The sequence below is a fragment of the Oryzias latipes genome, chromosome 3 (genome assembly GCF_002234675.1).
Source record: "Oryzias latipes chromosome 3, ASM223467v1".
In the NCBI taxonomy this organism is placed as follows: domain Eukaryota; kingdom Metazoa; phylum Chordata; class Actinopteri; order Beloniformes; family Adrianichthyidae; genus Oryzias; species Oryzias latipes.
Genome location: NC_019861.2, coordinates 33,427,871 through 33,572,049, shown reverse-complemented (window position 1 = coordinate 33,572,049; position 144,179 = coordinate 33,427,871). Strand labels below are relative to the sequence as shown.

Sequence of the window (144,179 nt, the reverse complement as noted above, 5' to 3'; positions counted from 1 at the left end):
TTGTGGCGAATTCAAATCTCACTTTTTCATGATTTGCTTTCATCGGCCGTGTCTTCCTTCATTTACCATGGCGTCCACTGTGGCTGAGAGATGGATGTTGTGATCTGACACTGATGTTCCTTGCCCTTGGAGTTCATTTTAAATGTCTTTGGAGGTTGTTCTGGGCTCTTTGGTTTCCATTCCTGTTAACTGTCAGTTTTCTTCTAGCAGCTACATCCAGGGAGTTTGTCAACAGTCCTGGGGACCGAAGTCCTCTGAATAATCTGTGCAGCTGTAGTGTCAGGAACATGGTCATATTCTTCATCTTTACTTGCTTTTCTGTAATTTTTTCTTTAAAACATTCTGTTATTTCTTTGGTCCATGTTCAAAGTGTCACTTAACAGCTCAGTGAAAATGGTCATTGTCAACAGGCAGACTGATTGATTACAGGTTTGAGGACACCAGTGATGAAAGATGAAGAACACACGATCCAGTAGTCACATTTTTTCTGCCATGATTTTGTTTAGATGAGTTTTGTTTGATTCTATGGAACAATTTTTAAAAAATGTGATTTTCAGTCAAATTTATTCACCGTTATTATTTATTTTAGCATAACGTTTGAAAATTGTTTAGTCAGTATGTGGAGCTTTCCAAATATTAACAGAGATGGGCTCTTATTTTTACAACAGGAAGGAGCAACATTTGCAGGGATGTTTGTATTTTTCAGATTAACGCCTCAGTTACGACTGCCCTTACTTGTGGACATGGGCTGTCTTCGGACGAAAAAAAACTAGGCAAACCTGTACAGGGACATGGGTGACTCCCACAAAGGTTTGTGGACCACTTGGTTAACCCATTGAACCAAAATTTGTATGCACATTTTTTCTACAGGTATGCTGGGGGTGACAGATCATAACGAACGCTTAAACAACACGTAGAGGTAGGTAAGGGTGAAGTAGGTGAGACGCTGGTGTGTCATACAGTTTATCTTTTTTTTCCACTCCTAAATTCTGCACACTGTGTAAGGAGCCTGCTAGTGCTGTTCATGTAATAAGTGCATGTTGCTTGCGTGCAGCCCAACTGTTAGAACTGAAGAAATTAGACAACAATCCTATGGGCACTTGTGTATCGTGTGCACACCCCATGCATGTGCATTTAAGCCCATTCAGTAAGGGGCTTCACCCTTTAATAATGACTAGAGTGTGCGTAACGTCACTGCACAACAGCATCACCTGTACGCCATAAGTGCGTGCAACTTCTATTAGCCTTCCAGATTCTTGTATACTATACGCACAACATTTTTATGATGTCCTTTTGGCCATTTAATCCTCAAGGTAACTGCAAGCTTCACCTGCAAACCTCCCCTAAATGCGTGGTCACACGTACATTTTCCCCATTTGACATTTCGGTCACAAGTGTTTCTTGTGCTCGTCATTCGTCGAGGTGTGTAGATGTCCATCGAGGGTTTTGGGCGACGGGTCTTCACACAAATTCAGTTTTGAGCTGTTCAAAATTTTTGGTCAATTGAGAATGAAGCATTAGACCCGTATTTTGTGTAGTTTATATACAATTATTACATAAATCGTACATTGACGTGTTCTCTCTTCCATAACAAAGGTGGATAAAGGTGGAAAATTTCATGTAATCCGTGGACACCAGTGAGGTTCATAAATAATTGAAGAAAAAAAGTTCAGAAGACTGTCTAGTGGGTCTAGATTACCCAACTCCCAACACTAAAGTGCCTAGGATAGCACAAGGGTTACAAAAAGAGGGATTAAGTGTAAAATGTTTTGCTCTTTGTTTATTCTTTTCTCTTTTTTGGAGAAGCTTCATACTTTCTAATGAGATTGATGGAGGCATGCAACATTCCTTAATGCACTCCTTTCCGACACATCAGTGTTGATGTTAAGTTGGCGTGTTTCTTTGCCCAAGTGGCTGCATTGTCAGCTCCATGCAAGTCACTTATTTCACAAACACAATTAAGCCTATATTTTGAATTAATGTGACGAGGATAACTGCCTACAGAGCTCCTGTTGAAGGTGCTGAAATGCAGCATCAGAGTCTCCCAGAGGATACCAAGCATGACTCTGTTTGGCAGATTGAGTTTCTGAATGAAGAGAAGATAGCAATAAGGTTTTTTGCCGCATGAATGGAAATTGTATGCTCTTTGTGGCAATCACAAAAACATTTCATTGTGTTTGCCATTTCATTAGGCACTGAGAAATGATAATGGAAGATTACTCTAAAACAGAGAAACATTTTTTTTCCATGTTGGGGTCAGTGGAGCAGTGAAATAACTGAGTTTACCTTGGCCTGTTACGAGTGGGAGGAAGCTTCAGGAAAACTCTGGCAGATAAAGTGTGTTCTTTCAGGCACTATCAGGTTTCTTTGTCTCTTTGCAGCATAAATAATGAAGATCAATCACCTTTTTTATCTTTCAATTCAATATTTACTTCTTGTCAGACGCATTTGGGAGCTTTTCATCATCTCTGTTCTCCAAGCACAATATTTTCCTCAATGGGATTTTCCCTCCCCGTTAATGTTTGATGAACAGCACTTTGAGGGTCGGTGTGGGGACTCAAGGTACCTTTGTCACACTTGTTTTTGTGGATTTTTTTTTCCTCATTTCCACCCTCTGCTGATGTTTGCGGCATCTCCTCAAACACAGTGCTTCCTTCAGGGACTCCTCCTGTCTCCGGGACTCCCTTTTCTCTTCCCTCAAGGTAAATTTGGCTTAGATTGAATTAGGCAAGAGGAAGTAGGTCATTGGCTTTGATCAGTCTATAGCGTTGCTAATGTGAAGGTTAAACTGTACGCTGGGGTATTCTTACACGAGTCTTCAGCCAGCCAGATGTTTTCTTTCTTCCTGTTTGATTTCAAAAGTTAGCTGTTCTTTTCACACCTATATTTTAGCAAGAGGCATGCTTTATTTCACATTCTACCCTTTTCTCCATGAGGGTAATGTTCATGTTTTCTACATGGACCCTTTCTTGTATTTATTCTATGTTTTTCAACTATATTTCTCTCTAAACCTTTAAGTCAATCTTTACATTTATATTTATTGCTCAGAATTTTTCCAGCATAGGACAATTAGTTCTTGCTGTTCTCGAGATAATTCTGTCTTCTGGTACAGTCCCACGCTGTTGTTCAACGCCTGATTTAAAAACTTCGGCTGCTTTAAGGTCCATCTCCAGATTGCCATTTCACTCAAAAGTTTTGGAGAAAGTGGCCTACCTATAGGTAAAATCCTTCCTAGACAGGACCCATGTCCAGTAGAGGCTATAGGCTGGCTTTAAAAAACCCTCACAGTACAGAATCTGTTCTAGGCAAATGCTGGCCTTAAGGCGTATTTCCACCGCTACGTCTGCAGTGAATTTCTACGGATTATTAGGGCTACCATAAAAGTAAAAATACCTTTACAAGAATAAAGTTGTAAAATTATGAGAAAAAAATTCAATTTTTCCAAGGAAAAACCCCATCCTTTCTTCAAAATAAAGTTGGTTTATTTTGGTTTATCATGTGAATTCATTAGTCATAATGCATTTAAACCTTTGCAACTACACTCCTTCTGGGTCAAGAATCTTCCTCTGAAAGGGCTCAGTGTCCTGCAAATTTCTTTCAATAGCCTTATACTTATAACAAAACAATTGACTCACTAATAACTGTAATAAGCAAATATAACAGTTGTTTTGTGTTGAAACGAGATGTGTCATCTGGAGAAGGGAGGGGGCTTATGCAACACTTGTTTTTTTTATTTATTTTTTTTTTTTTAACTTGTCCTGTCCAACAGCTGGGCAGACAGATGAGAGCTGAGGGCCTCTTGTGTTGGACAGATTTTACTTTAACAAGAAGAGTTATTAATCTTCAGACAAACCAAAGGTATGTCTGAATAAACCCCTTTTGTAATTGAGGCCAAACTTTATTGATTTCAATCATGTTTGAAAATCTTTGGTGTTGGACCGGACGGAAAAGGAAAGAGGGGAAGAAGAGAGAGGGACGTTAGAGAGAGGGGGGGGTAGGACGGCGATAATAGGAGGGGAAGGGGGGTAAGACCATGAAGCAGCATAAAGCAACAAGTTTACTGGTTGTTAATCATTATGGTAAGGTTCAAATGTAGTACAAAAAGGGCGGGGCGTGTCCACACACACACTCAAATGTTATAAACACACCTGCTAGCTGCAAAAATGTCCACCTGTCGACATGTACACAAAACAGATAGTGTTCACACGCATACTTATGCCTTAAAACCAACTAGTGTGAAATATTTCAGTCATTCAATCATGCAAACTGTTAGTGCAAAGGTGAGCTAACACCTGTGCTCAGGTGAGTGTTTATGTTCTTCTAAAATGGATGGTGGAACGTGAAAAGAACAACACTGTTTTTCTTCTGCTTTGGTGTTTTTTCTGCGCATGACAGTTAGGTGACACAACGTGACAAATGGACGTCCGGGGATGTGAAGGAAAAGGGCAAAACAAAGCAGCGGTCCTCCACACCCCAACGTGTCTCTGAGCTCCTTATTTTACATATAAAACTCTGCTTTACTGACACAGAACCCCAGAAAGCCAGAAACACTTACAATGATTTCATATTGAGTCGCCAAAAGATTCAGAATTATTTGTTTTTGAAACCTATCCGGAAAAAAAGCTTCACAAAATGCTCCACATCTTTCATCTTCAAGCAAGGCTCCAATAAACAGAAAACTTGTGTTTTAAATCTTGTTAATTTATGACTTTAAATCTCGTTAATTTATGACTTTTTTCTCGTAAATTAACAAGATTTGAAGTTGTAAATTTACGACTTTATTCTTGTAATTTTACAGTTAGGACTTTTCGCGTAAATTTACGACTTTAAAGTCGTAAATTAAAAATAAAAATGGTCCTAAAACATGAATTTTTTACTTTTTTTGGTAATGACTTTATTCTCATAAAAGTACTTTTTTATCTCGTATTTTTTTTTCTTTTCAGTTTTATAGAGTCCTTAATTCTCTGTGTTACATCATTGCACTGAGTTGAGATGAGTAGCACATTCATTAATCTGAATATTTACCTCGTCTCTAATGTCCTTCTCTCAACAACGCAACAAAAGCTCTATGCAGGAGTTCTAGTTCCAGTCCAATGACTCCTCAATTTTGCATCAAAAAGTCATGAAAACAGGAAACATGTCTGGGTTTTAAAATAAAAACTTCCAAAATAAGAATTTATAAATTTTTATTTTATATTTAAAGGTGACGTGCCCGTGGGATGATGCGGAGATAACACCACGGATAACACAGCCTCCATTTTTGCAATGAACAAAGAAAGTCTAAAAAGTAAATTTTGGAAGTACAAAAACATGACATCATTAAGGATGCAAAACATTCATTTTACAAGGACTCAGCCAGGAAGGAGAGGGCAAGGGGGACTTATTACCAAATTTTGGATGAACTATGACACGGGGTGGCAGGACAGACCACTCCTCTAGAAGCCCAGTGGAAACCCAGCAATATGCTGCTGGATCTGTCTGCAGCACTCAACACGATTTTTACTGTCCTTTTTGTCATTGTGACATCCGGGTTTGTTAAGCTTTTTTCTAGGTCAATATCTGTCAAACTGCAGAATTTTGATTAAGACAGCAATGAAAACTGTTGGAACTCCATGAAGCAGTGCGTTTGTGAGGTTTTTCTTCTGCCATCTTTACTTTTCTCTCTGCTGACCTCCTGTAACTTTATTATACGACCCGTGAGCATTACATGGTGCAGCAGAAATGATATGAAGTAAGGTCTTCAGGTGTGAAGCCATGCAAATTACCCCCCCCCCCCCAACACTACCCTCATAGTGAGCTGGTCAACATAAAAATAAACCATTCATTCTCTGTTAAGCAAAATAGTCTGTCATCTTAGTCATTTCTTTGCAAAGTCTTAGCTTTGAGACTTATAGCACCATTAAAATCCATCCGTGGGATGGATTTGACGTGAGTTTAAGTGTCAGTTGGTTCTTTTCCAAAACCCCATCACTTTATTTTATGAGACAGCTCCAAACATTTAGATAGTTAGGTGAGTCAAATGTGTCCACTGGATATTTTGTTTAAATCTCTTTCCATCATCACCCATCATTGCAGGCTTGAATTATGACCTATAGGACACCGAGACCTCCCTCTTCTCTTCCACCACATCCAGCTTCTCTCTGGGGAAATTCAATCGAGAGATTTCTACTCTTCAGGGTGTTCGACGGTCTGCCACGTGAACATGAACGTCTCCGGGTGTCAAGCTCGGCAGATGACCAGATCACCTCAACTTGCCTCTTGAGTTAAATTTCTTCAGTGTGTAGATAACTCAAAACTGAAACTCAAAAGTTGTAAAGTTCAGTTTACAAGGAGAAGGACCAGTTTTCAGCTGCATGGTCTGCATGAAAACACAAAGAAGGTAAGGACATACAGTGATGATTTGTGAAAAGCAGCACCAGAAGTGAGATGTCTGTGCAGGGAAACGGGTAGTTCATGACTATGTTTAGGATTTCAGAAATGGAGGTGGAGAAAGTGCTGATGGTGCCGAAATGCTCCAAGACGCAGAGCTGCGAGATAGAAAGTCGAGTTAATCAACACGCTTGGAGGTATCTCCTCAGAGGTTTTCTCTCTGTGTCGGTTAAATGCGGGATCCAGAGCCAGAAAACATACCTGAAGAAGAAATGCCAAAAGCAAACTGCAAAAACACACAACAGAGACGACCGAGGCTGAAAAACTCAGGTAACTTGGTTGCAAACATGCGAAATGGAGCAACAAAAGCAGAACTCTGCAATAGCGTGAATAACAGCAGGATACAGGAGAACATACTGTAGAAAGTTGTAAAACACTTACTGGTGGCTACAGATGAAAAAAAAGAGATGGTTGGAATGATGGGAAAAGATATTGTGAGTATCAAAGCATCAACTCTGAGCAGACTCAGGCTGGAATTCTGAATCCTGGCTTTATGGTTCTACATTGAATTAAGGGAAGACTCCACCCATGTGCTCATGCAGCTATACAGAAATTATAATTGATGAAGAGTTCGACAGCAAGATTTTTTAATACAGTAATTTGCAACATTTTCAACACAGTGGTCTAAAAATGAATTAATTTCATTAGATTCAGAACCCTATGTTGTAAAAGTAAACTATGTCCAACACAAGAGGCCTTCAGCTCTGTTTCCTCAGCTGTTGGACAAGACAAGTTTAAAAAAAAAAAAAAAAAAAAAAATTTATTTTAGGTTGGTAGCTGTGAAAAAAAAAACTTAATTTACTGAGTTACTTAAATTTTTTAGACAGAAAGTGTGTACAATTTTTTATTTTTTTAGTTCCTTCATCTACATTTGTTGAGAATATCTGCAAATGCTTCACAAGTATTAAAAACCACAAAAGGAGGCCTTTCAGCACCTTCAACTTTCGACATCCATCTTCAGAACCTGATGAAACCCTTCTAGAGTCATGGGTCTGCTGAAGCCAACCCGCTTTTTGTTGGGTGAAGGCAGGATTCACCCCAAACAGATCACCAGCGTTTTGCAGGGGGCAGACGCTCACACATGCATCCCTAGGGATAATTTAGAGATACCAATTCATCTATAAGGCAGGTTTTTAGACTGTGGGGGAGGGGGACTGGAGTACCCGGATGAAACCCAAGGAGAACATGCAAACTGCACACAGAAAGGTCCCCACCAGTCAAACCAAGGTTAGGGTAAGAACTTGGCTGGGTGGTGAAATGCTTTACGGGAAAAATGTTGAGGTCCAGATGCCATAACTTAACTTCAAGACGTCACCTGGACAAATGAGAACCTTCACCGAAAAGGTCGTAAACCACTCAGAGCGTAGAGAAAAAAATGTCTGTGCACATTTTTGTCAATGGGCAGTCTGCTAGCTGTAAGGGCATAGAGTGTGGTGTAAGGTACGGTGTGACGGCACCACACAACGATGGTACGTTCCATTTTAAACAAGCCTCAAGGGAACTCCAAAACACACCCGCACTGCCCTTAAGACTTGTTTTTGAACCAACTGCTCCTGTCTATGACTTTTAAGGGCCCAAACAACCCAGACACCTGCAGCAGCCTAACCTGATCAAACCCAACCTTGACTCCAGTCACGTTTGAGAGGCTAAGTTTAAAAAGTTGCCAATACAGCAAGAAAGTCACCAGTTCGAAACACTACAGCTACCCCTAAATGTTTTTAAACATATGCAGATGTGTTACTGCTGGAACGTATTTGGATCTCTAACCTGATGCGTCTTAAATTGTGGTTTCAACAGTTACAATACAAAAGAAATAAAATAACTTTTTGGTATAATTATGTAAACGTGTGTCTGATATGACGCAAAGCACAAGTGTTTTTATACATTTGACTCTCGTGGAGCCATATGTTCTGTTGTGTGAGCACAGGGCAGCAGGAGGTGGAAGGGTAGGGCTTCGAGTAGCAATTTCGCTAAACATGTTGCACACAGTTAGGCCACTGCAGAGGGAGCGTATGGCTGTCATGCCTCATGTTATTACAAGGTGAAGACAAGGGCTGTTTGTGAAGACAACAGTGCTGCTTTTTTTTAAGTTACTGCACACCTGCGGTCAGTAGCTTTGCCGTTCGATGACAAGGACACTGGGTGGAAGGATTCTATAGAATCAAGGATCCATAGTTTGACATTTTAGTTTGTAGAAATTTCAGTTCAAGTCAAATATATCAGATTTCTTCATTTATCCTTGTAGCATCAATTGCACGATACAAAAATATGATTTTTGTTTTTTTTTGTTACTTAATTTTAAACAAAATTGACCACTTTGACTTGTGAAAGAAAAAGTTTAACCTGGAATAGACTAAACCAGCAAAACACAGCAAAAACCACGTGCAGACCAATCATTTTTAAATAAACTCAGGCCACTAAGTAGAAGACACTATAGGTTTCTAAAACATTTTATGCTGTTGCTTCTTCCAAATAAAGACCTAAACTTTAGATGTTAGAGTTTGAGTCAATATCTTTGTCAAATACATGTTCAAACATTTTCTAATAGATTTCACTACATTGTTCGGCCCGCAACCTAAAGCGTGTTTTGGATTTGTCCTGTCCTGTAGGCCAGCCCTTTCTAGCCATTGGTGGGACTTCTTGATATCAGCCACTTCAGTTTTGGCCCGGTGGTACATCCCATGCAGGGGTTTGTCCTCCCATGAGGATCTGTCCTTCAGCACTGTATCCTCTGCTCTCCATTGCCTGAGACATTCACTGAGCACATTGTCAGTTGGGGCCTTGAGCTTGATGTACTCATGCATCTTGGATGTTTCATCCTGGATAGTGGCTTCCACGCTCACTGGTCCTCTGCCTCCTTCCTTGCATGGTGAGGAGCTTTCGTGTCTTAACATTCGTGGTCTGTATCTCTTCCTTTGGCCATGTTATTATTCCTGCAGGGTATCTGATAACTGGCAGTGCGTAGCTGTTTATTGCCCGGGTCTTGTTCTTGCCATTGAGCTGGCTTCTCAGGACTTGCCTTACCCGTTGGAGGTATTTAGCTGTTGCAGCTTTACTTGTTGCCTGCTCCATGTTGCCATTTGCCTGTGGAATTCCAAGGTACTTGTAACTGTCCTCGATGTCTGCTATTGTTCTTTCTGGGAGTGAGACCCCTCCTGTGTGGACTACCTTGCCTCTCTTTGTCACCATCCGGCTACATTTCTCGAGCCCGGATCACATCCCAATGTCGGTACTGTAGATCCTAGTGGTGTGGATCAGGGAGTCTGGATGGATGGATAGATGGATAGATGGATAGATAGATAGATAGATAGATAGATAGATAGATAGATAGATAGATAGATAGATAGATAGATAGATAGATAGATAGATAGATAGATAGATAGATAGATAGATAGATAGATAGATAGATAGATAGATAGATAGATAGATAGATAGATAGATAGATAGATAGATAGATAGATACATGATAGTGCGCTGAAAAAAAGAGAAACAGTCTTTTACATGTTTAAAAATCAATGCTTGTTGTGTTGTTAAGTTCTTTGTGTCAGTCCCAATCAAATATATTCAGTCAATCTTCTAACTTTTAGATTAAAAGCTGCAGACTTTCAATTTAAAGCTATGCAATTTCTGGATTAAAAAGTACCAAAACAAAATCAAAAAGTTCAAGCTGGTGTAAAAAGGAAGAGTGATTCTTTTTTTTTCTTCTTTTTTGTCCAAAGATTGGATTTTTTGAAAGTATCTGCCTCGAGCCATAAAGATTCCGGCAATAATTTGCATCTAGCGCAGGATTTCTCATCTTCTTATGGGATCTACACATGAATGGCCTCAGACAGCAAAAGTCTTTAAGTCAGCAGACCAGAACTCTAGAGTTAAATCCTTCCAAAACCTCTGGAATAATTCACAGACAGATTGTAACAGATGCTGCCTATACAACTAGAGTGCGCTAAAGTGCATTTGCATGTTGTGAAGTGCGAAAATCTTTAAATCCTTATTTCCAGATATAGAAACAAGCAAATACTAAAGAAAAATGTTGAAGCTTGGCATTTTTTTCTTTTAGAGTAGAAACTCTACTCATGTAATATCTCAACATTTAAGGACATTTAAATGTATGTCATTCATCTGCATCCAATTTCATCAAGGATTAACTAAAAGTGGAACAAACATAAATGCTATTGTCTACCTTATCCCTTTGTACAGCCATGGAATTTGCAATGTTTTGCACTAAATGCTTCTATGGTGATTCTCATCGTCTCATGAATAGATGCAGCCTAAAATAAAGCTTTACACACACAACCCCCCTCCCCAATCTTCTTGCTTCCTCTTCCATCCCATAGTGCAAATGTCTGCACATTCATGCAGCAACAGAGAAAATATACAGTTTGACAGTCACGCTGGGTCACAGCCACATTTCTGCAAATGGGCAAAGTTAATTTACTGGTTTGTGGGGCTATTTGAGGATTTGCATGTCTGCCAAGTCACAAAAAGAGAAATGGCAGAAGTGAAACAAGCAGGGAGATAGTGAGGTGATTGCTTCTGTGAGCCCCCAAACCTAAACTTCAGGCAGAACAATGAGTGAAACCATCAACGAGAGACTCTAAAGGTGACTGTCATTGATCCAGGTAGAACAAACAAAAAAAAGAACACCAAATAGTCCCACATTTGCATCAATGTATTAATTTTTTTGATTTGCTACCAAAGAATATCCTAAAAACAATTGTCTACAAGAATAAAGGTTAAAGTTTATTTAAAATTGGTTTTGCAAACATTGATTAACATTTCTTTGTAACACAACACAGGAATACAAGCAAAGGTTTAAATTATGTTTCTATTTGGAACTGGTTCTTTAGAGAGGAAAGGGAAAGAGTAGTTATAAAAGTTTGGCTGTAATTTGTTATTTTGCAATGTTTTTCTTTGATGGCTGCAAACTGAACTTTAACCAAGGAACCTTGAAAATACACAGAGTAAGCATAAAACAGCAAGTTAGCAGACTCTCTTCAGTCAAACGCTTCTTCTGAGAATCCAAAAGCTATGTTTAGTCTGAGGGAGTGGCCTAAAGGAGCCGCAGGTGTGTTGATTACATTCAGCTCAGGTGTGATCAATTAACAAGGAGACAGAGGCATAAAATACCAAAAAAAAATCAATCTTTGACCCTAAAATTCGAAAAAAAATTCACCAATTCCCCAAAATATGGCCTTTGTGAGCATAAATAGAGATTTGTTTTTTTGTTTCTTCTTGCTTTTGTTTGTATTACTTAAAAATGTTTCCTCACAACTGGCTTGAAATGCTCACTTTCTGCTCCACACACAGCCATGAAACATGGGGGGAAAAAAGAGGTGGGAATTCTGCAGAATTTAGAAAAACTTCTGTGATCCTTGTCTGGGGGCTTGACCCTCATTATAGCAGAATTATTGTCAATAATAGTAGCTTCTTCTTATGTCCAGTGAGGTCCTGGCATTTTCGCTGGTTTGCAGAAGGATTTACTTGAATGGGTTTCCATAGTGTTGACAGGGTTTGTAAAAGCTCCTAAACTCACTTTATGCTGAAGCAAGATAAGGATCAGTTTCACTGTTTCAGTTGCAGCATTTAATGTTTCTCATGCAAGCTTGATTTTTCTTATTTCTACAAATGGTGTTTTTTAAATAAAAAAAATAAACCTAAAGTCTTAAAGAAACCAATTAATTGGTTTTGTACTCTAGTGAGCCTAAAATGATTTAGTGGTTAAGTAACCTTTAAATCACAAATTTAAATTAAAGACATGGTTAAAAGATTATATTGATTTTGCACTGATGGGAGATTTAAATTCACACAGAAACACACAAACACTTTAGGCTGCAGTTTTAAATAATTATTGAACTGAGTGCAGTTTTCGAAAGACAATGATAAAGTTGAAGGTAAGGGACTTATGTTGAGACTGAGAAAACAAAATCTAATGTTTGTGATGTAAACTCACATGTAAACATGTAATACTAATGAACATTTGTCTTTTCTGCCACTTAAACATCCATAAAGTCATAGAACCTTTTTTATTTTTTTATTTTGCCATTTGCAGACCAAACCTAAAGTCAACACAAAATTACTTGTTTTTGAATTATTATCCAAAAATCTATCTTCAGTAGCTGCATTTCCATTGACTATGAAATGGAGCAAATTGGATTTTGAAAATTTAGAAAAAACGCGCATTTATTGTAAACATGTCTTTGCGCTTGGAGGAGGTGGTTTTTTTGAGCGTACCCAAATTGACATATTGAAACACTTTTTTCAAATGAAGTGAATCACGTGACCAACAACCGGATACCACATGCTGCCTTGGGCCATGCACAGCCACCGGATGTCTCACAGCATCGTAGTTCTTCAAAAGTTAAGCTTGTCATGAGGAAATTTTGGATCCAAAGATCCTCTGTAAAATCACCAACCACGATTTCCCAAAATCGAATAATCAATAGCCGCTCCCACGTGTATGGAGCTCACTGCTCCATTGCCTGATTCAAACGCTGACGTGTCCTTTGATGGTTGATGATGAGCATTAGTGCCATGGCAGAAATTTGAATGTATCTGCTGTCAAAGTGTCGTTCTCATCCATCCATGTGTTTGAGTGACTTGTGTGAGTTGGTTTGTGTTTATTTGCAAAATTAGGATTTAGTACAAACAGTGTAATTGCTTTTCTAGAATTTCAATGAAGTTTTGTGCATATGTATAATGGAAACTACTAGCAATCTAATGCCTGCCCTCCTGCCTAAAATAATCCAATATAACTGTTTTACAAATCAAAGTCAAATCTCCTGGACAGAGCCAAATGTGAAAAAATACAGAACACAGAGAAATAGTTGCGTCTTGACCCTTGGTGTTAGGAGGGTGTTCATTTATGGTAATAATTAAAATATTGTATTAAGCTTAAGGAACGTCTTTTGATCTACTTTAAAAGTGTTGTCAGTGGTCTTTTAATAATGATCATGCCATTTCTAGCTAAAATCAAAAAACCTGTGTAGATTTCTAGGACATAGTTTCTGCAGAGCGCGTTAGTTGATTAGAAATTCGCCTCTTTGTGACTGTGGTGCTATCAACGCCATGAGGAGTGTTGTGCAGCAACAATGCCGTCTCACTATTTAGACCCACAATGGTCGGGATCCCCAGTTTAACGTCCAGTTATCACCAGGCCCCCGGCCCATGTCAACAACCCTTGTCGAGTGCCCGTCCTGCTACCGTACGATTTCCAACAATCGGACAGTGGCAGTAGGGTCAGCAACGTGGTGACAGGGGCGTGGCTGGTGGGTGACAGTCTGAATTTGGCTGATCTTACAGGAGACCCTCCTATCAGTCAACTATTACGCTGCAGCCTTCCTGTCACTCAGACTGAATGGATCACAAGTACATTTTCAAAAACAAAAACAATCATTCTTATTTGAATGAGTGTTACACCTCCACATACACATACAGCAATGAAACTTCCAAGGTCACGGAGATGTCTTTTCTTTTAATTTTTTTAATCACAGAATGGCTGGGCGACCTTGGATTGTACTCACATTCGAGAGCCCTGGTTTAAAGCTAAGATTCATTGCACAGCGTGCATCTTTTCTCTATTTGTGTTTGTATTTCTACATAAGTTTTTTATTTGTAGAAATAAAACCAGTAAATTTATGTTTTGAACGCAAAACAGAAGAGTTTAGTTCAGCTTCAGTCCCACACAGATGAGAATTCACAGCAGGGAACAGTATTGACTGGGACTGCTGCTGCACTGTTATATTGGCTCGCAACTGCAGGCACTTGAGTGCTGATGTACAAAAAAAAGCGCTTTTGTTAATACTGGGCAGACTCAGAGTGCTTCCACAAAGCTCTTCAAGAGCCCCCATCAGCACATGGAGAGCTCAACCCAGTCCAGCTGAAAGGTCAAGTGCTGCAGAGATAGAAAATGTTTTCACCGTCAGGCTTTCTGCGTGCTTCACCCCTTACACCCCCCCGGGACACACATATCCAAACAAAAACCAACATTTTAATGGTTAATTGAGAGGCACATACCTGTACCTGCCTGCATTACCAGACTGAACAGAAACATCCATCTATAAGGCCTGATGAAGAACTGTTAAAGCCCTTCTACTTTAGCTCCAAAGCCATTGGTTGCTCCCAAGTATTTATTTAAGGGGCTTTTCAAAGAAAAGGGAGACAAAGGAGAAAATAAAAAGGCATAAAAACTGAGGAAAAAAAAGGTGCTAAGGTGGTTTTATGAGGAGCTCAGAATCTCACACATCCAAAGGGTTATAAATGGTAGATAGATGCCATCATGCCATGAAAAACTTTACAATCCCTCCTTCAGCCCTGGTTTCCGCTCCATCTTTTCATGTTTTCTGCAATGCTACAAGCTGATCCCTCTTATCTCTCACCTTCCTATGGTTATCTGTATCAGGGTGCAGCTTTTTAATGGAGGTCAGCGGCTTTTTCTACAGAGCAGCATCTTTTAAAGGGAAAGATATAACATGCTGAGTCTGTTGGCTTAAGATCTTAGAGTTGAAGTTCGTGCGGTGTTCACTGAGGGAAATGAACACAAATTTTCCTACTGTTATGGAGTTTTCTCAAGGTGAAACTAATTTAAGTTACAAGCATCAGCCGAGATTGTGGGAATCTCACAGACGCCGCTGTATCTTTTTATTCATGATGCACCATAACCTGACCAATCAAAATAAAGAAAAAAACTGTTGCATGAAATTTTTTTGTCATGAGGAAATTTCTTTTCTTTTTTTGTAGCCACCAAATTTTTTTTATTTTTTCTGCAACATTGTGCATTCAATAAAGGTTGAGTGTCCTGTCTGAACCCATTGTAATTACTTTAAGGGAGAAGGTGTGAAGTTTCATATGGTTGTTGTTGAATAAAGGAGGCACTATATTCCTGGGACTGGGACTTCTACATCCGCGTCAGGACTCTGATCAGAGAGCACAGGACAATATGAGGGGTTTAAACTTTTAGGTCCCCAAAATCGTATGATGATCAACCAATTTTAGACTGTCAACCCCTGCCCCCGTGCTGCCATCACTGCCACCATCTGATTGGTAAAAATATTGCGGTAGCAGCGTGGCCACTAGACTTGGGTTGTTGACATTGGCTGGGGGCCCAAAATTGCAGTTGATGCTGAGAAGAACACGAAGAAGACAGAGCATTGTGCTTTCTTGGAAAGCATGTTTACAAATTTGTACATTTATAAATTGACAAAATTATAATTTCATAAAGGCGTCATCCCCGCCTGACTGGCTAACACCTGACTGCCACCATCTGCATTTTTGACCACGCCAACGTTTTTCAAAAAAAATCGGGCAGCAGCAGATGATCCTAAAATTTCTGTTTATGCCTCCCCATTGCACAGTGGCAGTTGTATATGTGACCTTAGCGTTCAGTAGGTGAGATGCAGGAGTGTTGTACAGATTCTTGATTTTTTTTTAACCCACCCAAGTCATGCGCCTTGTGCGATGAGCTGATAACGTGATCAATGAGCGCTCTTTGCGGGCAGCCTGCTGTTAGAAAATTAGAAAATTGGACAATCTGAGCAAAGTTTGTGTGGGCAACCCTCAGATGTCCCCCGGGCAGTTGTCGGCAAGGAGCCAGTACTCTACACTTATTGATAACTAGAGTGTGGCATAAGAGCACCAAATGACAGAATTGCCCATATAGTCCATTGCCCATAAGTGTGCACGAAAATTTCCCGATTCACTTAAGAGATACACTAAAAATATCACAGTTAAGACAGTAGCTCATTAGGGGAAAGTTTTGTTTAAGACAGCCTCACAAGGTAAAGCAGAACAGATGTGGAGTAATAATGTATTTGATTTTTTTCGTATTTTCCGGCTACATGGACTTTGTAGTGAACTGCAGCAGGGTTCACTTGAAAACAAAACAAGACCTTCACTGTCAGGCGTACTGGAGTTCATCGGTTGGGTCTCAACCAGGAGATTAAATTTCAAACCTACTGAATGAATAGGACTACATGTAGACATGACCTGTGGTAAAGACCTAACACTTACCCAACAGCTGTAAGCATATAAAAGTATTTATTACCAAAGATCTATCCATTCAGGGAACTATCATTTTTATCTCTACACTTGTTTTTCTCCACTTCCTTCGCCTGACCTATTTAAAAGAATATATTAAATGATAAATGTAATACTGTTGTAGAAAAAATGTTAGAAATATCTCCGGTATAACATAAAATATTTTCATTTAGATGCTAAATGATCCATTTCATAAACCATACATTAATCATAATGTATTTCTAAAAAAATACACAACTATGCAAATTAGTCTTAAAAAATGTGCACAGAGCTTAATGAGCTGTAATGCTTTAGATGGCAGAGTCCAACCAGTCCCGACAGATGGTCGCCCTGACTGTCTCTCCCGGAGGTTTCTTCTTTTTATTCCATTAGAAGGAGTCTTCCTCTCCACAGTCGCCTAATTGCTTACTCAGTACTGGGATTACACCCAAAACTCGTTCTTTTAATCTATTGATCATTTATATAGGTTTTTATTAAGATAGGGCACTTTGGTCTGCTTGGAATGTTTTGGGAATATAACAACCACAATGAATTTTGCTTGGTTTGATGTTTTTTTGCTTATTTTGTCTAGTGCCTTGGGATACTTTGGAATTGACACTTTGCAAATTGACCGACCTACATTTCATTTAGTTTATTACTGATCCAGAATTTGGCTCAGAACTAGTAAGTGGCATACTTACTAGTTGCATACTTGCATATACAGCAAGTTAGTGTGAGTGCTCTGTCTTGAAGAAAGTCTGGTTTTACATTCAGCAGTTGAAAGAAAAATCGTTTGTTATTTTTTTAAAGGCAGGCTGAGCATGTGATTGAGATTATGGAAAATTTATTTTTGTTTCTGTGTTTCTACAAGTGATTTTTATCATTTAAATCACTTAAATTCATTCTCTGTCTCTTAAACCCTCAAATCAAGTCAGAAATCTAGGGGTAATCATGGACTCTGACCTGAACTTTAACAGCCATATCAAGTCAGTAACATCAGCGGCATTTTACCATCTGAAAAACATTGCCAAAATCAAAAACATAGTGTCAAAGCCAGACCTGGAGATACTTATTCATGTATTTGTCTCCAGTAGGTTAGACCAGTGTTTTTCAACCTTTTCAGAGCCACGGCACACTTTAACCTTAAAAAAAATTCCGCGGCACACCAGCATCCAAAAATTAAAAAAAAGGAGAAACTCATAGTCTGTATTGATCTACAGCCCCTGCACAATCTCACATGCATTTTTGAAATAATTGTTACAGAAAAAGCTGGAAACTGCAGCTGTTTTTTTCTAAAAGATGCAATAAAAGTTAAGTTAGAAGATTTAAAAACAGTTTGTGTGTTCGTTAGTTTCAAGACGTTTAACAACAGATCTCCTTTTGCGCTGTCACTCTCACAACCCAATGCATCATGGGAAATGTAGTGCATAAAACGGCCGAATATCGGTTTTCGGAGCTTCATTGTTTTGTTCACTTATTCCACGGTCTGATACCGGATTCTGTGGAAAGCTACACCGCTAAAGACGAGCTTTAGCTGGTATTTCTGTTAGAACTGACCGACTTTACGAGCTAAATCGGGACAAGGAAGTGAAGATTTTAAGCACTTCTGATTGGTCAGACCGATGACATGTGATTAACCCCCCCAACACGGGACTTTTCCAAAATACAGCCGAAGGTGCAGCTGAATCGCGGTACGTCATTCTTATCAAAATGTCTTTAATAAAATAAAATAAACGTAAAGAAAAGGTATTTTACGATCTTTTATATTCCTAACTCCTCAGTGTTTTATCAGGGCCTGTTTGGATGAACAGAGAGAGCTAAAATCCTGGAGATGGGAAATGTTTTTAGATCAGTTAATGAGGGCAATTTCCCACGGCACACTTGGCCATCTCCCACGGCACACTAGTGTGCCGCGGCACACTGGTTGAAAAACACTGGGTTAGACTGTAACGGCCTGCTCACCGGCCTGTCCAAACGAGCTGTAAAACAGCTTCAGTACATCCAGAATGCTGCTGCTCGAGTCTTGACCAGAACCAGGAAGTATGATCACATTAGTCCTGTGCTCAGGTCTCTGCACTGGCTCCCTGTACCTCAAAGAATAGACTTCAAAGCAGCTCTGCTTGGATACAAGTCTCTCCATGGCCGAGCACCAAAGTACATCTCTGACATGTTGGTGCCATATGAACCATCTCGTACTCTGAGGACCTCAGGGGCCGCCCTCCTGTTGATACCCAGAGTCAGAACTAAACAAGGGGAATCAGCGTTTCAATATTCTGCAGCTAAAATCTGGAACAGCCTCCCTGAAGTCGTAAGACAGGCCTCTTCTGTGTTCATGTTCAAATCTAGACTTAAAACATTTCTGTTTAGCCGTGTATATGACTGAAAGGTCCTATCTGCACTTTTCTTTCCTTTCCTTCCTTTATTTTTAAATCAATTTTCAATTTTTTTTTTTTTAAGTAAATTTTACGTTGATTATTTCTATGATGTATTGTGATTTTAATGCATGTTTCTGTTTTGTGAAGCACCTTGAATTACTTTGTGTACGAATTGTGCTATACAAATAAACTTGCCTTGCCTTGCCTTGCCTTAAATTAGGGGAGCCCAAAAAATATAATGAGAAGTCAACATCAAAGGAATTGTGTGTTAGATCACAGGCCATTAAAAATTAATAAACAAATATATATAAATAAAAATAACCCCCCTCACACCCTTCCGCGGGTGGTTTCTCACCCAAGCTCAGGTCCTCTACCAGAGACTCTTCACAGGGACAACGTGATCCACATTGTTAGCCTCTACCAATGCCCTTCTGTGTGTTGCCCATCTATTGATCCATGTGCCTATTTATCTTGGTTGCAATGATGCCTTGCCTGAGATTCCATGTTGTGGAGAGACAGGGTATTGGCCTGTAGTTGGATGGGACTGTACCCTTGAGGGATCCTTCTGGATCAGGATCGTTCGCCCTTCCGTTTGCCATTCGGGGTGAGTCCCATCTCTGAGCAGCTGGTTCATTTGTGCTATATTTATATATTCAAATTAAGCTAAATCAGAAGTATATTCTTTTGCTATTAAAAGGTGTTCTTCAGGTCAAGATGGCATTTACTAAAAGACTGTTGGTAACTTAACTAGAACAAACCTCAACCACCCTAACTGTTCATCTATTTACAGTCATTGGATCAAACAAATACTGGAGGATACAACAACACTTACAAACTTGGTAGATTCCCTTTAGGTTAAAAAACACTTTTAACATGTCCAATGTTTTGACTTTGCTATTTTGTTCATTTAACAGACTCAAATGTCGCAGAGACATATACATGACAATAAAGTTGGAACATTTAAGGATTTTAGAAAGCAGGCCACTAAAATATTAACCAACCAAGCTGCTTACATTGACATTTTCAGGGTACAGTTGTATTGTTGTGAAAGTAGAACAAACACACCTTATTTGTTTTGAGTTCAGCCCCAGAGTGTGCAGGCTTAATTATGAGTGGCATCTTGTTGCGACCCGCTACCATTCAGCTCCACATGAAGCAGCTGGCTCCTCTGGATTCTCTGATTTGACATTTCCCAAGAGCTTCTTATCTCTTTACCATGATGTGTATCTGCCAGCACACTGTCTATCAGTGTCACTGGGTAACAATGTGGATCACGTTGTCCCTGTGAAGAGCCTCTGAAGACTGAGTTTTCTGATGAAAGGCCTAAATACTCACATTTGTTTAATGAAGGTCTTTAATGTATTCTTATCCCTGAAAAGGAGAAAATGGTTGAAGATTAGAAATATACCATGCAAGCCTGTTTCATTCCCTCTTTATGTTTTTTCTTAAACAGAAGTATGACTATAATAGAGGATTGGAAACATGTTGCCCTCATTTTTAACAAATAATGCATCTGCACGAACAGAGGATGAAGCGGAAATCCTCAATGCAAAGTTAAGCAAGACAATGGTGCTGGCCTATCTCACCAAAGACAATCGAGGCATGTGTGCATTCACCAAAATGCCATGTCTGTGCTTGCACCCACAAAGACATGCACTGCTGTCTACACTCTGACTCTCCTACCAAAGCTATTGTTTCTCATTCAAGCCGAGTTATCCAATCAATAGGACCACGCACAACTCTTTGCGGTGCGTTATCAGGATTGAAAGACGTTGCTATCCGCTTCTGTATGCTTCAACTGATACCTCTCTCACTTTTTAGTCCAATCAAGGAGTCGTGGCTGTCTGCAGAAGACGGGAAACCAAGGAGATACACTGCCATCTTGTGAGAGAAAGAAAGGCAGATGAGCAGGCAGCCAAAAAACAGTGGGTATACATTGTAGTGAACAATAAAGTTTTCTGAGACTTTACACCACTGTGCAGTCACTTGAATATGTAGTCTTTTTTTTTGGCTAACAGACAAAACCTCATACCCAAGAAATGCTGATACATTCCGCTCATGCAGTTAGATATGGTTAGATATAAAAACTGCTTTAAATCTGGAGACAAGTCTGAACTCTTCATGCACATTAGCATGCAAATGGCTCGATCCCCGTGTTACCTCTCACCTTTAAAAATGTCACTGCTAATTGTTGTGATTCCTTATAATGGAAGTGGAGTGATAAACACGGAGAGCCTTGTTTTCCCTCAAGTCTGTAGAGGTGCCAGTGGATGCAACACACTGAAAGATAAATGCTTATCAGATACTGGCCCAGATGCTGAACATTTTTGCTCAGCCCTTTATTGGATTTCTTTCTCTCCTTTTGTTTTTCTGTCTTCATTTTCTTCTTCTGGACTGTTAACACAGGCCTCTGAAGTTCTTTGTCATGTTTGCTCCATAAATTTTAACATTTTCCCCCTTAAGTGAGCTTTTCAACTTTCTTTTTTGGAGTTTTTTTTCCCTTTATGATTTAATGAGCACACCCTGTCACAAAGCCTTTGGTGGCTGCAAATTATGAATGAAGCCAACTTAAGAGTTTTGTCTGTCACAAACTAGACTATTAGTGTGTGCACACAAAACCCAGAGTGTCTGACGTTGCAATGATTGTTTCATTGTGGGAACTGGTGATGACCCAACATTTTTCATCACAGGGAGACAAGTTCAATGGCATTAGGTTTTAAAGATGCCAACTGCTCCAACTGAAACGTGAAACAGTTGGTACCAGGCTGCAGAGAAAACGAAAACATGACCTACATGTTTTCCGTATTACTTACAATCTGATTCCAAAGGAAGTTTTATTTTGGAAAATTACTGGATTCTCTCCACCACATCAGACTCATTCTTGGCGCATGTCAAGTTGCTCGGTCGTGTGTTAAAAATTCATCCGCTACTTTCCTAAAGTGGCTGAATCAACCGCTAAATTGAGACCCTCAAGATATATATTTTTTTTTTTTTTTTTTTTTTTTTTTTTTTTCTTAACTTGTCCTGTCCAACAGCTAGGCAAACAGATGAGAGCTGAGGGCCTCTTGTGTTGGACATATTTTATTCTAACAAGAGGGGTTATTCATCTTCAGACAAACCAAAGGTATGTCTGAATAAACCCCTTTTGTAATTGAGGCCAAACTTTATTAATTTCAATCATGTTTGAAAATCTTTGGTGTTGGACCGGACGGAAAAGGAAAGAGGGGAACAAGAGAGAGGGACGTTAGAGAGAGGGGGGGGTAGGAGGGTGATAATAGGAGGGGAAGGGGGGTAAGACCATGAAGCAGCATAGAGCAGGCAGGTTTACTGGTTGTTTATCGTTACGGTACGGTTCAAATGTAGTACAAAAAGGGCGGGGCCTGTTCACACACACTCAAATATTATCAACACACCTGCTAGCCGCAGAAATGTCCACATGTCAACATGCACACAAAACAGATAGTGTTCACGAACGCATACTTATGCCTTTAAACCAACTAGTGTGAAATCTTTCATTCATTCAATCATGCAAACTATTAGTGCAAAGGTGAGCTAACACCTGTGCTCAGGTGAGTGTTTATGTTCTTCTAAAATGGATGGTGGAATGTGAAAAGAAGGAGGAGGAGCGCCCAGCCACCCCCACACCCATACCCCCGCCGCAGCAGCAGCGGCAGCCGGAATTCCCCCAGCGCCACACGGGAACAGGCAGGGAACAACCGCCCCCCGGGCGACCAAGACCGCCACCCAGGCCAGGGCCAGCAGGACCGCCGCGAGGCCCCCAGAGCCAGAGAGCAGGGAGGCGCAGAGGGAAAGAGAGCGCCGCCCCAGCCCAGCCAGGAAAGCAGCCCCCCGCCGCGCCGGAAGAGCCCAACGCAGGGCCCCACCGGAGAGGGACGCCCACAGCCCCAGACGAGCACCCCACCACCACCCAGGAGTTCCGGGCATCCCCCCGCCCCGACCCCAGGTACGAGCCGGGACCCCCCAAGGGAGACCCGCTCCGCACTCCAGGCAGCCACCCACCCGGCCCACGGTTGGTCCAGGTAGGAGCAAGGCAGGGGCCCGCCGCCCCCGCCCAGGAGGGGGGAACCCCGGGGAAAAAAGGGCGGCCCATAAGGGATGTTATAAATATGGCCCGACCAGGCTCGGCCATGTTGGAAGTTTGGCGGGGCCCAGCGCCCAGGGGCAAGGACCAGGACCCACCCCCCAGGGACACGAACACCCCCGGCTCAGGTGTAATATGAACCCCCCCACCGTGCGGAGAGAGCACCGCCGGGCCCAGGGAGCCGGCACCCAAGGGACACGGCCGCCATCGCCAAGGGGCCCGCACCCCCCACCAGGGACGGGGTAGGGGACAGATGGACCCAGGTCCCACCTTCCTTGTAAAATGTGTGTGCGTGTATGGGTGTTTGAGAGGGTCTGTGTGTGCATGTGTGTGTGTTTATGTTTGAATGTATATATTGAAGGGGGAGGGGTGTGTGTACTAAGGGGGGTGCAGTTAAAATTGGCGAGTAGGGCACTAAGGGGACATCTCCTGATTACTCACAGTGATGTCCCCTCACCCTCCACACCAAGGGGCCCTAAATGTCTAAGGTGCGGTTAAAATTGGCGGGTAGGGTGCCAGGAGGACATCTGCTGCTTGCTGGCAGTGATGTCCAAGCACCCCCCCTACCAAGGACCCTACGTGTCTAAGGTGCAAATAAAACCGAAAGAGGGGGGGCCCACTCCATACGGCAACCATAGGAGGGGGGCCACTCCCAAGTAGCCCCCCCCCCAAGGCGCATCGCAGGCTAAACCCCCCACCCCCTCACCCTAATATGAGGTTATATAAGGAAGGGGGTAAGTTGGGGACAGCTGGTAGACTGTCCCCCGGTGGTCAAACAGCCGTCCCCCAGCCCACCCCCAGCAAAGGGGCCAGGGCCACCCAGCCCAGGGGCCCACCCCCGGAGGCGCCGACACCCCAGGCCCGGCACCACCCACCCCACACAGAGAGAGAGGAGCCAGAAAGCGTCGCCCCCCCCCGGAGCAAGCCCAGGCCCCCACCCCCAGACGCCGGCCCTAGAAGAGCTCTGGTCAGGCCTCGACGGGACCGAGGAGGCCAACCGGCCGAGGCAACCACTGATTGCCTCAGCGGAGACCCCGACCCGCTAGCCCCCCCGACCCGTACTAATAATGGGCCCCCCCCTCCCCCCCAGAACGCCCCCCCACAGGACAGGGCCGACAAGCCCCCCACCCCACCCCACCCCAGACCCCGCAGCCGAAGCGGGTGACACCCAGAGCGACCGGGGGCCCCGAGAGGGTTGTCCCGTCCCGTCCCAGAGCCAGGGAAGGGCCGATCCCAGCCCCAGGTGCAGATGGGCAGCCCATCCGGCGCCGCTGGGCCCCCCCCACCCGAGCAGGGCCCCCCGCCAACCCCCCCCAGCACAGGCAAAGGGACCACCCCCCTCAAGCTATAAGTTAACAGAATACAAACGTATTTGGAAAGTTTCTTTGTCCAAAAAAAATCCATTGAGGAAACAGAACAGGAGCCTTTGACTTCAAAATGAAATGAATCTGCATTTAACAGACAAAAACCGGGAGTCTTTAATCCAAATGTGGATTTATTGTGACAGTTGCTTCAACCGATCACTAAAATAATAATATTCAGCAACAGCAACTCTCTGATGTTACAAGGATGCTGCTAATAAAGTTGTTCAAATGGTGGATTAATGTTTATTATTAGATTTAGAAATTACCAGTTATAGAAATTAGTACATTTTAAAACTGTTAATAGAAATATGCATAACATAAGGTGTTGTAAAAAAAAAAGGGGGTGGGATCATGTAGGATTTTTCCTCTACCCACTCCTTTTCAAGCACATTGTTATGATGTATCTGTTTATTTTATAGTTTTGTTTATATTTTTATTCTTTGTTTGAAACAAAAAAATATAAAGAAAAATAAAAGAAAAAGGATCTTACACAAAATCTAGTATAGTTTACAGAGGATGAAGATAACATTTTCCCTTAAAAGTTAAGGGAAACTGGAAGCTTAAAAAAATGTATGACTTGGAGCAGAGAAAAAGATCAGGTTTTTCATAATTTAATGATCTTTTTGTATATTTATTAGATATTTATTGGTTGATTCTCTGATTGTACAAGGTCGTGTTTATTTTTATATTCATGAACATTTTGATTCTCCATACATACAGGCCAGTCCCTGAAAATATTGTTTGACATTAAACTGTTCTGTGGCCTGAGAAACGTCAGTAACCAGTGCCTTAGAACACTTTAGAACTTTTTAAACACCTGGAAAATCAGCTTTTGTAAATCAATATTAAGAAGGATAAACCACACATAACATTTACATAAAGGGGAACAATTTGGGTCTACATACATGACCATGTGTGTTTTCTTCACAAACATACAAACGCATATAGTTTTTTCATTCATAAGAAAAATATAATGTGATAAAGCAACACATTAAATGTGTCTTAGTTCAGTATTTCTCTTTTTATTACAGAGAAAAGGCATAAAGTTATGAATCAAGGAAAATCCTTGAAATATCTTTCCCAGCATGCCCTGTGGACCAGAGTATCCCCATTAAAGCATGCTCTCTGAGCTGTGCTCCCCTGCATCATCATGGAGTATATGATGCTTTTTCAGTCTCAAAGATCATCCTTGAAATTAAAACATCAGAGGTTCCATGTATGATTCCATTTTGGATCGTGGTATAAGGTAGACGACACACAAAGCAGACCTGTTCACAGAAATTATCAAGCTTCACAGGGAGTTTTAAGCACTCTTCCCATTACATTTTCTAGCTGCTCCTTTTAGGTTCTTGTGACGTTGAAAATCAATCTCCAACTTCCCAAAGAATGATGCTGGCGCTGCTGCTGTTCGTGTGAATTCCGTCTGTGATCTGCAGCCTCACTGCAGCTGGAGCTGTGAAGCAACACTCCAGTGGACCTCTGCAGCTCTAAAGCTCCTCCAACAGTTCAATCACACTTTTCTGTGTTCAATTTTGTATGGCCATTGATAGAATCCAACACTCTGACAGTTTTGTAACCTGTGGTTTTGGATGTATCCATTCCATATCTGGGGCATTGGAGCTTTCTAATACAATCAAGCTGAGTACATTTCCATTCATGTTTAATTCAATCCAATTTTATTTACATAGCCCAATATTACAACAATAGTTATCTCAATGGGCTTCATACCAGTAATTGTAAAGTAAACATAAAATCATAAAGATCATGAAGTCATAGAATTCAATAGGAAAATTCTAACTAACTGAGCAGACTAAACTAAACTGGGCATCCCTGCCCTTTGACCCTTCTTCGCGGTAAGGAAAAACTCCTAAAAAAAAATAAAAAAGGGATTCTGGGAAAAAAAGAAGAAAGCCTCAGGGGTGTCCACATGAAGGAGGGATCCTCCCCCAGGACAGACAGGCGATGTACCAGAACCCTTAGAGAAGAAATAAGTTATCTAACTCTACAACTACATGTTTAAATGGTCCAGAAGATTGGGCACCCTAGATGGAGATGAAGCCTGTGATTATTTTTTGTGAATTGTTTTGAGTGTTTCCACTGCCTCCACAGCATTTTTGTCATCTTATTTCCGTTTGTAGTGTTTCATCTTGACACATGGTCAGACTAAAAATTTAGTTTTGGGGGGGTTTTCTGCCGTGAAATGGTCAAAGAGTACAGACAAGGCATTAGTCATTTTGCCTTCTTTCATTTTAGGTTATCAAATAATAAAAAAACAATTGTTACTCAGTGAAACTTGATAAATGCAGATCATATCTTCCAGTCATCATTACAGGTTTTCCCAGCTAAAGCACAAAGTGCCATTTTTTAAACCAGCCGATCAACTGTTTTAAATATTTTCTCAAGAACATCAGTCTTTGGTAAGAAGGGTATGAATTTTTTTTCTTTTTCTGTCTTTTGAAACAGGTTTATGCCTGTTACATTTCTGCTGCAACTTCATGTTATATTGACCTTTTTTTTCTACGAATTTTAAAAGTTCCTAAAATAAATTACCTTTTTTTTCAACATGCATTCTTAAAAAAGGATTTAAACTTTCAGAATGGAAGGATTTCATGGATGTTTTCAACAACGGGCAAGAAAAGCTAGGCCTGGAGTTATTCTGTTTTTTAAATCAGTTTCTAACTCCAAAAAGTACACGCATGCAGCAGGCGTCAGTCGTCCCGACCTGGTGTTATTCATTTTGGCAGATGATTTTGCAGTCTTGGAAGCAGTGAGATCTAAGTAATGTGCGTGAGCAGGAATTACTGCCTTGGAGCCCTGTAAATGCTGTGGGGCAGAAAGAGTTGCGCATTCAGTTTTAGATGCAGTCTAATCATTTTTACTCTCTTTTTGACAAGAGAAGCAGAAAATTATGTAAATGGGAACAAGTAAATGGTTAGTTTGGGAGATGATAAAGAGTCAGAGGAGACTCTGCAAAGAACATTCTGTGTTTGTCCAACTCCTGATGAGATTTGGGTGTAGACTTTCAGTTTGTGCACATCACGTGTGGAAAAAGGAGAAATTTGGAGGAAAAAGGATGAAACGATCCCTAATGAGGCTTTGCTAAAGATTTTAACGGAGCAACTGTTGCTTCATTTTTTATCCTTATGGTTAATTTTGTTTTATTTCTTATTGGTTTCTCTTTTATTTTCTCTCTGCCACACTACATAAAACCTAAGATTCACAAATGTTTTTTTCATGCCACGGTCCTGATATGTACAGAGCTTCGTAAAAAACAAAAGAAGGCTTCTCCTTCTGTGGTCCCTCTATTGGAGCGATTTAGGATTTTTGCTGCTCATACAGGGAGCTTTAGGTTTTAATGAAAGAACAGAAAACTACAGGCATGCACTTGTTTTCACCCAGTGTTTCAGTAATATTGACTTCAATTATAGTGTTTGTTCATCCATCAATCTTCCAAACCCGCTGAATCTCTTTCATGGTCATGGGGATTCTGGAACCTACAGTATATCCCAGCTACTGGTGAGCGAAGGCGGGGTTTAACCAAGTCACCATGCAGTCCATCACTGGGTAAATAGTGTTTGAATTTTGTAAATGTTAATTTTCTTGTTTGGGGGATTGTGTCATGGCTACAGAACACCTTTTCGGTCCAGACGCTGAAACCCAGAGGGAACACAGGAGAGAGCGAGAGTAGCAGATAAGAGGATTTAATGGGGAGGACAAACAAAGGCAGGAGGTCTGGTAACGTGGCTTCCACAGAGCGAAACAAAGACTTCGGTGACGTCACTGGTGGATCCCTTTGCCGTTCTCCAGAGAGAGTTGTTGTCGGCGGAGGTCCCGGAGGGGGAGACGAAACGGCAGAGGCTCGAGGTGTACCAAGGAGTGCAGGCAGGAGGAGGGTTCTCGGCAGAGACAGCTTCAGGCGACCACTCGTGGCATTGGGTTCCTGAGGGTAAGTACAGAATGGAATTAGGCGTGAACAAACGTAACGTGAGAACATGAACAAGATTAGAGAGCCAACTCTGCACCATCAGGGGCAACGGACTGGCGAAGACTGATGATCCAGGAGCTCCTTAAGAAGGCGGATGAGTAGATGAGGTGAGTGGTCGCAGCTAGGCTGAATCCGCAGCCAAGCGGAGATGAGAGGAGGAGGAGTCTGACAGTGGCACCATATCAGATTGGAGCTGTTTGTATTTTTACAACACTGTGGTAAATAAGACAATGATTCAGACAGAGATTCTAATTCATCCAGGTATAAATAAAAGTGCATTAATTATTAAGAAACTACAGTGAACAAACTACATGGAATATTGAACACATAGACAAGAAGACCTCTAAAAAAAAAGTTGAAAAAGGTTTTTCGTTTTTCATTATTTAGTCGAAAAAATTTGTACTGAATTTTCCAGGAAGCATTTTTTGGGGTAAGACTTTTCTGAAGATTAAACTTTAATGTTTTACAGAGAATCTTTCAAAAAAACAATGCAAAATATGTGCTGAAACAGACTCTTAAGAAAGTTTTAAAAAAAACATTTTTTCAAGACCTCGCAAGAAAACAAACCTTATTCAGAAAGTTTTTCAAAAGAAAAATAATCTTAGTTGAAGAAAACCTCTCTTAATAACAAGAATTGTGGTAAATACGAATTTTTGGTAAAACCATTTTTTCCTAGCACTTTTTTTTTCTTAATTGAAGAAAATCAGGCAATGGGTAGACATTTTTTTACTATATCTGAGGGGCCTGTTTTGAAATATCTGAAATATCTTTCAACTTCACAGTAAAACGGATGTATGAAATCAATTTAAAAAGAAAATAATCACTCAATAACAATAAAAATGACAAAAAATATAATATTGTATGTGCTACAGAGAGATTTAAGGGACTAATTACACTTGGGATGAATGATTTTTTTTGTATTTTTTGATTCTGTATCTTCTGCCTGATGGCAGCAAAGATAAGGAGGAATGAAGAGGATAACGGAGCTTTCCTAATCACTGATTGCATGATCAGTTCACTGAAGGGGGGTCTGAGGTGATTTTGCTGCTCAGGTTAATCCTAGTGTGCATTGTTTCAGGTTTGAGTGTAAGAATGTCAAACAGGAGGAGGTGAAAGGTACACATAAGATAAGATGCCCTTTTTCACATTAAAAGATCTTAGCTTTCTTAATAGGAGGCGCCTGCATGATGCATGATGTCCAAAAGACAGACTGTGGCTTGAACAGTCCACCTGTTTGCTGGCCAGGGATGGTGAGGGGATTCACCATTGCACACACATATGGGGAGTTTCCTAGAATCACTGAAAAACAGATCCTAATTCGTCCGTTTAAAACAGGCCCTCAGAGCCTCAAATGTCTCCTCAGTCCCTTGCCGGACATATGGCTTCCCTGCTTTTAGCCTTGACTTGTACTTTGGTGGCAGCAAAATCCCATTCAAGTCTGAGAGTCCAGAAGACAATTTTTAAGTTTTTTTTAAAGTGCATTAAAAATAGGCAAAAAAAAAATTGTTATTTTCTGTACTCAACCATGCCCCCCCCCCCCCCCCCCTGCCTGCCTTGGGGTTTCTTAGCAGGAGTTTTCTCTGTAACTAACTTGTGTAAGCCTCTTGAAAAAAGTGTTGAAAGTCGTTAATTACATAAAATAATATTTGGTATATTGATCTTTGCATTTTACATTCCCACTTCTCAAAAGAAAACTGCTTTTACGCAGATTCTTTTAGTAAAACTCTTTGATCAGCTTTTTCTGCTTTGACTTTTGCTGTCTTCTGCTTGGCTTAGGCAGTGTGTGCTCAAAAGAAGTTCCTCTGAAGTTTACACACTTCTGCACTTCAACTTATTGTGGAGAATTAAATGTCTTAGCCAGAAAGACTGTTGCTCTTGGGAATACGTTTTTGCCTCAGGCAGCGTACGCATAGATTTCTTTAAGGAGGGTATTGCCTGCATGCATATCATGCAACAACGCGGAGATCATTGACCAGTTAGTAAATGGAGTATGCACATTTACCCCTTTTCTATAAGGCCCAAAGCGCTTTGCAGTCGCAGTCACATTTAACCATGCGCACACACGGATGACGGCTCCACTACCAAACATGACGGCAACCTCTAACCACCAGGAGTCAAAAAATGCCAACACTGGAGCTAAAGATCTGGTGTTGGTTGAGTGTCTATGAAGTCCATTGAGACGACTATTGTTGTGATATTTAGGCTATATAAATAAAATTGAATTGAATTCTCTTGCCACTGTACCATGCAACAAACCAATGTACAATGACAGTGGTTTGTTGCATGATGAGGAAGTCAAGCTAACTGTAGAGCCATAAAAGTTTGGATTTACTTTTCTCTGAATGAAAGCACTCTCCAATGCAGCCTTGCACTGTTAGCAGTACTAAATTAAATTTTTGTCTATGTCACTTTTGATTTGTTGTTCTGTCACTTGTCAAATTGTTTTTTTTTCTGTTTGTTTTTTTCATTTATTGTGTTGCTGCATTACTAAAGGAATAAACAGTTTTTGAAGCTTTTAGTGGTCAGGAATTTAAACCCATTTCATTTCATCCAGAAGAGCAGACTATAAACCTTTGACAAGATAATAGACAGACCGTGGTGGTTTATGTGTGAAGCGTTACCAAAGCATTTGGGATAATGTTGCTCCTACTGACTCACTGACTCCAATTGTCTGAATCAGCTAAAATATTGTTAACTAGCAAGCTGGGAGATGTCAGAATTTACTCTTCTTGAATTCTTACTGTAAATCAATATTATTTTCATTGCCTCTCTCCAACAGAAGCACTCCCTGGAACTTGCTAATGTTTGTGTGCAACCATAGATGCCATCGTGTGTGTTCCTCTGTAAGCTTTCAAAGCTTTTATGCCTCACCACCATCTTCATGTCTTTCCCTTCAACCAGGGCCGCAAAAAGTGGGTATGCAGCATATGCGTCACATAGGGGCGCCGGCCAAAGGGGGCGCCAAACTGCAGTTGAGTTGTGAAATTATTTATAGTCCGAAGCATATTGTAACTTGGGTCTTGTACAGAAAAGCGCAATCCAACGTGCTGGAGCGCGCTCACTGGTTTTTATTTGAATTGTGTGATCATCTGATGACAGAGTGCTTTAAATGGAAAGGCAAAAGAAAAAAACAATCCGGGGCTCAAAACAGAAAACATAAAAGGGACAAAGATGTGTTGTGAATGAAGAAAAGCTTCTCTAAATGGTTGGAAAACAGGCTTGGAAACATTCAGTGTCTTTCAGCTGTACTGAGCAGAATTTACAGCATCAATAATCATAAAGAGAAGATAAAGTGGCTTGTTTGTGCTAATGTTGTTTCAGACAGACAAATAATTTCTTTAAGTACCAAAACACTAAAAACGTTTTTATCCTATGATTGAAACAGCACTAAATGATGATAAAAGCTGCTCCAATGGGCAGAAGGCAGAAGTGTGTGATGGTGGGTTAGATGGTGTTTTTGTTTCTTTTTATGTTAAAAGTTTGGATAATTATTTTTTTGAGTAACTATTTAGTTTACAGCCTTTTGCTTTTAATGTCACTTGAACGACATTTTAGATTTTAACTGAACATTTGGAGAAGTTTGAAAACAATAAAGAAATATATTCTATTCTATCCCACCACTAACTGATATCCAACACAGATATAATTTAAAATTAAAAAAAATTCTATTTTTACATATAGTTTAGTCACTGTATTCTTTGAAAATCCTCCTAACAAAATTGCATTAGCAAGATGTTTGATTTATCTTAAACATTAAATAATCCTTGCTTGGCCGTATGATTTAGTGGAGAAGAACAAAGACAAGAGGTGAAGGAGGCAGACATGAGGTTGGTGATGCATCTGATAGAAAAGAGAGCAGAGATGACTTCAGGGAGGAATAATTAAACTATTAAAGCCACAACAACCTTGATGCTCATTCTGCTTTAAACTTCTGTTGAACACCTGTTCGCTTATTTGGGGAAAACAAGTGCAGACATACATGACAAGTCAGTCCCAACAGAGAAGAACGAGGAGAAAGGTTTTAGATGATGATGACGATGACAGTGAGAAATAGAAACGATCAGCTGATGATGAAGAGGAAGAAAAACAGAGAGGTACAGAGGAGAGGGCCGGGCCAGTCATTACTCTGAGGATTCTTCAGAATGGCCTTCAACATCCAAATTTGGGGAATCATTGAGGCAATACACGGTTGAAAATGGCTAATAATGAGATGTATAGATTTAAACTAATATATATATATATATATATATATATATATATATATATATATATATATATATATATATATATATATATATATATATATATATATATATATATATATATATATATATACCCACACACAGACGGATGGACAGACAAATGTGATAAACCTCCTCTACATGGATGACATAAAGCGATATGCTAAGAGCGAGCATGACATTGACTCCCTAATCCACACCACCAGGATCTACAGTACTGACATTGGGATGTCATTCAGGCTCAAGAAATGTAGCCGGATGGTGACAAAGAGAGGCAAGGTAGTCCACACAGGAGGAGTTTCACTCCCAGAAGGTACAATAGCAGACATTGAGGACAGTTACAAGAACCTTGGAATTCCACAGGCAAATGGCAACCTGGAGTAGGCAACAAGGAAAGCTGCAACAGCTAAATACCTCCAACGGGTAAGGCAAGTCCTGAGAAGCAAGCTCAATGGCAAGAACAAGACCCGGGCAATAAAAGCTACGCACTGCCAGTTATCAGATACCCTGCAGGAATAATAAGATGGCCAAAGGAAGAGATACAGACCACGAATGTTAAGACACGAAAGCTCCTCGCCATGCATGGAGGGTTCCATCCCAAATCCAGCACCCTGAGACTGTATGCTAGCCGCAAGGAAGGAGGCGTGGAAACCACTATCCAGGATGAAACATCCAAGATGCATGAGTACATCAAGCTCAAAGCCCCAACTGACAGTGTGCTCAGTGAATGTCTCAGGCAATGGAGAACAGAGGATACAGTGCTGAAGGACAGATCCTCATGGGAGGACAAACCCCTGCATGGGATGTACCACCGGACCATAACTGAAGTGGCTGATATCAAGAAGTCCTACCAATGGCTTGAATGGGCTGGCCTAAAGGACAGCACGAAAGCGCTCATCCTGGCAGCTCAGAAACAAGCCCTGAGCACCAGAGCCATAGAGTCTCAGATCTACCACACCAGACAAGACCCAAGGTGTAGGCTGTGCAAAGAGGCGCCTGAAACAATCCAGCACATAACTGCAAAATGTAAGATGCTGGCAGGTAAAGCATACATGGAGCGCCACAATCAAGGGGCAGGAATAATTTACAGGAACATGTGTGCAGAATATGGACTGGAAACACCAAGGTCAAAATGGGAAACACCAAAGATCCTGTGAGACTTCCAGATCCAGACTGATAGGATGGTAATAGCGAACCAACCAAAGATCCTGTGAGACTTCCAGATCCAGACTGATAGGATGGTAATAGCGAACCAACCAGACATTGTAGTGGTGGATAAAGAACAGAGGAAAGCCGTTGTGGTGGATGTGGCAGTGCCAAGCGATGAAAAAATCAGGAAGAAGGAACATGAGAAACTGGAGAAATACCAGGGACTCAGAGAAGAACTGGAGAAAGCCTGGAAAGTGAAGGTGACAGTGGTGCCTGTGGTAATTGGATCACTTGGGGCAGTAACCCCCAAGCTGGAGGAGTGGCTACAACAGATACCTAGAAAGACCTCAGACCTCTCAGTGCTAGGAACAGCTAAGATACTGCAGGATCCTCAAGCTCCCAGGCCTCTCTGGTAGAGGACCTGAGCTTGGGTGAGAAACCACCCGTGGAAAGGTGAGAGGGTTTGTTTTTGTTTTTTTTATATATGGACAATATATATTTATATATATATGTACACACGAACGGACGGACAACAAACGTGATCATTGATGTAGGAAGTCATAGTCACAATTTCCATCACAGGTTTTGATCATATGTCTTTTTGTACTGCCTGCTGCAGCCCTCCACTCCAGCCCCCCCTCATCAGTTTTTGGCGCTCATATAGTCTGACTATAAAAGCGAAGGCTGCGACTCACTGCTCCCCATCCTTCAACAATTACAGATAACAAGATGAGCACTGGTAATGAAAAGTCATCAGGGTTTCCTCCCAGCCCAGTGTGGGCGACCATATCAGCCTCTTCCATCTCTGTTAACCTTGCTGTTGTGCACGCCACAGTCTGCCGCATCCTCGTTGGCATTAAATTCAAGTTAGTGGCTGAGCGGCGGGCAGCAGCCCCCACTCCATCCCCCATCAACACGTGTGCCATTATTTTCTCATGTTGACCATTTCTGCCTAAAGTTGCACTCTCTCTCTTCTCATCTCTTCCATCTGGTGAGGTTGAAAAGGTTTTCATTTCTGATCCAATCTCCCCTCTTTGGCTTGTAGTGCGGCAGCATGCCACCGCCATAAAGAGCAGGGATGTCGTGTTTGCATGCTACCTGTCTTTGTCGAACCCATCTGGCCTTTTAGATAGCCTTGACTCACAGTCGTGAGAATGAAGGACAGCTGAGAATGAGGAATGGAGAGTGGACGCTTGTGGCTCTCTGACACAACTGCAAACCAAGAGAAAAAGGGATAGATGAGAAGTGAACACATATACCACATACCACCTCAGGTTGGTCAAAAACAGATTCATTTGAGGAGAAAGACTTTAACTATTTAACAGCTCCAGACCCAGACATTTTTTCAATATCAACATCGCCAGCTGTACAATATGGAAAAGGTCAACAACTCATGCCTCGGCACCTGGACATAACAATGTACAGTATATGGTAAATGGCGTATACTTATATAGTGCTTTTCTACCTTCTTCAAGGCCCAAAGCACTTTACAGTCACAGTCCCAGTCACCCAGCCACACACACTGGTGGCGGCTCCGCTGCCGAACACTGGCGCCAACCTCCCACCAGAGGCAAGGTGGGGTTCAGTGTCTTGCCCAAGGACACTTCGAGTCATGGGCGTGCAAGGTGGGAATCGTACCTGTAATCTTACGATCATGGGTCGACCGCCTTACCGCTGCACTAAGCTGCCCTGTAAATGTGAAAGGGCTTTCACCCTGGAAGGACTTCTGAAATGGCTAGAATAATTTGTCACACATAGACATGAAAGGCTTGTTGGCAGTTATTTTAAAAGTTTTAGATTGGAACATCCTGAAAACAGCTTTTTCCTACCACAAAGTTCCAGTTCTCAGAAAATGTTTCTAATCGTTTTGGCGGAGAATCCAGATGTTTCGGTCAAATGTGAGGAAGGTGTTTGAATTTTTTTGTTTGCTTTGCAGTGCTGTTGTCTTTGAATGAATCCGTTTTTGTCCAGAAGTTTCTCCCTGATCGTTGAATCATATATTCAGACTTAAAGTCAGTTCAGAGTTTCTTCGTTTGATCAAAAATGGATCTCACTATGGTTCTCCAAGGTCCCAAAGCTTCAGAAATGTCTTGGTAAACATTTCATATTTTTGTGGCTTGAGGTATGGAACCTTTTGGTATGTCTGACTTCGTTTATATCTTAATTTAGTAGACTAATTTGACATTTACATTTCGTTTCCTTAATGCCCAAGATAAAAAAGCAATGTAGACATAATCAGAAGGAACACAAAAATTAGATTCATCTGATGCAGTTTCTTGTATTTCTTTAGTGACACTCTTGTTCCCTGATTACATTTATTATAAATGTGTTTGTGCTTTGCAGGCTGTTGCAAGGTTTGGATCTCAAGCTCAAAATCCAGTCAGGGGGTTGTTTTCTGTGACTGTAAAGTGCATGAGAGGATTTCAGGACAACACTGCTCCAGGTCATGTGCAGACGCTCTGTGTGCTTTGGCACCAGATGTCTAAATGGGCTGGTGGGGGGGTGATAGCTGCTGAGCCCAGTAAAAAAAACAACAGTCTGCAATGATGTATGATGGTCAGACTGTTCTCATCAGATATAGTCACGCAAATCTTTCTGGTTACAGCCTTCATAGATAAATAAATCATTTCGTTGCAGCAGAAAAAGTTGCAGAATGGATTTTAAAAGTTTGAACCATATTTTGCACAAGTGCATTACATTTTTTTCAATGAAATGATCAGCCTTTGATGTTTTCTGCTTAAAAATCCTATTTTAGCAAAGTTCCAGGTTTGGAAGCCTGAGCTGTGGTGTTGGCACTACTTTATTTTCAGGAAATAAAGTATTCATCCAAGACAAATGAAGTGTGTTTTCAGTGATTTTAATTTAATTACACATAAAAAGGTTTGAATTTCTGTGATAAAACAGTTTGAACAGCAAATATTATTCATTTTAAAATCACATTAATGTTGATGACAAAACAGCTCATAAATAACACAAAACGTTTTGGACAGTTAACATTCACGTCTGTCTGCGTATTTTGTGACACAACAATCATCACAATCTTTTTCCTGTGGTCTAGCACACAAACACATCAGGTAAACAGTTTGCGTGTTGCAAAAAACTTTGCAACACGCTTAAGTTCTTGTCTTCATGCTCTGCACTCTGGTGCAGTCTGTTGAACGTCATTCTCAAAAGGGTTAAATCATCACAACAACTTTGTGTCCGGGAGAAATGTAACACAAAGAATAAGCACACATTGCCTTCTTTGTTAGTAGCCTCTTGTGTTTGTCTTCCTCACATCTTACACGTCATTTTTGAAGTTAGTTATTGCCCTTTTTGGTTTCACCAACGGTTTAGGTCACTAAGAAAGGCCACACGATGACAGGATTTTTACACCTTGGCAAGGATCTACAAGATGTGGTCGTGTGGCTCCAGAATGCCTCGACAGTCTCAAGATTTCATCCTAGCATTAACTGATTTGAGACTGAGCAGCATCACAGATTACAGGACAGGGGATAAACATTAGCCTGAATTGTTGTTTTTTTTTTTTTTACTCTCTCTGTCCATAGTTTGCACCAAACACACCCACTTTTCACATGCACACACACAAATAAATCACTCACATTTCACCACACCATAATAGAATTGTACTCACTCACCATCCAGGCCTCCCATCACAAACTTTCAAACCAGAGCGTTGTACAAATCATCATACGTATCCATTTGTAGCAGGAAACAGGAAGTGACTTCACATGTTGGAATTTTTAGGTTAAAATCCTGTTTAGAACATTTCTAATTTTTGTTTTACAAGTCGGTTGCAGTGGAAGCTTGACCAGTTGTGTTTTTTTTTTCTGTCCAGATGCAGCAAAGCAGCCCAAACCCTCTCCATGTTTCACAGTGTAGATACTCGTTTTTTTTATTGGTATATTTCATTCATGCCTCTTTCAACAGAGCTGTTTTTTACAGAAAAAACTCCAGTTTTGTCTCATCAGTTCAAATAAAAGTTAACCAAAAGATTTATGTTCTCTTTTTTTGTCTTATGATTTGATTCAAAAGTTTTTATCACCATGATTAATTTTCTTTTGAATATCTCAGGACAACACACCATTGTGCGACTTTCATAGATTTCATAGATATTTATTCAATTCTTGTTTATTATTATTTTGTTGGTTTAAAGTCTTAGTTTTATCTTAATGACTAATGGAGCTTTTTCTTTTCTGAAACAATGCTTTTTTTAACATCAGTTATTTTTATCATTATTTCCCAAAACTGCATTTTGAGATAGCAATTCTTCATCACATTATTTTTATTTTGGAGTTTGCTAATCAACACTTTGGCATCTCCAGCTGATCCAGAACTTTTCATGTTCCAGTCAGAGCTCCAAAGTGGAACCACATCATCCCAATCCCTGTTGCCTTTTACTGGCTGCCAGTGAATGCATTGAATTTATTTTTATTTTTTTGGTCTTACACCGCCTTGCCTGTTATTGGCGTTGGTGCGGGACCCAAATGCAGAGACGGGAGGTTCCAAAAACAAGGGATTTTTTTAATATAACAAAATGGGCTGCCAAGCAGGGAAACGAGAAAACCAACTGACGGGGCACATAGAGAAACAGGGTAGCAGCCAGTATGGACCAACACAAGAAGAAGGCAGCGGCAAGACATATATACTCACAGGACTGGCGAGACACAGGTGTAAACGATTAGTGGAGAAACGGACAAAGGAAGACAAACTCAAACTAATACAGGCCAGAAGAAACCTTAAAAATAAGACAGGAAGTTGAATTTAAGGAACACAGAACCTAAATCACAACTGAGCTAAACAGAGCTAAAAAAGCTTTTTCAAGCTGTGGAATGTGTTACCACTGAGCATTCAGCAGGCATCCATTTTCAAACATCTCCAACTTATTGTTATACCTTTTATTTGTTGTGTGTTTTAAGTTTTAATGTACAGCGCCTTGTTTGACTGCAGTCGCATTAAGGTCCCATACAAATAAAACTGATTGGATTTTATTTTATTTGCACATTTTAAATTTAAAAACCAAACCTTTACAAAGGAGCGCACGCAAACTCTGCTGGTAGTTCTGTATAAGTCACATAAAAGATTATCTTCCGAAGGTTTGCTCTCCTTCAGACTGCATAACCCAACCTAAAAAACAGGAGCGTAAAGTTTTTTTTGTTTGCACAACTTCGAGCAGAGCTTTGAGTGGAACAAAATAGTTCTCCATAAGAGCTTATGAAGGAATTGCTTCGAAATACCAAGTCGAAGCCCGGATCTTCAATCCTTTGAAATGCAGCGATCTGAAACAGGTGGTAAATAAACAACAACTTCATAAATAAATAAATATTATGAAGCGAATGTCAAAGAGAAGAGTAATATTTTTGCAAAATTGTGAAATCCAGACATAAGTTGGGTTATTTATAGGTCTAATAGATTTACAAATTTCCTAACGCATCTCTTTTTATTAAAAGTGTTTCTTTGTATTTTTTAATGCAACGACAAACTGTTAAGAAAACATACCAAATTAAATGTATTGGCCAGCCGGTTAGTAAATGTGTTATTCAGTTTAGAAACGTTTAAAAGTTTCCATGTTTGTTCTTGCTTGTCAGCTTCTCACAGGTTCCTTTAAGGCTTTTTCTTTTATATTTTCACTTCTAACAGCTTTTTGTTTAACATCTCAAAGAGTGTAATTACAGTATTCAAAAAAAAAAAAAAAAGTTTTACTAGAGAACTCCATTTGGTGTTTAAAAAGGAGTCAAAAACCTCATAGCCTCACTTTTTTTTCTTTTCATTCAGTCATTTTCACTGTTTATTATTGCTAAAATCTGCATCCTGAATGTTTATTTGTTTTAATTTATATCTAGCTTTGGCAAAGAAGCTGCAGCAGCCAGTTCGTATGTCAGTAAATAATTTTTTATCAGTCTGAAATCCCCCGTTTTTGACAGATGTTTATATAACACAAAAAGCATCTTTCACTCAAAACTCTCAACGCTGATTTAAATCAATGCAACCATCTTTGAAAGTGACTGCAGCTGCGAGTTACCCATCAGCACTTTTGAAATCTGCTTCCCTTGGAGCTGCACCGCATTTATCTGACGTTAAAATGAGCAATTTACAAGCACAAAAGTCTTCGCTCTTGACTTCTGGTGAGTTGCATCTCATGATAAAGCAGTGCTGTCAGAAACATTAAGATGTAAACACACAACAAGCGTTTGCAGTGGCAACCAAGAATTACTGTTGGCAAGAATGTGGAAAAACAAGCATGGAGGAGCTGGCAGGTTGGTTCGCTGATGTATTTTGATGCTTGTGAGATACTATTACAGCTGATTTCCAAATAAAGAATCCTTATAAGTCAGGGAGAACCTTTTGCTCTTTGTGCTCTGCCATCCACATAGGCGCTTTCGTGTTCAGTTCATAAATAGAAAAGAGCTCTTTTCTGGTGTGGCTCCTTCAAAAAAGCCCTTTAATCCAACACTTCACTTCTCTCCCCGGTGAATAAAAATCTCTCCCTCCCTCTTCTTCTCTTATCTTTTTCTGCATCATCCTCTTCTCTCTTCTCTCGATCCGATACTTGAAATAGAGTCAGAGCGTTTGGCCACGCTCGTGTCTTTGCTGCTTCTTCTCCGCCGTGACAGAGTGGCGTGATTGGGTGTGCCACTTGGCGGTAGAGGACTGGATGGGGGCTTGTCAATGCATGATAAATCCTGTCAATATCCAAACATTTTTCTCTGTCTGGCTGGGTTACAGCATTGAAACCTTGAGTCTGTTAAGCAAATGTGTATATCGCGGTGCACCTTTTGCAGGCTCGCTTTTCGCTGATTTATTATTCTTTGTGTACAATTTTGCATGCCCTTATTTATCTTAACAACACATTGTGTTCTGTGTCGTGATTAGTTCAACCTTGTCAATCAATCTCCTCGGTGTCATGTCTCTTGTACAGAATGAATTCATTTTGCCAATGGATCTTCAATCATGAGCTGATCTTTCTTTTCATTCTATACTGGACAGAATTTTTTATGAAGGTTAAAACTGTCAGAGTTTAAACAAGAGAGAAAAGCGGGAAAATGTTCATGTTTGTCTGGGAAAACAAGTGGGAAAACATTTATGATAATTGTAAAATAGAAATAAAGATGGCTACTTTGTAAATTTTGTCTAACGCTGGATTTGTCTAAGACGTAACTCCTACGATAAATGTACAATGCAATCTTTTAACTGGACTTCAGGAAGAATATTACTAAGGGTGGTTATATAAAAATAAATAAACACAAAGTAGTCCACAGTAAAACTGTTTTTACAATCATATTTAAGTTTATGTTAGTGAAGTCTTGCCACGACTTTCCTTTTTTATTTCAGTCTTGCATTTCACTCTCCATGTTTATGTTTCTCTTAACCCTTGTGCTATCCTCGGCACTTTAACATTGGGAGTTGGGTCATCTAGACCCACCAGACAGTGCTCTGAACCTTTTTTCTTCAATGATTTGTGATCTTCACTGGTGTCCATGGATTACATGAAATCCTCTCCACCTTTATCCACATTTGTCATGGTAGGGAGAACACGTCAATGTAACTTTTTCTTGTGATTACCATCTCACCAAAGGAGACACTGCATCAGTGTCCACACAGTCCAAGGTTTTGAGAAGGAGGTTTGCTCCTATATCTTTCAGTGTTGTGGGTAGTTCTTGGGCTCTGTGCTGGACGGTTCTGATCATACCAAGTTTGTGCTGTAGTAAAGGATTAAAATCCAAGTAGCAAGTCTGCATGCTTTCTGTACACATGGAGAAACTAATCCATTTCAGTCACAGGCAAAGTGGGAGTCTACAGAGCTTTGCTCAGTCCTGGTTTGGTCCATGAAAAAAAACTGCATCCACTGCTCTATGGTGTAAAGCTTCTTCAGAAGCAAGAAACAACACGTGTCATCGTTTAGATAATTGTATACCCTTCTTAAGTATCATTTTGATTTCAATAAATCTGGTGTTTTAATAAAGAGATCATAAAGTCTGTAGGATCTGTAAAAACAGAAAACAGTTTTAGATATTTGAACATAATTACAACTTCTAAGACCGAACACAGAACAAACAAACAAAAAACTGAGACAAGTTCACAACAGCGGAGCTGTTTCTCTGCTTGGACTTCCACTTGACCAAATGTCCCACTTCCCTCCATCTCCCATTGTCTTGGGCTCTCCAGCTGTCAAACTCAACTTCTTTGTTCTACTGCAAAAGTCGAAACGCACACACATGCACGGACACACACAGCTGACAGTTCAGGGTGACTTAATTTCCCCTAATTAAATGGACAAATCTGGTGCAGTGTCCGACATTCACACTTAATGAATTTAAACTAAGTGTGGATATAAAGTGTGCTCACACCTTCCATCTTCCTCATTTGTAAAGATTTGCTGGATGGAAGCTGCTTAGAAGAGGTTCACTGAAAGTCCAAATTAATTTTACAAGCCTCTTTAATGGAAATCTTGTCGGTGTGTGTTTTCGCTTTCACGTGTATTGTGTTTGTGATCACTTCTTAGCTTATGCACCCATGAAACAAGCTGTAAATTAAACTTACACAGGGACAACATCGTTAACTGTGTTGTTAAATATTAATGGGCAACCTGAAGTCCTTGAGACTTAGAATAAGGAGATGGAAGCATGACAGAAAAGAGAAGAACAGGTCACATGACTGTTAACTGTTAAATTATGTTGAATTGTTATTTTTCTCTAAATCTGTGTTTTAACAAAGAGCAAGTATTGCTAAAATGAAACACTGCAGCATAATATGCAGCTGTAAACATCTGTAATTTTTACATTTCGTAACTAGTTTCCCAAGGTTGGTGGAGACACACTGGGAGTCTTGCCCCAGGTCACGCTGGAGAGACTACGTCTCCCTGGGAAGTCTGGGCTTTAGACTGCTGCCCCCATGATCCAGTCCCGGAAGAGCAGAAGAAGATGGATGGAGGATACAAATAAATCTCATCTCAATCATATCGATGGGTTTTAGCTAAAGCACAGGTTCACCTTCTAATGTTGCTCCCACTGCAACTCCAGTGTTGAAAGGGGGTTCAGTATGGGGGGGGTGGGGGTGTCTTTGTCTTCACCAAGATACCTGACGGACAATCATCAACTTGTAGACTAAATTTCTTTCTCAGTCATGAACATCATTTTTTTGTTTTTATAATGAGCTTGCAATAGTTGAAAAACTTAAAATAAATAAACTAGTTTAAAGAGCCACTCCCACGAAAAAGTTGTTTTAGGTATTTTTAACGTGTTCTTGTGGAATTTTAGTTGATAGTGGAGGACATGTTTAAGGAAAGTTAAGCTTTAAATTGTATATCTAGGTATTTCTTTGCTCAAATCATTGTGAATCAGTAGCAGACGAGAAAATGCTGTTTGAAAAAAGTCGTATTTGTTGCATCAAGAATATGCTGGGCGGGTCACAAGCTGCATTCTGATGCATCCATTTGTAGACCAATAGATCCGTGTACGTCTGTGTTTTCGTCGTCTGAGCTGGAGTCTGGATCGAAACTGAACGGCTGGGTAGCTCTGTTATTGCTCGCCATTTTTGTTGCTAATGTTAGGGTAGGGGTCTGCGAGGCTCTAAGCTAGCAGGAAAGCATGTGAACAGACAGCTTTCAGGAACAGGTAGTACAAGTGTTGGTGGGCTTGCTTCGCAACAATAATCGCGCCCACATCTCAGAGGCAAATTTCTAAAAACTTCAGCCGCGCTGCAGAAAGTGTTTCCTAGAAAATACACAGATTTTTGGGACTTTGGCTAAAAATAACACAATGATTATTAAAAGACCATGGAGAACACTTCGAAAATTCGTCAAAAGATGATAGTTGGACTTTAAAAGGTTACACAACCTGAGAATTCTCAGGTAAAAGTAAACAAAGCTTTGTCAGTGAACTTATATACTTCCTACACTGTGTCCTGTTTGTAACCCACATGTTTTATTTATTTTTTAAATCTATCTTCTCCAATTTAAGCAAATGAACTTCTCGCAATTGTTCTCCTTTCTTACCAAGACAGATTCCCATTTTTAATAAAAATAAATTGCGTGTAGTTATTTCTTAAAAGCAACTAATTTTCTGCTACTTGTCAGCTTTTTGTCAAACATCTGTTTTTAATGCTTTGTGTAATCATCATCAGATGAGACACTTGTCTTCCTGTCACTTCTGTCATTTAGTTAGTTGGTACAGAGTGGGACACTTCCGCCTGTCAGGATCTTAGCCAGTGCACATTTTTCTATTTGCTTTTGTCCAAATGCTGACAGTTAAAGAATAAACGTGTTCTCTAGTCAAAAAGCAAAACTATTTTAGGCAAAAATCTTTTGTCGGTGCCAATCTGTGGCCCCTCCTTCAAAGCAGAGGAGGGCCGAGTTTTATGGCTCCACGGTCAGTGTTTGCTGATAAAATGTGACAAAATTGTTTTTCAATCTATTCAGCTATCTTGGCAAATAAAAAAGGGTCTTTAGTCGAGTCGTGATATATGGTATTTTTTCCTTTTACATCCTCCGTTTCCTTCTTTGCTGCTGTCCTCGTCCCCCCCCCCCCCCCTCCCAACGCCTGATTCTCTCCAGAGTGTTCGTGACAGCTGTAAAACCCTTGTATCAAGGTGATGACCCACGTTGTATAGTCCTGTCCTCCCCCCTCTCCTCCCCTTCATCTGACTCTCCCCTTTCACACTTTGTTGGAGTGTGTCCTCCCACTCCGCCTGTCGCCACACAGCTATCAGCAGCCGGTGCCGCGGAGCTGATAACAGTCTCTTTTATCTGTCGCTTAGCAGCACAAAGGGACCCGAGCATTGATCAAATGCCAGCAGACTGATGGCTGCTCAACAGGCTGCTTTTTTTACACCCACGACACCGCCGGTGGGACGGAGGGAGGAAGAGGAGAGGGCTGAAAATACCGCTTCCACACTGACTGTTTGTAGTCATCACAAAGGAAGAGTTCAGGTAAATCTGAACAGCTGTGAGCCAAGTGTGCCTAAATTAAGTTTGGTTCACTTCTTTCTTTTAGTATTTATGTAACCCTCTTGTACTGATATTTCTCCGGGAACCTCCGAGACTCTGCGCTGTGTTTGTGATGTTATGATGAGAGGAGGTGTCGCACGGAGAGTCGAAGCATCAGAGACCACGATTGGTTCAGAGATTGCAGTCGAGTCGAGAGCCAGGTGTAACAAGGCAGGTGTTTATTCAATCCCCAGAAGCACTCAGGTTCACAAATTTCCTTGTACTGCTCAGCCACCACCTTTCAAAGGAGTAACACGTTCTCAATTAATAAAACACAGACATCAACAAACTGAGCAGCATCATACAGTAGAGCTTGATTTGAAACATATGTGTAAAAAAACAATGTTAAATGTAACTTAAAATGTATCTTAGTTTACCCAATTCTTACTAAACATTTTACCAAACATAGCAATAAATACATTTTTCCATTTTCAAACGTTTTGACCCAAAAATAAAAAGAATATTGCTGAGCACACCACGTTTTCCCCCTACCTTTCAAAGGAGTAACACGTTCTGAAATCAAAATGGCGCTCAGAACGGACTTTACCTGGGGCTACGGTATCCCTCAAAGAACAAAACATACAACTTTGGTCAAAATCACAGGGCAACAGCGCCATCCAGCGGCCATAACTTTCAACAGCGCTACATCTTGACATCTTAACCACGGGGATGTAAACATTGGTTCTCTCTGCTGATATTTATTGTTTTATTTAAATGTTACTACTAGGAGAACATGGATTATGAAAATTTCTATGGGTTAGCCAAGAAAAAAGCTGACACTGTGGTCCACTGATGACATGCAGACGTTTCAGGACTTACTTATTGGTGGCAAAAGAAGCTAGATTTGTGTTCAATTCTAATAATTTGTAGATTTTTTTTAAATAACTTTTAAGCTTAATTAAATACCTATGTAAAGCTGCATCACAAACAGTATGTTTCTAGTCAAAGTTCCGATCTAAAACTCTGGAAAATTCATAAACAAATTTCTGATCAATTCATGCAAAAATCTAAAATACAGGTAAAGCAACTATTTTGTAAAAGTTGAGACAAATAATCTCTAAAACTACCGTATTTTTCAGGGTATAAGTTGTGTTTTTTGCGTAGCTCGGCCACAGGTGCGACTTATACTCGGGCACAACTTATGTGATTTTATTAAAAATACATAAGCCCATGTGTTTGTTGTTTTCCAACTAATAACCAATAGATGGCACTGCATGTGTGTATTAGGCCGAATCCAAATTATTCCCCTACCCCTCCAGCTTCTCCCTACCCCTCCGTTTGAAGGAGCATTTGAAGGTAGAGCAAAGGGACCTCGAGTTCTGTATCCCTCCGCCTGTAGTAAATGCTCAAGTAATGACTTAAGCATTTTCCGAGCGCCGCCATCTATGCGCTAACATAGCTCACCAGCGAACATTGATGACGTCATCGAGTGTCAGTTTTATCTTCAATGCCCCTGCTGATGGAAGGAGGTTTTCACTCAAAATCTGACGATGCACCGCCCCATTCATTCTTTCCTATACACAGATCAGTCGTCCTGCTCCCTATGCTGAAAAACAGCCCCAAATCATGATGTTTCCACCCCCATGCCTTACAGTAGGTATGTTGTTCTTTGGACGCAACTCAGCATTCCTTCTCTACAAAACACGACCAGTAGATTTCCTACCAAAAAGTTCTATTTTTGTTTCATCTGACCACAAGACATTCTCCCAATCCTCTTCTGGATCATCCAATTGCTCTCTAGCAAACTTTTGCACATGTACTGACTTTAGCAGGAGGACACGTCTGGCACTGCAGGGTTTGAGTCCCTGGTGGCGTATAGTGCGTCACTGATGGTAGCCGTTGTTGCTTTGGTCCCAGCTCTCTGCAGGTCATTCACCAGGTCCCCTGTGGGGTTCTGGGATTTTTGCTCACCGTTCTTTTGATCATTGTGATGCAGGGAGCCCCAGATGGAGAGATTATCAGTGGTATGTCTTCCATTTCCTAATATTTGCCAGAAATCTTGTTTGTTTTGTTGGTGATGAAAAACTATTTTCTTTTTTTCATAGTTGAGGTATACCTATGATGAAAATTGAGTTGGTTAGTTCAAAAGGGGCCCAAGTCCACAATTTTTCAAAATAGAGATATTATATGTTCTATGGTCTTCAAGGGAAAAGCTATCTGATTAGGTGCAAAAAAGTCCCAAGTCCGTTGTAATGTATTGATTATGTTTGACATTTAAAATACATTAAGTGCAAAATTCCTGGACTTGGGCCTCTCTTGCATGGGTTTTGCTTTATCCCATAGATGGCAGCACTGGTTATCCAATATGGCAGCGCCCCTGTTTAATTCAAGAAGGGCCCAAGTCCAGAGATTTTAGTTTGCTAATTCTCTGAAATGATAAAAGTGAGGCCTCCATATTATAGCATTTGTAAGCTATGAACTGGTGCTAAATCTGGGTAAAGTATTAATCATTTGGTGAAGCCTCCCTTTAAGCTGTGCAGTTAAAATCATTTCCTGGAAAAAACAAACCTCTTGGACTTGGGCCTCTTTTGAACTAACCGATTCAATTACAGGCCTCTCTCATGCTTTTTAGTGGGAGAACTTGCAGAATTGGTGGCTGACTAAATACTTTTTTGCCCCGCTGTATCTCCAGCCATGCTCCACATTCTGAAGGACTCCATTCTGAATGTCCTTGCTTGTTTTGTCTTAAAACTTCATAAACTGTTGCAGTTTTGTTTTGCTTTTTTTTATACATAAGAAATCTTAATAGTTCACTGACAAAGTTCAAAGCAGAAGAATTCAGATGATCCTGATTCAATCTTTCCTTGGTCAAAACACAGGAGAAGCTTTATGAAAAAAATGTCTCTTTCGAATGGCAAAGTTTCTTCTGACATGTCCCCGCCTTCTCTGATCATGTTAGAATTGTGCTCTTCAGAAGTTATTATAGGGTGTTGCCTCCACTTGTGTTTCCTGCTGTCTGTGAACGTGTTATTTAAGTTTATTTTAGACAAAAGCAATCAAATCTCTGGAGATTCATTCAAATTTGGGAACTTTCGAGACCACGTGGTATTTCTCCGAACAAAGCAGGAGAAGTGGGAGATCCCTGCTGCAGCTTCAGCTAAGAATAGAGACACATAATGACATTTTAATTTTGTGCTGTTAGCAAACCAGCTGCTTTCTTTCCCCTCGTTTCTGTCTGAACTGTCAAACCTTCAGCTTCAACAGGGGGTGCCTTTTTCTGGAAGCCGCAGCGACAAAGGCCAATTATCGATGCTGCTTCCTGGATTTTCTGAATCAGGACAACTGCTGTCTGTTAATAAGTTGGATAATATGCAGCAAATGTATTTGTTACAGATGCTTTCAAAGCTCTAAATTACCTTCAGTTGTTTGGTAGAGGTGCTAAAATAGGAAAACGGGGCATTTCTGTTATTTTTCTTTTGATATTTGTTCCTTTCTATCTATAATTAAACTATGAAAATGCAAATGCAAAAAGTTTGCATCCGTGTTGTAAACAGAGCTGATAATAAAGGCCTGATAATAAAGCGGACAAATAAAAAAATCAGATAATTTAGTCTTTACTGTTGGCACAAAAACGTTTTCAGGAACTTTGTTGAATTTCTTTGCGACAACTTCAGCTCCACATTTCCTCATTTATCCTGGTGGAGCCTGCGGTCCAGTCCAGCAGCACAGCGCCGGTGGTGTCAGCAGTCAGTAGGAGGTCAGAAAAGTTAAGCAAAATCAAAAGTAATCCCTCCCAGTCATCTTATGTGACCCCCAGAAATGGTTCTGTGTGTTTGAAATTTCTTGCATATTTTATGTCAACAACAGTTAGTTAGCTGGGCAAAACGAAGGATTCTGGATGCTAAAAAACAAAAACACATTTGGAGACTATCAGAGGCCAAAAAAGGCCCGTACAGGTACTGCAGGTTGGGTTGTCTGGGTCTGTAGGGGGTCGTCGAGAGGAGCGGCTGCATCTTCATGGGAGCACAGCTGTTCCTTAAGGCTGGTACGGCCACCTTAAGGGACATCATAAAGATGGAACATACCATAGTAGCACATGTGGTAAGAGTATCGTGAAGTATTTGAAAGGATAATACAAAATCCACGCACTTATGATGTGCCGCTGTCCCCTTACATCACTCTCCAGTTGTTAGTAAGGAGTCTGAGTAAGACCGTCCAATCCTGCATGCATGGGGTGTGCACGCGAGTGCCTGTAGGATTACCACACATACTAAGCTCTAAATACTTAATGTTCTCATTACTAAGTAGTTACTAGTACTAATGGGTTCAGAGGGAGTGAAAATTAGAAAAAATCCATGCGACAGGCCTGCATCTCATTCAATTTTTCCCTTATGTTTTTTAAGAGTTTGTTACAACCTGTCACCTGCAGAAAGGCAGTAGAAAAATGTGCATGAACATTCTTACTCAAAAGGTTTATGGGGCTGTCTACAATCTTACAATTGCGTACAGACCACTTGCATGCCCCGTACAGATTTGCCCATTTTTCGTCCGTATCCCCCCACCAGGGCAGTTGTGACGAAGGCTTTCGAAGGAGTCTGAAGACTCCTGCTGTTTCATCAAAGCACAGACTTTTGCCAAACAACTCAGGCTCACCTGGGGGAAACCAAAGGTAGCCAAATCAGTGACTGTCAATGTGTCAGAATAAAAGAGCTGCTCTAGCAAAAAAGAAAAACTTGGTTCCAAACTAAAAATTAAGCAGAAAAGAAGCAAACTTGGGACTAAGAGGAAGAATCAACAGAAATGAATGATGAAAAACAGGAAGAGAACAGAAAAACGGTGCATGTGGCAAAGCTTGACAACAAACAAGAAGCAGCTGTGATGATTACAAACTGAAACTGGGTGTGAACGTTAACAGGAAATAAGCAACAAACTGAGCTTAACACAGAAATCAAAACGGAACTACCAAAAACATCAAAACTTTATGTAACCCCTGAGGCCTTCTTAGATGACCCCACCCTTACAATGACGTGTTCTTCCTACCATGACAAAGGTGGAAAGATTTCATGTAATCCATGGACACCAGTGAAGATCACAAATCATTGAAGAAAAAAGGTTCAGCGCACTGTCTTGCGGGGGCTAGATGACCCAACTCCCAATGTTAAAGTGCCTAGGATAGCACAAGGGTTAAAAGAGAAGAAAACAAGGCTCAAATCAGATGAGGAAAAAACATTTGTTCCTTTGACATAAAGAAACTTTGAACAGAAAGGATAAGAACTTTTGGTTCCCAAAAAGCAGATTCCACTGTTTAAAATACTGATTTTTGACTAAATAAAATTGATTGATGCTAAACGCACGTCTCCCTCTCATTCCGCCCCCTCTGTCCTTTCAGACACAAAAATAAGATGAGAAGATATATGTACCCACTTGCCCCCCTGAGTATCCAGCGATCTGGCTAATCCTGGAATATTGCAGCCTCTTCAGCTTGTTCCTGTTTGTGCATCACAAGTGGCTCTTCTGGGCCTTTTTATTGAAATTAAAGGAGAGTTTCTGAATATTCGGTGTTGCCCAGGTGCAGAGACAAAGAGCAATTATTCCAACCATTTTTCAGAAAGCCACAGTGTAATGTGGATTGCGTGAAAGGGCGGGGTAATTTTCTGTCCTCTCAAATAAAGACACTAACAGTCAAGTGCAGCTTCAGAGTGAGCCTTGTTTCTGCCTCCAATGCTCTAAAGTCCTCAAAAAATGTGTTCTTTTTTGGATGGTTTTGATTTTAACAAACAGAAAAGTTGTTATTTGTGTCATCCGACCGCCAAAGAAAGTGGAACCCAGAAATTAAGAGAACATTTTTATAATAAAGTTGGCGTACAGATTATGAGACAAGATTTCAAACATTATTTGTCTATGCCGAGTTATGAAATATATACTTCAGCAAAGACACTTTTTGATTTTTAAGGTGTTTTATGAGACATCCAGACCACCATGTGCCCCATACAAACGTGCAGGATCATCGGGACATTATTACTTAAATGTTAAAAGAAAATCCCAATCATAATTTACACATTTAGGGATGATTTGATAATAAGGAAAATTATGATTCAATGGGAAAAAATAAAATATAATTTTATTGCTTTTAAGTGTCTGAAGCTACATTCACACCAGGCATGGGTTCATGGCATGGCATTCTTCTTCTTTTGTTTTTGTAAATGTTTACTAGGGCTTGTCCGCCACCTACAATTGGTAGAGGCTTGGTGTGAAATGTCAAAGTGGTACAAATCTCGTGAATCTTTGCTCCATTTTCTTTCTTTACCAGCTCTATGCTGATATTTGAAAGACTTTGTCTCATAGAATTCCAGCCGGGCACAAACCACAATCATTAATTTTTCCTTTGTGGTCATGTTTATAACAGCTTGCACTTCCGTGTTTTTGAAAAAAGGACGCTACCCACACGTCACTACCAAATCTGAGTCCCTGAATGGTCAAAGCTCAGTGTTTCCACGTTTAATAGTCAAGAGTTCAACTTGTTCAACTTCCAGCATGAACAAATCTCCGTTTTGTATCTAGAGCCGGAGAACGGACTTAAAACCTTGCGTGGCGAGGCATGAGTTCTGAACGCGGACGACCGAAAACAGGTTTTACACAGACTTTTCATTAGAAGTGGCCACTTAACCCTTGTGCTATCTTAGATGACCCCACCCTAACATTGAGGTTGTATTCCTACCATGACAAAGGTGGATAAAGGTGGAAAGATTTCATGTAATCCATGGACACCAGTGAAGATCACAAATCATTGAAGAAAAAGGTTCAACACACTGTCTAGTGGGTCTAGATGACCCAACTCCCAGTGTTAAAGTGCCTAGGATAGCACAAGGGTTAAACACGAGTCGACGTTGCCAGTTTGAATGTATCCCTACTTTTATTTATTTTTTAGAAGAAAACTTTAGTTGCCAGAAATCTGAAAATGGTGGAAATATGTATGACCAAAATTCCCTTCTCACCCTCTGCAGCCGGTTTCTCCTCCAAGCTTAGGTCCTCTACCAGAGGCCTGGGAGCTTGATAGGAACTTGTTGATCCACGTGCGCTTTGATAACAAAAAGTTAACCTGAATTAGACTACTACTAGATATTACTAGATTTCTTTCCCTTAAAACTTTTCACAGCTGTGCTTCCAACTGGTTAAAACGAAGAGTTCTTTTCTCTTCAGTCCTGCTGTAACAGAAGCAAAAGTCAGAGAAGAAATAACTGCGTCTCTTATGGTTCAGCACTATTGTATCATCCGCAAACTCATCTGCCTGCTGATTTCAACAGACACCCCCACCAAACGGGAGGGTGCTGGCTGGGTTGGAGGATGCATCGCCTTAGCAATCAGTCCCCCAACAGCACCAGAAGAGCTGCTGTAATTAAGAAAAGCATCCCCCGTGAACGCCATCCATGAAGCAGGACTTCTGTTTCTCACTAATTGAGACCGTGGAGGGAAAGGCAGAGGAAGGGGCAGAGCTCGGGGGTCTCCTGCTGTGTGGACCGACCACTGAGCTAGATGATTAGCTGAGGTGTGGCAAAGGTAAAAAGGAACTTAAATCTCACCAACACAGCCAGACATACCCTCCCACCTCCCCCCTGCTTGCAGACTCGTCCCCCCACTGCTCGGGGAAAGAAACTAGACATGAAATGAGAAATACTTTTCCATCTGAAATCCACTTTTGAGGTGCAGTTTTCTCTGCTGGTGGGAGGCAGATGTGGAACGGCTGAGTAAGACTGATTACTTTCATTTGATTCCTCACGTTTTATTGATTGCTGTCGACAGAGATGATCCGGGGAGCGCTAAATGGAGGGGCTGAAGTGGAGCTCGTCGGTGTCAGCGAGCTGGTTTGGTTTTGTGCTCATCGCTTCCCTGTGTTTAGGTTGACTGTAAACAAACTGCTCAAAGGAAAGAGGGAATGTCTACTGCACTTTCATGTGTTTACTAACCCAGAGGCGCTGGGTAAAAAGCACCGAGGAAGTTGCTCTGAAGCACATTGTCACCGAAACATGTCAGACTCTGTCTGTCTGTCTCTCTCCATACATAAATCTCTGCCTTTCAGAAGCACTTCTGACAGCTGCAGACGCCTCACTGAGCTCAGATTTACTTCCGATAGTCACCATTGTCTTAGAGAAAGTCAGGATTTATTCCCCTGCAACTTTGCTCTGCACACTCACAAGAAATCAAACCAGAATTCACACAGCAGCCGCCTCATACACACATATGCAGCACAGTAAAAGATATTTGCCTTCTTCCAGATTTCTTCTTCTGTTTTGTTGTGTGTTTGTCACATTACCAAAATAAACCAGTCCTATTAAATTACCTAAACAAAATACATTAATGGAATTTACTAAACAGACACACACCGCACCAAAGACGTTTTCCTTTTTTGTTTCATCAGTTTTCACAGTTTTGGGATAATCTAGATCCTTTGTCAAATGTGCAAAATAGTTTAAACTCATCCACATCATTCACCACCGATATTTGTCATTCTGTCAGTCAGTCTGCTTTCATACTATACAACAGACCTGCAGACTCAGTTCGTATGAGCTGAGAACACTCACAAGTTTCACACTTTTGTTTGATTTGCTTTGGCTCTATCAAATTCAGACCTGAAATAATCCTGCAATTCCAAAGGCACCACACTTGGGAGTGATATTACCAGACCAAGATAGACCCAAAAAAAAAGCAGAAAGAAAACCGACAGTTTCTGCAAATCCTCTGAATATAACACAGAAACTGGTGCCTGGATGTCCTCACCTCTCAACATTTACTCCATTAAACATTTTGTTATTCATGAATTTTGAAATCTGTGTCTCTCACACACTTGCCAAAAAAAAGAGTATCTGAACCAATGAATACTGGTGCAAATCAAACCTCTACTCTTACTTCCCTTTAGGCCTTGAGGTCCTTAGGGCAGCAACAAAATCTTTCCAATTCTGACGGTCGCGAGCCAAAGTGTAGGTGGTTCCCCAGGTGTATCCAAATTCTTTCAGCTTGACTTGTCCTGTACGGCGCCAGGTTATCTTCGGACACCCTCTTTTCTTTTTCCATCTGGTAGTGCTGTCTTTATGATCATGTTTTCTTGACTCTTGACATGTCCAATCCATGTCCAGCACCTTTTGAAGATAATTGTTGAGAATTATCAAATGTTTTAATCACATTTAGTCAAAAGGGAGTTCAGTATAGCCCTGCAACAGACTGGCAACCTTTCCGTGGTGTACCCCGCCTTCGCCCAACAGTAGTCGGGTGAGGCTCTGGCACAAGTAAGTGAAAAAAACGGGTTCAGAAAATGAATGGATGGAGTTCAGTAACTTTTTTCATGCCCTGCTATGCACCATTAGAAGCTGAGAGCGTAGCAGCTGTCCTACTGCTTGATTTTGACTTAACATTTCAACCAAGGTTTAATTTTTCCATTTAAAAAAAGTTTTAATAAAATGAAAAATGATGTGTATCCAAAGCCTTCTGTTATGCTGAAGCAGCAGCAACCAAAGCAAATTTCATTTTGAATGAGACATGGGTACAGTGGAGCAGAAAAAGTAATTGGTACTTAAAAAGATGACTGTAATGTTCATCATAGATACACTTCAACTGATTAAGACAGAATGTGGGAAAAAAAGGAACCAAGGACTTTTAAAGAAATGATTGGTATTAGGTGGAGAAAATTTGGTCCTTTACTCAAGTTCACCTCAATATTTTTTCGTGTAACCCTGGTTGTGAGTGACTGAGGTCAAATGTTTGTTAACAAGGCGAAGTATATGTTCCAAATATCCCCATTCAGGGTTCCATTCATCATTTTCTTGTCTCTTTAGTTTATTTGATAGGGACAAATGTAAAAACAGACAACTGTCCAACAGCAGACCCATGTTCTTGTTCCAATGCTTTTAGTGACAGATAAACAGGACAGAAAACAGTTTAAAATCTAAGCAATGAATTAAAAAACGACAAAAGAATAAGAGGACACCACTAATCAATCTGTTAAAACAACGTGTGATGCTGCTGTTGGCACAACCAGTGTTTTTTTAAAGATAAAACTCTTTAAAGGGCTTTTATCATGCAAAACCAACTTTTTTGAGCTTTTAAGTGTGTTATAGTGGTTAATCACAAAAAACAATCCAAAAGCTGTATTTTGATCCATCCATGCTTTTCTGAGTATTCCTCCAAAAACCTGCGCTCTGAGCACCAGCCCCTCCCAATCCATGGACATGAGTGTCTTTTTACATCACAAAGTGAGGAACCGCCCCTTCCAGGAAGTGTCTGCGCTGCCAGCACCACCCCCAGGCTAAGACACATACCCACTTTCTCCACAGAGCTAGCGGTGATCGGCTAAACGCTTTCATTTTATATGCACAATATTCACATGCATCTTTGCAAAAGTTCAAATGATTTTTGTTTTCGTGGGTAAAAAATGCAGACACGCTGCCGAGGCCGACTCTAGGTTGTCATCCACAAGGAGAGAAAGACAAGCCCCAAAGATCGAGTCGTCTAACTTCTTGGTAGGAAAATGAGCTGCAAAAAATAGCTCATATTTCATACGCCAGAGGTACTATATTATGTAATATATATAGATATAGCTTACACTGAAAGGCTTAAAAAAGCATGATATAAGTCCTTTAACCCTTGTGCTATCTTAGATGATCCCACCCTTACATTGACGTGTTCTCCCTACCATGACAAAGGTGGATAAAGGTGGAAAGATTTCATGTAATCCATGGACACCAGTGAGATTCACTAATTATTGAAGAAAAAAGGTTCAGCGCACTGTCTAGTGGGTCTAGATGACCCAACTCCCAATGTTAAAATGCCTAGGATAGCACAAGGGTAACTACAGATCAGTCATCCTGTTCGCATTGCAGAAAAGCAGCCCAAACCATGGTGCCCCCCCCACCCCAAACGACCAGTTCCCCTATGTAGTTCGGGGAGCTTCCTCTCCATTTTTAAGATTTGTTGTACCACACCAGTGAGGTCTTACATAAACCTCTAGATGGAAGTAGATTGTCAGTGATCTTGTATTTGTTCCATGTTCTAATGCCTGCTCCAGCTGTTGATTTCTTCTTTACAAACTGTCTTGTTCAGGTCTAAAATACTGCCCCTGGTGTCCTTAGATCTTTGGTCTTGGTCATGGTGGAGACGGTGCCGTCTGATTTGAGCCTTGGTTTATTCTCTTTTAACCCTTGTGATATCCTAGGCAATTTAACATTGGGAGTTGGGTCATCTAGACCCACTAGGCAGTGCTCTGAACCTTTTTTCTTCAATGATTTGTGATCTTCACTGGTGTCCATGGATTACATGAACTCTTTCCACCTTAATCCACCTTTGTCATGGTAGGGAGAACACGTCAATGTAAGGGTGGGGTCATCTAAGATAGCACAAGGGTTAAGGTTTGGACAGGTGTTTTTTATACAGACAACCGGTTCAAAAAGGAACCATTAATACAGGTAATCAGTGGAGAATAGAAGAGCTTCTTTAAGAAGTAACAGGTCTGTAAGGGACAGAATGTTTGCTTTTTTGTAGGAAATAAGCACCTATTTTCTGCACAATTTTAAAAATAAATTCTTTAAAAATCGTACATTGTGTTTTCCTGGATTCTTCTCTTCTTATTCTGTCTCTCACAGATGACGTTTGCTGTAGTAACATTTACAGACCAAACTCATCTTTTTAAGTGGGACAACTTGGAGAATTGGTGACTGACAAATAGATTTTTTGCCTCGCCATTAGTCTGGCGTAAAGGAAGATGTCCGATGCAAAGACGTTCCTTGAAATAATGGTGCGCCAACTGCAGTGTCCTTGCTTGAAGTGTATTCCTTAGATTTGCTCCCCCCACCCAGGTGCTTTTCTATTCTTGAAAATAAGGATGGGTAACGGCTCTGACCTTGTTTCTCTCCAGAATTTCTCCCCTCATTATTTGTAATTCAGCTATGTCCTGAAGGAGCACTTTAGGAAATCACTTGTGACCCAACACTGAAGCCGGGCTGGCTTTTGATTTTTTTATGTTTTTTATTACTCTTTTTATCCTAAACAAAAGGGGGAGAGGTGGCCTCGGATATTCAGCAGATGCTGTGGAGCAAAAGGTCTGAAAATTGACAGGTTTGAAATTTACATACCTGTGCTGCTGCATTCCCCGAGGTCAGAACTGAGCGTTCATCAATAAAATATTACCGTGGAGCAAAAAGCACAGGCATGACGCTTGTCCAGCCCGAGTTTTTAACTCTGCATGTTAATTTGGCGGAGTGAGAGCTGGTAATGGTCACGTTTTGGGTCACAGCAAACCAAAGGAAACTTTTTTTTTGGTATGGTTTGAAGCTTGTGTTTTCACAATTTAGTCAAATGATAACAGGATTTTGAGATTTTTGAATCAGCACTGCCCTCTAGTGGCCAGATGTTGAGCTTTTCAGTGTTCCATTTGCTCTCGGCAGCAGCAGGAATTCTTTTACAGGCGATATCATTTCAAATATGTGGGTGAACAGTGTGTATATGGCTCTTTATGTATAGAGATGATGGACTGCAAGGCAATGCATCTCCACAGAGAGCGTGGTGGTGGAGGAGGCTGCTTCTAGGAGAGCACATTGAAAAACAGAAAACAGCACAGCCTTTCTGCAGCCACTTGAATGCTGTTTCCTCAAGGGCATGGGGTTAACAGGCGGGTGGGCGCCGCAGCAGCTGGTGCCTGCAGGCCCCAGAGGATCCTGATCAATTCTTCCATTTCAGGGGAGAATGATGAGAAACCAGCGCTCAAAGAAAGATAGATGAGGCGGGAATGCTGTAAACACACTGATCAATAATATTCATAGCTTCAAGGAGAAAAAGGGTTGCACCAAAAGGTTTTTATTCTATTTTCTTTTGTCATTTCTGTTTCATTCCTGTTCTCTACTAACACCAGGTCTGAGTTTGGAATCACAACAACAGTTTTTTGTTCTTTTAATCGTTTATCAATGTAATTAGGATCATTGTTGCTCACTGTCACAGTTTCCTTATATTTGTATTCTTCATTTTATCTATTTTTTAGTTGAGTTACATGCTGTACTTTGGTTTTTCTAGACATTTGCAATTGAGTTTTCCTAAAATAGCAAATTCTGAAAAACCTATTAAATTTCCCAAAATTGTTTAAGATTCTTCTGCCTCATTTAAACTTGTTAAATCAGGAAAAGCTTTCAAAAGAACATCTAACAACTGAAACAGAGCATCCTGCCACCCGAAGAGATCTGAGAAACGATGGAAGCAAAGTCTCCCAGTAACCTGTATCAGTTTGCCTAGGATAGCAGAAGGGTTAACCCTTGTGCTATCCTAGGCAATTTAACATTGGGAGTTGGGTCATGTAGACCCACTAGGCAGTGCTCTGAACCTTTTTTCTTCAATGATTTGAGAACCTCACTGGTGTCCATGATTACATGAAATCTTTCCACCTTTATCCACCTTTGTCATGGTAGGAAGAACATGTTAACCCTTGTGCTATCCTAGACACTTTAACATTGGGAGTTGGGTCATCTAGACCCACTAGACAGTGCTCTGAACCTTTTTTCTTCAATGATTTGTGATCTTCACTGGTGTCCATGGATTACATGATATCCTCTTCACCTTTATCCACCTTTATCGTGGTAGGGAGAACACGTCAATGCAAGGGTGGGGTCATAGGATAGCACAAGGGTTAAGGTCAAAGATTCAGATTCAACAGAGACAGAAAATGACCCATTGCAGACCTCAAATAGAAAAATAACGCTGAGAAAGTACAACTTAGAGACACTTGTCTTATATTTCACACAATCTAAAAAAATAGTTTGGAGACATTTACGGTGTACCAATGAGACAAAATGGGATGTTTCAATGTAAAATCAGGCTAAAAACACGGCAGTGGCAGTGTGATGGTATTGGGCTGTTCAGGACCTATATGACTTGTTATAATTGATAGAACAACAAATTCTGTTCTACCAGAAAATATTGAAAAAGATATTCTATCAGTTCACCAGCTCAGGGTCGCTTCTGTGATTCAAACTCCGAGTTCACTGAAGCTAATAACATTTTTATGTGGCGGTCTAGTCAAAGCCTAAAGCCTTTACTACCTGAGATGCTGGTTTGTCGATTTAAACAATATTTCAAGCAGCAAAATCAATAGATGTGTTCGATGGACAAGTCGGGAGCTGCATCTTTATGCTTTTCTTCTTCTACTGTTTACTAGCGCACATCCGCTGACCAAAGTTGAAAGAAGGCTGCAAAATGTCGAAGCGGTGCAAATCTTGCTCCAGGCTTTTTCTTTCCCAGCTCTATTCTGATAAATGGAAGACTTGGTGTCATATAATTCTGGTCCCTGATTTGTCAATGTTCAACCAGGTTTAAATTTCTATGGCCACACGTTTTGTACATAGAGCCTGGAAACACACTTAAAAACTTGACGCGGAAGCCCGAAAGCGCATGTATGTTTGCTTACGAAGGATTTTCAATGTAAGTGGCCGCTTGCAGAGGGCGTTGTGAACATAGCATTACAACAACAACAAAAAGAAAAAGCCGGTTTTAGTTGTTTCTACAATCCAATATCAAGTTTAGATCATTTTTTCATAAAGTGGTCATGCATTTAGCTGTATTAAGTGCTTTTATGACAGAACTATATACAGAAAAGTCACCAAAAGAAATAGAAGGCTGATTAGAATGAGACAGATGTAAAAAAAGATGAGCATGAGATGAACACAGAGTGTGAAAATATCAAAGGTGAGAGTTCGCCACAGCCATGCTGGTTTAGTGAGCGACAGATCCATGGATCTTTACCCGACTCTTGAATCCTCCAGTGTGGCTGGCCTCAACGCAGAGCTGCCATTCGTCACTGAGCCCCTAATCGCACAGATTCACAAGAGCCAGATCCCCCTAATGTCTGCGAAAAAGCACACAGCCCAAACGAAGCGCTTTCTACGTGTCAAGAGCTGTGATCCACCTGCAATCACCATGCAGCAAACACCTGTGTGTGTGTGTGTGTATGTGTGTGTGTGTGTTGGGGGGGCTTAAAAAGGCCACATGCCAGATGAACTCATCCTGACACATGAGTGCTGATGGGAAAGGTGATGCTGAAGTATGACAGCTCTGGCCGTTGAGGTCTGCCCTCCAAATAAGCCCCGCTGGAAATAAAGTGATCAATCAGGCTTTCTCCCTCAACACAAACACAAACGCACACACCGTCAGAGAGTTGATTTGTGATTTGTTGATTTGTGATTAGGCTGACTGTCAATTGTGAAGGCTTCTATCTAGGTTGGTTGCACGCCGAGCGCTCTCCAGTGACACTCCTGGCCAATCTGCCTGACAAACTGTGAGTGGAGGAATGTCAGAGCTAGAAATAAGAGCCAGGCGTGTTTTACAGCTGGACCAAGGACCAGGGCTTTTCCAAATACACGAGTTTAAAGAAGGAAAAAAAAAAGCATGTTGAAAACTGCAAAGAAATGCCTGCATTGATCAGCCTGACTGGGAAAAGGATTGAAAGAGACAGCCCCATTTTGGAGTCGACAGCCCGCGCATCTGCCCCGGCTTTCTAAAGAGGTTGCTGCTGGATTTCTTCTTTGGCCTGAGATAATATTCCTCAAAAAGACAGGCCGGTGTGAAAACGGGAGTCAGGAAGACTTGTGTTATGGTCAGAATCATTCAGGAGTGCAACAGTGGTGCAGCTCTGAAGTGCACACATGTCCAGATCATTTTCCAGTCATTTGTGCAATTTATAGTCAGTTCTTGGTGTGCAGACTTCCGTGCCGACCCTCATGGGGAAAAGTCCCATTTCTTTGATAAAGCAGCGTTTTGTAGAAAGAATATAGAAATAATAGAAAAATTTCCACCCAATTGTCGTTCGGCTTGAGCCAACGATTCATGGATTACATTTTCCCAATATTTCAGTAAAAAATGTGTGAGCAACAGCAGAAAGCCAAAAAACTTCTAAAACTGACTTTTCTTTACCCAAGTAGCTTCCCAGTGATGCTCGGGGAGATGGGATAGATGAAAATATCAAGAAAGATAGAAATTTCTAGGTGTGGATTTTCTTCTTTAAAGATGGCTTCCTTTCCCGGAGGTCAAAGGTCAACAAAACTTCAGTTGTAGTTGTAGACTTGAGAGACTAGTATATGTGTCAAATTTCATGAAGCTTGATCAAACAAAAATTGTGTGAAAATTTCAGACTTTGTCATAATAAATAATTGAAAAACTTTTTCTGGAAGTTTTAAAGAAAAAGAAAAGTGTCTAATTTGGGTAATTTTCACCAAATTCATTTTTCTGACGGTTTCTCTTACTGTGATGGGGGGGGGGGGGGGGGGGGGGTTGTTGTCTTTTCCCGAAACTAATTTCGTTATATTCATTTGAGTTATTGAGTCTGTGGAAAGGGTGAAATTTTTGCTGAAAGGCAATGTCAGAAGGAAGAATAAAAAAAATTAAAGCTACAAGTAGCATTTAGCGGGCCCGAGCACGTGCCACCGCCTGGTACGAGCGACCGCCCCGTGAGCAACGCCCTGCTCGAGCCATTCTCGTCGTTTTTTCTTGTCCATTCTGGAGCTCCAAGCTAATGTTAATATGACAGCAGCCTGTGGGGGGGGGGGGGGGGGGGGGGGACTATAATCTGTTGCCTTAAAGGACAAAAACTTTTGCATATAGCATGAAAAAAATTCTTAAATCTAAGCCTCGTTTAGACCTGCTCATTTTCTCATCAAGTAGAAGGTTTTTATCAGATTAAGAAACAAGCAATGATGATAATTGCTATCACTGTCCCTAAGGATGAGAACAATAGAACTCATTCAATTTTCACTACAATGTCTAGATGTGTGTCAGCTATGTCTGATAACTTGGCCAATTAGCTGGACCGGGATCTTACAAAGTGCAGGTGGTTAACGTCCAGTGTGATGAGTCTGTGGACGGCAACAGTACAGCATAGCTTTTGGTTTCCACAAGAGAAGAATTCCTGACACATCTGCCCTAACAGACAACTACAAGAGGAGTTGAAATGTATAACACGGTGAAGGAGTTTTTGTGCAGAAAAAGGTACCATTAGAAAAGCTGTGCAGAAGTGATTGGCTCTGGACATATAATGACTCTTATTCTGAAAATCGTAAACAACCTCAGCTGCAAAGCAAAACAGCACAGGATTTTTAAGGTGCTATTGGTGGAGATATCTGCTGAATATGGTGAATCTGAACTTGTATTCTTGACTGACATTACTGGAAAACTAAACCACTTGATCTGCGAGCTGCAAGACATTGGTAAAACTATATATTTTTATTGACCAGCCTGCCTGAGCCAGTGTTTTTCTTGTGGGGATCTTTTCTGCCAGGGCTTGCCAGCTTGGTCAGTGGATGTTGCTGCAGTTGTCTCCCTTGCTGGGACAGCTGGAGTTAAACACAGCAGCCTCACGCCTGTGAAGTGGACCCCGTTGCTGTCCCAGTCTGGATGGGCACTGTGGTGATGTTCCAATGTTCAGGCTGGCTCCTGGTATGAAGAGATTCCCAAGTACCATTTCCTAACCGCAGAGCCAAGGATGTGTTTACATGTTTAGGTCAAAAATGTGATGAACAGCTTCATGTTGTCTATTGATGTAAGTTTAAACCTAAACATGTTTCCCTGTTACTAATCCAGTTGATATGGTTCTCCATCTGTGTCTAGGTGATAGAAAAGCATTTTTTTATATTTAGAGCTCTAAGCAAACAAACAGTTGTCTATATAAAAGAGCTTTTACAATTGTGCACTTTTAGCAGGTCTCTGAATACATGTGACCAATGTATGGTGGATTTTCACAGACTTTTTGTAAAACTGAAGGTGACAGAGACTTTGGAGAAGTGGCTACATTGCTCTGGACTTCTTTGTTTCATCCACAGAAGAGTAAAATATGTGATTGATTTTGAAAAGCTGCTGAAAAATGTATCTTTTTAAAATTGCAATTTCTAATTTGGGTTTTACATTTTGTGTTCCATTTTTTGTGATTGTATTAGAAAGATTTGTTATTTATTTGGTGTTTAAAGGTGGTACATAATGTATATACACAATTTTCTTAGAGACATTTGCTATATGTTGTGTTTGTTGTCATTGTAGTTTAATTTTATTGGATGCATTGAAAGGAAATGAAAAGAAGTTGCAGCATTGATTAAAAAAGCATAAAAGAGACATTTACTGTCTGATGTTACATCTGTAGGAGTGTACTGAGACTGGGTTTTGTTTTGGAGCACATTCATATATTTTGTTTGTAAAAAAAAAAAAAAAGATAAAATATAAAGTTAATTGTATTTTGGATGAATAAAAAAGCAATGATTAGTGCTAAGGATGTATAAAAGACAAACAAAACAAAGGAAATTGCTGTATTTTAGTGTTGAACTAGGCTTTCTAACTGTTCTACTTTCTGTCTGCCACTCGTGGCTAATTTACATGTGAGCACACAGCCGGGGGGGGGGGGGGGGGGCTAACTCCACTCCTGCAGCAGGGGAGACTGATGAAAAGCTTGAGGATGTAAGATTGAATAAATAAAATCCTAGAGTTGACCAGTTCATTTTATAAATGTAAATATTTTTTATTTTGGTGCTGATAACCTAAACAGATGTTATGATAAAAATATTTGCTTGAGTCAAAATGTCCAAAAATTTGCTTTCAGCACAATAGGGTGATTAAGGTGGTTAATGAACATTGTGAATCTGAACTTGCATTCTTGACTGACATTACTGGAAAACTAAACCACTTGATCTGCGAGCTGCAAGACAATGGCAAAACTATTTTTTTTTTGACCAGCCTGCCTTAGCCAGTGTTTTTCTTGTGGGGATCTTTTCTGCCAGGGCTTGTCAGCTTGGTCAGTGGATGTTGCTGCAGTTGTCTCCCTTGCTGGGACAGCTGGAGTTAAACACAGCAGCTCACGGCTCTGAAGTGGACCCCGTTGCTGTCCCAGTCTGGATGGGCACTGTGGCGATGTTCCAATGGCCAGGCTGGCTCCTGGTATAAAGAGATTCCCAAATACCATTTCCTAACCGCAGAGCCAAGGATGTGTTTACATGTTTAGGTCAAAAATGTGATGGACAGCTTCATGTTGTCTAAACATGCCACCCTGTTATTAATCCAGTTGATATGGTTCTCCATCTGTGTCTAGGTGATAGAAAAGCATTTTTTTTTATATTTAGAGCTCTAAGCAAACAAACAGTTGTCTATATAAAAGAGCTTTTACAATTGTGCACTTTTAGCAGGTCTCTGAGTTCATGTGACCAATGTATGGTGGATTTTCACAGACCTTGTTTAAAACTGAAGGTGAGAGACTTAGAGAAATGGCTTCATTGTTCTGGAGTTCTTTGTTTTATCCACAGAAGAGTATAATTGGTGAATGATTTTGAAAAGCTGCTGAAAAAAGTATCTTTTTCAAATTGCAATTTCTAACTTGGGTTTTACATTTTGTGTTCCATTTTTTGTGCTTTATTTGGGAAGCATTTGTTATTTGTTTGGTGTTTTTAAGGTTCTGCAAATATACAAATCAAATTTTAGAGACATTTGTTATCAGTTGTGTTTGTTGATTTGTAGTTTAATTTCATTGGATGTATAGATGTCGTGTGGGGGGGAGGCTCGAGAGCAGGTAGGACCCAGGCGCAGAGACGGGAGGCAAACGGGTTCAGGGCAAGTGGGTTTATTTAACTAACAAAAAGCGCTGCAGAGCAGGATGACAAAACTAAAAACAAAAACTTACTGTGGCATGGCAAGGGACATGGACGCCAGACAAGAAGACGTGATCAACATGAGCAGAAGTTAATGGACCAGCACAGGAGGAAGGCAGAGACAAGACTTATATACAGACAGGGCAGACAAGACACAGGTGAACACGATTAGGGCAGATGGGGACCAAAGGAAGTAAAACTCAAGAAACATGACAAGACAGGAAACCTTTCAAAATAAAACAGGAAACAGAACCAAACAAGACAGAACAAGAACTAAAGCGAAAAAAAAGACAACAAACTGAAACCATGACAATAGAAAGGAAAAGAAGTTGAAACATTGATTATAAAAAAGGATATAAGAGATAAAAAAAAAGAAAAAGGAAAAGAAAAAAGATAAAATATTGATTTAATTGCATTTTGAATGAATAAAAAAGTGGCTACATTGCTCTGGACTTCTTTGTTTCATCCACAGAAGAGTAAAATATGTGATTGATTTTGAAAAGCTGCTGAAAAATGTATCTTTTTAAAATTGCAATTTCTAATTTGGGTTTTACATTTTGTGTTCCATTTTTTGTGATTGTATTAGAAAGATTTGTTATTTATTTGGTGTTTAAAGGTGGTACATAATGTACTTAGAGACATTTGCTATATGTTGTGTTTGTTGTCGTTGTAGTTTAATTTCTTTGGATGTATTGAAAGGAAATGAAAAGAAGTTGCAGCATTGATTAAAAAAGCATAAAAGAGACATGTACTGTCTGATGTTACATCTGTAGGAGTGTACTGAGGCTGGGTTTTGTTTTGGAGCACATTCATATATTTAAAAAAAAAAAAAAAAAAAAAGATAAAATATAAAGTTAATTGTATTTTGGATGAATAAAAAAGCAATGATTAGTGCTAAGGATGTATAAAAGACAAACAAAACAAAGGAAATTGCTGTATTTTAGTGTTGAACTAGGGTTTCTAACTGTTCTACTTTCTGTCTGCCACTCCTGGCTAATTTACATGTGAGCACACAGCTGGGGGGGGGGGGGGGGGGGGCTAACTCCACTCCTGCAGCAGAGGAGACTGATGAAAAGCTTGAGGATGTAAGATTGAATAAATAAAATCCTAGAGTTGACCAGTTCATTTTATAAATGTAAATATTTTTTATTTTGGTGCTGATAAACTAAACAGATGTTATGATAAAAATATTTGCTTGAGTCAAAATGTCCAAAAATTTGCTTTCAGCACAATAGGGTGATTAAGGTGGTTAAATGTTTCTCGTACGTATAGTGCTGCTTTTCAAACGTGGAGCTTTGTAAGACGCATCTAATTCTGAAATCTCAGCTTCCTGAGACAAACGGCTGATTTCCTATGAAGCTTGATTATATGATCATGCTTCATGATCATTTATGAACATATATAGCTCGTCCAAAATTGTCATATCCATGGGTTCAGAATGGAAGTTTCATCAAATCTATTTAATTTCAGTGAGATCAGACAAGGAATGTGAACGTGAGAGCAACATTTGTGCATGGCGAGATACCCAACTTCGCCGCTCTGTCACGACCACACCCCCGCGTTGAAAGATTTGTTTTTCATCAGAGTAAACTTCAATGGTTTTTCAACAGGTGGACGTCATTTTGAGGTGTGTTTGCTCATCCTACTTGGAGCAGTGATGCTCCAAGTAAAACATGTCATTTCCTGTTGCCAACAGGTGGCGCTACACCTGTTTCGGATTTTTCCACTGCAGATGTGTTCAAAGTCAGACTACAATCATGCACAACAAATTTGGATCAGATTAGATTATTTATGGCTGAGTAATGGCCATTTTTCTTTTCATGGCGTGATTTCGAAACAACCTCAAATTTTGACGCGCCGCCACGGTCACAAACAACCGTAAAAACTTAAAAGCTTCGCAATTTAAGATCGGACATGTGTTTAGTTTACAAAACCAAAGTTTGGAGTCAATGTTCAAAAATCTCTAGGAGGAGTTCGTTCTAGAACGAGGCCTGCAAAGGACCAAAATAGAGCAAAACTGACATATTGACATCAATATAGCAGACTTCCTGTGCGACTGACAGCTTGGTCCCAAGAGACTTTTTTGTAGGTCTCCATCTGATGAACATGTCCTGTAAATATCAAGCTTGTATGTTAAAGAACATGGCGGGGCTCTCAAAAACAAACATGGTAGGTGGCGCTATTGAGCCGTTTTTTGTTCACCCATGTAAGTGCTGTGTATCTAAGTTGGAGATATGTAAGAGGCCTCTCATTCTGAAATCTCAGCCTCGTGATACAAACGGCTGATTTTTTATGAATTTTTAATTATCTGACTGCAACGCAATCAACCACTTCCTGTTTGGCGGTGGCTTGCGCAGGCACCGTCAGGTGTACGCCCATGAAACTTTAAACAATGAGAGAAGACCCTTATGAGTATCTCCTGTTGTAATTTTATGAATGTCGGACAAAGCACAGAGAAAAGATAGGTCAGAATGTGACATAAAATGTATTTGTCAATATCTAGGTGGCGCTGTGGAGCTCGTCCAAGATTGTCATATCCATTGGTTCAGAATGGAAGCCTCATCACCTCTATTGAATTTCAGTGAGATTGGACAAGGAATGTGCACGTGAGAGCAACTTTTGTGTGCATGGCGAGACGCCCAACTTCGCCGCTCTGTCACGACCACACCCCCGCATTGAAAGTTATGGCTTTTTATCAGAGTAAACATCAATGGCTTTTCAACAGATGGACATCATTTTGAGGTGTGTCGGCTCATCCTACTTGGAGCAGTGATGCTCCAAGTAAAACATGTCATTTCCTTTTACCAGCAGGTGGCGCTACACCTTTTCCAGATTCTTCCACTGCAGATGTGTTCAAAGTCAGACTACAATCATGCATATCAACTTTGGATCATATTGGATTTTGCATGGCTGAGTAATGGCCATTTTTCTTTTCATGGCGTGTTTTCAAAATGACCTCCATTTTCGACGCGCCGCCACGGTCACAAACATCCGTAAAAACTTAAAAGCTTCGCAATTTAACATCGGACATGTGTTTAGTTTACAAAACCAAAGTTTGGAGTCATTATTCACAAATCTCTAGGAGGAGTTCGCTCTAGAGTGAGGCCTGCAAATGTCCAAAATGAAGCAAAAATGACATATTGACCTCAATATATCAGACTTCCTGTGCGAGTGACAGGTGGGTCCTTTCAGACTTTTTTTTAGGTCTCCATCTGAAGAACATGCCCTGTAAAAATCAAGCTTGTACGTTAAAGCGTATGCGGGGCGTCGGGACAAAAGTCACTGTAGGTGGCGCTATCGAGCCGTTTTTCTGCGCCCATGCCAATCTCCTATAAAATACGAAATTTTTCGCGACTCCTGATGTGTGTGCCAAATTTGGTGAGTTTTGGGGTATGTTAAAGGCCTCAAAAAGGCGACTCTTCCGGTAGAATAATAATAATAATAATAATAATAATAATAATAATAAACATTCGAATTACAATAGGGTCCTTGCACTCCGTGCTCGGGCCCTAATAAAAAAAATGGTCCTTGCAGTCCAAGACTGCTGGTAGCCATAATAATTTAAAAAAAATAAAAAAATAAAACAGAGTGCCTCCCCCTTCACACACTCAAGTTATTATATTTGTTTTCATTTGAATCTTGAGGCGTGCATTCTACAACAGCTTAGTAGTTTGAACTCCCCCATCCATCCCCCCAACACACACACACACACACGTGCTGACATGATACAAATATTTCATCACAACACAATACAGATGAGGGAAATTGAGTCACATCCGAGGTCGGTTGCAGGATGCAGAAATAAAAACTCATATCGGATCAACAGTAAAATTGCTGCCGTGCTGAGAGGTGGTGATGGGGAGGGGGGGCGGGGTTCTCGCAAGGACATTACAAATATACTGACACAAGCTGCCCTAAAGACATGCAGGCAAACTCATGCAGAAAGTGCATGTGCGCTCAAATTAGACAAGCGTGAACAGTCAAAAGCAGCGTGAAGCTCCAGAATCAAGGAGCCACGTCGTGCAGCAAGCCAGCCCCCCCCCCCCCCGGCCAGCAGTCTGCGGGTCACGGGGCTCAGAAGACAGGGTCCCAAAACAGGATTCATGCAGACTTCTGGGGTACAGAGACCATGATCACCACGGTTGTCTTGCTGTAAAATTGAAAGAAAATCTTAATGAGTTGAAAGCTGGTTCAAGAGTCGTTGAAAGCTGTTCTATCAACAGTTCAGTTTTTTTTTAAAGATGAGCATGTAAGGATTCATCTGACCTTCCCGCTGCCTCTTTCTTAATATTTCCTCTTAAAAGTGATCAGTGAAGGCCAGTGTGGGCTGCTGAAGCCCCAGAGCTTCCACTGTTTCAGCAGATCCGCTTTTCTTTAACCCAAGTTCCTGAAATTGTATTTTTTTTATTTACTAGTATTCTGTCTAAATGTAATAATCATCTGTGAGAACCTATGATTGCCATTACAGACCTCTTTCATCTTTTTAAGTTCATTTGCAGAATCAGTGATTTGTTTTTACCCCGTGTAAATTAAAGGTTTTGTTCATTGAGGTTGAAAGAAAAAACGGAAGCCATACAATGCAAACAATTCATTTCCAAATATGTTTATTTTTCAAATGAAATATGAGATTATCCAGTTACTGTTAGAAGGTACAACAAAGACAACTTGTGTTGTGATTTAATTGATGTTGGAACGTTTTTGTGTGTTTGTGGGAGTAAATCAAATCTAGATACATTTTTAAAAATGTTCAAGTTTCCTGAAAAAGTGTACCTCTGGGAATCCTGACCTCGGGATCGGAGTGATCACAGTTAATCCCAATTAGACACTGGTGCAAACATGAGACATTTATGCAGTATTCGGAGGCTGACCAGCTTCTGGAAGCTTCTCAGTGAGCACGACTGACTGGATAGAAGAGAGAAGGCCAAGCATCCACATAAAAAGAGCTCTCTATGCTTCATTTCTTTTTCAGGCATTTTTGTGTTGTCTTCTTTATCGTTTTGAGACATCAAACCGAACCTGTCTCCTTTTGTTTCCACCTGCTGAGAATCCACACTTTACCTGGACGTTTGTTCTCCCTTTTCAATCAAAACCTGACTAGTCTGTGCCCACGCTCACCCCGCAATCATCCTCTCTTTTGCCTCCTCATCCTCCTCTCGTCTCCCAAAGGCCTGCAGACATTCTCTTCATTATTCACCTCATTTCAGCTGAAATTGATGGCGAGACCACAGAAAAGAGGAAGAAGAAAAATACAGGTAGATGTTCATGCTATTTACCATGGCGATAGGGGAGAGAAACAGAGCACGTGGGGAAGGACACGCTCAGCCGAAATCTCTACGTCTCATCCAGAGGTGAGCGGCACAAACCTTTGATTCACACCAAAACGCAGAGAACACAACACTGCTCCACTGATACTTTTGAGAAGGCATATTTTAGGACCCATAATAACTTAAATAAAGACGAATAGAGCAGATGCCTTTCAATATACAACATATAAGCGAGCTATACCATGGTAGCTCCTTTACGAGCTATCGTAGTACATATAGTCGTATCTATATATAGCTAAACTACACTATATTCCTTTGCTGGTTGCATGATGGCTTTCTAGGAACAAAAATCACAACTCATGAATACATGAACAAGTCTTCAGATCTGTTTTCCAATGTATTTCCAGTTCATTTGTAGTCAGTCAGCCGTTTTTTTTGTTTTTGGCAGAAGAGCATCGACAGAGTTCATCTCTTTCTTCTATACAAAACGCACTGGTCAAGTACTCCAGGAAGAAAACCCACATCGCTGCTGGCCGCTGCGGTCCTTCAAACGTCTGAGTCCTATGGCTTCTTGCTGGAGCAGGACTTGCAGCACTGCTGTCCATAGAACTTGTGGTTACAAACACCATGTTGGGGAACCAAGTGGCACCAGCTGAACTGATCCACGCAAAGTTCTTCTGCAGAGAAAAAGGATTGACAGCCTCAAATACAACCGTAAAATACTTTGATGTGATATAAGTGTAAAGACACACAGCGATGAAAATGCTGTTTTTAACATGCTGCTCTTGTGGCATTTTCCTTATGATGGAGGACATATATCAAGAAAATTCTGCTCAAAAATGCATTTCGGAGCATTTATGTATTCAAATCATTTTGAGTCAGACGCAAAAAATGCAGATGGAAAAGATAATTTTTTGTGCCACAAGCTCTGCTCCATTCTGATACATCATCCACTTGTAGACAAATAGATCTATGTACGTCTTTGCTTTCCTGGATATTACAATATTCCTCGCCATCTTTGTTGCACAGGGAATGTTAGGTTAGGGGTGTGAGGGGATGTAAGCAAGTGGGAGAGCGTGTTAACGTCAAAACCTGGCCACAAGAAGAGAGGAATTTCTAAAAATAAAAATAAAAACTACTGCCGCTCTTCAGAAACTATGTCCTAGAAAACGACACAGTTTTTTTTTTTATTTTGGCTAAAAACAGCCTAATTGTGAATAGAAGACCACTGGGTACATTTTAACCCTTGTGCTATCCTATGGGGTCAAGATGACCATTGACGTGTTCTCCCTACCACGACAAAGGTGGATAAAGGTGGAGAGGATTTCATGTAATCCATGGACACCAGTGAAGATCACAAATCATTGAAAAAAGGTTCAGAGCACTGTCTTGTTGGGTCTACATGACCCAACTCCCAATCGTGAAGTGCATAGGATAGGACAAGGGTTACAAAAATAGATCAAAAAGTGATTGGAGTGGGACTTATTCCATTAAACCAAAAAGAATGTTAAGTCTGTTGGATTTGCTCAGGACAAGAGCTGGAAGACAGTGGTGAGATGTTCTATGGCTGTGACAGAGGCCTTCTTAATGTGAATCACGGCATCTGAGCTTAATTCTTCTTTCTTTGAAACATGTAACCAGTCATCCATCAGTCTGATGAAGCCAATGAGAAAGAAGACTTTAAGTCCAGATGCAAGGATTCAACTTCAAGACGTCACCTGAGTGAAGGAGAACCTTCACCGACGAGGGACCGGCTCATGCTAGATGTTGTGGAGAGAAATGGAGAGATGCCAGTTGGAGTCGGTTAGGACAGCAGAGAAGCAGTTGTGTTGGTAAAGGGCGGTGAGGTTAGAACTACCAGGAGAAAGGGCCTGGAGCAACCAAGGAGGAAGTAAATGGATGTTGTGTGAAGGAGGACATGGAGGTGGTGATTGAGTTGGAGACTCCTAAGAAGAAGTGAAATACCTTTCACTGTGAGCCGAGCAGCCGTGTCGCGGGTGCCGGGGCGCTGCGCTGCAGGACAGAAGTGCGTGTTGCACGCTCTGGAGGTGACGGGCTTCTGGTGCGGCAGGCAGCCGGCTGCAGGGCGACCTTGCCGCAGACACTGAATGCTGCGAGTCTGAACTCCTCCTCCACAGGACACGGAGCACTGAGACATGAGGACACAAACGGCGGAGAGGAAAAAAGCTGAGATTACGCAACACGGGGGGAAAATCTTGACACAGAGATGCACAAACCACCAAGTGATGAAACTAAAAGATTTGTCTTAAAGGAAACGCACGAAAGAGGGGAGAAGCGCACAGAACCGACAAAGAATACAAACATCCTTGCTTGTACTCGCCCTCCAGCCAGCTGTCAAGACTTCTCTTCTCTTGTGGAAACATGCGGCATCGCAGACTTCACATGAAGCAGAATAAGACCATGTGCTGCAAGAAGCTGCCCCTAAGACTTTCTACATTATAGATGATGTAACCCACACCCCCCTTCCTTGAGTAGAAAGTAAAGCTTTTGGGTTACATCTGACGCCTGATCCCCTAAGTCAAAATTCACTGCGTGCTCCGCTCAGTGATCCTCGTCATGGCAAATCTGCTGCAAGCCCTCAACACAAACACGCCACTGAGAGTTTGATGTTCAGACAAACAAATATGGTTGTTCTCTCATTACTTCAAACTCAAATAGAAGCGCAACTTTAATGTAATAACAAACACCTAACATAAGAATGAAAACAAATATTTTTACCTCTGTTTCTTTATGGATTCATGCAGCAAATCCAGAAAATGACAAAGCTTTAAACGTTTTATTGTTTCTGCGTTGATCTCCTTTTCTCATCAACACAACTATAGATGAATATTTATATCATCAAAATTCTCTAATGTACCAATTATAGTGCCAAAAAAGACCTTTACATTAAAAAAAGGGCATAAAATGGTCATATATCTGGTGGGGTGTTGCTCAGGAACATTTGATCTATGAGGAAGAAACACTAAAGTTAAATAGATTTTGGTTGTTTTGTTGGTTTATTTCAAGCAATTTCAGCAATAAAAACAAAGGAAAATACAAAGATATATCAAATCTGTTCAAGATATCAATGCATAAATGAACCTAGATAAAACCAAGGTGATGTTTTTTGGTAACTACGCCAATACCGAGCTCTCCATTAAAATAAATAATGTCTCAATGGAAAGTGTTACGAAATCAAATTCTTAGGGGTTTTTATCGATAACAAACCAAGTTGGAAGCCTCACATCACACACATGCAAACTAAAGTCTCAATAAGTATTTCAATCATAAATAAATTTAAACATATATTAGAATACAACAGTAGATATTTATTGTACTGTTCTTTAATATTACCATATTTCACCTACTGTATAGAAATTTGGGGGAATAATTATGAAAACGAGCCGTCAGAATTGTACATAAAGCCGGATATCTTGATCATACAAACAATTTATTCTATCAATCCAGACTTTGAAAACTCTATGACCTTGTGGATTTTTTACACTGCGCAACTTTTATACAGTCAGTGGGAAATCGTTACCATTCAATATCCAAAAACCGTTAAACAGTTCTTAAAAAAAGAAGAAAACTACAAACTGAGGGGGATGTAGGAACTTCAAGATCAAACTTATTTTCATCCATGCATTTGATCATTTCTGTAATGAGTTTGATAAATCTGGGTCCATTCTTTATTGCTTCGACTACAATGCTTAAAATAAAACAAATCAATCAAATCCTAAATTGAATAGAAAATAAATGTAAAAAAACATTGCTATCTCCTCAATATTATATTGTACACACAGTAAACCCTCATTGAATCCACTAAATATAAAGATTGTCAAATAGATTCATAGCTTGAAAGGAAAGAAGAGCTTAAAGAAAGAAAAACCCTACCCAGTTAGTTTTTAGCAGTTAACTCAGAGAGGTTTTAACCCAGAGGGGTTCACTTTCACCATCAGTCAGTGGACTACAGTACAGTAGTCTACAGTACAGTAGTCTACAGTACAGTAGTCTACAGTACAGTAGTCTACAGTACAGTAGTCTACAGTACAGTAGTCTACAGTACAGTTGTGACCCAAAGGCAACTGATTTTTGCAGTGAAAAACGCCGTCACTGGATAAATGTTTTGAGTATTGTACCACACTGAGGGAGGAAGTACCTGCTGCCATGGAGACGAGTACCAGCCCAACACGACGGTGCTGGACGCTCTTCCAGGAACCAGCTCCTGGCACGGACCTCGATTGCAGAGCTGCTGGAGATCCACCAACGGTTTGGCTAAGTTCCTGCACCTCCGAACGGGGAACTCGACAAACCTGCAGCGCAGGGGAGAAGCTTCCTGCTAAACGTTTCCACAGAGACTTAACGGTATGAAGCAGGGAGCACAGAAGTGTCCCGGTGGGGTCTGTAAGACAGCTGAAGTACCCTCCATGCGCGTCCCTCTCCCCACAGCGAAGTTCTCTCCTCTGGTTGCCAGAACCGCAGGACCTGGAGCACTGAGAGGGAGGGAGGATTTTAGAAAATCAAGCCAAAATTTCGCAAGTTTTACTGGGTACTTTTCTGTCATTACATGTGATGACGGCTTCTATCTTTGTACAGAGACCTTTACGCTGAGGCACGGCCTTAAAGCAGCATCTGCTTTCTGTAAATGCCATCAAAATCAATGTGAGAACAAAATGCCTTGCAGAAATTGCAAAATAAATCTGTTAAAGATCAGACTTTATCCAGCCTGAAATCCTTAACCAAGATGACTTTTTAAACAAATATATCAGTCTTTATAACTGATAAAGTGATACAGTATGCACTGGATTTGACTTATTTCAAGTCTTGTTTAGGGCCAAATGTTCTCAGAGAAATACAATCACGTAGATATTATCAAATACCCTTACATGTTTATGGTGAATCTTAAAAGAACATAAAGGCTACAACTAATTAAAAATGACACATTTTTTTAACACCAAAACTCTGACAATTCCCATAAAGTATCATAAATAAATAAAATAAATTTACTCCGTATTATGAAACCTCCTCAGCCTCTGAATGGTTGCTATGTGGTTTCCTTTGAACTAAACATTTCCGTGACGACTTTAAATACGTTTATACCATAGTCTGGGTGAATACTCCATTCTGATTCGCTGCATAGTGTCCAATAAAAAGTGATAATGGACGGTCCAGTCAAATAACCTGAATGTTTACATAATAACCATGGCAACCCAATACACCATGTATTAAGTAGTCGGTTTATTGTAAAAATAAACAAACAAATAATTGATTTAATCTTTATTTCTTTTGTAAGTGACCATGGTATAATGGGAATGATCTCTTCTACATTAATGGACTTTGTTTTGCGTTGGACGGTTAAGGCCTTTGCATCCATTCATTTTAGATACTGGACTTTTTAGACATATCATTGAGAAGTTGACTAATCGTAGATCTGGGTCTAAAATAGGAAAAACTAAAAACATTCGCATATTTCTGTCCAAGTAAAAAGTTATAGTGGTTTACGTGATGAGCGCCTTCATGGACGGGTCTTCCTACATTTGTCATTCAGTTGCATTTCATAACGCACGGCGCTGGGAAATAAACATTTTTCACAGACGGGGAGACGCTAGAAGTGTCATTTACTTCGTGTTTACCGGCACCAAGCATGGAAATACACATTTTTGCTATGAATGCTGCCCTTTTGAACCAAAAATGTGCCTTGACAGCCTTTGTAAGCAGCATTGAACTTGAAAAAATAAACTTACTGTGCGGTCATACTGTCAGTGCAGTGTGTACAGTAAATATTGTTTGAGTTCATTTCTTTTGGTCTAAAAACTTGAATGAAGGATTTTTGTTTCAAAGTCGTTATTTTGAAGTTAATCGTTATTCATTTGATCATTGAAATACAACTGAATTCAAAGCTCAGATTTGCGAATTTCTGTGTTTGGAGATGGATTGAATTAAAAATGCAAATATGTTGCATGAACAGACTGGAGGCTTTCTCCTCCACGCTGGCCTCTTCTTTTGTCCTACCTCTTCCCAGGGAGTGAGCATCCACTGTAGCTTCTCGTTCCTGGGGCAGCGCCGCAGGACACAGGTCTCCTGGGCTTTGGGTCTGTGGTGCTGCTTGCACATGCTGTCAGGCACCACCACGGCTTTGATGCCTGGATCAGTGCTGCGGCAAAAAACGCTCCGCTTCCTCAGGCCTCGGCCGCAGGACTTGGAGCACTGAGAGCAGAAAAACAAATTCCAGAAAGTAAAGATATAGATTTTGAGAGAGTCTGTGGCTACACAAACCTACAGTTTTTTCTCCGAAGGGCTGTAAGAACCTTTTTTTTTTTAATTGCAGTAAACTCCTCATGACCCGCACACATACAGACAGCCAGATGGATCCTCTGGGACCGACAGCGCTCCATTTATCAGACAAAGGACGTGCACACGCCTGTGCATCTGCATGCACGGAACCAAGGCTTTATGCCGTCCCTTTGTCACCGACCCACTGATCTGTCCTGTGAGACTGACCTCGGCTCTGCATGACCGCTGTCTGAACCACAACCGGTGGGTTGAAACGGTGCAAGCGGCTGATGAGTGAATGACACCCAAACGTTCCTGCTGTCTGGCCGTCTGGCTGTCTGACAGAACATCAGGCAGGTGAACAAAAACCACAAAAACAAATCGTTTAATTAAAAAATCTTTAAAACGTCTAAACGAATAAAATATTTACAACAACTGGCAAATTCCTTTCAGAGCAATGAAAACCTGCGCTTTGCTGAAATGTCCAGCAGAGGGCAGCAGTGCTTTTTTTTTTTCTTCATATGGAAGAGAAAGTCCAAAGCAGTTTCTGATATTCTATTTGATCAGCATGAAGTTTACAAGCAATTTGGTTTAAAACTTTTTTTTGGACTAAAAAAAAACATTTCTTGCTTCTGAAACAAATCTACAGACAGGTACTCTTGTAACCGTTTCATTTTTCTGTCTTCCTCATTTGTAATTAATGAAAACCCTAATTCTGACGACTCCTTTTTTTGTGTTTGCTGCTCTTTGAAACAACAGCAGTTGTGAACCAGCATTGTTCTACAGTGGAGCCCATAAAGTCGCACTCTGATCATCTTTTGATCTATTGTCAAAGCGTTCCCAGTGATCTTTTAATTATGATGATGCCATTTTTCCCCCCAAATCTAAAAACCTGCGTCGTTTTCTAGGACATAGTTTCAGCAGAGCGGCAAGAGTTCACCTCTGAGCTGTTGGCGGGTCCGTTAGAAACAACGGAGCAAGAAGCTTGAAGCCCGTTCAGCGTATTTTCTACGACACAAATCCGACCTTTTTCAAACTGAATTTTTTTCATCTGCTTCTGATTTACAATTTAAAGATAGAAATACTCAAAAATGCAAATTTAGACTTCATGTTCTTTATAGATGTTCTCTTTCATCAGATAAATGCCACAAGAACATGTAAGAAGCACCATAAATGTGACCTTCATCAGAGCAGGTCTTTAAGTTCTCCTAGCTTGACTCATTACTGTACAGCCTGGTGTCTCATTTTAGAAACATACAAAAAGTTATGCGATGTTTGGTGCTTCTCCTGCTGAACAGAACCAAACCATAAGATCCAGTTTCCAGGACTGCTACCGGTTTTAAAAGGCATTTATACTGAAAAACCATTTGTGGAAGATCACCCCATCAGCAATACCCCCCCCCCACCCTTCTAAGTTTGGTCTAATATTTTCAGCCTTTTTTTGACTGACAGTACTTGTAATTTTCTCCCTTGGTGAAAAAAAACCTAACAGTACTGTGGCTTTTTTTATATAAACTGTATAATGAATAAAGTGAAAATAAAGAATCTGGATTTAGGGAAGGGCTGCACGGTGGTGCAGTGGTTAGCACTCTCGCCTCACAGTGAGAAGGCCCTGGTTTGAATCCCAACTAGGACCTTTTCTGCGTGGGCGATTGTGTGTCCTGCGACAGACTGGCAACCTGTCCAGGGCCGAGCGAGGCTCTGGCAACCCCAAAAGGGATACAGCGGGTTAAAAAAATGGTGCAAAATTAAATAAAATCTTCATTTCTTTCTTTAAAGATTCCATCTTGGATCATCTCTTTTCCTTAACATTTGAAATGCAAATGTTCTTTTTATTTATATTACGGTTCAAATAAGTTGGAAATCCATCCGTCTGTCCATTTTCCTCTGCCGGGACCGGGATGCGGGGGCCGCATGCTAAGCAAAGATACCCAGACTTTGCTCTCCACGACCACTTCCTGCATCTTTGCAGGGGGGGGGGGGGGGGGGGGGGGGGGGGGGGGGGGGGCATTTCCAGGCCAGCCCTGAAATAGTCTCTTCAGGGTATCCTGAGTGCGACATTCCCAGAACACCCAGATGCCTGAGCCACCTCAACAACTGGCTCCTCTCAAGCAGTTGGAAATCACGACAGTAAAATTCTTTCCTCGAGAAAATCAAATGCTGCCAGAAACCCACCTGTGACCAGGATCCAGTGCTCCACTCTGGCGGGCAGGCCTGGGTGTTGCACGGCTGGATCTGGGCGGGGGAGATGGCGGGGCAGAGGGAGAGCGCCACCACCTCTTCCCTCTGGTAGGTCACCTTCCTGAGGCAGCGCAGGGTCCTGGTCTGCTGACCTCCGCCACACGAGCGGCTGCAGGGCCCCCAGTCTGCAGCTGCCCAGCTGAACAGAGACAGGAAAGACGTTTGCTTCAATCATCTGAGAAACAGCAGGACGAGGACGCACGCCCTGCCTCTGTTATCAGGCAGCCCACCACATGAGCGACTCTTAATCAGGAGACTCGACCGCAGGTTTACACTCAAATCGGTGGCGCTTATTTTAGGCCCTGAAAAGCACAATTACTCTTCAATCTATCAGAGACTCCCATCCAACTGTAGATGAAGTCAAACTGCTTATTATCGAGCACTTATAAACTTCAAACAGGCCTGGTTGGGCTTACGAGGTATAAGTTATAGAAAAGCAGACTTCTCCAGTTTCACCCATGGATCACTGTCGCTGCAGGAGTTGGCAGCACAGCACAGAAAAAACACACACACACACACACACACAAAGGTCTCCATATATATTTGAATAGTCTGCCAATTCCATCCATCTTTATTTCCACAATTCTTAAGAAACTAAACACGAAAACCATATTGTATACAACTCCCCGTAACAGCTTTCCCAGATTTCCTCAACCAGCGCCAATGTACTTGGCTCAATGGGGCCAAACAGATGTGCAGCGTCTCGCCTCTTCCTTCACTCCTGCTTCTATTCTCTCCTCTCACCTGTTTTCTCTGCCCTCATCCTTTTATTTCGAATCCCTTCTACTCTGCGCGGCTCTACGCCAGCTGTTGCTTTCGAAAATAGCTTCTGTCTCAGCATCGGGGCTGAAGGGGGGAGATTACGACAAATGAGCGGTCTGACAACCGCATGCTTAGAAAGAAGAGGGAGAGGAAGGAGATGGGCTGATGCATCCGTCCAGCTACACGTGACCACAGAGACCGCCGACCTGCTGCAGGGAAGAAACTTCCATTCCATTCCAAACGTCCCGTTTAAACGCCGCAGACAAACGAGACGGAACTGCAATTTAGAGGCTGGAACTTTGTGGGATCCCTGGCAGGAGAAATGTTTGTTTTGTGTTTTTCTCTGATTTATAAATAACGATATATCATTGGGGGAAAAAAGCCACTTTGCTGCAAACCACCACTAAGCTGGCTTTAGCCAGAACATCTAATATGAAACCATTGCAGGAAGGAGGTTCTGAGAAACAAGGGTTTATATTCCTTTCGGTCCTGATCCTTTACTTTAAACTTTACTCCACAAAACGTATATGAAGAGAGTTTGTAAGAGCCATTCTGTTTGTTTTCTGTTTGTTTCTTGAGCATTATTTACTTTAGATTGCGGGGAACTTCATTTCTTTTGTGCATTTAACACCTTGCTTGATTGTGGTCCAGGCGGTCTGTGGTGCGATTGGTCAAAGATGTTTGAAATTGTCAAGCGCAGTGCAATCAGCAAACCACCTGGCACCTGGGAGCGATGCAGTCTTTCCACTGACCCGTCCTGATGGTCACGCCTGTTCCCGGTATGTTGTGACTGTTTGCAGGTCAAGTCAGAACCCACAAACAAAGAGAATAGACTAAAAAGCAAAGTATTGGAGATGAAGAGATGCTGGAGAGGGTCGGGTGAATGAAAACGAGTGAACCCTTAGGCTGAGTTCATTGGTAAGGACCTGCCTTCTCATCTTCACATTTGGCTAAACTGTTCTTTAGAAAATTCCAAATAAAAAGAACAGGATTATTTAAGAAGAGGGGGAAAACATCCAGATTTTCAGGTGGATGTGTTGTACTCAAATCTGTATGCACTGTTTTCTAACAGTGTTGCTGCAATTGGTAGTCAAAGTGAAAAACAAATACTTCTGTGATACTTCTTTATCTTCCGAATTCCAAAGCACAAGAGGAACGGAATATGGATTCAACAAATATTTTAAAAATTGAAGGCCAATTTCATTGAAATTTCTCCTTAAACTCGAAGTTTTGTTTGTAGTTTCACACAGTATGTAGGACATAAAGTGGGATGTTTAGTTTTTTTAACACAGTTAAATTTCCGTTTTATAGATTTCTTTAACTATATCCACCTTTTCCATACCTTCCTATTTGTCTATTTTCATCGTTTATTACCAAATGAGAAGCCTTTGATTAAAATCTTTGGAAACTGTCTTCTACAGTATATATTTCAGGTTTTGGTTAGAATTTTACTTCATCTTCACTCGTTTTAAAAAACATGACAAGACGAAAGAAAGATGACGAAAATGTAAAAAAAAAAGGCAGAAAAAGAAGTTTTCATGTTGCTTTTTTACCTCAAAATCTAAATTCTTATAATAGTATGCAAATAAGATAAAATACACTTACAATCAAGAAACTAAACTATATAAACAAAACTCAAAAGACAAAAAAACTAAAATCATTTTTTGTACTTTTTGGAACATTTATTGTTTATTTATTGTTTTTTTTTTCTTATATTATGTTTTTTTTAAATATATTACTTTCTTTAATGTTAATTGTACTATTTTATTGACTTGACATATAAACACTTTTTATGTAGCAATGCAGTTCAGTGTATTTAAGATTTGAAAAAGAATGTTGTATTTATTTATTGAGTTAAAATAAAAGAGAAAAATAAATGTATTAAAATGCACTTTTTTTCTTCTCTCTGTTACCATTTAGCAAACTCTTATAAGCCTCAACAGTGTTGGGTCTTCCTTGTCATTTGGTGAAATGCCCCTCCCCACCCTGGTTTCACCGGTCCATTAGTTGTAGAATCACCTCAAATTGGACATGAAACTGCAGAAGATGAGCAGAGAAGCGACGGATACTTCTCATGAAGAGGCTTTTTAAGAAAAATGTATGGTCCTTTGTAAGGAGCAACCTGGATGAATGAACTCTGTTAGTGCAGCTGAGTCCTTCATCATTTGGGGAGGACACTGTGAGCCTGAAGCTAAGAGGATGGATGAGGGTGCTGGGGTCCAGCTTGTTCTCCCCCGTTGGAATTCCAGGGTTTCTGCAGAACAAAGCAGGGATCCGGCTGTCGGCTCTGCAGACACAGTCCACAGTGAGACGCGGGAACCTTTGCTTTCACACCTTTCAAATTTACTTCCCTCATTGATGATTTTGCTTTTCTAGTGAATCCTTGAATGCATGCATACATCCTGCATGCAGTCATTGAAGCTTTCATGCCTCCCACTCAGCTTGTGCAGCTTCCACCACAGCTCGGAAACGCCGTCCACCTCTGTCCAGATCCATGGACGTCAGGCTGGTTTGTTCCTTTGAATACCTAAACTGCACTATTTTTTCTCACTTGAGGGATAATAGGAGGTCAGGACAACTAAAAGGCCTGCATAATAGCTTTCGTCAATATAAAAAAAAGGGTAAGCATAAGATTAGAGGCAGGAAATGTCCTCTCGGGTTGTGGGAAACTGAATAAGGAACAGAGGCAGCATGTTGGAGGTGTAACCGATAGCGGTCTGGCCTGTTCAGCCTCCGACACAGGAGACAGTTTTGTCTGGACTTGTTGCAACGCGGCTGCATGTGAACAAAATCACATCATTGACTGCCGCCAGAAGCAGCTTCTATTTCTGTTAATTGGTTTACCTAATTACTACATGTTTGACCAAATATCGAAAATGCCTGCAAGATGCATGCAAATAAAAATCCTGCGTGTCATTTGATGTGAAGGATCAAATGACACGCACTGAACCCGACACAGATCCCTGCATGGTCTTTGGAGCGCCGCTGTAAATCAAACGAGCTCCAGTTCCCTCAGCTGAAGCTCAGAGCCCATTCCCTCCGCACTGTTTCAACTTGTTGCTGCACTTTCACCTGGTTTCTCCTTCGATGCTCTGGTCCACGAGTGCAGATGAAAAACATTCATGTCATCACAAACAGACTTTTACACAGTAAGGTGACTATTCCTTCTGGTTTCCCGAGTTAAAGGCAAAACTTTTTGTCAAATTAAGACAATGCACACTTACTTGCCTTCTACCCTAGAAACCTCAAGTATCTGAAGAAAATTAAAAATCAGTATAACATTTGGCAACCTTTTCTTTCTTTTTTTTAACCATAAAATACCATATTATTGCTTTAAATATTTTTGGATTAACTGCAGTCAGAAGTTTTTCAAAAGGTTTACACCAAGAGCGCAAAAAACATAACTATTGACAAGGATGGGATGTTATTTGGAACTAGAACTAGAACTGTTTGTAATTAAAGCAAGATTTTGCAGCATAGATGTTCAGACTGCAAATATTCCCAAACAAAAGATATCAGATGAAACTCAGGCATCGCGGTGTGTTTGAAATGTAAATCTGCATTTGGAACTCACTCTCTGTGTTTGCTTCTGCCCCAAACCTTTGTCATATTGGACATTTTGGTGGACATGGAAAAGATATTGGGGACGGCTTTGACTCCAAGCCGGACTCTTTGCTTTTAGATTATAAGGACAGTAAAGCCAGCTGGCAGATTGTATGTTGTTCTAACTTCTGCCACACGTAGGAACATTTTTCTGACGTGGATCAGTGACAAACCTCCCTCTAAAGCGCTCGTCATTAAATGTTTTCCTCTGGAACACTTTGCAAAATCAACTTTTTTGAGCTTTTAAATGCATTATAATATTGATTCCTCCCAAAAAACAACAACCCCAAAGTGGTATTTTGATCCAGTCATGCATTTCTGAGTATTCCTCGAAAAACCTGCACTCTGACCGCCAGCCCCTCCCAATCCACAAAAACGAGGGGCTTCCCAGGTTTTGGCGTAGATAAGTGAGAACCGCCCCTTCCAGGAAGTGTTTGCACTCCCAGCACCGCCCCCAGGTTAACCCCCCCCCCCTTTTTTTTCCCATGGTGCTAGGTTGGTTTTATTGTATTTCAGCTTTCTTATAGTTTTTTCGGCTTACATAAAATTGTTGTGGAGGGAAATAAGAACTGTACATATTTTTATGAGATATGCAAATTCATGAAGTTAATCTTTTGTATAAATCGAACAGTTGACAGAAAGGAGAATCAAACTGCGAGTGTAAGTTCAGATCCATGCTTTCAGAGACGCAGCTGTTTCTGGGATTTAGCCAAACGAAATCACAGGTAGAGGAAATCAGGAGTCAAGCTGGTTCAAACTAAACTGAGACAGTTGTTCTGTCTAACGGGACGATCAAAGTCAGGTTCCAGCCGCCGTCACTCACATGGACGCACAGCTGGAGAAAATGCTGCAGGGCAGTTAGTGCAACTGAAAGGGGAGCAGTGGAGTGCTTTTATGTGTTTTTACAAAAAAAGAAAAATTAGTGGGCAGGGAAAGAGAGTGAACACAGGGTGAGCAGAGTGGTGGCTGACCACAGCAAGCTCCAACCTCCAGACAGCTGAACCACAGCAAATGTGGGCCTGTATGTGCGCACCCATTATGAAAACAGATCTGCAGGTCCCTGAAAATTTGGCAACATTAATGCGCACGCCACATCTCCCACAAGCAGCTCCAAACAAGAAAAGCCCTGACCCACAAAGTCAGGAGCACTTACTATGCAGGGCAGGGCTGAGTGTTGCACAGATGGGAGCCCAGCGTCGGCCTGCTGTGTGGGTTACACATGCTGGAGTTGACCTGAGTCTTTTGGTCCTGGAGACAGATAGCTTTGGTGGAGATACGACCTGATGGAGAAACAAAAAGTGGCTTTATTTGAACAAGATCAGACCAATGAGAGAGGAGAGCTCTGCAGAGAGAGGTCTAGGATGCCCAGAGGTCTGTGGGGAGAGGATTCCCCACTACCACAGTGGCAAAATTAGGGGCCAACCCCTCACATCATGGAGGACTCTATCCACCATGCACATTGGCTCTTCCAACCCTTCCTTCCCTCAGCCAGGAGGTTGAGGAGCATTCAGAGCAAGATCACCAAGCTCGTGCATAGCTTCACCTGAAGTTCTGACTGTTGAACTCCAGTTTTTCCCTGCAGACTCCTACCTGCACAACCGCCTGTTAACTTCTGCTTCTACTCACATATTCTACATTACATGGGCCAGTTTTGGCTGCTCAAATGTTGTTTTTTAGGTTTTATTTATTAAACCCATTGACTGTGTATGAGAACTGGATTGAGTGACCCCTCTCTCCTCGCAAACAGGAAGTACTCGTTGAATCCAAGGAGCCAAACTCCCAAAGACTTCTATGGAGAAATAAACCGCTGTTACTAAGAATAACCATGCTTGTTCGGATACCTTTTTTAAGGATACCTGATTGGTGAGAGTGGTTGCCATAGAAATGTTGACTCAGACCTAATCACTGCTCACTGAGGAGATCTGGCTCCAAACACGGCGGCGTCCATTTTGCAGAAAAATAACCTCTGAATTGACCTCATTTTTTTTGGGCCAGAAGTGAACCGTCCTCCATGGTGATTAGTTCTCATGTACAGTCAATGGTTACATTGTATTTATGTAGTGCATAGGAGAGCAGCGTCTTATGCTACATTTATTTATTATGTTTGATTTTTTTCTGTAGCTTTTAATAGAGTCCTGGGTAACAAACTTGGTCCCAAGAAAATGGAGATACATTTTGGTATGATGAGAAAAAAGCTCCTTGATCCTCAATCCAAGTATGTTTTATTGTCTTTTGTCCTTTTTTATCCATTATTTCCAGATGACGTTAAATAACGTCTATTTTAGACCCCATGCAGAGGCGACCATGGAATGCATCTCACCTCCAGCACAGGGAGCGGAGCAGTCTGAGCGCACCACGCCCCAGCTGTATTCAGGTTTCCTCTCAGTGCGGGATAGGGAGTATTCCCACATCACCCCTGGATTCTGGCCCTGAAGAAGAATCTGTGGGGCATCAAAAAAAAAAAACAGCCATTAAGAAAGGTGCAGTTTTACTTTTGTTCATTCCTGAAAAGAACATCCTGTCTGTCTTAAAGTAAAAAGCCTGTCCAGAACAACAGGAACACCTATTTTATCACAGAACACCTTCTTCCACAGGCTAGTCCAAACAACCTGGCCAAACCTCTCAAGGCTCATTTCACTTGGATAACACGGTGCACACATGCAACAACCTTTTAGCTCTGTTTCACCACACCCCTTTGTTTGTTCAGTCACCTTTTCTGTGAACGAGATATATTTTTGGAACAGTCAGGCAGAGACAAACGGATGAATGAAGGCAGACATACCCATGACGGGGAAAGAATCAGGGGATAATCCCGTGGGAATAAACCCGGGAAGGAGCTCTGCTTCAGGTGTAGAGCTCCAACATTCAGATAGTTTTCCAGTAATCGGATGCTTTCATCACAATGACTAAGCAGTTCATCAGCCTCCACTGTAAACTATTTGATACTACGAAGATTTAAAACCTTGTTTTTAGACAGTCAGGATATTTTAACAGGTTCTTAGTGTCTCATTAAGAGCTAGGATCTTAAAATGAGGAATTTCTCATTCAAATGAGTTCAAATCCTTTTTCTTCCAACTCTTGACAATAAGAAAAACTTGCCTAAAAACTCAAAAAACACTGAAGTTTCACTGTAATCTCTGTTTGATTTTAATGATAATAATTTAAAGTTCAATAAGGTTAGACAAGCATTCATTGTTACTATTCTAGAAAGACAAGTGTAGATGTATGTTCTTAGAGCAAATGCTTTTACATTTTATAAGGATTTTCTTAGACGGGCCAACTTCATTTTGTTCACATTTTATTCTTAAACAAGTCATTTCCACTTACATTATTTTTTAGTCACTGAAATCAAAATGAATTACATTTTAGTTGATAACTCAAAAAAAACAAAACATTAGATTTGAAATATAAATCAGCCTGTTAAGCTGTTTTTTTTCCCTTTTTGAATGTGTGTGTCGAATGTGTGTGTTTCTAAATTTTGATTTTTTGATAAATAAAAATGACTTGCAGCATGGAGAGATCCTATTATTACTTTCTAGAGGTTTTCTTCTTAATATTAGTGTTCTTTTCTAGTTTTAGGGAACCTCTTTTTGCAGTGTACAAATTCAGTAAAACTCAAATTATTGCAATGTTTAAACGTTCCCATAAAAAAAATGGAAAGAGGAAATATGCATGCACTACAATGAAAATGAATGTAAAGGAGACGCAGCAATCTTTGCAATAAGGTTCATCGCATTTCAGTTACACATATTTCTAAACTGATTTATTCATCCTCTACTTTTTCTTTAACATATTTGCTATTATGTCACTTTAGATCTGAAAAAATATAATATATTTTAAAGGGAAGCTTCTGGCTGGAAGCTTCTGGAAAATTTTACATCTGCATTTTTAGGCTGTGATTGCTTCTTCGGATTTGTTTCTAACCAAAGTTCAAATTCTTAAATGGGGGTTTGAAATTGTGCATAACCAGAGGAAAAGGAGTTTATACTGCTTATAAAACTTGCAGCAAATTGATGCTGCAAAGGTTGCACAACTAATCCTAACATGATGCATCGGCAGCCCATAATAAGTCTTGGTTCTTGACAACCTGACAACCAATCATGAAATCAGAGATTATGATGATGGCTTACAGTCGCTTGCCCTGGACCGGCATGACCTGCCCTTTTCTGAGCCACAAGAATCTCAATTCCAGCAGGGGAGTAATCCCACTTCCATGGAGCAAACAGCCACATGCTCAGCCCCCCCCCCCCCCCCCCCCCCACACACACACACACACCTTCTTGTGAGCAACTTCACCCCTCCCTCAGTCTACAGATGTCACAGTTTATGCTCCCGCTCTTGAACATTTGCTTTTCCTTCAGCGTTTCAAGCTGGTTGAGGGTGTGTGGGTGATCTGTGCAAACATCCTTCCCATCACTCTGAGGTTCTCTGTCCCAGCTCCAGTAGAACAGATAAAAAATCTGTCCTGACTTTACTTCTAACATCTAAAGCTTTCAATTGCAAAATTCCTAATCTCTTAATCTCAGTGTCCATCCCCATGTGGTATCTGTCTCGTTTGAGTGATTAAAGGACTGACAGACAGATTATGTTCGTGTCATCAGCAAATCAGCCGTATGCTGCTCTGACAGATGTGTGACTGGGACATCTGTACATCTGCAGCTGGGTGTTGGAGCGTGGTTTTTCATCGTTTTGAATGTTTTGGTTGTTGTTGTTTTTTAAAGCTTTCTGGAGAGGAAGTTGAAAGTCGTCATGCATCCTATAAAAAATAAAAAATAAACTCATCCGTTTTAAAACTGATTTCCTGCACCAAAGTTGGCAGACTCACTTAAACTGTGTTCAATCAGTTTCTCCTCTACAGAAAGGATGGCCATAAAATATATTCCGGTTGCACTCTGGTAACGATTAATCTGACTCAATCGACAATCCAACCACATCGATTTGTCTGGGGCAAGTTGTCAATCGAATCGACCTATACCATTAGAAAATTGTTCGAAAATGAGATAAATTCATAATGGATCTTGGAAGATACCATAATATCACCATAGACGACACACATGTGATGCAGCAAAAAAAATCCATCAATCAAGCCATCATTCCAGTCCAATGTGTGGAAACACTTTGAATTTAGCAGACATGTGAGCATACAGTTTGCTAGCATGTTCTGTTTTTGTTCATATTTCTAAAACACTTGAGCCAAAATTACTGTGCAGCAAAGTAAAGCTGCCAGTTCATAAGCTACAGTCTGATGTCAAAGTACCTGTTTTTGTTTCAACGGAGGGATTTCAACTGTTTTTTTTTATAGACAGAACAAAAATGTCGGGGAACTTTCCTCTGAATTTTACAATAAAAGGGGAAAAAGTCCAAGAACCAAAAACACTTTGGCCTATCTCTCAAAGTCGGGCTTAAAAACGATAAAGAATAAATGAATAACTGAAACATGATGCACTACAACCAGAGACAAAACAAGAACTAAAGCCAAAAAGATGAGGTTCAGTCGCTGAACCACCAAAACTGTGGTTCTAACATACTATGACTAGGAATAACACTGAAACAAGACGCTGACAAAAAACTGAAACATGGCAGGAGTAAAGCCTTAATCGCATGAAACTTTACGGGGGGGTTGACCGCTTGGGTTTTTGACGTAGAGGTGATGCCGTCGTACCTTACCCTGCATTCTCGTTGGTTCGAGTACTGGCTCCTGACTAACTATCAGAGTCCTTGGGGTGTGCACTCAGGTGCCTGCAGGATGCCCACACAATTTCCTAAATTCCAGCATTTAGTGCTATTAATGTGATAAGTGTGCTCCCCTAAATTCCAGCCTCACATGTTCCTTGCGCAGTGTGCAAGATTTGGGGGGATTGAAAACACTTAAATTAAAGTTTGATTGATTCAAATTTTTACGGCATGCCTGGGTCTCACCTTGTGTGTAGAATAAATGCTGCAACCTGTACAGGCCTGAATAAGACCTAAGGTAGCCAAACATTAGAATCAGAGCCTGAAATGACAAAAGAGAAAAAAAAACGCAGAGATCCTCACTGCATCACTTTTTAAAAACCCTCATACCAAAGCTAACGTCTGAATTCAGTTTGGTTTCTGACTTCCTGAGCAAGGCATTGGTGCCTTTAAAAAAAAAAAGATAAATACTTTTGTCAATTTTCTGATAAACCCATGTTTTCTTTCAGATAAAAAAAAACGGCCAAAGGTGAAATGAAGTGTGCAATCGACATTTAGATGACCACACACCAAAATAGCTACATGAATACTTGGACCTTCCCTGATGCCTAACCAAGTGACCAGACAGGCACATTTGAAAATAACACTGGTATTTGTTCTGGATTTACAGACAAGCCATTCCTGCTTCGACCAGTTTGTCAGCAGCTGGAGGGGGAAAGAAAAAAGATTTTACATGAATATCCGCTTACAAATGGTGAAGGAAAAAAAACTGCTCCTCAGCTGGTTTTCACTGCTGTTTTCGCAGCCAGAGATCAGAGGTCAGGAGAAAATAGATGCTTTCGCTGACAAAGTTATGCGAAAAGAACGTCCCCCACATCCCATCCCCATTCAGCAAGACCTTTGCATGACTCTGCCACTTGTCCAATGTTAGTTTTGCTGTCAGGAGGCCGGGCCTGTCCAGCATCACTTTGTGCTCAGGCAATAACTTGCTCTCTCCACAAAACTCTGCCTTCTCTCACACCATTTGTTAAAAATGTTAAGAAAAAAACCTTAAACCCATAAATTAACCGTTTCGTTAAGCAGAACATTAAAACCCCTTAATTTTTAAAAGATATACCTTATTTTTGTCAATGCATGTGTTTCATCAAAGTAGGCGTTTTAAACGATAGAAAATTACTGATAAAAAAGTGCGACCAATTAACTGAAATGTCTTCGGTCACATCATTTAATAAACATCTAGAATAAGAAACCATGTGACCCATTGTGTTTATCAGACAACTAACTAGCTGTCTGCCATAACTTTATCCCCAAAAAAATGCACCCTATGTGAATGCATCAACTCAACCCTTATGGAATTGAATCAAAATGAGCATTTAGTTGTCAGTGAAAATCCCCATGAGCATAACATGGGAAGGAAGAAATGTGATTTTTCCACATCTGCAACTTTACCACAAAAAGAAAATAGGAAGAGCCCCTGTTCTGTTTAGATTTGTCAGTTCTGTCAGTGAATGAGTCTAAGCTTTATGTCAGTCCAAAGTCACTTGAGAGTTAAGCTTAAATGCTGCATGGAAAACTTTATAGGATGCCACTTCAAGTCCCCGTTTTTGGCTTGAACAGTCCATTTCGTGTTTCAGCACAGCTTTATCTATGACCTTTGTTGCATTTTCTTTGCAGCTAGGAAAAGGAATATAGTTTAGTAGTTGATAATTGTATGTCAAGTATCTTGAGGAAGAATAAGGTGCCTCCCATGTTGACCCTGGAGTTCAGCAACTGCTTTGGCAAAAATCCATTAATGTGCATCATCTATCGTTTGGGTCGTTTCCATCATCTCTTATTTGTTTGTATCATCCATCCATCCATTCATTTTCTTCCACTTTTCTGGGACCGGGTTGCAGGGGTGACAGTCTAAGCAAAGATGCCCAGACTTGCTTTTCCACGGCCACCTTCTCCACCTGCTCTGGATCCCAAGATGTTCCCCGAGACGACCCCAGAGACGTAGTCTCTCCACCGTGTCCTGGGTCTTTCCCGTAACACCTCCCCGAGGAGGCTTCCAGGGGGCATCCGAACCATATGCCCAAGCCACTTTAACTGGCACATCTTGATGTGGAGTAGCAGCGGCTCTACTCCAAGCTCTCTCCGGGTGACCGAGCTTCTTCCCCTATCTCTAAGGGAGCGCCCAGCCACCCTACGGAGGAAGCTCATTTCAGCCACTTGTATCCGGGACCTCGTTCCTTTGGTCATGACCCAGAGCTCATTACCACAGGTGAGTATTGGAACGAAGATCAACCGGAAAATTGAGAGCTTTGCTTTCTGGCTCAGCTCTCTTTTCACCAAAACGGACCAGTACAGCGACCGCATAACGGCGGACACTGCTCCAAACCACCTGTCAATCTCAAGGTCTGATCTTCCCTGAGTCGTGAACAAGACCCCAAGACACTTAAATCCCTCCACCTGGGGCAGAAGCACACCACCCACCCAACTTTTTTAATTTGTCACTTTAGTAGCAAGTAGTGGTAAGGTTTAAATTGTTTAATATAAGATATTTGTTGACAGAAGACTTGCCACACAAAACTCACAAAACTCACAGAAAACTTCCAGCTCCACCCAGCTTTGCTTTCCATTCCACCCAAACTTCCTTTTTACATCTAGGCCTCAACATGTCCACAGATAAAAATAGTAACAGTAGCTCTAACATCCTGTCACTGTCAATTGGTATAAAAAAAATGTCACCCGACAGCGGCGGCTTACTTCAAACACCAGTGTCTCATTAGTTGGTCCAGCCGCATACAGGCTCTCTGGCTTGTTGAAAGAGCGCTGGTAGTCAAACACGGTCCCACCAAAGAGGAACTTCCCCGGCCAGTCCACAGTCCAGTCTCCGGTCAGGTAGTACCTCCTCTTCAGGGAGCGTACGGCCAGGTAGCTGGTGGACACTTCCATTTCCTGAATGCGAATGCTTCGGGCTCCAGCTGGAACTGTCACCATAGAGTAATACTCTGAACAAAAAGAGCAGAAGGGATCCATATTTTGTCATGCACGGAGCACTTTCTTTGCAGGTTCATGTATCTATCCATGATTTTCCTCCAAAACCTTGTTAGAACAAGCAAGTTTACCGTTGGCCCGGTGCTGGAGGGTGTACTGGCCTTTGAAGAACTTGCATGTGGAGTTGTCGCCCTTGCAGACCCCACAGGCATCAACAAAGGCCTTAGAGCCCAGAATCCGGTCACAGCCCACAGCCTAAACACACAAAAATGGTGCTCAGTTCTGTAAATTTAGCTGGACTGAGACTTAGGCCGAATCCGAATTACTTCACTACGGCTTCTACCTACCCCTACATTTATTCCTCCAAGCAGAGAGATGTGTGGAAAAAAACGCGATGCGGATCACCCAACACTTTCTGACACTGCTACAGCATCAAATGCCCCTACAGTTGGAGCAATAAGGAGGAGCTGTAGGGGTAGAGAAGCAATTTGGATTCGGCCAAAGACGAGTCCATTCAACCAACGTACCTCACACACTCCGTCAACGCACACGTCTCCTTTATGGTCATAACACGGTGTGCCGTCTTTCACCTTGCTGGACATGGCAAAGAAGAAGTCGTAGTCCTCTGCAATGCAGTACAGCTTACAGATGTCTTCATCTGTACAACACATGAAAATAGTCAGTTACTGCAAAGATCTTTGGTGAGTTTATATTTTTGCAGAGCATTGCTGCAGATGCTACTGTACAATAAAGTGTTACAAGCACCACCCGCACGATTCTGTGTGGGACTGAAATGAAAATGACAAACTGGCAACAAATGAACCCAAAGCAAATTCATATTAGGATTATTTTCTATATGGCATCAGTTATTACAGACAAGTCTCTACAGCCATGTATGATTAAAATAAATGACGGAAAAGGTGGCTTGTCTCAAGAGGCAGCTTAAAATTTGTTCTTCTACATCACCACTCATTCATCAACAGCTTAAACAGGCCTGGGACGGAAGCCAAACAAGCTGCTCTTCCTCGCTTCGCTCCCGCTTTTTTCCTCCGTGCAACAGAGCTGGCCTGCAGGTTTCTTTTTTAAACCTACCCCCACTGTGTCTAATGCTGCAGGTGATTACTTGCCCCCCCGTGCTCGTTACACACAGACATAGCTTTCTTCTTTTAGCCTTTTTGACCACAACAGTAAACAGAGGTTTCAGAAATACAAGAAATTTGGACTTCAGGTGGGGCAAAGTCAATACAAGATTTGATGAATTCAGGCAAGAAAGGTTTTTGCAATATGTAAGACACTGTGCTGCTGTTCACTTTAGGAACAATAAGTACAGTGATCCCTCGCTATAACACGGTTTACTTTTCACGGTTTCGCTACTTCACGGATTTGCATGGTGCATTATGTTCTGCATTCTGATTGGCTGAAGAGTCACTCTGCTTCTTCTCTACCTGTGCGTCAATAACGTTGCAGTTTAATAATTAAATGTACACGTACGTAAAACAGCTGGTCAAATTTATATTGTGTACGTGCAAATTCTCTTGATGGTGGCATGTCTGTGTATAAGGATGTTTTTGCAAAGCAGAAAAAAGAGCAACAACATCTGCCTATCACTATGCTCTTCTCCCGAACTAACACAGCTGCACCGCGGGCTTCAAAAGAAGAAAACACTGCAGAGCGGAGTCAGGATGCAGCGGCTCAGTCTGAAGACCAGTGAAATACACGAGTCACTTTTTGTTCGACTGTACTTGGTATTTTTTTCATAATCATTTAAATTTTCTCCCGTTTAATCCAATTACTCGGGTCGCGGTGGGCGGGGCTAATCTCCGTGATTTGAAGCCTTCTGTTCACATCGATGATTAAAATTATTATTTGACAGTACAGAAGTTATTTGTTGAAAAAAACGTTTTAAAGTACTTTAATTAGTGAAACAAGTGCTTGAGCCCGTAAAATGGTTTGCTCTTTCTTTTCAATGTATAATAGAGTGTTTAATTGTATAATAATTGTTTAAAAAAATAAAGGTTTCTAATTCACGGATTTTGCCTATCACGGGTTCTTTTTGGAATGTAACCCCCGCGATAAACAAGGGTTTACTGTACAGCCAGAACCACAAATATTAACTGCATTAAAGCTTATTTTAATTTTAAAGCTTCATCCTTCAGGATGGTTCGTTAAAAAGAAAGAAAAACAATATTGCTTTTTGCGTTTAACAAAAACACTTAAGCCCAAACGCAAAGATTTGTAAAAAGTCGTCTACAATAGTCGAGGCTTTCATTTAGCTTAGCCGGGGATGCGACTTATGTGTAATGTTTTTTTTTTTTATAATTAAGAACAACGATCACTAGAGGGCACTGCAGGTGTGTCTATCAGTAGCAAACAGCAACATAGAAGAAGAAGAAGAAGCGCTGGTCTGTATTACGACGGGCTTGGAGGAAGTGTCTAGATTCAACAAGAATTCAACGGATTTAGTGACTTGAAGTGATATAAAGTGTGTAGTTGAATTGTTAGAGCATGTTCTTTATGCTGTCTATCTGAATAATTGTTCATATGTTGCATTAATCTATTATTTTAATATTTTGTGAATGTGAAACTTGGACTACAAAAGTGACTTATAGTTTGGAAAATGTCACTTTAGTGGCCTTTTAAAAATAATTTGTGTTTTTAAAAAAAATATATCTACCAGAATGTTTTTTCAGTCAGTCAGTCATCATGCAGTAAAGAAGATTTATTTCCATATTTCTTTCAGTTTGGCATAAGGCTCTGATCAGATACATAAAACAAAGATCTCCATCGAAAACTTTTGGTATTAAACTACCCCTAACTGAGCTCACAGGTGGAAGCCGGGGAGGAGGGTGGGGTGATGAACGCAGAGCTCGCGGAAACGCACTGCTGGAGTTGCCTGTCTGAAATACTCCCATGGTCGTTCATTTAGCCTATTTGTGACATTCAGTTGATCGATCAAACTTAAATATTTACAAAACTATTCATCCAATACCAAGTGAAGTTTAAAAGTTGGGTTTGTGTCAAACCTACCTGTCTCAATGTGAAAAGTAATTTCAGAATCATGGAAAACATTTTTTATCTGAAAATTCTGTTTAAACTCTTTAAGGGTAGCAGAGAGGCTGGACTCTATCCCAGCTGTCTTAAAATGAGGGAGGGGGATATGGTCCTCATAGATCACCATCTAACCATCACAGGACCACACACAGACATAAGGGCAGTGACACTACAGTATATGATCACTCCTAAACTACCAATTCATTTGAAGAATTGGTGGATCAGCAGAAAAATGTGTACTTTTCTGGCCTGCCAATATTCGATTGTTTGAGCTTGCTGGGAAATCCATTAGTTTTCTAGAACAATAGGCTGTAAAGAATTTGAGACTTAAACTACAAGCCTCCCCTGATGGAGGGGGAACAATTGCTTCCGTAAAATCCCCTCCTTTATCTTTCTCCTTCTGGGTTCTGCAATTTTGTTGTTTTTAAATCACACAATTGAGAAAAAAAAGTGTGCTGGAGTTACAACTGGCTTTGTCTTATCCTTTAAAACCAGAAGAAATTTTAGTTTCAATCAATCCAACATGTTCATTGTATTAAAGTTTGCAATTTACTGATGAAACCCTTTTTTTTTATTATCCGTTTTAATTTTCTTTATATGACTGTATTTGATTGGCCAACTGACCGTCCACTTTGGTGTAGGGCTTCCACTTGTAGTACCAGCCCCTGAAAGGCTTGCTGTTGTATTCGCTGCACTGTTGGGCCCTGAAGTCCACAGCATTGACGGGGCATGACTGAGGGTTACACAGCTGATTGAGACGGCCGGATCCTGGACAGAATTTACCATTATTCTGTGGCCTGTGGAAAACACATCACACCTGTTTTAGGTTCACATCAGTCTTGTAAATACTGCACATCTATTATTTGAAAAATGGTTTGCAACAGAAACATCACTTGATAGGCAGAAGCCTTGTAACATTCTAAGCAAAACAAAAAAATCCCAGAATATAACATTAAAAGCTTTATACCACTTGCTGTTTTCTGTTTCTTAATCCTTCCTTGATCCCTAATTGTATTTGAAATAATCACTTATTTAACCCCTTTGTGTAAAGTACAGCAGTGAACTCACTTCATTGATTTTTGCTTGCTACGTTTTTCTCATGCAGACATGAACACTTTCACACTTTTTTCTCTTCTTTAAACTCTCAAAAATCAAAACATGGGAAATTAATTGTAGAATGAAAATAAGGTCAGCATTTGAAGATCTATGCCGACGTGTCTGATAACAAAACGCATTCGGTAAACATGCCACAAAGGAGATCAGCCAATCAGGACGAAGGACACAATGCACTGTAAAAAAAAAGTTAAGCAAAATTAAGCTAAAATACAAAATACAAAAAAAGAAATGTTTAAACAGTGAGACTGTGAAAGGTGAACAACAATATAGCAAGGGACCACTGTACAGAATTTGATTCCAAGAGAATTTAGTCATTATCAGGTCAACCATGCATTTCTTAACAGCTCCTAAAGGCCATGTCCCACAGCCACTTCATTTTGCGCATTTTACACGTATGAAATTTCGGTCTTTTGGGATACATGTGTGTATACTTAATTCATAGGTGTTTTTTACATCCGTCATACTTTAATGTGCGCAGGTGTTCGTGAAGGGTTTTGCCCCACGGGTCTTTAAGTGAATTTGGTTTTGAGCTGTTCAAAATGATTCGTTGTTCGAGAATTACGTGTATTTTGTGTAGTTTAGTCAGCCATTATTACGTAAATCGTATGCAATAGTGCGTGATTTTTGTAGGATGCATACGCAAATTTGTTTTCCAAGACCATTCCACGTAGGCCTGCACAATAAATCGCAAATTTATCGTTATAGTAATATCAAGCTGGGCAATATCCGTGCTAGACAACGTTTTCAATCCAGACTAGCTGGTTTTGAAGCTGTCAAAAACTGGAGGGCCACACATTATACGAAGGAAACCTTTTTTTTTTCTTGACTGTTCACTAATTGAAATTGACATATGTTGAGTTTAGTTTAGAGTAAACCAAGGGAATGTCCTCCTAATTTCAACTTCACTCTCTCAAAGTTGTTGCTTATTATTTTATTTGGAATATCCAGTTCCTAACCAGTTCCTGGTAGTTTGCCAAGAAATTCCAATTTGCAAGATGGGAAAAAGATGTTTTGTCTGCTGTGAAAAAGTTAAACTTTTTATGTCCCAATTTTTTAAGTTGTGATGCCAATATAGGTTTACAGTTTGACCATCTGTCAGTGTCCTGGTACAATCTGAATTGGTGCTCCGGAAAAACAGCGTTTGAAAACATGTTGTGTTAAATGATTAAAGGTTGTTGGATAAGAGGAAGCATATTCTTTTAATGAACACCAAGAAGGAATGAGGCTTCCCAGGCTTTCAAAACTTGAGCCAGGCATTCCAACACCAACCACCAACAGAGAAAATTGTTTTAGGTTGTTTACCAATGTGATTTGCACACACACATCCATACACAAGCAGTACCTAATAAAATCCATTCACTGAGTGTGAAAATAGAATAAAGCACTTTGGAGAAAGAACTAAAAGAGTCCTAACAAGAAACAGTAAACACAGTTAGGAGAAGACAAATTGAGGCTTGTTCACTGGATATTCCTGCAGCAGTATTGAAAGTGACTAACGTAAATGAATAATGGCAACTTCAGGAAGCAAATATTAATCTTGACTGCATTTCTCCCTCAACTCAACTGCTCATTCTCTCCATTTAGACCTGGACTCAATAATAGAAGGACCTATCTGCCAAGAGTGACAGAGCACCGTTCTGGTCTGTGCTGATCTTGGTTCCCTTGGTGAGAGGGGGGGGTTGGCTTGCCCAAGTTACATAGTCCTGATCCTATTAGGACTACGAAAGAGGCAGACAAACACAGCCCATATGGAAATGTGCTTTTAGCAGGACGTTAAGGGGAAACACACCATCAGTCAAATGTTTCACATTAGCATACACTGGATGGACGATTTACTAAAGTGTGGCTTAAACTCCAATGTATAGACCAGTGACAAGTCAGTTATTTCTTTTGTCTTTCTCATTTTCTGTCTGGATCATCTAGAAATATTACAACTATTAGAAAAAGTTCAGAAGAAAAATTTGAGAAGTTTAAAGTGAGCAAACCTTCGGGGTGCAAAAGTGTCCCCGTTGTGCAGTAAATTTACACACTGACATAAGCGGAAACTGCTGTGGGTCAGAGGTCAACACATCCAGTCTTTTCTGTTGAACTCACCTGCTCAAACAAACGCACATTGCTTTGCAATGCTACCAGTTTTCATTGGTTTGACGCTCAATCTATGGGTAGGAGAAGGCAACTACTGGACTTGCGTGTTAATGTTGTTGCTATTTGATGGAAAAAACAGGAGAAATAGAATTCCAGACAGCTTCATTGACTTCCACTTACTTTTCAGTCAGTTTCACAAATGCTGTCCTTGAAATGTTATTGACTGAAAGATACACAATGAAAAGGGAGATCTCTTATTGAGCAGCCGGCTAAGACACCACAATTGATGTTTTTGCTCCTTCTGCCTTATACATGGCCTTCTTGAAATTTGTTTTCAAACTCAGCTTCAAGTTTTAACTCTGTCTTACAGCATCAAGACCAGTTTTGTTTGACTGATCAAAAATGTGTATAATTTGTACGAACCAACCCTAAGAATAGGTTCCATTTCAACTCATTCCTTTGATTTCTAAAAATGTCTCAACACAGAATGAGGAATTAGAAACCATTGACTGTATAAAGGGAACTGGACTGAGTGACCCTAACCCCATCATAATCCAAATAGGAAGAACCTGTTGGCCCTAAGAAGCCAAAATCACTTAGACTTTTTTTATAGAGACATTACTCAGTCATTCCATTTGTCAGCATAACCATTCTTGCTCTCATACCCTTTTTTAACATCTTCTTGCTAACCCCTTTTTTTGCTATAAAATTTTCTTTATCGCAAGTTATTCAAGTTATAAACTGACCAATCAAATGCCTCAGTGAAAGCATGTGGTGGCCCGCTGGCCTCCACCTCAAAAGTTTTACTGACAGATTCCCCTGAGCCACTTACAGTGGAAGGGGTGTGGACTTTGAACAAGCTAACTCATGATTGGTGACAGTGGTTGCCCTATAAGAATAGACTCAGACCAACTTGGACCAATCATTGTCAACTGACTCCAAATGGCGGCACCCACTGACTCCAGTTGCGGAAAAACTGGACTGAATTGGCTTAATTTCACTGGAGTCGGAGGTCAGCTATTTTCAACAGGCGACGTCACACCTGGCTGTGTCTATCTCTATCTACAGTCAATGGGCAAACTAATCTTGCTAAACCTTTAAATATTGTATGATGAACGACTTTGACAAAGACGGAAGACGTCCGTCAAAACATGTCAGGTATGTAAAAAACACAACCGTGTCTGATAATTGAAATTGAAATATTGTAGATTGATAAGAGCTAACACCTTCTAGTCACACCATGTTTTCCAGTGAGATTTATTTGAGCCTTTTTGTTATTTAGGCGTCGGTGAAATTGAGTCCATTTATTTCAATATTGCTTCTGGTGCATTAATGCTTACATCAGTTTTCTCTCTTTGGTCTGTTTCCAACCGAGTCATCTTGACCTGCAACCAGATTTGCTTCTTTGGTTGCTACCAGAGTTTAGAATAGCTTTTACAGTTGCCAATTCAAGCAGACCAACCAAAGAAACAAACTCTAGTCTGGACCAAACAACCATTTTGTGAGAGTGCCCTAGTTTTATTGTTTTGCCATTAGGAAGTTAAATCTTGATCCAACCTTGAGTTATTCCTAATTTAGGGGAGTTCTATAAACAACGATCCATTTTTCAACCTTACAAAATCAAGTATTACAAAACATGCTCCTTATGAAAATGGGTCAAGATCATGAACCTAATCTTCCAAGCTTGTTGGTGCGGATTAAGCTGACTGTGTTTGATCTGGCAGGTGGTCTGGAGGAGAAAAGTATGAGTTGATCTGAGGGAGGGCAGAAAGAGGAGATGATTTTTTTAAATCTCGTGACAAATAATGCAAACTGACCCAGAGAAATGTTTTTTACATGAACAAAATAAATATGAAGAATAGTTTACTGTAAATGGATTTAGACATGGTTTTATCTGAACAAATTAAGAACATACATCAGCAATTTTAGGTTTGGGGGGAAAAGAGACCAGATTGAACAGTTTGGTTGGGTATGACATAAAAAGAGATTCAGGCTAAGCCTTGCTGTCAGGTTTAGATTAAGGGATTACTTGAGACAACACAGTATACCGTAATTTCCGGATTAGAAATCTCTACTTTTGTCACAGGCTTTCAACCCTGCAGCTTATTCAATGATGCGGCTAATTTATGCATCTTTTCTAATGGCCGCTAGGGGGCGCTCGAGCAAATAGGGTTAGAGGCAGGGGGAATACGGTATGTGTGTTGAGGAAGACGCAAGTTCAATGTAAATTCCCGCTTTGTGAATGGATAGCACGATGTGAAAAAAATCCACCATAACCAACGGGTTTCAAAAAGCCGGTCTGCTGTGTGACGGAGAGGACAGCGCAAATGGTGTGTGATTTTTGATCACCGCTGTGATGAAGCAGCAGGAGTTACGGTGTCGCAGTTTACCCCCACCCCCACCAGGTGCGGCTTATGTATGTACAAAATGGTTTATCCTTTAAAAATGTAAAGGGTGTGCCTTATAATCTGGTGAACTCTATAGTCCGGAAATTACGGTAACACAATAACGTGACTCAGGATCCAATCGGGATAATGTCTAACTAAGCTGTGACTTAGCATGTTGGAGTTGGATGGGGGTTAAATAACATTGTACTGTAAGATTTTGTCCATGTTTTGTCCATGTCCAACACATTAAGGTCATCCGTCCTTTTTATTCCTTCAAAATCATAAATGGGCATTTCTGGATCTAACATCTGCTCCATCTTTTACAGCTCCTCTTTGCTCTACTGACCCCAATACATATCATTTAGCAGCTTCAATCTCCCTTTTTTCCAGCAGCTGCTCTGGAAAAAGGTTCCCCTTAGAACTCTAGAATGATAAATGAATGTGACAGCTAACCTGGTTTTGAAGGGTCTGTCATCCTTTCTCAGTGATGGTATATAATGTGCATCATATGAGCCTGCTTCTGAAATAATCTTTGATCCCTGTCAGGGATTAGGAAACAAGGCAGTGAGGAAGTAAAGAGCAGCCTCTACTGTATCCAGTTAAAGAAGAAGTGATGAAGCTGTGGAGGACATTAGATGATGGAAAAGGAACTAACATGCAAGCAGACATCTGGAAAGTAGTTGATGAAGTGAAAGACTTCATGAAGTGTTTCTTTGACATGAACACTGAAGAGTTTACAGTTTGGCAGAAGACAAAGAAGCATGAATGATGCAGGGTCCACCAAAGTCTTCTTTTTTGAAAAAGTAATTGCTGTCAATAGTTTTCCAATTTTAACGCATTAGAATAATCCAGATTAATATTTTACTTGAATTTTGGACAAGATAATTCATAATGGAAGTATGATAGATCACTTTTCACAAGCATTCCTGTGTAATTGCTCTCTTGATAAATAATGACTCATGTGTGACGAATTACATTTTGAAGAGGGTTGACTTAAGTTTCACTTGCTACGCTAAAGCCCTTTTTCTGACCGGATTTTAGTGGCTGGCAGGCCAGAATGACCCCAAGAACACATTAAGGAGCTCACCAAAGACAGCTGAAGAACATGGAGGACATGCAGGCCTCACTTCACTCGGTAAACATCAGAGATCAGGATTCAGCAGTCAGAAAGAGACTTCTGGACAAAAACGGATGGATTCAGACGCCGAATCCGAATTTATTATCTACCTCTCTGGCTCCTCCCTATTTCTACAATTTTAGGGGCATTTGGAGCTTTAATTTAAAACTTTTTTTTTAAGAGGGCGCCGCAGCAATTTTAGGCCTGGGTATCCCTCTGCCGGAATCTATGTTGCACTTATGACGCGGAGAAGAAACATTTCTTCGAGTGGGTGATCTCTGAAGCACAGGCGTTTGCATTTAAATGTAAATAATGACTTTTTGTTCTTACATGACATTTTAAAGTTATAAAAATGATGTTATATATTTTCTAGCTGCAGAAAATAGTTATAGATGTTGCTGATTTTTCCATCTGAGCGCTGATGAAGAGTTCCTTGTTCAAACCAATGACTGTTTTTTTTTTTTGCCACAACTGTTCTTACAGATTTTACTTTACTGCCTATCAAAAACAAGAGTAAACAGGTTTTATTCGTAATTGTACTTGTTGCACTGATAATAAAGACAATTGAATTCAATTCTCAAAATATACTAAAAATTGTTGACAAGTCCTTTTGCAAGTTGTAAGTAAAATATGGACACAAAAACATTATGTTGACGGCCTCATTTGCCAGCGTCCTCTCGGTGTAGCTGGCTGCATGACTAGATTTATGAACATTTAACACTGGAGCTGGTGACAGAGAAATCAAAACTACACACTCTTTGGTCTACCATAACTATAACCGTTTACACAGTGAAAGTAAATGCGATGGAGTGTTGCATATTGGCGCGAAGCTGCTTTTCTCGGCTTCAAAATCTGTTGGAATTAAGGTAATTGCACAAATGGTTGAAGGTTTACGATAATTCGAAGAACATCAACACTCCGGTGTTAAAGAGGTGAGCTTTTTGTTTTCACTTTTAGATTTTTACACTTTAAAGCACTCTGGTAATATGGAAATCCAGAATGTTATGATTCTTCGAGCATCATCAAAAAAAAATAAAAACTTCAATTACCGAGATGGAAATAAATAGCAATATTTTAATGTTTATCAGAATTCTAGGGGATCATTCGTTGAATCTTGACAAGACTGGAGATGTTTGAAGCTCAATGTCAATGGATTGGTTCATTCATTACAGGTGAGGGCAAAAAGTGGCCTTTGATTTCACAGTAATGGCAGCGCAAAAATGGCCATCTCTCCATTATATGGTTGTGAAGTAGAACTCAAAAGCCTAACAACGGAACAGAGGTCTTATGAAATGCACATTACACTTGTAACGACCTGCACACAGCTCCTCTCTGCAAAAAAAAATAGACATGACCTGGCGCTGCAGGATTGTGTAGAAGTACACAAGCGTGAGTGCACAGCCATAGTGGACTTTTGCTGGCTGACTCAGAGAGAAGATGCTTTTATGAGGTGTTCCCCGTCGAGAGCACGGGGAGAAAAAGTCTGTCTGTCTGGACCATCAGTCTGACAAGTGAGAAATATTATCAGGGCATGCATACATGAGTGTGTTTGTGTACAGGTTGTGTGTACACATCCATACTGACAGCTACCTGGCAGACAGCTCCTTCAGGTGTTCAGAATTAATAGGCCTTTCCACACATGAGCCCTTCAAGAGTAACTTTCTGGCCCACACAGCAGCTCAGACTTTACATTTTAGCTGGATGACAACATGAATCACTTTGTCATTGGTTTGGCAGCTTAATCTGATCTAGAGCATTTGAATGGAGGGGGTGAATTAAATTATACAAGTGTGTGCAAGTGTGTGCACCTTGGGCTATTGCAGGACCGCTCCCTGTACATGACCCCTCCACCGCAGGTTCTGGAGCAGTCGGACCACTGGGACCAGGCTGACCATTGACCGTGGATGGCTCTAGGACCATGATCTCCATACTTAACACACTGACCTTTACGGCACCACTGGAGGACAGAATGTGGAAACAGCAGAAGAGGAAAGAAAGAAGTTCTTTTTATCAGAGTTTCAGGATTTGGACAAAAGCCCAGTATCACACCTGGACACTCACACAGTCTTTTTACAGCCAAAGCCCACACGCACACGTGCATCGTACACCACACCTCTGTTAATCCAAGCCAGAAACCTTCACTCACACACATCAACACCCCACGTTCTTCTGAAAGATCACCTTTCTGTTTGTGGGAAGAAATCTGTGTCCAGCTCCAAGGCCTCAGTGTCTCTGACATACTTTTGCAGCATCTTGGGTGCATATTTCTTATAATTACACAGCTGCGAAAACGTATTTAATCCCTTCACGATGTTGTCATTAAGGTTATGCAAATGCTTTTTCATAATTAATTCAGAAGTTGACTTTTACTGGCGAGGTAAATGATTGTTCCGCCGCAGAATCAAAATAGGGTTGTGACCCGATGAAGACAAGTCTCCATTTTTTGTTGTATTTTGATCTTTTACTGCAACACAATGTCACAATTTTAAATGAAAACATCTCTAAATAAGGCTATTCGCAGCATTTTATGGGTTCAATTAAAATAGATTAACTGCAAGTCACGATTATTCAATCACTCAAAAAAAAACAATCGCACAACCCCACTAGTTATGAATAGTGGGGTTTGACAAAGAAATCGCATTTAAATTATGTAAAAGTAAAAATAGTCAAATACATAGCTGTTTTACATAAGGTAAAAGAATCTTTAAACCCAAATGGAACTTATATAACCAACTGATTATATCTGACCAACTGTATTGAGGTAAACAGAATTGCTTGTAAAACTTAGACCAATCCCGTTTCTCTTGCAGAAGAGAGCAATAAGGATTATCAATGGGAGTGGATACAGGGAGCCAACAAACACTTCTTTAAACAATTCAATTTATTAAACTGGTGGAATTTAATACTTCAAAAAACTAAGAATAGATTACGCTTTACCAACCAACCCTCAAAACAGATTTATAAATTATGCAGCATTTATATTTTAAAAGGGACTGAGATTCTGAAAAAAACACCCAGAACGAGAACATTGACTTTAGAAAAGTGGCCTTCAGTCACTGGTTCCAGTTTAAGGAATAGCTTTAAAAAAGAAATCTAAATCTATGCATGTGTCACATGTTTTGTGTGGGGAAGACACTATACTACCTTCTGCTCCTTCTAATTCATAATATTTAAGCTAATGTTGAACTGTTATAATGTTATTAGCTAATGAAAAAAATAATAAAAATAAAAGAAATTAATGAAATCATGTCAGTTTGATGAAAGTCCAGCTTATCTGTCATAGACTCACAAACTTTGACAATTAGTCTAAACTACAACACAACACTGCAAAAACTTTCAATGTATAACTGATTCAAAACTAAGAATATTCCAAGAAACAACTGAATGTTGTGAATTTGAGCCTTAGAAAGACTCCTGAATCCTTCCTCACCATGTCTGGACCACAGGTGGTTCCCTCTGCTGCAGGCATGAACTTGGTCTCACAGCGGTGTCCTGCGCGATGACACCACAGCGACTTGCAGATGTCCTGTCAAATAAAAATAATAAAGGATTGGATTTATCTGCGCTTTTCCAGGCGCTCAAAGTTCTTACAATGTGTCCATTATTCATTCACTCCTCATTCATACTTGGTGACGGTAAGTTGGTGTTGTAGCCACAGCTGCCTTGGGGCAGACTGACAGAGGATTGGCTGCCAGTTCGCCCTCCGGGACATTCATGCACATTCACGCACCAGCGGAGCCGCACTGGAGGCAGCGGGGGTGAAGTGGACACAACGACGGTTGGCTGGATCGAACCGCCAACCCTTCTATCAATTGGACGACCGGCTTAACCGCCTGAGCCTCTGCCACCCCGTGTGCCAACACAGACAGAAATCACCATCAAAACAAGAGTCGCAGCTCGCAGCACAAATCGAAGTAGAGGACATATGTAAAGAAATTTCAGCTTCAAATTGAGTTTCTGAGTATTTCCTTATTGAAATTGTTGTGAATCAGGAACAGACGGAAAAACTATGTTTGAAAAAGATTAAAGTTGTGAAGTCGCAAATCTGCTGGCCGGGAGAAAAGCTCCCTGCTCCAATTCATTCCGATTCATCCACTTATAGACGAATAGATGCGTGTACGTCTTTGTTTTCCTCATTTGAGCAGGAATCTGGATCAAAACTGTACGGCCGGATAGCTTCAATATTGCTCGCCATTTTTGTTGCGCCGGTAATGTTAGGTTGGGGGTGTAAGCTTTAAAGGAAAAAATTGATGATTTGAATCGATTCTTTCTTTCTTTAAAGGTGTGACACTGATTTTAGAAAGACTACAAATAAATCATCTTTTGAGGAGAGTTCTTGGTCTCTCTAAAACAAAGCAGCCTTTTTACTTTTTTTTCCCCGTCTTTTGTTACTTGAAAAACATAAATAATGAAACTAAAGTAGTATTGTAATGGGATTTTGGTAAATGCATTAATATGAATTAAAATTTAACCATAAATCTAACCAGGGTATTGGCTGTTGTGCCCATCCGGTGTCTTTTGACCCAAAAGAATGCAAGGATGGGAGCCAAGAAGGACTCAAAAGACAGTGCAAAGTCTGGCAGTGGGCCCAGCTAAAACTGGTAGAGAGAGGAGAACTGCTCTGCACTCAGACTCCGTCTTCCTGCAGATCTGCTCCTCAGTGGTGAATACCAGCAGAAGTCCAACAGACATCGCACAAAGTCTTCAGGAACAAGACGGAAGCAGGGGGGAAAAAAAACGTGAGAAAGGCTGGCCCAAATCCATGGTTAATCTGCACGAAGGTTAATTTACCCCCCACCCCTCAGTCTTGTACACAGGTCAAAGCAATGCAGACTCCATGTTGGATCTTCTGTGAAGAAAACACGGGACGGATCTGAAGAAGAGGTGAAAGAGCTCAGCTCAATGCACGACTTTCCCAGCAGCATTTCCATGTGAATGACCCTGGGAATGCACCCCACATGAAGGCCTACCTCCAGACTACAATGATTCTTGGAGGGGGTGAACACGGGGAGGGGGGGCACTACTTTACATGACTTTAATGCATTTTAATGGGGGATCAGAAGCCTGGGTTTGTGGTGTACAGGGGCCATGCTGGTTAATAAAGTGACGGGTTAACACTGCATCATTAGCGCTCTAAAGCAGACTATTCAGCTTAGTCGGGGGGTTACTCCATCTCACTTCTGAAAGCTTCCAGAGGACAATAGTAAATGTTCGATTGTTGGCCAACGTGCAGCTAGGACTACCCTTTGGGTTCCCTGTTGCACATGGCTAGTCCGTTTACCGCCTGTCACCAATGTTCCCGTTAGGATTTTTGAGCTTCATTTGGAAAGTTTCTGCCAAAAATCTGCTAAGCAATTCCTCAGCTAAAGGCATCCAACAAGTATTGTGGTTGCTGTGCATCTTCACCCAGGCTGTCATTCTGAACCACTGAAAAATAAGTCATCGACTTGAACCATAAGCATCCCATCTTTGAAAATAAATACATTATATTTAAAAAAAAAAGCTTGTATTACTGGTGTATTAAAAGACTTCCAAATCACAGCTGGACAACTTTTCCAATTGTTGTAATGACATCAAGTCTATAGTCTTGAATCTCAAAGAATTTAAGTTTTACATTATAGAGATTCCTGAACTAAAGCGTAAAAGAGTGAACACTACCTTGACAAAATCCAGACTGCACAGTTTGGTCTTGGATCCAAACTGCCACTTGCACTGCGTGTCGGCGTCATACAGCTGCCCTGGAAGCTGCTCAGGATATTTGTACTGACCGATCTGCTTGGGCTCATCGCCGAGACACGACGCCTGGGCTGTTCTGGGGAACAAAGCACAGCAACAGTGTCAGTAGGTCGGAGAACACCCCCACATGTGGATTATGCAACACGGAGTGATGGGACCTACCCAAGAAAGCGGCTGAGGTACTGTCTGCTGCAGGTGGACCAGGAAAACACTCCATTGTTTCCGGCCAGGGTGGGGGACATGATGTTCCCTTCTGTTTTGCGGCAGGGGTTTCCTTCTCCATCGTGGATCATCCCAAAACTGTAGAAATGCATAAGATCAGCTCAAAAAAAATATTTCGTTAACCATCTTAGCAAACATGTGAAAAATTGCCATAATTAATTTTATACCAATCTTTAAAAAAATGTTGCTTTATTTATTTTTATTTCCTTTTTGCCACTTGTGACCTTTTTTTCTACGTAAAACAATGTGAATTTGCCACCAACAACCAGAACTCCCACTCCTTTCCTTGTTTTTTAGCGATCAAGACAATCATCTCCATGAAATGTAGGTTGGTCTACCCTCCCCATAGATTTTCAAATGCACCAATTCAGATTTCATATCTTTCATATGTTTCAACTTGCCAGAAACATTCATGCTTGAATGCCCGCATGAACATTGTTCTGCTTCTTCTCAGGCCACGATTCACCTTATTTGAACTTTTCTTTTTTAACTTTTTTTTTTTACGGTTGTGAATAACTTTAAACCCATCACTATTATTTATGATCATTTATTTTTATAGGTTTGTAGTTATTTTGGCCAAATATAAAAGTGGTAGAGCAATTGATCACAGACCACATTCTCACTACTTCTGATGGTTACAATTGGGGTGCACAGACAAAAAAAGCTTAATTAAATGACAAAATATACAATTTTAAAAACCACACACCAGTTTTTGTAACAGTGAAACAAAAAAATGTAGGATTCAAAATTTCATGTGTATTAACAAAATGAAACTAATGCTTTTACACAACACAATTTTGGTTGAATATTTGAGCATTTTAGCTGCATTTTTAGATTATCCATTATCCTTATAATATAAATTGAGGGTTTTGTAGTTTGAACTTCAATAGAGTCTTAAATTAAACCCGCTTCCTCCAATCCCCATGGAAACCCCATGGTCTAAAATTAATACACGGCATTCAGTCAGAGAGTCCATGCAGAAAAAATTATTATTCAAGTTTTACTATGAATACAGTATAGCATCAAATATATAACCCTATATAAAGTCTTTTCTTTATGATTTTGTGGGTACATCTTCTTCTCAATACCCACTTGTGTCCAGACTCGTGGGCGATGGTGAAGGCCAAGCCGAGTCCTGTATCCTCATTGATGGTGCAGCTCCTGTACTTACTGCACATGCCACTGATGGGGGCAAATCCTACACAGATTAAGCAAAAACAAAGATAAATAAAGAAAGAAAGAACGGGAAGTTTAAGTTTTGGGCCTTTTTTCTGCATGTTTTTCTGAAAATAATCTGTTATGGCAGATTTGGCTGGAAGCATTAGTCTGTTAGATGTGCACATTTTTCAGGTTTTCGTGCACAAGAAGGGGAATTTCACACAGTCTCCCAGCTGCAGCTTCTCAAGTCTGAGCCAGTTTAGCAGAGAGATTTCATGTCTTTGTCAGTGCAATTTTTTTTTTGTGTGTGTAAAGCTGAGATGAAAGCAGCCGTACCGAGCGTGTCGCAGGGTTCATTCTTCCAGGAACAAATGTCCAGTCCAGTCAGGAGAATAGCGTGGTCGTGCCGTTTGCCTCCTTTCCCCACCAGGCCCGACTGCCACTGACAGAAACTGTTCAGGGACTGGTCAGCATGATGATTTACCGTCAAGCCGAGCTTAAAGGAATATAAGGGAACATGCAGTTGAGACAAAACCGCAAAAAAATATTTGCCCAGATTTAAAAAAAATTGTTACAGTTGAAAATCAAATGTATTATAACTTTGCACAGAGAACTAAATGTTTTCAGATTATACAGAAATTCAGAAATGGATAAGCAATGGTTGATGTATGAATTATTTTGGGCAAAAAGAATATAAGTTGTCATTTCATTTTTGATTATAAACATCTAGATTTTGGTCAAAATTCTCTGGACTGATAATTAAAAAGAAGGAATTTTCTGGCTATGCTACATTTACACTGGGCTTGTGATGCACATTAAGCCCATGGTGTTCACACTAGACTGTCGTTAACCAATACTAGTGCATGTCCGCTCGCTGCCTACAGTTGGAAAAGGCTTTGCACAAAATGCTGAACCGGTGCAAATCTCATAAATCTATCTTCTGACTTTTTCTTTTACAATTCTACTTGGATATAAAGACCTGGCCTCGTATAATTCCGGCCGGGCACAAACTGCAATTATTTGTTTCTCCTCCAAGACCAATTGGCATGAATTAAAAAGGCAGGCCATCCATACGTCACTATCAAATCCAAGTCCCTGATTGGTCAAAATTTGACCTGGTCTAACCTTTAATGGATGCCCGAAAACCGTCATATTAACTTGTGCAGTGAGTTTTAAAAACAAAAAGCCTGAAACACGCATACAAGCGTCTTTACATAGACTTTTCATTGAAAGCGGTTGCTTAAATACACGTTGCTGAGGCCGTTGTGAATGTGACATTAAGTCTAGAATCAAGTGAGGTGGCAGTTTCATAATGTGGGACTCCAGCTTCAGGAGCTTGACAGTGATCAAACACAAAAAAAAAGTCTGTATTGTAGGAGAAAAAAGTAAAGATCCTAAGGTGACCAAGTTAACATATTTTCCTGACCTTTTCTTCATTTTTATTTTGGTTATTTTTGCAATGTAATACTCCAGCAGAATTGAATTTAGGGACAAGGTTCAATCCCACTTTTTTGTGTTTATAGTTTCATGTGAAATATAGAAATAAAAACACTCACTGGGTCTTGTTCTAACAGCAACAAGCTAACGACAACAATGTTGATGTCCGTTCCAATGGTGCCGTCTTTGAATAGACTGGAAACCTGTAAAAGTGGCAACAAACTAGTAACTTTTTCACAGCAGAAAACACAACCAATATGTTTTACTTCTGGGTTTAGTAACTTCTGCTTTCTGTTGTAACGCATCACAGGTTAGAGGAGGTTTGTATTAAGTTCTCCTTCTCTGACTCATTTTTCCGTTACTGACTCTAACCTACACATGTGGATTTTATCGTATTAGATTAAAAAATGTGTTTTTAAAAAAGTTCTTTTGTGATGATTTTTGAAGTTCATCTACACATAAATGACCTCCAGCAGCTTCGCCCACGCTGCCCTGGCTCTCACCATGTTCATGACAGTCAGGACGTAGGTGGTGACGTTCTCCCTTCCGTGCTTCTCCAGCATCTTCCTGTCTGCCACCACCAGGGTCTCCACATTCAGACCTCCCACCCTGTTCGAGTTGATGGGCGATCTTTTGGCCCTCGCCGGCTCTCCCGCCTCAGGAGTGGCGTACTCATCAGGCATGATAAAAAGGTTTTCTGCAGGAGGTTTGGGAGTGTCTAGGAAGTGTGAAAAAGCGGAAGGGAGGGACAACAGTAAGGCAGAGAAAGAAGGGAAAACTTTGTGGGTCAAATGTACAATCTGGTGGCGAAGAAATTGACTTCCTGTGTTGCTTCCTCTCATGGCAGGGGGATTTGACTCCAATTCAATTTAATTCAATTTGTATAGCCCAGATTCACAACAACAGTCATCTCAATGGGCTTCGTATCGGTAATTGAAAAAGTAAAACATAAAATCAAGAGGATCATGGATACATAGAATTCAATGAGAAAATACTAGTTTGAACTAACAAACAGACAAAACTAAACTGGCATCCCTGCCCTTGTTATATTCCTCGATTAACCTGAATATATTTTAACATTTATGTGAACATCTTTTTAAAAAGCTGCTTTAAGAGCAGATACATTTGTTACATTACAGTTGGAGTGGCAGAATAAATGTACAGAATATCAGGAAAAAGCAGACCAAAACATTAAAGTACAATTTCAAGAATTCTTTAACTGATAAGGTAAGAAATTCATCAGTGTTAACCCTCCATTCACACAAATATCTTCATGTGAAATCAAGCTTGGATGTGTTGTTGGAGTTTCTGATCTGTTGTGCAGCAAGTTGCTGGTAAGCAGCTTTGCAAACCTCAACATGAAAGTAGTAGGCGACGGTGGGGAGGAAAACTCTCTCAACCAGGGATGTTCAAATCCAGGCTTAAGGACTACCGGTAATTTCCTGCTTCTTTTTAAACTACTATCATTCCAGCTTCTTACGCCTTGGTAACATGCACCTGTGGGGGGGTTACCCCTACGGGTGTTCCAGGTTTTTGGGTTGGCCCTGGACAACTCAACCCTCCTCGTACAGTGGAATTCTCGTATGGCCACTTCAATGGTCATAAAGAAAATGGAATGTGCCATTGTCGTGTGTGTGGTAAGTACGTTGGATAGTATTCTTAAGGGTAATGCAAGTTCCACATATGCATGAGGTACGGGTGATGCTGTCGTATGGTGTCTTTAGGCCACACTCTAGTCATTATTAGTTGCGGGTACTGGCTCCTTACTGACCACGTGGGTATACTGCACGCACAGTGTGTGGAGTAGGAAGTCCATACAAACTGCAATGTGTAATAGTCAGGCTGCACGTGAACAGCACTAGCAGGCCCCTTGCACAGTCTGCAGGGTCTGGGGGTAATTTAAAAACAAAATCTATACCATATGCCTGTGTCTCTTTTTTTGGTTGAACACCTGATTTAGATCCTTTCGGCCGGGCGCTGGACGCCCCTGCACTAAACAGAAGGATGGACTGTTTTTTTTTTACCTTTTACTTCCATCTCTCAGCTTATGTTCACCTTGATTTCACTCATTTACACCCAACATCAGACGAATCAAGTCATGAGGAATAAATATAGTTTCCCTTACATACATTGCTTGCGGCGCCCGCAGAAGTGTCGCCTCTGCAGTTTTCCGGGTTGGGATCCAAAACTCTGCTGCCGCTGAAGATGGTGAAGGTACGAATCGTCCGATCTGGAGGAACTGCTTCCAGATGAGCTTCTGGTCTTCCTGTGAACAATGTGATCTGCTGAACGCCTGTAGACCACGTGTGGGTGATGACCAGCGGGGGCGCTGTAGTTGTGCTGCTCGGCTAAATGTTGGGGTAGCGGCGCAAGCAAATAGTCCTCCTGAGAAACACGAATCAGACCTGACTGGAAACAGACACAAACGCACATATTATACTTAACATGTTATTGAATTATCAGGTGAAATACAAATTAAAAATAAAATAAGCTCTCTGACAGAAGCTGAAACACAACAGCTAAATTAGTCTAGAACAATTTTCTGGTCTTTTGGAGTTAGACAGTTATTATTATTATCATTATTATTATCATTATTATTATTATTATTAATACTGCATGTATTGACACCCAAAAAGCAAATAAATATAAATACAATTTTCAAAAAAAAACTGCAGCTAAATTTGGACCCCATGGGTTCTTTGGGCTAGATCTACAGAAATAGATCACTCAAAAAACAATGGAGAAACATGCACAAAAAGGCCACGGTGATGAGTCTTAAAAGTGAGTGCAGAAGGAAAGTGACCATGCAACAGGAATAAAAACTAACTAAAATGTACTTAGACAAGCCAAATGAAACCTACCACCAAAAAAAAGAAAAGATTTACAAGAGCTTTAAAAAAGCACTGTTGGAACATTCCTTTAATTTTATGCAGGATTGTATGTCCTCCCCCTAAACAGAACTCAAAACATCTGAAACATCTGCCTCAGATCAGGATGGAGTCTGAGGCTTAGGATAGGTGTGGTAAATCTGGAAGGGGGAAAAGTGACAGAATGAGCCTGGGTGTTTGGAAACAGCTGTTTCAGTTTCACCGTCCTTCATCAAAACCTGTCAGCTCTGAGTGGACAGCTGTCTGCTGTCAGACACTTTTTTTTTTACAGGTGGTTTTAAAAAAAATACGCTGTATGGATGGAATGTTTCACATCATCATTTGGTACTTTGAATGTCGGGACAATCATAAGTGAGGAGGCAACTATTGTCATGTTTCTAAACCATTTTGAGCTCAAATCTTTATTTTTGTCTTCCCGTTTACTTTAAGAGAAAACATTTCTGAGGAAGTTTTAAGGGTTTTGCAAGTCTTCCCTGAAATCTTAAAGCCATTAAATTGGTGATTTTCCGTATAAATAAAACAGAATTGTTACCAAAAAAAATCTTAAACATCTTTTCAATTCAGTTTCCAATTCAGAAGACGTGTAACAAATTTGAAACGTCTATGACTTACAAAACCAAATTAAGACACAAGTAAATTGAGCATCCATTCAATTGATAGGTGAGAGGTTTGAATCCCAAAGAATCTCTTGGCAAGACACTATTTAAATCAAAATTTGTAAAAGTATGAAAATTTGTCCCCCAAACCAGGATATAAACCCAATGATAACAATAAATGTACTATCATCATTTTTTCAAACCGATGAGTAAAAAGATAAAAGCATCCGCTAAATACTTTGTAATGTAATAAGAGCCTGACATGCTAAGATGCTCCAGAAACTCATGACAAAGGTGGGATTAACTCAAATGTTCAAACCTTTTTGTAACAAATGAGCAAACATGTCAAAAAAAATCTTTGCAAACCTTAAATTTCTTATTTGTGAATTTGTGCAACACGTGCCGCTAACTTTTTACTTGTTTAATGGTATTCCAAATAAAAAATTCTATGCATATTTACTTCACAATTTCCTTTTCTCCAACTGGTTACTGGTTTACACATTTTGAAAAAGAATTAAGAGAACTGGGAGAGAGAATGTGGTTTAATGATCTTTATCACACAAATCAACATAACTCATACAAGCTGGGAAAGCATTAAGGAAGCTATCTCAAATGTTGTTTTTATTGTCTAATCAACAGTTTTGCTTTAATGAAAAAAAGTTGTATCATTATTTGTACGGCTCCTTCAAAAACACAGTTAAAGGACCACTTTGATCATCTTTTTACCTATTCTAAAAGTGTTCCCAGTGGTCTTTTAATTAAGATTATGCAGTTTTTAGCCAAAATCAACTTCCCGTCATCCACCCCTAACCTAAAATTACCAGTGTAACAAAAATGTGGAGCAATTTTGGAGCTAGTGCAGTTTTGATCCAGATGTCAGCTGAGATGAGAAAAACAAAAACGTTCATGGATCTAACTGTCTGCAAGTGGATCAATCACAATGATGCGGAGCAGGGAGCTTGTGGCTTACCCAACGGCCTTTTACGAAACAAGTACGATCTTTCTCCAATGGCCTTTTTTTCATCTTCTCCTGATTAACTATTTGAATAAAGAAATAGTTAGAGATGCAACTGAATGTCCTCCACCATGAGAACAATGCCACAAGAACGTGTTAAAAATAGGGCTGGGTTGATAAAATCGATTTGTCGATCTGAGTTGATCCAAGCTTAATAAATGAATAATCGATCCATATAAGTAGAGATCGATCTTTTCTGTTTTTCTTTTTCTGGTGATGCTAACGTATAATGGAATCTCCCGACGGCTAATGCTAACGTTTGTTCGACCTAAGCATACATTGCATGACTTAATGAACAGCTTTATATACTCACAGGGAGGAATTTTCCAAACTCTTTCAAGAAAACATTGTTTTAAAAGTAAACAGTTGTGGTCTAAAGCACCATTTTTGTTAAAATCTTCTGGCATAAAGTGTTACGCTATAGCATGAGCTCCACCTAGTGGCCAAACTGAAATGTTCTCGAGGAGAGCATCTCTTTTGTAATATGAGGCAGTTTAGAGCCTTTACATGGTTAATGATCTGCACATTCTTGTGCAGTGGGAGCGCTCACCTGAACTGCCCAGACGATTCTAAATTGAATTGGACCAGACCGCTCACTGGAAACCAGACTTCATTATGATTTGCGTCGACCCAAGGTGACCCAATCCCCCTATACTCTGAATTGAAAAAACCAACATGACCGAGTCCATTGCTGTTTTGACGACCCATTCCAGCCAGGTGCCCCTGAACTCTGTCTAGATCCAAGAGTCTGAGCTGCTGAAGCTGAAAAATTCCATCTGACCACCAACGTTCTCCCTCATTCACTTCACAGCTCATCAAAAGCTCACAAAATAGCTGTGCAATCAAGAGGCACCAAGCTTGATAAAACATTTACACACTGACCCAGTGACCTCTGACCTACTTCTCTGAATTTGTGCATCATCTCCTGCACATGCACATACGTACAAGAGCACACGTATGTGTGCGACTGCACCCTGCTACAGTTGAACCGACCCAATCCCCACCCCCAGACAAGCACATGACAAAATAAACAGAGTCAGGACAAAAGGGAAGCCATGGTGAGGCTTTTGTTGTCAAAACAGGGCCTGGATATATGGCAGACTGCCATCATAAGACTCATCCATCCATTAAGTCACTCATTCACGCATCCAACTTCACCAGCTGCAAGCACATCTTTCAGGGCTCCAAGAATCAGCTGCTCCGTCCATCAATCTCCTAACATGAAAGTTTTACATCAAGTTGTTTTATTTTGACATCTGAGATCCACGTGGTCCAAAGACTAGCGAGAGCTTCCTGTGCTGTCAGCAGTTTGAACTGGAATTCAAAAGAGGGTTTGAGAAAGTCAGCAAAGTTTTGACAGCTCATCTTGTCTTTATGTAGTCAATAAGTGAAGCTGAAGGGTAATTTCATCTCTTTTTTTCCCCTTACTCAGCTAACCTTTTATTAAGAGATTATCATAAATGACTGATGGAATCATTTTAACCTCAAAATGAGACTATATCCTATTTTTTATTCTCTTTCATCAGAGGATCTAGATTCCCATCCAGCAAAGGTGTAATTACATTCATATCTGCCAACCACCACCTTCCAGTAACATAACTATGAAGCTTTCTGAAGCTACTTCATTGACTAACATCTCTGAAGCTGCAGCAAGCTCTCCGCCTTCTTTCCCACCAGTTAACAGATGTCGGTGAGAGTAATGACAGGAAATTAATTCAATCTGCACGGATGTTCATTGTGTTCTTTTCGAGAGTTTGAAATGGATAGAACTTCTTTTGTCAGCAAGTTTTGCAAAACCGTGATGCCTGATGTCATGTCAGGCTGTTTAAACTGCACCGGCTCAGTGGGTCTGTTCAGAAATGTGCACAGATGTCATGGGAGTAAACAAGCAGCCCAAAGAACCAACAGGCCGAGCGTAAACTATGAGCTGATCAAAAGATGCTGGAGCACATTGATTTCAATAGTTCTTCAGTTAAAGCAGGTAACATGTTGGGTGCATTTTAATAATTACTTTTAAGCAAAGCTCTAATCATCTTTAATGTCTATTTGACAATTTAAACTTTCTCCGTTTGATGAGTTTTCAATGATGAATAGGTGGAAAGATCAAAATTGCTCATTATATGACCTCAAGAGAACTTGGGATCAATGTTCTGCTGCAGAAAACAAACATCAACGAGTTCACCTTTAAATATCTAAGAAACAAAAGAGATGAATGTTTAGGAATAGGGTCATTAGTTTGTTTTATTTTTGAATATTTCTGGAATGAACAGCAATAAACAACTTTTGAATTGCTTCAAGTCAAATCTCATGATTAGGTTCAGTTTTGCACTGTCAACCTTTGCAAAGTAACTCATAAACAATAACCAAGCAAACTCTTTATCTGTTTTTTTTCTTCTATTTTTTTATTTCCCCACTTGTTCTGTCCAACATCTGAGCAAACAGATTAGAGCTGAAAGCCTTTTGTGTTGGACAGGTTTTACTATCACAAAAAGAGGTTATAGAACTTTAGAAGCCAGAGTGTAGATTTGTATTAACCCCCGTTTGTTGTATTTTTTTTTTATTTATTTATGTGTTACATTTAGTGTGTGTGGGGAGGGAGAGGGAAAGAATGTGTATGTGTGTGTGTGTGGGGGGGGGGGGAGTAAAAGGAAGAAAGGTGAAAAAGTGGGGGATACAAGTACTGATTTGAATAAGTTATTATTTTAAGCTGTAACAATTATACCAGATCTGCTGGAAAGACAAATATTACATCAAAGGTGAAGCAAACTCTTTAAACAAATAGATTAAATACTTGAATTTTCCATCCATGCATTCATCTTCTGAATCTGCTGCATCCCTTTCAGGGTCATGGGAGTGCTGGAGTCAATCCAGCGACTGTTGGGTGAAGGCGGCGTACACCCTGAACAGGTCACCATGTCTGATGCACAGTAACACACTCACACAAGACCTGGGGCAATTTAGAATCACCAATGAACCTATGAAGCATGTTTTGGACTGTGGGAGGAAGCTGGACTCCCTGGAGAAAACCCATGCATGAAAGAGGAGGACATGCAAAGAATCCAGCTGGGATTTGAACCAGGAACTTCCTGCTGTGAGGTGAGGTGGCTGACCACTACACCATCATGCAGCCCTTTAGGTCTGAGATTTTAATATGTAGATGTTTTTTGCATTTCAATTTCAATAATCTTCAAAGATCCTCTCACACTTCTGGACCACAACTTGGTCAGACAGCTCTTCTGGTGGTGATTTTAGGTCGTCATCTCACTTTATGTCCTTCTTGCCAACTGTTTCAAGTAAAATTAAAATCAAAAAGTGATTTTTTTTTTGAAAATGGTAAGAAACAAAGTTAAAGTTCTTAAGAGAATCATCACAGTCATATCCATTTAAAATAATTACAGGAAGATCAGCCGTCTTTAAAGCATACATAAAGGATGGAGGGGTGGGTGGGTGGTCCAAGACTTTCTGGCACTGCATACATCTCCACTTAGGTGCTGCTCTATACGATTCATAATTAAAAGACAAGTGGGCTGCATAGTCTTGCAGGCGCCCACCTCAAAGACTAGAGATAGTCAAGCTTTAATATCAATAGAAAAGACCTTTGGTTATGTTTTTACTTTAACATGTTTAAGACTTGGCAAGATTAAAGGGATGAACTCTTTTCTAAACACAACTTCCTCCCATAACTCCATTTTTAACTCTAGGAAGCCATTGACTCTTACACAGACGGTTAAAAATCTGTATTTTACAAAAATAAAATCTAAACAACACATATAAATATGTGAGTATGTTTTATTTTTCCTTTTTCTCACCTCATTTTATAGCGTTGTCCCCTTAGAAATGCGATTAGTTGTGAGGTCTGCTTCAAGGTTTCCTACTGTGATCTTACAAGACAAATGAGTAAGTGCTTACATGTTAAAGACTGGGGTTGAGCAGTGAGAAGCCTCAAGCTCTAAAACACATCTGCACTGCAGCTCAACAGAGACCACATGAGCACAGCTTTCGGTGAAGGGAGAGAAAAAAAATCCCATGCAGGACCAAACCTCCAAGTATCCACCACACTCAATGGAATCATAGACCAAGTAATTACAGTTTGCTTATGTCAATTATGTGTCTGTAAATGGGATATGAATTGGGTAAAGGAGAGATGTTGACTTTGGAACCTAGGAAAGAATAAAGAAAGGAGCCAAGCGTCAATGACAGGGCAGAACAAGGAGCTTTTCTTTCTTTAGCTTCCAAAGACTACTTCCACACCGCTACCACAAAGAAGCATTCCTACAGAAATAACAGGCCTGCTGAAATTTAGAAGGACCTTCATCATTACTCTAATAGAGATGTCTTTATTTATAATTTAGATCATTAAACAAGTTTTAATGTTTAACAAAAATAACCTAATTAAAGACCTAATTGCAGCTTTTAAATGGTGCTTTGACTTACTATATGAAAAGGCCTGCCTAAGCTGCTTGATTCCATATGAAACAGAAATTCCTTCTTAAACCTAATAACTGGTTGTGTCACTCTATGGTGCAACCACTGCAATCAAGTGTTTGTGATAATTGACAATAAGTTCTATCACATGCAAAAAGGTTTTTCCATTCCACTTCAGATTGTTTAAAATCCGCCACATTGGAGGATTTTCTAGCATGAACAGCAATTAAGGATCATAAAGAACGATTAGTCAGACTTCAATAAGACCAAAACCCTTCTTTGTTTATAATCCATTCATGCAGAGACATGATGGCGTTTAAAATTTTATTTTTTTGTAGAACCCAAGATTTTATGAACGGATGAAGCCCCACCCTATCCCACTATCACTGCTGGATGTGATGGTTGCTGTGATATTTTTTAATTGCAGAGATCATTTAATTCCAGTTTTAGCAGTGTAATACTGGTTTATAACACCCTAATGACTCTGAGTGACTGAATGTCATCAGTGCTGTGGTCTTGTGTCATGTAGAGTCACCCGTTGACTCTGAGCAGGTCTACAGAGCACAATACCAAAAAAAAAGGCTGTTGAGTCTTTTGTCATTTGGAGTTGTTAATTTTGGTCCCATTCTTTCACCCAGCATGTTTCAAGACGACCTCACCAGCACTAGTCCATACAGATGGAAACAAACCTGCCATCTAACGAGGTCACAAGTGAGTTCTGGCATTTTTACTGTCCTCTGCTGCCATGTAAATGACAAGAAATTGTTGTTTAGATTGACTTCAAATTGTTTGCCAACAGCTTAGCATGATTAGTCATCTGGAATTTGATGCATTTTTACTCGGTTTGCCCATTTCTAAGAAAGCAGTAGTTTTGTGCCATTAATCTCTTTGGTAATCACAATTCACCTTCCTCAGACAAAAAGTGATCTAACACATAGAAGTCACACAATAAGAAAAAATGAAGGACAAAACCAAAGATGAAAGGTAATATGACCAACAACCATGTTGACACAGATCTAAGCAACAGAAAAATTGTTAATATCTCTGCAACAGACTATTAAGGCCCGTACACACCGGGACGAATATTCGCCAGGCGTTATTCGCCAGCGTTTTTCGCCTCGTTTTTTGTGTTCACACCCAGGCGATTTTCGCTGACGATGAGCCGAGCGAACATGCAATTTCATTTCCTGACATTAGATGGCGCTTAATGTAAAACAGAAATACTCCTGTACACAAGGTGGCGCTACGCGACCTTACGCTTCTTAAAGTCGCTTTTCACTCAGAAGAAGAGAGCAAGTATTTACGCGCTTGTCAGAATCAAACAAAGAAAACATGAATATTTCAAGCACCAGTTGCTCCAACTGGTGCTTGGTTCGGGGATATTTTAGAATGTCCGTCATTATTTCTTCGCGGCAGTGTAGACGCTACTTGGCGTCTATCTTCTTCGCTGGTATATGTGCTCAGAAAGGCAGGTTTGTGTTTGAGCGCCCCCAAGTTGTGTTTTACTGTAACTTCAGAAGCTCCAGACACGTGTGCAAAAGCGCCATTCTCATTGGTCGTATAGTTTTCGACGCTGCGCATCAAACCAAAAAAACGAAGCCGAGGCGTTTTTTTAAAAATTGATGCTTTGACGCGTGGCGTTTTTTCACATCGGTGTGCACACTCACATTGGTGCCCTTTGTTTAATCACGAGGCGTTAAACGTCGGCGAAAATCGCCGGCGAAATTCGTCCCGGTGTGAACAGGCCTTCAGAGGCAGGGTTGAATTATGAACATATGTTTTGGAAAACGTGTTTCTAAAGTAGGATCCGTATTGGTAAGGGTTTCCAAAATTTGTATAAAATATCTCAAGCAAGCAACATATGAGAAATAAAACTTAATTGTAAAGGTTGTCCATCTATCAAACAAAATTTTAATTCATCGTTGACAATAATAGAGGTGTCTGTTCACACTAAATTTGGTCAGGAGTCATTTATACAAAACCATTTTAGTGCCATTCTGATGAAAATTCACCTTAACCAGGTTTTCTTATAATTTTGCTTTTTTAACTCACCACTGTTCCATTGAAGTTTGAAACGATACTTAAATGTCAGGTCTGGTAAAGCCCAGTCCTCAAGTTTTCCAGCCATCGCTGACTGGATCAGGTAATTCAAGATTTGATTGACTGAACAAACCTGGTCTTTGCAGGAAGTAGGGTTGAGACAACTGGAAGACAAGCCAAGCAATAGATGTTCTGGATCAAACGATGGGAAGCCCTGAAACACAAGTTACCGTGTCCAATGCGAAACCAGCATATGCGTTTGGCTGTGCATCAGTAGTTTAAACAGCCACTTGCCAATCAAATCTTCAACTCCCAACCTTGACAGTCTTGAACAAGATATCTAACATCACACCAACTGTAAATAATCTGCCAGATGGTTTAGGTAGAAGTATTTGTATAATGCAGTGATATCTCTCATGTAAAAAGTTGGGTCCACTCATGTTGGCACCTACTGAAACCCTGATAACACGGCCCAGAAACACTTGAAACATCAACCAAGTTGCTTTTTAAAACTAACCATTTAACAACAGCACCCGTCAATAGAGTGCCCTAGCAACAATATTTGATATATGGACTCTATTTGTAGAAGGTACAACATCCACTTGAACATTTCAACACCAACCATTAATCTTGTGTGAGAAAGACTTTGCCAAGGGAAAGGGACATAGAAGCACACATACAAAAACACTGACAGGTTTTTCTCTGCCTTTTATACACATCCCACCGCACACCCTCACTGAGAGCCTGACCCCAGACTCCTGCTGGCATCTAACATAGGGCACTGCATCAATGTCAGGATTCAGACCACCAGGGAAAAACTCAGGATCCCTCTAGGCACTGCTGCTGAATTATGGCCAACCATACTGTTGTGGGGAGATACTCTGATTTGTTGGACTTCTTTAGAAATGGACAGGTACAAATGACCCAAGAGCCTTCAAGAAATCAGTCATTCAGGAGTCCTTTTAGTCCTGCAAACGTGTGAGGGATTAAAGCACAGCGCTAAACACCTACAAATCACACAGTCTTAATTCCTAGCTACAAAGAGTACTATTTATTTCCTTAAATATTATATACTGCCCAGTTATCTTTATAAGCTACAACCAAAGGAAATATCTTCAAGATGAATTTGAAAACAGACAGCCTCTGGGGGCATAACTTCTCCTTATGTTGCTTATATAAACACACTCGTATTTGAATTTTATGATGAATTGAACATTCCATTTATTTGGAAGATAAGTGGATACCAGGAATAAATATTCTAAAATATAACAAATTGAAGTTTGACATGAAATATCTTCGGATGCAAAAGACAAAAGACGATTGCTGCATTGGCACGCTGGTTCTACAACCTCAAAGGGCATTACACTTAAACATCATTAATGCTTGGGAAAAGGGCAGGCCCCTTCTTTTCACCACAGGAAGCCCCCACAGAGCCCTCCACTTACAGGATTCACTGCTAGTTGCTACAACATGCGGCACCATGTCAACGACGGCTATCAGACAGCCGGTTTGATCTGAGCTGCTTGAAATGATGAGGCCTCTAACGACAGTTTCACCACCTCAGTGTGCAAAAACAGCTCTGACAGGGGGGATGGGGTTTGGGGTGCTGATAATGGTGACCCAACAAACCCAAACAGTGAGTCTGAAACAGGTTTTTGCAGGTTTCTTTGGTGTAATTAAAGCTACCAAAGCATGTAGACAAGACAATTCCATATCCTTTATCCGGTAACAGTAGTTTTCTGATAATGGATTAATTAAGCTAACACATCCATCTTTGTTCAAAATGTTCTGTGGCTTTACATTTGCACTCATGTAGCCTAAACAAAACGCTAGAGAGAGTCATATTCCGACTATAACCAAGGCCACAAAGCGTACTATAACCAAACGCCACAATGTGTTAAAACATTTGTAAAATGTGTCCATTTTCCTTGGGTGAGTTGCAGTGCGTCCATCGGTCATTTTTAACAAGTTTGCACAAGTTTGTCTTAAAAATGTAGATTTCTACAACCTTCTTCAATTAGCTTTTCACAGGTAAGAAAGTCTGAATATAAGGAAACTTCCTGATGGCTGGAAATAATGATTACTGGTGGGACTAAATATGAAAAATTAAATTCTCACAGAATGAAAAGCCTACATAAAAGTTTGTCCTAAATTTAGCTTGACCTTGATGCAATATTCACACAATACCATACAGAAAAAAAGTCTGTAGTTTAGAGGAAATGTGAATCACAGATACATCCACAACCTTGTCGGTTATATTGTTTTTCTCCCTGTGGTAATGGGAGTAAATGTGATGAGTTAAAAAATTAATTTGATTGTTCGACAAGAAAAACAAAATTGTTTGGTGCAGCTCTTTAATAACTCAACTCTCAAGTGAAAAACTAATGTTTGTACCAAGCATGTGTCACGCATTCAAGAACCCAGTAAATTGAGGCTGTTGAACATGTTTTTAGAACATGCCGTTTAAACGCATGTACCTACCAGGCTTTTTCTTTCACAGTTCTAGTCCGATATACGAAAGACTTTGTGTCGTTGAATTCCAGTCGGGCACAAACCGCAATTATTATTTTTTTTCCATGATCCAAACAGTTGGCACTTCTGTGAATTAGAAAGTACGCAACCCTTACGTCACTACCAGATCAGAGTTTACATTTACATAGACTTTTCATTGGAATTCATTTAAAATTCAATAGATGATGGTTGGTTCTCTGCTTTGAGGTTCTTCATTGTGGATCTAAGAGGAAAATGTCGGCCAGCTTTTTGACTGTCTGGAAAGCTTAATAATTCCTGTTGTGTATGCAACAGGGAAACAACATAAACACAACTTTTCATAAATAAGCATTATAATGAGAAGAATCATTTTGTTATTTATATACACGATTGTACAGGACCGAGTGGTATATGCTGACTTTAGGTATTTAGGTTGGGTGGGAGTTCAGAATGAGCTTGATTTGCTAAGATCTCCAGTCAAGCTCACAGAGAAAGATCCTATCCTGGAAGGGGGTTGGGAGGACAAGGGGGAACTGTAAATCACTCCGGTTCTGCATTCACTTCCCTAGTGAGCAGTTCTGAACTAGTACTACACAGTGAGAACCTGCTAAGTTGACCCCCTCCAACCCCCCATGCACCCGAGCAGGGAGGACCGAGGTCAAGCACCATAACGACCTTAGATGAAAAAACAAAGAAAAACACTTGCTTCTCTACTATACTACGCTCTTTAAGAAAATTCCACCTGAAAGGACAACAACCAGAAACGTCTCCCAGAAATGTAAGCATAAAGGCCCGTACACACCGGGACGAATATTCGCCAGGCGTTATTCGCCAGCGTTTTTCGCCACGTTTTTTGTGTTCACACCCAGGCGATTTTCGCTGACGATGAGTGGAGTGAACATGCAATTTCATTCCCTGACATTAGATGGCGCTTAATGTAAAACAGAAATACTCCTGTACACAAGGTGGCGCTGCGCAACTTTACGCTTCTTAAAGTCGCTTTTCACTCAGAAGAAGAGAGCAAGTATTTACGCGCTTGTCAGAATCAAACAAAGAAAACATGAATATTTCAAGCACAAGTAGCTCCAACTGGTGCTTGGTTCGGGGATATTTTAGAATGTCCGTCATTATTGCTTCGCGGCTGTGTAGACGCTACTTGGCGTCTATCTTCTTCGCTGGTATGTGTGCTCAGCAAGGCAGTTTTGTGTTTGAGCGCCCCCAAGTTGTGTTTTACTGTAACTTCAGAAGCTCCAGACACGTGAGCAAAAGCGCCGTTCTCATTGGTCGAGTAGATTTCGACGCGACGCGTCGAAAAAAAAAACGAACCCGAGGCGTTGTTTTTTTTTGACGCTTTAACGCCTGGCGTTTTTTCGCGTCGGTGTGCACACTCTCGTTGGTGCCCTTTGTTTAGTCACGAGGCGTTAAACGTCGGCGAAAATCGCCGGCGAAATTCGTCCCGGTGTGAACAGGCCTTAAGGCTCAATGAGAACAGAATACAAGTAAAAAACACCATGAAGAGACTTTTAAAGACAGATACCTACCCGAACTCTTCTCTGCATATAAATATCTGATCCTAGTGTCACCTGAAAATATCACTAGCTAAACCAGGTCACACTTTGACCAATCAGGCACTCAGATATGGTAGTAATGTATAAATTTGGTTTATCTGGGGAACTCAGACACATGATGGTCATTGCAAGGATGTTATCAGTGAGCTGAACCATTTCCGGTTTTTGCCCAAAATCGCAAAATTTATACTGCTTTAACTTTTCAAACTTAAGTCTCATCCAACTGTAGGTGGCACTAGTAAACAGTGGAAAGTCATTCGTCTTCTGAACTCGTTTTTGTCCCTTTCGGGGTCAGCCAGAGCCCATCCTCGCCACGCATGGGCAAATGCAGGGTACAACCTGGACGGGTAACCAGTTTGGGCATTAACACAACCATACACACCTTCATTAACCTATGAAGCATGTTTTCGGATGGTGGGAGGAGGCCACAATCCCCTGAAAAAACCCACACATGCACAGGGAGAACATGCAAAGTCAACACAGAAAGATCTGATTATGTTTCAGCAAGGACTTGCTGTGAGGCAAGAGCGCCAAGTACTGCGCCACCATGAAGCCTTAGTAGAAATTGTACATTTTTTTAAAACTGCAAACAACCTTCTGATCATACAGTTAAAAAATGGTTGTTAAAATTAAAAGTTCTGCCAATATTTCACTTTTTTTCATGTTTTTTTACACCCATCCTATTACTTTGAAGCCAATTTGTCAAAAAAAAATAATAATAATGTGGTTGTTTTTCTTTTATATTCTTTTAGGTTTTACTTCTTGTAAAAACAATAGTCTGGAGTCTGTGCTTAGACATTCTATCTGTGGCCCCAGGGTGGCACTTGAGACTGACATGGAAAGAAAAAAAAACTTGCGAGGGCTCAGTCGGGGTAAAAAATAGATCAAAACATTCATGCAAGTCTATTCAAATACAATCACCACCCAATCACATTATGTCCCTTTTAAGAAGAGGGTCAGTGATGTTTTATTGTGAGTCGGAGCGAGCCTAATGAAAGGGACAATGCAAAGATTAGCAGTGGCAGTCAGGCGGCTCAAACTTCACCCTGGCTTTTAATTGCTGCGAACAAGAAGAGATCGCGACAGGGCAAGCAGAGGACAAAAGAGGAGGAGGTACGAGGAGGTCTAGTGGCTGGATGATGGATGGAGGAATGGCTTTTTGAGGAGGTCTACTCTGTCCATCTGGTCCAAGCTGGTGTGGAACGTGTTGAGAAATATGTCAGTTTTCTGGTCTAGACACTTCAGCAGCCACAAATAAAAGTGGAGAGTCCTATAATTACAGCCTCTCTGGTCTTTGGCAATAAATACATGTTTGTGGAGTGAGAACAGTTGGTGTAAATCAATAAGGCCAAGCTCTGTCAAGTCTGAGCGAGTAATTAGATCATCCAAAAATTATAGTTTCAGAGGTTTAGAAAGAAAAATCCATTCATGAGATCTTAAGAGCTTTTGGCCAAAGTGTGCCTCACAGTGGGGATTCCCAAATTTACCCCAATATGAACCAGACATGGCTCCAAGATTTAGAAGAAATGTTTTGACCTAAACATCATAACCAACATTTCAGCCTCTTCAAGCCCACACGACCCAACAGTAAACCAGAATTTTAGCTTAAGCTTGCTTTATTAGACAGACTAAACCTAAAACCTGGATTTAGTCCGTTCAGTTTCAACACCAGACCATTGACTGTACCGGAGAACTGGACCGTGTGAGCATGGCGTCGCCCATGGAAACCACTTCTAGCTCCAACAAATCTAAGTCAATTCACTTGCCATTTTTTTCGCAATACTGGAGCAAGAGATCATCAGTGAGCAGTGATCGGTCGGTGTCGATCTGAGTCATCGTTTTCATGGCAACCACTCATCAATCAGGAGTGAGCTTGTTGGAAGGCCACAACCCTACCACTTGAAAGCGGGCTACATGAAATCTGTCAAACGTTCTGAATGCTGAACGTGGCAGGCGCCATCCACTTTTATTGAGGCCTCTAATTGGTCAGTTCAGAACTTGCACAACAGAAAAATATGGAAAAAACAGAGGATTTGATAGAACACATTAAAAAGGTATCCAATCAAGAATGGTTCTTCTGACCGATAGTATGACTTATAGTATGACTATAGCTGCTTATTTCTCTATAGAAGTCTATGGGATTTTGGCTTCTTAGAGCCAGCTGGTACTTTCCTGTTCGGAACGCCGGGGGGGGGGGTCACTCAGTCCAGTAATTATGTACAGTCAATGCACCAGCCTTACTGGTTTTTGCAGGGGTACTGCAGAAAATATGAAAGCAATAGTGGAGATTGTGAAAGCACCCTTACCAGCCCAGAGCACGTGGATATCGCTGCAGAGGATTCTGACAAGTTGCGGATAAATCCCTGATACAGGCAGTTGCGAAATCCCGCATCTCCAGTTACCGTGGAGATGCCGCCTGAGCCAAGAGTCTGTACGGTGAACCCGGGACCGACCACGGAGGACGGACGCAGGTCCAGGTGCAAGTCCTGCCCAAAGGCAGAGAAACTGTAGTGCAAAGAAGAAGAGAGAGACCTCCTGCTGCGGTGGCTTCTCCTGCCTACGTCGTGTGTCAGATATGCACCGTCAGAGTCCACCTCCACTGGGGTCACAATGATGTAGTCTGTGGAGGTAAACATCAAGACTTTACACTCAAAAGCACCCACAGCAATGAAAACACACATTTTCAGCACTTGAGCACTCATTCCCCATTGGTTTTGAAGCAGTCCTAGCTGACCCACTCAAAGACTTTCCCCCTGCCATGCAACTCATTTTTCCTCCCATTCTGTCTGCAGACATGGAACGCTGCCAGCTGGAAGAAAGCATCCACACATGTCAAAAGAGGAGCACTCACCATGATTTAATCCGTGGCTGCTGCTGAAAGAGGAGCTGGCCAAAACAGAGTGTGTGCAGTAGATGTGCAGAGTCTGCAAAAAAAAAAAAGGAAAGAAAGGGAGAGGAGGGGGAGAGAAACATAATTGAACAGGTAGCAACAGGTTGCATGGAGTGGGAAAAACTGTGGTGATAAAATGGAGCTCCTGTGTGTTGAAACTTGAGTTCACCACAGTAAAGAGACGATTAATAAAGCTGAAGAAACAACTGTTTGTTTGTCACTGAGCCAAACTACAGGTGCAGCAGCTGACAATGAAAGTCTGTGTACTTTAGTGCAACATGCCTTGATGATATTCCAGGACAAGAGGGTGGAGAGCAGCCTGACTGAGGTGCAGCCGACCAGCGGGACAGGTAAAGTCCAAATGAGGAGAAAAAGGTAATCCATGGTGATGCAAGCTTGCGCCTACCTCCTCAAAGGGCGCAAAAGTAGCAATAACCTGCGACAGCGCATAATGCAGTTGGCTGGCATGGTGTGTTGGTTCGGATCCGTTGGGCTGGAGCGGCCACTCATGAGCGCGTGTGAGGAGCAGCGGCGGGGAGAGGAGCCGGGGATCACCGGGAGGAGCGCCGACTGAACACCCCGCCGTGGCTGGTCGCGGCTCTGCGTCAGCGCGTGCAGGATGGAGCACGAAGCCCACAGCCAATCAGCGCGCAGCATCATTTGGCGCACACGAGAGAAAAGGAGAGATTCTCCTTCTGCCGGAGGCATTACGCTCGCTGCGTTACCGTGATGAAGTTAGTTTTAGGTAGGATATTCGACAGACATTCAGCGTGGATCCCCGGTGTTTTAGGGACCGTCGACAAATTCACAAGTACATGGTATGGGGAAGATTGTAGATCAAACCAAAATCCAAATGCTTTGCAAAAAGAAATACAATACAATGAAACATTTCCTCGAGTTGTGTTCAAATGATCTTATTTTGCAATGTTTTTATAAGAAAAATGCTTTAAGTTATTATTCTGGTATTTCGTCCACTAGCTCCCAGACCACGTGACCATAGGATTCCAAATCTATGCTGAATTATGGCACCGACATAACAATAGATTCACCAATTTATTTTATAATCATATATGCTGAATATTTTATCTGAATTTTTACATTAAAATTTCAGAAGTTCCCATACAAATTCTGGCAATGTCTTTCAATAGCTCCCGAATCACGTGACCCAACGATATGAAATGTGTGCTGAAAAGTCACTGGCATCCCAACATCAGACATGCCATTTTGTTTTGCCATCAAACATGATACAAATTTTATATGAAGTTTTATATTAAAATTATAGAGGTTTGCATATGAATTCTGGCATTTCTTTTCAATAACTTCCAAACTATGTGACTCAATGAGTCCAACTGTGTCCCGAATTGTGGCATTGACATTAACATCAGACACACCACTTTATTCTGCAATTATACATGATACAAATTTTATATGAATTTTATATTAAAATTCCAGCAGCTCGCATATGAATTCTGGATTTTTTTTTAATAGCTCCCAAACCACATGACCCAAACAGAAGTTGATTAAAAACAACATGAGGAAAATGTTTTACCTAAAAAATTTCTTTTGCAAATCATTTTGGGTTTGATCTGAATTTTCGCCACATCATGTACTTGTTAATTTGTTGACGGTCCCTAAGAGACACCACTGGGAATCCGCGCTGAATGTCTGTAGAATAATCAATCTGAAACTAACTTCACCGCGGTTGCTGCGTTCAAATCCAGCTCGGACATTTTTACTTCAAGCAATAAATGTTTTTGCAAGGTTTTTTTTTCATTCTTATGTTTTCATCTTAGAGAAAGAAATTAAATATAAAATATTAAAAATCAAATTTAGCAATAATCAGGCAGAATGTGAAACCTCTTTTTATTTAATTTATGAATTTTTCCCTCTGTTATTGAATTAGTGTTTTTATAGTATTTGCATTGATACTTGCAGCTAAAATGGCCATGTAATAACCCTCCCAAACACTAGATGGCAGCGCAGATTCCTTTGCTTTTTGAAATAAATCTTTATTGTCAATAGTCTTTCAAAATGTGAACATGTTTATGATAACTGTTTCCCTAGAAGAAGAAAAAAACATGTTGAAGACTATTTTATAACCATATTTTATCATTTCAGGTTAGTCATTTTTGATTTTTCAGAACAGACTAATCATGTTTTAAAGTCAGTTTCCTTAAAATTATTCTGTAAGGGGACCTTTTCTAACCACTTTCTCTTGTGAACATACTATTTTGCCAAAATTATGATTAGATCAAGTTTCGCTGTAATGGAAGATTGAATCAATAAATATAAATATTATGTTAATTTAATGTAACATTTTTATTCCATTGCTCTGCAGTAAACCAGGCCTTCTGACAGTTGAAGCTTTAAAAGCTTTAATGTTCAGGAACAAAAAGCAAACAAAAAAAACAAGCGGGGAGCTTGTGGCTCGCCGATTGTAGCACCTATGTCACTGTTTGGTTTTTTGTCCGCTTCTAATTCACAACGGTTTGATTAACCCTTGTTCTATCCTATGGGGTCAAGATGACTATTGACGTGTTCTCCCTACCATGACAAAGGTGGATAAAGGTGGAGAGGATTTCATGTAATCCATGGACACCAGTGAAGATCACAAATCATTAAAGAAAAAAGGTTCAGCGCACTGTCTAGTGGGTCTAGATGACCCAACTCCCAATGTTAAAGTGCCTAGGATAGCACAAGGGTTAAAGTAAGACTCGGAAAGGCAATTTTGAGCTTAATTTTCTTCCCATGATCAGTCCACTATCATGAGAAAAATGCAACAAGAAGATGTTAGAAACCCCAAAACACAATTTTCATTGGAGTTTTTCCCCATTCTTTATTTCAAACAAATGACTGTGCTTACCGTTTCTTCCTACTGATGTCAAACCAGCTTTAGTAAGAAAGTGATGCTGTTTCCCCCGGTCCCAAACATTCAGTGTCTGAGTCAATCAAATCAGTTGTGATGCCTCAGTTAGGAAATGTTGGCAGGATGAAGATTTTTCTCTCCTACTACGGTGGGTTACAGGTGTTTAAAGATGAACACAAGAGGAAAGCGACCAGCAAAAGCACCAAAAAAAGATTTACTTTTGGTCACCTGAAGTTTATCACTTGACTGCTGGAAAAATTCTGCACTTTAAAGCATGTTTGCTCTGAAACCTGCACAGTATGATAGATCACAGCACAGTTAGCCATGGTAAAAATGAAAAGTCAGAAAACTGCTAAGCATTGATATTGTGGTTGTCCACCTCTTTCAGATCCAACCAGTTTCCAGATGCACATCAGTAAAAAGCGGGAGAATTTAGAAAGATGAGTTTTAAAGTGCAGCTGAACTTGTTTCTGCCCTTGAATGCTCTTTCTCTGCTGCTTCAGACTTTATCTGCTTCTCCCGTACAGATGCCTGGTGGCTACAGATGTTTTTACGACCACAACCTGAAAAGTATTATCCATTGGCACACCACAGCTCAATGCGCTGTGCCACTGTGCTGACAGACAGTGTGCTTATTTATGGGACTCTAAACCAACTGTCTAAAGCCTTTAACAGTCTCTTCCTTTCTTACGAAGGCTCTGCCCCGGTTGGGTTTTAGAGTTACCAGTGCCTGTCAAGCCAGTCCTGATGTTTGTTACCCAACAGCAATGCAACATATCCAATTGCAGCTGGAAATATAAGCATTTGGGTTTTCTGGCCAGGGATAGAAATAGATTTGAAGATTTAGAGACCACACTGAGACGAGATCCATCCCTCGAGTCCTCTGTTCTGGGAGCACGGTGTGAGTGAAAGCAGAGGAAAGAAACCCAATGACAAGCTGAAGACACGTCAGAAAGAACAGACGGCATACATGCACATTCTCATGCTATATAGATATACACACATTCAGTTAAGAGTTAGAATGAACTTTTTATCATGCATAATCATGCATATTTTAATCACATCTCTGCAGGACTGATATTGTAACTCAGATTAGGCAGAAACATATGAATCTCGCCATCATGGCACTGGTTTTATCCTTGATTCTGGTTCAGGGTAAAAGATTAAAAAAAAAAAAAAAAGAAAAGAATGGCTCCAAGGGCCCTGTTATCACCCATGTGGTCTTCATCATCTATATCTGGTTTATGTCCCTTCACTCTTTCTTATCTTCCTTCCTCTGAATCACTTTACAGTCATACATGTCCAACATGTGCTTCTCTCTACAGTGTGACTCCATCATAATGTGTAGCCGGTTGTCCACCAGCAGCCTTTCAGTCTGAAACTGAATGTCTCAAAGGATGTTTGTTAACTTCCTTTGTGTTCGCTGTCTTGGCTTTTAGATCACCACCTCATACTCTTCCTGTACACGTTCCTGGTTAATTCATTACATGTATGACTTACGTTCCGTTCCGTCATACCCTCCTGTACCTTGTTTGGTTTAGTGGGCCTGCCTCCCATTTTTTAGGGCACAGGATCTTTTTCATATTGCAGCAGTTGCTTTGGGTGGAAATTCTGTCAAGTCATTGTTTCTATGGTAACCACTCTAGCCAATCAGGAATGAGCTTGCTGAAACTGGGCTAAAGGAAATCTGAAACGTTTTAAACCTGGGGGCCAACAGGCACCACCTACTTTTGAGGCATCTAATTGGCCATTTTCTAACTTGAATAACTTGCACTACAGGAAAATATCATAAAAAAATTGATTATTATTAATAATAACAATTGATACTTTATTTATTCCACAATGGGGACATTTTTGACCCATCCCCTGGGGGAGCAGTGAGCTGCAGCTGAACTGCGCTCAGGAGGCAGTAGTGTTGAGGGTCTTTCCCAAGGACCCCCATTGGGTGATGTCAATTGCTTGCCTTTGAAATGGTAACTGCCCCCAGGACCATTATTTTAAATCGAACCCTGGATTCCTGCGTGGCAGCCTTCTACCTTACCAACTGAGCTACCCAGCTGCCTTTAAGAGCCATTTGGTCCAGTTTCTTTCTGATCATAACACAGAAAGAGCCACATAGTTCCACTTAATTTGAAAGAACACATTTTTTGTGGCCATCAAGCCATCCATTTTTAAAATCTAGCTTTTAAATATTTACAATAATTAATTTATAAATGTGTCAATTCTTTCTTTATACAACAACTTAACGTCCTTACGTCGGACAGCAGCACATACAAGTTCTTTTGTTATCATTTTTCCTAAAACCAAAGAGCCACAATGGAGGGACAAGAGCTGCATGTGGTTAGGAGCCTCAGGGTCCAGACCTCTAGTCTTTTTCTAATGTACAGTCAATTGTCAAGGAAACAACCTACTGTAGACCACAGAGCGCTCCAAAAAATTTGTTTTGTTGCAGGTTATAACAAGTTAGCTAATTTCCACTTGTACTCTCTGTACTCCAATTAAAGTCGTTGAAATTTGACAGTGTCATGTGTGACAAAGTTTTTAAAAAACAGACGAGACAAACAGAAACAGACAAGAAATCATCCTCATCTCTAGTTCCTTCTCAGTTTGATCCTCACAAGTTCACAAAAAAAATCTCTTCCACTGAAGTTTTGACAAATTTTCAGAGGATGCAATCACACTTGCAGGCCTCCATCTGTAAACGGTGTAAGAAAAACACCTTAAGTCTTCAGTTCATGTTTTGTTTTCAAGTTTTAAGCATGATTGTAATGCAACATAAATTTACAGTATGTAACTTTTAAACTGTCTCTTCAGATGTTCGTTTACGATGTATTCTCATGTATTTTTTAAATTGCATGCTCAGTAGTTTTTGGTGTTATGTTATGTTATGCTGTCTTTGTAGATGTTTTTTTCTGAGCACATTTGTTCTTGGATGTACATCAGCTTATTTCAGTGCAGTTCTCATCAAGACAGTAGATTCTGTTTCAAATCGAATGAAGTTTTTATTTACAGAAACATCAAACGTGTTATTTAGACCTTTAGAGAAACGGACTCCAGGAACTTGGTCTTTTTTCTCACGTTTTTCTTTTGCTTTGTTGGCTTGTTTGGCCTGTGAGGCAGCTTTGCTTTTTCCAGTGTGGACTCCAACAAAAGTCAGCCCTTTTCTGTCCTCTCGCATCATTTTGGCTGTATCTGGTCCTGATTTCAGGTCATATAATTTGGACCATTTCTTTCTGCAGATTTTTTTTTTTAACCATATTGGTGGTTACCACAGTGGCAGCCTCCTCTCTGGCTCTGTGGGATCTCCTTTTGCATGTGGACAGAAATAAACACACTTTGGTCAAACATCTACAAAAGCTGAAAGTCTTTTGAAAATGTCTGCCCCCTCAAAAAAGAAAAAAAGAAGAAAAAAAACACTGCAAATACAGTTACAGATGCAGTGTTGCTTGCATCCAGCTGTTGTGCGCCGCTGAGCGTGTATTTCCTGTCCGACTTATTGAGAGCTTCATCTTTTTTGTGTTGCTCTTCTCATGTCTGACTTTCTGGCAGTTGTCTCTACCCCCCACCGGCATCAAAGAGGTGAAATGGGCAGATGTTCCATCCAGGGTTCTGAAACAACATCTGTGATATCGGTTATATGAGAGAAAGCGCTGCTGCGTGGATCATATCTGCAGCGGTGACGGCTCATTTGTTCAAGCATATTTGAACCGTGCGCAATTGAAAAGACAAAAGGAGGGAAAAAAATCAATGAGAAGAGAATGTCTGAGGTTTATGGCTGCTGCATGTAAAGACCCTCTGAAACATGAACATGGGAGAAGGTCTGCAAATGCCGTCATACCTCATTCAAAAATGTACTTCCTGGCAGGAGTTTGTCCGTGTGAAATTCTGCAACTTCAAGAAATCTGCCCACATGGAGCACAGCAGAGGCAAAACATTTGATCTATTTTACACATCGTCTTATACGATGTAGACACATTTTAGAGTGCGCCCACTTTGAAAAGTGTAAAAATAAACCACTAAAACTTCATTTATCAACTTCAATTATCCAAGTTCAGAGTGTGAAGCCAACAACAACAAGGATGCCCAGACTGTCTTCTTTCCATCTTGGACAATGAGGTGTTTCCGAGCCAGAAGCCATATATCAATTCCACAGCATATCCGGGGTCTGCCTCGGGGGCCTCCTTTTATTTGGACATGCCCCTAGCATTTCACCTGGGGGGCATCCTGGTGCCATTTTTTTTTTTTTTTTGCCAGATTAGTGCTACGCATCAAATTCTAAACACTGGATTGTGCTCTACATAACAGTATGTACATTTGTTTGTCCATCTGGCTCAAACATGGAGTCTGGTCCGTTCGATACATCATCCTGTGATTCCAGTGCAACAACCACGTGGTGGAGTGAAGAAAGTGCTAATCTTCAACTACAACATTATTTCGTTATAAAAGTCAGAGGACCAGAGAAGTTTTAGTTTGTTGTTGAATCTTTTGTTTCCTTGTGTAAATTCATCCGTTTTGTTCCATTTCAGTCCATTGTTTGCTCCTGTAAGTGAAAGCATACAAAACCAAATGAAGGTGTGTGTGTGTGAATGTGTGAGTGAATGTGTGTGTGACTGGGTGAATGGGTCTGTGACTGTAAAGCGCTTTGTCCTTGTAGGAAGAAAGGCGCTATATAAGTATACGCCATTTACCATTTACCAAATGAAGGTGTGATATTTTTATGCCCAATGAAGTGGAATTTGAAATATCCTAAGGGCATTTTTCTCCTCTTCATGGTTTAGTTTGTCAACTGAGGTTGCAAATCAGCAACATCTCAGTAAACTTCCAACATCCAGATTGTCATGCAATCTCTTAAAAGTGTTTTTGAGAGCCTTTTCTAAGTTTTTCCTTAGAAGTAGAGTAGTAGAGTTCGGCCTGCTATCACTTTTGTTTTGCATGCTGATGTGATTTTAGGCATATTTACGTCAAAGCAATGAGGTCCTGTTTCAAATTTTGGTTCTCTGCAAAAGTTTAATGTTTTGTTCATCTTTTCATCTAATCATTGTGCCGTTTTTCACCATTTCAACCATGAAATGTGATTTTCAATAACAGAAACCTTGCTTTTTAATCAAAGACGATAAAATGCCAAATGACCTTTAGTATAATCCGTTCTTCTTGAACAAAATGAAAAAAAATGTTTAATTTTAGCTTTGAAGCAGAAATAATTAAGTTGCTGGGATTTCAATTTTATTTCACACCAAAGAAAAGTAAAATAAAATCAAATGCTGAAAGTTAATCAAAAATCAAGATATTTCAGAAATAAATTGAAGAAAATAGCCTAGCAAATTAAAATAAAAAAGGTAAAACATGACAAAAAGTGACAGAATAGTGGCGTTGAGACGAAACCTAATCAGAAAAAAGTAATGAATGGAAAATATAAAAATGTTAATCATAATTCTCAGACTGAAATATTTGAAAAAAAGATTTTAAGCTTGATGAAGTTACCTATTCAAAAAATTATCCACTTCTCTTTTGTTATAAATGAATCAATATTAACTGTTCTACATTTTTAAAAATTTATTAAATCAGCAGTTTTAAAAAAATAGACAAAAAAAAAAAAGAGTTGAAAAAATAAGAAAGGAGAAATAATTTTCTCTTAAAAACTACAAAATGCTGAATGTTCAAAAATCCCCAAAAATTGTTCTGTTTCTTAGATGAAGTTTTTAAGACTGTCCCTCTTATTTTCTTTCCATTTTGTAACATCAAAATAGAAGACAAAAATTGATCCTAAACGTAACAACTAAAAAATTCCCACGTGAAGAACATGCACATTCCAGAAGTGGGAGTCCTCAACAGGGATATGAAAGACAAATTTCATCAACTGTCAGGCAGATGCCAGGAATCAGAGGAGAAACAAGGCCCCGAGAATGCAGAACAGCAAATAATCTGAATATAAAAGCGAGCAGAACAAGAAGTAAACAAACACAAAGAGCTAACAGCTGCATAACAGAGGCATGACTGAGCCTGAAAAGGAATAAATTAAATCAGAGGGGCTTTACAATTCAGAAAGATGTTAATAATGAAACAGTTGGTTGTGAGAAAAAATAAAATAAAAATGACAAAATGCGTATTTGACGGGAATAACTTCAGCAGCAAACACACAGCAGAGATTAAAGGAAACAGAAAGTAAACTGACTACTCCGGTTTGACCAAGGATGAATGACAGATTTTGTTTTCTTTAAGTCCCACTCTGACCATCTGCAGTTTCTGCAATCTGACAGAGTATTAAGGGCACACCAAAAAAATTAAAGTAATTCTACGAGATTGGAGTAGTAAATTTCCTTTCTCATAAATATACGAGATTAGGGCCACCAAAAATAAAATGATTTTAAAAAAGTCACAAGCCATGTGACTGCAATGACTTCCCATGGCATTTGGTCATGACGGTTTACCCCAAACAATAAGATGCTGCTCTGTGGGCTGTGATTGGCAGGTGTATTATGGCTTCCGGAGAGATCTGGGCCCAGTCTGTGCTACTCTTTACTGCCATGTTGTGTGGGTATGCAAGGAAACTGCTAATTGCTACAGCCAACAACAACAACCTCCGGAACTACCAGGGAGCGAAGGAGGATCATTTAATGGAAGCAATGGTTGCCCAGCGGATTGAGACAAACAGAGTACTATCCTGGGGCGAAGGACCTGACCTGGACGGCTTACGATCAAAGGAGGACATACTGGTATTGACCACCATGATCAAGCAGGCTAGAGGCGATCCAAATGTGGCACTTAACCTGGCCAATATGGAGGAGAATGCTGGACTGTAAGTAAGGCGCCCAGAGGATGTTGGAGGACAACAAGGTGATGATGGCCATAAAGGCGGTGGTGGAGCCCAACCTGGCGGGGTTAGACAGCATGAAGACTTGGGGGCAGGTCTAAGGGGAGCACGGTAGGTGTGAGGGGATGACTCGGACGATGATCTGTAAATGGTATGGAAAACACCTGAGACTAAACCCATGGCAACTTCTTTCCATCTTGCTTTACTCCTTTTTTTTTTCTGCCAACATTGCATGCATGTGGTTTTTGTTTTGACTAACAAGAGTGGAAATTTACGTGGAGCTCTCAGAAGATCACCACGATACCCGAACCTGCAAAAGAGGAAAATCGTGAGGGAAATAGTTCTCATCCTGGCAGGACCCAGATCGGAAGAAAGATGGCTGACGCGTCTCCTAACTGAGATTGTAGAGCTCCTGTTTGTGGAGACTGCAACTCGGATCATTGCAAACTTGAAGTCACCATTCAAAGGCTAAGATCTGAGCTGGTTCTAGGGACCCGGCTCTCAGCTCTACACCCCAGCTGTCAGCAGCCGGAGAAGTTATGGGCCGAAACCAGATCCTGCTAAATTGGCGCTCTCCAACCGCCATGCCCCGCTGGCTGAAGATCCGGGCCCCGCTGATCTGCCAACGAACCCACAAAACCCCTCCGGACCAGGGTTATGTCAGCGTGGACATCCAGCTGTCTCATCTCCCACTGCTGGTGCCGTACATGTCCCGACGGCGCCTCCCGTCTTCCCCTCCCCGGCTACGATCAGGGTTCTGATTGGAGTAGCGACTTCCACTGCTGCCTCGCTTCGAATGAGCCTGACCACTGCCTCCAGACACGCCTCTCATCCTGGGAGACTCCATTGTCCGACGCGTCAGCATCAAGTGGTGCCACACACACACACTCCATCTCAGGAGCATCAGTTAAGAACATCTACGATCATCTCAGCAGTAAACACCCCTCTGCCTCAACCATCATAATCCATGCAAGTACCAATGAAATTAAGTTCCAGCAGTCTGAGACTTTGAAAAAGGACTTCATACACCTCATTTAGCACATCCAACAGTTAAGCTTACAATGCATCATATCTGGACCACTTCCTTCACCCCATTACAAACACAAAATTCTCCCGAATCCGTCAGCTCCATATCTGATAAAAAAGATACTGCCATTCCCTAAATATCCACTACATTGACAATTTCACCACATTTTATAACAGACAAAATCTTTTCAAACCAGATGGCTAACATCCAAACCATACAGGTTCTCATTTCCTCAGGACGAACATTAAACTTACCCTCCACTCCTGCAGTGCTCCTTCCAGCTGACAGTTCGACCAAAGCGGACACATTCCCTCCAGAACATCTTTTATTCCAGTACACATCACTAGCAGGTATCGCAAACAACATTCAAAGTCACACATTCCTGCTGTCAGATGTCTCCGGTATATACGCATGGCATCAAATACAGAAACAAGAGCCGGTTTAGCTCGTGCTGGTTTGCGGCGCCTTCCGTCCGTGAAACCAGGGTTCGACTCTGGGCCGCTCCCTGTTCCCTTCTCTACCCCTGTGCCGGTTCCAAGCCCGGTTTGAGAAGGTTGCGTCAGGAAGGGCATCCGGCGTAAAACATTGCCAAGTTTACCATGCGACTTGTTCGCTGTGGCGACCCCTGATGGGAGAAGCCGAAAGAGCGCGCATCAAATACAGAAACAAAATTAAATTCAAAATCATAACTGGATTCACCTGCTACACTGAACATGGCTCTTTTAAACATCAGATCTCCATCAAATAAATCTTATAATTAATGATCTGATTGTTGACCGTGATTTGAACGGTTTGTTTTTAACCGAAACCTGGCTTGGTACTGATGCAGCTATTCTCCCTGAGGCCTCTTCACCTAGTTTAATTTTTTTTATTTTCTGTAAGGGAAGGTGGTGGAACAGCATCAAATGCTCAACTAGGTATAAAAACTGAAACCATTACTTTAACTGATCACCCTCCATTTGAGCATCATTCATTCCTGTTCAGCATCCCACCTATTTTAGCAGTGACTGTTTACAGACCACCAAGTCCTCCCTCCTGTTTTTTTTTTTAATCTCTCATTCTTCTTAGGCATAATAGGATTTTAATAACTGGAGATTTTAATCTTCATGTTGACATTATGGATGATCCTTTTGCCTCTGATTTTTTAAATAGTATGGATCTTACCCAGCATGTGGCACCACCTTCTCACAACAGAGGACACACTGTGGACTTGGTCATCACCTACCGCCTGTCTGCTGGTGTGTCCCCTGTTGTTGACTTGGCTGTGTCAGACCATTGTGTATTTAAAGGTGACTGGTTTTATCCAGCAGAAGGCCTCAGTGAAAACTGTGACAAAACAATATACAACTCCAGAAGTGTCAGAACATTTCAAAACAAACTCCTGACTGTCTCTAACTTGCAGTTCTTACGATTTTGTTCAGGGCTCTGCTGGGGAAACTGGGTGGGTGGAGTGAGGAATCTGGTGAGGGAAGGGTCCCATCTGTGTGTGATTGTCCTGTGTTTTCTGTTCCAATTGATTTTTTTATATTTTAAGCCCACTTTATTTGCTTTTATGTTCAACGGTTTTTGTTTTAAACCGAAATGAAAGGCGCTATACAAATCATTAAAGTTTGAATTTGAGTTTTATTAAAAACTCAAGTCACAAATGGAGGAAAAACAATCACAGATCATTGGTTAAAAAAAAACAAAAAAAAACTTTGGGATCGCAGTTGGTGGTATACGCTTCCATAAACATTACATGACGACAGAATCCAATTGATGCAACCGTTTATAGCAATTAAGCCTTTAGTTTGTCATAGGAGTCCACATGCCATGTGTTTGGAGCCCTTCATTTATACTGCCGACACTCCAAATGGCACGCCCTCCATAAATCTACCCTTTTTGGCTCCAACATTTTTTTTTCCAGAGCTCTCCTTGTCTCTAAAGAAACACTGCCACTGTGCAGTTCCTGTTGATGATGCCAGCAGGAACTGCTGGAGGAACTGCAAAATTTGGTACTTCGGGTTTGCGTCAAGTTTTCAAAAGGAAGGAGGACTCCACCAAATTTAACACAATGTCAAAAACCCATGATTGGGCAAGAAAAAAAGTATAATCAGGGTTCATTTTAAGCCACTCACCTGCCAATCATGACATATAGCTTGTATCTGCATTTGGTTTGTTTTTTGCCATTCCTTAAGTGGAAAGTGGTCTCGTAAAAACTATTTGTAAGTTATTCCCTAAAATACTGGTACCTTACACCTGGGACTTTATCCGTTAGCCCCCTCCTGACAAATGTTGCATTTTTCTCCTGTTTTTGTATTCTCCACAAACAACACCACATCAGTCGTGGAAAACAAGAAAATCAAAGATACCCACACAATCTTAAAGGGAGAAAAACGTTTGAAAACAAATTGAAGAACCTTAGGAACTTAAAAAAATAAATAAAGCAAATTTTAAAATAATTCCAGGTGCCAATTGTTGAACGTATGTATGATTGCAACTATTGAGAACATTTTTCAAGGAAATACTTGAGTAGCTTGGATATAGGATTTGTTTTTAACAGCATTTGTATAAAACAGTTTCATGCAGTAAACTGCTTAAAAGTGATTTCACTTCTGATGTACAGCTGGAGTTATTTCAGCAGCAGATGAACTGTTGTGATGGGACTGACTGCAGAGATGGATGCTTTAATACGCTGTTTAATTCCAATTAGATACGGTCTGGTTGTGCCCTGGGGTATTGATTTATGTGGCAGGTTTCCCACACCTCCAGACTCAACTCCGTTTTTAAACTAAACTGTACAAACAAACCAGAGACGCTTCTCCTGCTACCCTGAAGCTCACTAAAAACATCTACATGCGCTGTCAGTTTCCCCTGAAAATCTGCTTAGCAACATGATGGTAGAAACCAAAAACTACCAACTGCAGATGACAAGAGGGAGCCCACCATCTGGGCTTTTAAGTTATTGATAAGTCTTAAACAAATTCAAAGCATCTTAATTAAGCAAAAGTTTAACATTTATTTGTGCTGCTGGATGAAGACGCTGAAAAAAATAAAAAAAAACAATTTTCAGTATGACAACACAGTTTGAGAGCCTGAGACAGGACAGTATGAGCTACACGTACAGCACGGTGTTCTAACATTTTAGAAAGAGGGCCAGATTTGATGATGTGGAAACTTTGAGGGCCAACCATTTTGTCTGACACTTCAACAATTTTAAAAATACTGAAAATATGTATATAATTAACATTTTGTAGCCATGACAATTTTTAATTTCTTCCAATAGAAAAAAATAAAGTCAGTTTCCACTTGTCCTTGAAGCGGTGGTTCTGTGTCAACTTCGATTTTTTTGTTTACAAGTGACAACTTGCAAATGAGCTAGAAAGCATGACAGAACTGTGACACAACATTGTTGCAATAGGTTTACAATGGCTTAACTTTAGCCAACCACAATTAAGACATACAGTTTTTAGAAAGTGGGTTGTTTACACGTCATTAAATGAAAGGTGACTGTGGGCCGTTGGTAAGTTGAACATGTGTGGCATTTAGCCCACTGACTGGTTTTTGCTGTAGAGTTCTCAGATGGGAAGGTAGTAAGAGACATACTGATGAAATTTTGTAGTCTGACCAATAGATGTCACTAGTTTGAGGTAGAAAAATGCTTCACAACCCTGAAACATTTAAATACAATTTGATTAATTTTGGTTCAGAAGGCTTTGGTCTCTCCATCAGTAGTGATTGCTCAAAGGGTTAAAGACAGGACAGGAAAATATCTAACGTAATAGTTGATTAAAATCAAGTACAATAGTCCAGAAGACAACTCACTAATTTAAAAAGGATCAGAGAACAATTTCTCTGAAAGAAATTACCTGAACTGTGCTCTTAAATACACTAGGTGTGATTAACAAGAAGCGAAGCAGCTGAGATAATTACAAACGCAAGCCTGGTGTGCTCTGAGCTCTCAGTTTTTGTTTAAAAAAAGAAGAAAAAACAGTTTAACTGCTTCTTTTTATTATTCGGCACAACATTTAAAAATAAAGTTTAAAAAAAACACTGATTGAACAAATAAATGAGCTGTATGTCAGTTAAAGGCATGCTGCTTTAAATGCTTAACCTAAAAAGTAAACATAAATGGAAAATGAAATATGGTAAATGCAAAGCATAAAAGTAAGCATAAATGCTTAATATATATAAATGCTATACAATGTATATGAGTCTGTGCGTGACTGTTAAATGTGTATGTTATAGTGGAATATGTATTTGCGTTTTATAGATAGATAGATAGATAGATAGATAGATAGATAGATAGATAGATAGATAGATAGATAGATAGATAGATAGATAGATAGATAGATAGATAGATAGATAGATAGATAGATAGATAGATAGATAGATAGATAGATAGATAGATAGATAGATAGATAGATAGATAGATAGATAGATAGATAGATAGATAGATAGATAGATAGATAGATAGATAGAGAGAGATAGATAGATAGATAGATAGATCTATATATGGCATGCTGATTTGAATGCTACATTTAAACGTCTGTGGAGTATGAAAGCCATATGTACATGCGTAGCTGATTTGTGTAAAAGTGTCAGACACAGGCATCTACCCCCCAACACAGGCATATATATATATATATATATATATATATATATATATATATATATATATATATATATATATATATATATATATATATATATATATATATTCATATATATATACATTCATGTATATACACATTTATGTATATACATTTATATGTATGTAATATGTATACATATATGTATGTATGTATGGGTATATATATATATATATATATATATATATATATATATATATATATATATATATATATATATATATATATATATATATATATATATATATTCATATATATATACATTCATGTATATACACATTTATGTATATACATTTATATGTATGTAATATGTATACATATATGTATGTATGTATGGGTATATATATATATATATATATATATATATATAACAAAAAAACGCCCCTCTCACCCTCCGCGGGTGGTTTCTCCTCTGGTCCTCTACCAGAGGCATGGGAGCTTGAGGGTCCTGCGCAGTATCTTAGCTGTTCCTAGCACTGCGCTTTTCTGGACTGAGAGGTCTGAGATCTTTCCAGGTATCTGTTGTAGCCAGTCCTCCAGCTTGGGGGTTACTGCCCCGAGTGCTCCAATTACCACAGGCACCACTGTCACCTTCACTTTCCATGCTTTCTCCAGTTCTTCTCTGAGTCCCTGGTATTTCTCCAGTTTCTCATGTTCCTTCTTCCTGATGTTCCCATCGCTTGGCACTCCCACATCCACCACAACGGCTTTCCTCTGTTCTTTATCCACCACTACAATGTCTGGTTGGTTCGCCATTACCATCCTATCAGTCTGGATCTGGAAGTGCCACAGGATCTTTGCCCTCTCATTCTCTACCACCTTCGGAGGTTTTCCCATTATGACCTTGGGGTTTCCAGTTCATATTCTGCACTCATGTTCCTGTATATTATTCCAGCCACTTGATTGTGGCGCTCCATGTATGCTTTCCCTGCCAGCATCTTACACCCTGCAGTTATGTGCTGGATTGTTTCAGGCGCTTCTTTGCACAGCCTACACCTTGGGTCTTGTCTGGTGTGGTAGATCTGAGCTTCTATGGCTCTGGTGCTCAGGGCTTGTTCCTGGGCTGCCAGGATGAGCGCTTCGGTGCTGTCCTGTAGGCCAGCCCTTTCTAGCCATTGGTAGGACTTCTTGATATCAGCCACTTCAGTTTTGGTCCGGTGGTACATCCCATGCAGGGGTTTGTCCTCCCATGAGGATCTGTCCTCCAGCACTGCATCCTCTGCTCTCCATTGCCTGAGACATTCACTGAGCACACTGTCAGTTGGGGCCTTGAGCTTGATGTACTCATGGATCCTGGATGTTTCATCCTGGATAGTGGCTTCTACGCTCACTAGTCCTCGGCCTCCTTCCTTGCGGCTAGCATACAGTCTCAGGGTGCTGGATTTGGGATGGAACCCTCCATGCATGGTGAGGAGCTTTCGTGTTTTAACATCCGTGGTCTGTATCTCTTCTTTTGGCCATCTTATTATTCCTGCAGGGTATCTGATAACTGGCAGTGCATAGCTGTTTATTGCCCGGGTCTTATTTTTGCCATTGAGCTGGCTTCTCAGGACTTGCCTTACTCGTTGGAGGTATTTAGCTGTTGTAGCTTTCCTTGTTGTC

General features: G+C 40.5%; 1 protein-coding gene across 1 annotated transcript; it reads right to left on the bottom strand.

Annotated features, from left to right (window-relative positions):
- Positions 1–68,813: 68,813 nt before the first annotated feature.
- Positions 68,814–128,049, bottom strand: adamts18 (ADAM metallopeptidase with thrombospondin type 1 motif 18). Its single transcript, XM_011494105.2, has 24 exons — positions 127,525–128,049; positions 127,204–127,276; positions 126,659–126,972; positions 111,460–111,739; positions 109,834–110,048; positions 109,450–109,533; positions 108,230–108,389; positions 107,828–107,933; positions 106,676–106,813; positions 106,436–106,589; positions 104,208–104,303; positions 102,586–102,734; positions 94,697–94,869; positions 91,549–91,679; positions 91,153–91,276; positions 90,791–91,035; positions 84,690–84,810; positions 83,523–83,649; positions 77,939–78,143; positions 75,503–75,697; positions 73,913–73,983; positions 73,650–73,803; positions 71,456–71,639; positions 68,814–70,167 (listed from the first exon to the last, which is right to left on the bottom strand). Exons 1-24 carry the CDS (start codon positions 127,624–127,626, stop codon positions 70,052–70,054), a joined length of 3,717 nt encoding a protein of 1,238 aa, XP_011492407.1. The 5' UTR covers positions 127,627–128,049; the 3' UTR covers positions 68,814–70,051.
- Positions 128,050–144,179: the final 16,130 nt, after the last annotated feature.

What these genes read in the sequence shown, in the direction of transcription:
- adamts18 (XM_011494105.2), bottom strand. Translation starts at nt 127,626, where the DNA reads ATGGATTACCTTTTTCTCCTCATTTGGACTTTACCTGTCCCGCTGGTC. An exon ending in GCAGTCTGGATTTTGTCAAG is followed by an intron (nt 104,304 to 106,435) that starts GTAGTGTTCACT and finishes TTTATTTGACAG; the next exon opens with GACATCTGCAAGTCGCTGTG. An exon ending in CCACCTGTGGTCCAGACATG is followed by an intron (nt 102,735 to 104,207) that starts GTGAGGAAGGAT and finishes TCTGTCCTCCAG; the next exon opens with TGGTGCCGTAAAGGTCAGTG.